This window comes from Puma concolor, chromosome D3, assembly GCF_028749965.1.
Source record: "Puma concolor isolate L17-30 chromosome D3, mPumCon1.1.hap2, whole genome shotgun sequence".
Taxonomy (NCBI): Eukaryota; Metazoa; Chordata; class Mammalia; order Carnivora; family Felidae; genus Puma; species Puma concolor.
Window position 1 is genome coordinate 27,513,834 of NC_141678.1, and position 132,587 is coordinate 27,646,420.

The following is a 132,587-nucleotide window of genomic DNA, read 5'->3' on the forward strand; positions in this document are numbered from 1 at the left end:
CACAGCCAACACCTGCAGCCAACACCCTGGAGTCCCACAGGCTGGGTGTCACACAAGGAGGATGGTGGCCAAGGTGCTGACTGGGAGCACAGGAAACCTGTCCTGTGGCCCAAGGTGGTGGGCTCTCACCACACAGACCTATGGGCAGGTGGGAGGCCCAGGCGCCAGCCCAGAGCAGCCAGAAACATCTGAGCTTGGCAGCTGGAGAGGATCCCGGTGCCAGAAACCATACTGCAACACTGGTCCCCCATTCCCTCTTATGTGCACTTGGGCCCCAGAATGGCTATCCCCAACTGCCACAGGGCAGTATTTTGAATCTACAGGAAGATAGGGTCACAGTGTTCAGCAGTGGTGAGCCAGCCTGGCGTCCTGGATCATTGTAGCCACCGAGGAGCATGAGATCCTGGTCCACACCAGCTCAGACCTCAGACTGATGGCCAGTGTCACATGACTTATTATTTGGTCTAAGGCCATGCAGAAAGAACTTTTCCTGATTTGGGAGCTGCTGTATGCAGGGACCCTGGAGGAAGGGTGCTAGCATGGGGATAAGCCTCAGTCTCTTGCTGTCTCTGTGAGTTTGGCCTCAGGTTTCTCATCTGTACAATGGGGGGACACACCTCCTGTGTGGCTGTGCCAAGGATTCACTCATGGCACTAGCAACCAGCACCCACTGGAGAGGTGACTATGGGTGCATGGCTGGGGATAGGAGCGAGTGCACAGGCACTAGAGTGGTCTGGGCTCCACCTCACCTCCCTTGTGTCTGGGAATTGAATGTACTCCACCATGACCTGGTAAGCCAAGGCTAGGATGAGGACAAAAGGGACAGAGCAGGCAAAGGTGTGCTCAGAGCCACAGTGCCGCCTGAGGGATCTGGGCAGTGTGGCCTCTACACTAGGTCAGAGGGCCAGCCCAGCATGGGCACCACCAGTGGTCTCCATCCCATGAGGTTGCCTGCAACTCTGTGCTCAGATGGGAGCACTGGGCTCAGAGAGTTCCCTGCTTTCCTTTGGTGAGGCTGGCAGGCCAAAAACCCTGTACTCTACTGATTTCTCCCAATGTCACCTCTATGGTCAAGAGGCTTGGTCTGATGGAGAGGCAGAGTGCACTGGGCTTTCCAGTGACCAGGTCTCTCAGACTCATATAACCAGGTGACACTGGCTGAAATCCCAGGGGGACCACCAAGCCCTTGGCCAAGATGCTGTAGTCACAGGGAAGGAAGGGTCCAGAGCCTGCCCTGGGCACAGGGTTCTGCAGACCGGAACCAAATTTGCCAGCCAGTCTCTCATCCACATGGTCCTTTTAACCACAGGGTAGGCTCAGAGAGGCTCAGGCAAGGCTACTCAGCTCCCATCACTCCTCCATGTGCAGGGCAGCTGCATGGATGCTGGCCTGACAGCTGGCTGAAGATGCCAGGATGCACCCAGGAGCTGATTCCCTGGTAGATTCCCTGAGGAGAGGGACGGAGAGAGGTCTGTGTAGGTGCCCAGGGGAAAAGGACAGGGTCAATGGCTTCTTTGGTCCTTAAGCCTAGGCTGGCTTTGTGGAGCATGGGGATACTCAGCAGGTGGGCAGCAAGGAATCACCTGGGTTTCCCCTTTCCGAAGGAGGGAACAGGTGAGGTGCACCTGTGGTTCAGGGCAGGACTGTGACTGCGTCACCTCCCTGGGTTGGTCCAGAGAGGGTTGGTGCAAAAACGGGTCGGGGCTTCAGAAGTCTCTTGAGCTTTGAGCCTCAGTTTTCTAACTGAAAAAATGGAGCAATCCTACTCCAGTAAAGGGTTGTTCGGCCCTGGCGGCTCCAGAGAAAGCGAGGGGGCCATTCCAGGCCTCCGGACAAAGTCCTTACCGGTGGCTGGACGCTTCGGTGACCCTCACACCCCGGCCAGTCCGGGCCGACACGCCCTGGAGCCCACGCCCTCCGGCCCGCGCCCCCGGCCCGCTCCGGCCCTCGCCGCCATCCCCGCGGCCGCCTGCAGGGGCCGCCGCCTCTTCAGAAATGCGCCGCCTTTGTCTGGGGCCGCGCGTGGCACCGGTGCTCCGGGCGGGCTGAATACCTCCTGAGGCCCGACCTGCGCGCCCCGGGACCCTGAGCCGCCCACGCTCCCTTCCCTTTCCCCCGCTCCCCTACCCTCCCCCCCGCCACCCCACGCACCCGGGCCGAAGTCCAGGTGAGTGCCCCGCCCGCCGCGAGGCCCCGCCCCGCCCCGCCCCCGCCCCGCCCCGGCCCGGCCGGCGGGGGGACCGGGCGGATTCCTCGCGCGTCAAACCACATGATCCCATAAAACATTCATCCGCTCCCGGCCCGCGCCGCGAGCGCCCCTCCATTCCGCGCCGCCGCCGCCGCCCTCGCCCTCCGCGCCCGCGGCCCCGCCAGCCCAGCCGACCGGGCGGAGCGGAGCGCGCCCAGCCTCGTCCCGCGGCCGGGCCGGGGCCGGGCCGGAGCGGCGGCGCCTGGATGCGGACCCGGCCGCGGGGAGACGGGCGCCGGCCCCGAAGCGACTTTCGGTCCCCGACGCGCCCCGCCCGACCCTTAAGATGAAGAGGGCGTCCGCCGGAGGTGAGTGCTGTGCCGCGCCCGATCCGGGCAGGCGGGGTGGGGACGGTGGGGGCGGCCCCTCCTGGAGCCGCAGGGCCAGGCCGGGGCTGCCGAGGCAGGCGAAAGGGTCACCGGGAGGCTGTGAGGGCCACCGCAGTGCCGCGCCGGACTGGGGCCGCGGGCACCCCGGCCCCGGGAGGGCGGAGCCCGCGGCAGGAGGAAAAGTTGCCGCTTCCCGGGAAAGTTGGCCAAGGCGGCGGGGCCGGGGGCGGCGGGGCCCTGTGGCCCCGAACTCCGAGCCCGGGCCGGGTGGGTCTGCTGGCTGGAAGGGCGGGGTCCAGCCTCGGAGCGCCCTGGCCTCTAAGGGGTTAATGAGCAGGGTTGCAGAAACGTGGGTACGGAGCAGGGGTAGGGGTACTAGGTCGCTTTCACCTTTGCCCCTAGTAGTCCGCTCAGGACCTCTGGTTTCTCTGGGGTCAGGCCGCAGCGGGATGAAATGGGGGCGTTGGCGACAGTAGAGGGCGTGGGGGGGGCGGGGCTGGCCCAGCGCTCTACCCCAGGGGTTTGGCGGTGAAAGAAGGCAGCCTTAGCACCTCCACACCCGCAACCTGAGGGTCCCTTGGGGGCTCAACTGAGTGGTTCCAGAAGTGGTGGGGCTGGCAGCACCCCCTCCCTGACAGCCCTCATGGGACCCCTGGTGTGAGGTCCTGAGAGGTGGGGTCTGGAGGGTGACTTCCTATGGGGGAAATTGGGCATGCCCAGCCTGGAGGGTGCTCCCCTGGTGCCTACCCGGGCTGCCCTGCTGATGTCCACAGTGCCGCAGGCTGCACACACGTTTCCTTGCACGTGCACGTGTCTACAAGGGCTGCACACTTGTACATCGCGTGTGCACATGCATGCCAGACTGCCCCAGTGTGCCCGCGCACACATGCTGTGGATGCACATCCATGTCCTCACCCCCGCCCGCACGCCCACAGCCACACATGCGTGTACATAGCGTGCCTGCTGTGGTCTCCCCACTTGGCACATGCTGGGGCCCCTCAGTGGGACCCACTCCCTTGCCTACATGCACATGTGTTGAGGGGGAGGCTCTGGGCAGCCAGAGCTCACAGATGGAGGGGCGAGAAACAGGCTGCAGGAGCATGGCCCCACCTCTGTCTGCCTCTCCCCAAGTCCTGGGAGTCACTCCTCCACAGCCCCTTTGGGTCTGGGTGTGTGTGTGTGTGTGTGTGTGTGTGTGTGTGTGTGTGTGTGTGGTGTGTTCATGTGTGTGACTCAGTATGCTTCTGCACGTGTGTGTCTGCACACATGACCATATGTGCCTGTGACCACATCGGCATGTGTTTCTTTGCCTCCATTGTTGGTGCCCCTGTATGCCCAGACAGGCTGCGACCAGGTTTTACCCAAATCTTCAGCAGAGGCACTAAGGATGTGTGCTGGGGAGCTAATTCAGTGCGCCCAGCCTAGGGCATGAGGCAAAAGGGCTCCCAAACACTCCTCCCCTCCCCCCCTTACTGGGGCAATGGTGGCCGATGGGGGCTGGGACCCACCCAGGCAGGGAAGGCTCATTTCAAACCTCGAGGTCAACACAGTGACACATAGACCAGACCCTTCCCCCATGCTGTGCAGTCACTGCCACTAAGCCCAATGGGGGACAGGTATGTGCCCACACCGAGGCTGGCCCAGGGTGACCTCAGGAAGACCCTGTCCCTGTGCCTTAGTATCTCCATGGTAGGAGCCTTATTGGCGAGGTGCTCTGTGGTGTCACCAGCCTCAGATGCTATGTGCGGCACTGAGGTAAGGGTGTTGGTGATCCGCTCTCACTGTGGTGAGGAGGGCCTTGGGCCCAGGCTTGGAGAGGCAGGGCCGTACTGCCTTGTCCCCCAGCCACCATCAGTGTCCTTGTCTATAGAATGGGGACAAGTGGGTCATCCTTACAGAGTGTGTGGGAGTAAAACAGAGGGGCAGGCTGGAGGTTGGGCCCCATAGGTGGGCAGGCTGAGGAGCTGGCCATTCCTCTTTTGTAAGCCAGTCAAGGTGAGGAAGAAGCAAGTTCTATGGGAGGGACTGAGCCAGGTGGTGGTCACACCGTACCACCTGGCAGAGGGCCACTCATAAACCCTGCTGCCGGGTGTGGGATGGCAGAACGACAGCCTGGATTTGGGTCCTGGCTACGTCACCCGTCAGTGGTATGACCTTGGGTGTGACAGTTCACCTCTCTGTACCTCGGCCTTCTCTCCTGGGCCAGTGACATGGGCCAGTAATCCCTCACGGGTTATTGGGGATACTTCCAGGCCAAGGTCCCCATGGGCTTCTGATGCCAGTACTTCTGCCTTCAAAATACCCAAAACATCACCCCCCATGCCACCCCAGTCAGTGGCTCCCACAAATGGAAGTCCTCCCAGAAACCTTGCACTGCCAACTGGACCTCCCTTGTGCCTATTTGCAGATGGGGAAATAAAGGCCCATGGAGGTCACAGGGGAGTTGGAAAGGGGTGATGTGCAGTTGGGGGGCAGGGAGCGAGTGAAAGCACTACAGAAGGTGGGAGGTGGCCAGCAATGTGCTTCCCAAGCTGGGCAGCATCTCTGCTCTGCCCCTCACCAGCAGAGAACTCACAGAATACCTGGGCCTCAGTTTCTCTATGTGAAGATTAACAGCCAGCTGGGTGTCCTGCAGTTGGGACTGACCCTCTCTCTGTGGTCATGGATGAAAGGTAAGGGAGAGGGCCCAGTGGGTCTCAAGAAGCAAGAGGGCTTGTAGGGGTGTCTGTAGAAGACCTTCCCCCACCACAGCCTGTGCTGGGGCTCTGGAAGGCAGAAGAGGAAGTCCCGCAGTCCAAGGAACCTGAGGGCTGGCCTGAGACCCATCACAGGGCCAAGAGTTTGTTTGCTGTTGAGCAACAGACTATGAGGGCCTGGTCACGTGTGGCCCTGGCTCCCCCATGCTCACTGCACTCCAGCTCCCCTCCCCCTGCTGCCCCCAGGCCAGAGGACTTGTTCTCACCCATGAATGGTGCTGCCTCCTGGCTCCGTTCCCCCCCCTTGCTCCCTGCCCCAGGCCCGAATTCATGGCTTTGTGGCATGGATGCCTGTGGCAGCTGGTGCAGCACCAGGAGGGTCCCCGCTGGTGGAGGCAGAGGGAACCCATCTCCCAGGACTGCCCTTCCTGCTCTCCCGGGCCTGTGGCCAGTGTCTCCACAGAGCCTCAGTCTGTGCATCCAGAAAGGGGTCAGGAGAACAGGAGCACGAGGAAGCAGTTCCATGGTGAATGAGTGAATTGCGTTGAATGAGTGAATGGGTGTGAGTTAGTGTGTATGAGTGTGCGACACCCCTGCCCCTGAGCCCTGTTGTGGGGCTCCTGAGGGCTCTTGACTGTGCCTGGTTAATGAAGTTCGTGTCACCCCGGCCCTAGCCTGAAGGGCCCTGACTCCCAGGCAGGGCTGCCTCCCTCGGTGGCCACCTAGGGCCTGGGCCTCAAGGTCCATAATGAGCCAGCCTGGCTGTCCCCCGCTCTCCCTCCAGCTGTGCCACAGCACTGGCCCCCAGCCCCCCCCTTCTCTCTCAAGGTAACCCCCCAACAACCTCGACACCTCTCTGTGTCCCCCACCCTGTGTCCCAGCTGCCTCATCCCAGACACTGCGATTGCTCCTGATCTGTTTACTCAGACACCCGTTCATTTACTCACTCATTGGTCCCTGTTTGGAACCAGGCAAATAAGGGGATGTGATCCTTGCCCTCCTGAATTTATAGGACTCAATGCTTTAAAGGACAGCTGGTCACAGAGCCAAAACTGGAAGCCCAGCCAGAGGGTGGGCATGCTGTCCACACCCGCTCTATCTCCCCAGGCTGTCACTGGCATGTGTGGGCCCAGCCGGGTGTTGTGTGCTGCAGTTTCTTCTTTTGTCGCTGTATTTTAAACATATTGCACGTCGGGAACTATTCTTGTGCATCATGGGTTTACTGGTGTGTGTGGAATCCCTTCCTGAAGATTCGCCATCACTTATTTATCTGAACCTGCCTCAGTCTCTCACAGTGTCCATGGTCCTGGAGCTGGCCCTCAAGGAGATGCATTTAGTGTATGCCCCCAGTGTCCTCAGTGCAGGACTCCACGGGTCTCCCCCAGGGTGTGGCCACAGGCCCCCTCCCCTGATGGTAGCAAGCCCTGATCCTCACCCCCTCCCAACATTTTATGGATGGGCTCCCTGGGCCTCTCCCTACCCTGGGGTAGGGTTTCTCACTGGTAGTGGTGGAATCTGCTTCTAGGCTTTGATCAGGACTCTGACTCCGAGGATGGCCCTTATGCAGCTGGGCTTTGGGCTACCTCTCTCCTACCCCCTTCTCACAGCCTCTGCCCTCAGCTGGCAGCATCCTGACAGTCCTGTCTCCCTGTCAGGGAGGGCCCTCTGCCTTGGGCCCTCTGCCTTGCCCTGCTGAGCAAGGATGGGGGATGGGCCCTGCGGCACCATCCTACACCCTTGATCACTCCACTCGCTCTAGGACAGGGCAGCCAGGCCCGGGAGGTGGAGCTGAAAGGCAGGACTTGGGGCAGACCTCCTGGAGGGGCTGTGGAAGGTGCTGTGTGGGCAGAGGCCAGGAGCTTGGGTTGGCTCAGGTGGGTCTGACAGGCTGTGAGCCCCATCTGGGCCTGGCATGTGGAGCTGGGCCAACGGTGATACGGGGAGCCCAATTGGAGGGGCTGGGGTGTCAGGAGCTGGCCCAGCTTTGTTCAGGCAGCTCGCCCGGCACCCTGGGGGTGCTCCTGTGCTCGCTGGTCAGCACTGAGGCGTTCCTAACTGGCCATCACAGATCACACTCCGTGTAATTGAAGTTCCACAGAATGTTGGTGCGGATTGAACAAGGGTTTTGTGGTCAAGCAAATTTGGGACTGGCTGGGTTAAGTGGCACTGACAGAGCTCCTTTACTGCGGGGTGTCTCGGAGCCTCAGGTTTGCAAGTGGATTGGGCAGGGCCTCTGATAGGCACCCCATGTGACATGATTCAGGGACTGCTGTGCCCAGAAACTGTTTTGGGCATCAGTGGCTCAGATTCCTCGGAGGGCCTGGGAGGGGGACCTTTGGGCCCCTAGTAAAGGCTCCAGGGATGGGTGGGCCATCCCACACAAACCCTGCAGCCATGGCACTGGTGGGTGGAGGGACCACGCTTCTCCTGGCAGTGTGAGGCAATGTGCAAATTTAACCTTTGGGTTTATGACTCTATTTCTTTGCAGCAAATGTCACGGGAAATGTCAGGCTGAGGCTGAAACTGGTGAGGGGCCCATTGAGGAAGGGGATGGCATGCCTAGGGGCTCAGGCCAAGACAGAGCTCTGGGTCCCTCACCTCCTCCAGGGAGCCTTCTCAGATTGCCCTTTCACTTGCCTGGGCCCAGCTCTGTGTCCTCCATCTGTCCCAGCTATTGTGACCTTGTTGAGATGTTGCCTTTATTCACCTCCTGCTGGGGCCCAGATGGGGCAGGCTCAGGGACCTGCCAGAAGTCTCCCCATCCTGAAGTCTGGGCAGGCGTTGGATCAACCTGTGCAGTGCCGGCTCACTCTGTGACCTTGGGCAGCACCCGCCCTTTCCTGGTCACCAGAGGCCTCATCCATAATCAGCGCCTGTTGACCAAACGTGGTGCTTCCAGTTCAGTGCCTTTCTGGGTAGGAAAATGCTCCAAGTCTGAGGCGAGTAGGGTGCTGGGCTCTGGGGGAGACAGGTGGGGGCTGGGTGGCTGGCTCATGGTGTCATGTGGCTGCTCCAAGCACACAGTATGTGCTCCATAAAGAGCAGGGACAGTGAGCAGACATGAAAGGAGGGAAGGTGGGGGGGTCTCAAGACCAGCTTGGGAATCCAGAGCCCCCAAACTTACTTACCTCCCTACCCACTCCAGCAAGGCCAGCTCTGGGGCCTGGTTTGACCTGTCATAGAGTTCTGCTCTGGCCCTCTGGTCCCCATGATTGCTTAGTAAGTGTTTATTGCCTCCTTGCTGTATGCCAGGCCTATGCACTTGAGCAGGGATCTCAGGCCCCTGTGCTGCCCTCACCCAGCAACTCCACATCTCTTTCCCCTGCATGTGGAGTTCCACTGGAGTTACAGGTCCCTCAGACCCAGTCGGTCTGGTGGTCATTACCCCTGTACCACCTGCCTTCTACCGCCATCATCCACACCCCAGGCCCAGGGTCTTTGCTGCCTCCCATCCTCCAAAACAAGTCCAGTGTCCAGTTGGGCTCCAGGGAGGTCCATCCCCTTTTATCCCTCACTGAGGGCCTGCTGCAAGCCAGCCCCCTCCCAGACCTATGGCCACAGATGCCCACAGCTGCCTGCCTGCCATCTTGTCCTCCATTCAGGCTCTGAGATGCTTTCTGTAACATGTTACCTGACAGCCAAGCTCCTCCTGCTTAAACTCTGCCATGTCTAGATGAGCCCCCCTTGTTTTCAGGGCCTGGGCCAGGAAGTCTCATTTGGGAACCTTCTCTTCTACCCTCAGTGGGAGACGCCCCCAGTTTCTGGTCTCAGCACCTGACATGCATACCTGTGCCTGCCTCGCCATCTCCACGTCCCCAAGTCCAGCCCAGACCTGGCACTGGGATACAGGGAGACATGAATGGTGGAGCAGCCTCACGGGCAGTGACTTGAGTCAGTTCCCAGGAGACACAGGAGCTGGCAGTCATGGCCCTTGGGGATGGCTGCTGGGTGTCAGGTACAGACCAGTTGTCTGAGGTGGCTGCAAGAGGCCGGCCCCCCTCCAGGATTCAGATGAGCAAAGTCATGGGTCTAGAGAGAGACAGAGATGCCAACCTATAGGGGATCCCCTCCAGGCAAAAGCCGGGCAGGCAGTGTCTGGCATTGGGACCCTCCTGGCTTTAGCCCAGAGCCAGCTGAACACCTGGGTGTGTCACTCACCTTCTGAGTCTTTCTGTCAAAGGGGGGAGACTCTGAAGGGGGAGTCAATGTTGAGTGCTGCCCTCAGGGCCCAGCCCTTCATGGAAGCTTGATTGTCCCATTCAGATGGAACTTCCTGTGGAAATAGAGGCTGGTGATGGGGCTTCTGGGGCCCTCAGTGGGTCAGGGGGCCTCCACCTCACAGGGGACCCCTCAGGTTCCCAAGTCCTTTGAAGCGTCCCTGCCCTGGGCAGGGGTGGGGGGGGGTCTGTGGTGTAACTCAGGAAGCAGGGTGTACAGCCACTGTACTCCTGAAGCAGAAGCCTCTGTTGAGCCATGGGAGCACAGAGGAGGAGCCCCCGCTGGGGCCTGCCACTCCCCGTCAGTCCTGTAGCCATGAGGGTCCTTGCCAACTGTCCCAAGGGGAGTCTGTGACATCAGTTCATACCAAGGGGAGCCAAGTCAGAGGTCAAGGTGGGACGTGCAAAAATCCAGGCAAGGCCAGTGGCACGGGAGTCTGGAGGGGACGCTGGGACCCATGTAAGGCACCTCCACTTCTCAGCGAGGAGCCCAAGTCCCAGCAGGGGCCTGGGTCAGATGGGCCCTGGGCCTGGTCACTCTATCCTGACTTAGAAGGAAATTCAAGGTTTCTCTGCCTTCACAATGTGGAGACTTCTGCCCCACAATTCATTTTGCAGCAGCTTTGTGGTCTGGTGGAAGGGGCACCCCATGGTCATTGGGCAGGGTGGGGTGCAGGCAGAAGAAGGGTGGGCCACCTGCCCCCAGGGTGTAGCCTCCAGCCCAAAAGCACCTCCCATCCCCAAACACATGGGTAGAAGCAGAATTACAGAGAAAGGCCAGTCCTGGCCAGTCACCAGAATGGGCTGGACACCACATCACAGCAGTCTTGGGAGGGCTGTGGGCCCCAAGGTCACACAGGATGCTCGCACCTAGCTCTCTCACCTGCCTCCACAGCACACCACAGCCAGGAACTGGGAGTGGGCCCTAGTGCTCTGTCCTGCCCGCCCCCACCCTTCCCGGAGCCCTGCCAAGTTCCTGCCAAGTTCCTCCTACAGCTCTCCACTGTCCACTTCCCTCCGCCATCCTGCTCAAGGTCTCCCTGCTCTCCCAAGACACACTCAGCACCCCTCTTGTCCTCGGAGAGCACAGAGCTGGCTAGTCACGCCCCTGCCCAGCCTCACCCCGAGGCTCCATGGGGCTTCCCAAGGGATGAAGCTGTGTGAGGCAATGGCCAATGAGCCTGGTGAGAACTCAGCTCTTAGGTCTCCTTGGGAGCTGAGACCGAGACCCCAAGGCCATCTGAGGAAGGTACAGGACTGTCACTGCCCCACTGGCAGTGAGCACTTCTCACCCCAGGGCATGGGTGGCTTTCCCCACATGGCAGGAACTGATGAAGGAGCTAAAGGGTGCCCTGGGGCTGTGGTTCCTACATATGGCCTTGCAGGTGACCCCCCAGCCCATCCTCTGGGCAGGATCCTCCCCACCTTTGATGGGGTTAGCTAGGCAACAAGATGTACACCAGGGGTAGGGGCTGGGTGGAGGGAACCTGGGCAGGTCCCTGAGGGTCACTTGTTTCTCCTTCCATTCTCTTTGGTTAAGTGTTTTCTAGCCTTTAGTTTGAGGCCAGCCCTGTGTTGGGCCCAGCCCCAGCGGGAGGCCAGCCCACTGCTCCGTGTGCTCCCGGCCGTATGACATGTGGCCCCTGCACACCTGTCATGTCCAGGCTGTCTTTCATCTCCTTGCCTCAGCCCCAATTTATGTCAGGCAGAGGCTGACACGGGGACAGGTGTGACAAGTGTCTGGCTTCCTGTTCGAAAATTGGCAAAAGAAAAACTCTCCCCATAAAGATATTCCATCTACATACCTCCCGGATGTCACTGAGAGGACCCGTCACTGCCGAGACAGATGGTGGCCCTAATGGACTCCATTCTTTACCTGCTGCCGGAGTCACAGCCCATCCCCCGGGAATGGCCCAAGGCAGGTTGTGGCAGTGTGTGTGTGTGTGTGTGTGTGTGTGTGTGTGTGTGTGTGTGTGAGTGCGCGCGCGCTTGCGCATGCACTTCAGTGCCCCTATGGAGCCCTCATTGATGCTGTGGCTGACTGCTCCACCCCCACTCCAGATTACAGGAAGCCTGACATAGACATGACCTTCCCCACCAGTGATTAAGGAGGCCTGGGGGGGGGGGGGTGGGGGCGACATGTTCCTAGATAGAGCAGCCTGTAGGAATTAGGGAGGGAGGGCCTACAGACCTTCATCCTCAGGCCCTTGCCGCTCATTTCCTGCCATGTGGCCAGCACCAGCACTGGTAAGTTCACTATCCCTACACCACCCCAAGGCCCAGGTGGAGTCAAGACCTGCTTGGCGCGTAACTCAATGCAGGACCCCTCAGGCCTAGCTGTGCTTCTTCCCTGCCAGGTACCCCATGGTGGGAGCCCATGGCTGAGACCCTGACCAAGCTCCAGGTCTCTACTTATTCACCTGCTCCCTAAATGGCCCCATTGGGGCTGAGTCCAGCATTGGGGGTGGGTGTAAGAATGGACGGACGCCTCAGGCAAGGCTGCGGTGTGGGAGGGGAACAGATTGGGAAGGGTCCTCTTCCAAGGGCTGGCATGGTGGGACTGTGAGGAGAAGAGCCCTTCCAGGAGGATGTGTTGGGATAGGGCAGGCATTCTGGAAAGGGGAACTGCCTACACAAAGGCTCATGGAAGCCACAGGATCCAGTGCACATGACAGAATCAGAGGCTGGAGTTAGGCCAGGTCAGGCACCAGCATGCCCTTTATAGCTGTGACTTGACCTCCCTTCTGTCAGGTGGGGGCAGTGGGTCCCTGCCGGGGGGTGATATGACCCATCCCTCCTGAGATGACCCCACAGGTGGGCTATGAATTTTCTGTACCCACTGTGCACCACCCCTGAGTGGGCTGTGGGGTCTCTCTATACCCTGTGAGGTGGGTCTTGGTATCTCCATTTTCCAGGTGAGGAAGCAGGTCCCAAGAGGTTGGAAGACCTGCCTGAGGCCCCAGAGAGGCAGAGGCTGCACCAAAGCCCTGGCCTTTTTCTCCAGCCATCCTGCAGGGCTGGCTGTGGTGGGCGGGGACCCCATGGCATGGGAGTCTTGGAAGGGGGTCCTGCTGCCAAGGCACTGCCTCATTCACCCTTCTTGGGGCAGGGCTTCCCCATCCAGTGTTGGTACATGAGACCAAATAAGCCAAACTAAAAGCATTTCTGATTTTACTGGTTTGTGTGCATTGTAAAAAAGATCTGGGAAAATATATCAGATGTAAGAAAGAAGTTGTATTAGTCAGCTCAGGCTGTCATAACAAAATGCCACAGACTGGGTGGCTTAAACAACAGAAATTTATTTTTTCACAGTTCTGGAGGCTGTAGGTCTGAGATCAGGGTGCCGGTGCGGTACGGTTCTGGTGAGAGCTTTCTTCCTGGCTTACAGATGGCCACCTTCTCACCATGTTCCCATGTGGTGACAGTGAAAACAAACCCCCCACTGTCTCTTCTTATAAGGGCCCTAATTCCATCGTGTGGGCCCCACCCGCATGACATCATCTAGGTGCCCATCTCTCAAGGCCCTTCCTCCAAATACCGTCACACTGGGGGTTAGGACTTCAACATAGGAATTTGAGGGAGACACAAACATTTCTGTAGCAGAAGTGAAATTGCCTTTGACTTCCAGGTGCTGTTACCACATATTCCCCACAGGGATATCAGTACCCCATAGGCTGTCTGGGCCTGCACATCCTCAGGGAATTCTGTTCCCACAGCCTGGCAAAGTCTGCAACTTGCCTGTAGTGGTGGACATTTCTTACATTCATGTGACAAACATCTATGGCGTGTGCTAGTCACCAGGTGTGGCTCTGTCCCTGTGGAGCCCACAGTCCATGGGGGCAACTGACAGAAGCAAGCAACATGGAGACCTGCTCAGCTGACCAGCGAGGTGTGTGGTTAAGTGGGCACCCTGGCAGTGGAGGAAGGTGTGGGGTATCAGGGACCCAGGTCCACCCACGTGCCCCCAAACCCCTGGGGATTTGTCAGGTTCTCAGACCCAACTTCCCCATTTCACAGATGGCCAACCCAGACCCGAGAGGCAAGGTCACTGGCGGTGCCTAAGCTGAGCTGGGCAAAGTGGCTGAGCTGGGAGGTGCCCTGGCCTCTCAGGCCTGTAGCAGCCATGATGGGACAGGGAGGCAGCTGGGGAGGAGTAGGAGTGGGGATAGGTGGGCACAGCCTGGTTTCCTGCAGCCTGGGCGGGGAGGGAGGCAGCTGACTGACTGCAAGGTTTTAAGTATGCATTTCCGGGAAGAGGTCTGCGCTGGCACATGCGCCAAAGGCGCCCTGTTCCCTGATCATCTGCTTCCTCCTCTGCACGGGGCTCTCCTGGCCCCATGTGAGGCCACCAAGGCTGCAGGGCCTATTTGAAGGGGGCCTTCAGAAGTGCAGTCTTTCTTACCTTTGCTTGGCAGTTACCGAGCACCTGCTGAGTGCAGCCCCTCACACAGATCAACAGACAATCATGCTGAGCCCCTGGGAGTTGGGGACCTGCCAGGGGCACTACGGGGCCGGTGGGGGGCCCAGACCAGGTCTGACTGACCTGGGCCTCATTTCATGCTGGAGACCCTCATGTGTTGAACTGGGGGAGGAGGGAATGAGGATGGGGAAATCATTAGGAAAATATGTAAGAAAAAGGAAAATGCCTTTTCAGGTTTGATAAAGTTGAACCATCATTGGCCTGGGTAGGAGTCCAGCCGGGCACTGGGTATGTCCTCTGTGAGGATGAAAGATCAGGCTAGCCCTGGCCTCAGGGTTACATGGTGGTGGTGGAGGGGGGGGGGGGTTGGTGAGTGGAATGTGGCCTGCAGATGGCCCCCTGACCCTGATCATCCAGCCATGCCCACCCATGCCTGTGGTGGTCTCCAGTAAGGGCCTGGGCTTTCAGGGGCTCCTCTCCTGGCCTGATACTTCTTTGGCTCAAGGTGTATGTGCCCTGCGTCTAGTGGGGTGGGCTGGGCCTCTTTCAGCACTTCCGGCAGGTGTTGGAGGTAGGGAAAGGCTGTGCCGGAACACCTGCCTTGACCCTCCCAGATCCCAGGGGCAGGTGCTGAGGAATAAGGCCACCTTCCCTAGCCCCTGCCCCCAGGGCCGCCAACCCCCTCCTGCATGCCAGCTCCTGGCACATCAGCCTCAGGAAGTAGCCGAAATACACTGACCTGCTTTTCCAGGAGGCAGTGGCGCCTGGTCCTCCCACCCTCACTGGTGAGAAGCCGCCAACGATTTCCATCCCAAATTGATTTCAAATAAGGAAGAGTTATCACACACAATCATATAGGAATAATTTATCACTCGTTAATAAAAGAGCAATTACTTATTCACGTTGCCCCTGCCTGTGTGCCACGGGTTCCTTGGCAGAAACGTAATTGGGGCTCTCACTGAAGCCGAGGAAAGCCTGTTTGCACTCAGCCAAGGTCAGGGCAAGCCCTCCCCAAGAGCCACAGACCCCCACTCCGGAGGCACCATGTGCACACTGCCCCTGCCAGATTTACCTGCTGGGCTTCCTGCTCATGGGGGTCTTGCATCTGTGAACTGGCAGCAGGGTAGAGGTGAGGAGGAGCTAGGGTAAGGCTTTGTCTGACTGTGGAAGGTCTGAGCACACAGCTGAATTTTCAGGCCAAAGCTGTCCTGTCAAGTGTCTAAATAGCAGAGGCCTCTGAAGCCAAGAGCCCGGAGTGTCCCTAGAGTTGGGACGCAACCTTGATGACCCTTGGCAGAGCATGATGCCGAAGAGCTTTGTTCAGGGCCATGGAGATGCAGCTCAAGAAATCACAGTCCCACTTTGTCCTCCTACACCTCAGACATGCCTGCTTCTAGACCACATTCATCTCCACCTTCTGGCAGATACACTTTCTCTTTTTTTATTTATCTCTACTTCTGACATTTCAGTGCCAAATATGCAGCCATTTTGAAAAGATAAAATGGTCGACCATATCTTGGTCAAAGTTAAAACCTGCACCCAGACCTCCAGGGCTAGTCTGGAGAATCGGCTTGCTCTGTCCCAGCCCCTGTTCCTCCTTGAAGGCAGCTACTGTTCCTGTTCCTTGTGTTTCACATTTCCATGCCCCCTCTTCTCTAGTATACTTCCTAGTATGGTTGTCTCACTACCATTAGTTAAATTCATAAACAGTGTTTCTCAACCCAGGTCACATAAATGCCCTTCACCACCCCACCACGATTGGGAGTGGGTACTTTGGTGGCCTTTCTACTCTTGTATGGCCTTTGGTTTTCCTGGATTTACAACTGACTCTATCTTTTCTCTCTTGTCCCGTCCACTACCCTGTGCTTACTCTTCTTCACCTCAGGTGTTCTACTGGGTCTCTCATTTAAACCTGGAGCTGTGACCCCAGGCTTCTGTCTTGCTGCCCCCACATGGACCAAGCATGCTTTGGCCCCCTCACAACTCCCCAGCAGACTTCCCAGCATCGCCCAGTGTTTCCTGGGCCGCATATTTTCCTCTTTCAGGGTTTATATCCTAGTTTTGGCTGAAGCACATCCCCAAGTAACTCTCTAAGGAAGACACAGTGAAGAATCATTCTGTGAGTCCTCATATGTTAACAAACCTATTCAGGCTGGATTGGCCTGCTCCAGAATTCCATATTGAAAATAATGTCCCTTAGAATTTTGAAGCCATTGCAATTTTGTTATCTTCTTGACATCCAGTGTGCTGTAGAGAGGTCTGATGCCACATTGCTTTTCCCTTGGGAGCTCTTTTGACCCCGCGCCCAGAGGCCTAAAATCACATTGTGAATGTCATCTATTATGCTAGGCACTTGCCCAATGGAGGGCCAGGTCTTCAGGTCTAGGAGATTTTCTGGTATTATTTCTTTGATAACTTTTTTTCTCTTCTATTATCTCTGTTTCAAATAGATATTTGACCTATATTTGCCTTCTGAATCTCATCAATTTTTTTTCCTTCTTTCTCTTTTTGTTTTTCTTTCTAGAAGACTTCCTTGACCTTGTTTTCCAACCCTTCTATTGATTTTTTGGTAATTTTAGCAATTCTATTTTTAACTTCCAGGTACTCTTCTTATTTTCTGATAGCTCCTTGTTCATAGCACACTGTTCTTGTTTTAAATCTTCTCCTATCCCTGAGAGGAAACTGATTAGATTTTTTTACCTAATTTTTATCTATTCCCTGCACTGTCTCTGCTTTCTCTAGAGTTGTTTTCCCTGCAGTCTGCACTGGAGCCTCTTTCAGATACCTGGTTTTCTGGGCACATGTTCTAGGGAAGCACTATTGAGAATGGAGCTTATCAACTGGCAGGTTTGGGATGATCAGGCAGGAGCCCCCAGAAGCCCATGGTGGAGACCCTTTCTCTGGGTGTTTTTCCAGAGGAGCAGCCCCCATCTTCCTAGTCCTTGTCCCTCTTACCATATACTCCATCACCATCATCTTGGCTCTCCAGAAGGGGGAATGAACACCTGTTTCTAACATGGGTGGTAGGTGGGTAAGGAGGAGAACCACCGAGTATGCCAGTATTGCATGAGAAGCAGCAGCAACTTGAGGTCATGCTGAGCATAGACAGGATCTCTCATGAGGCGAGTCACACTGTGCTGGGCTCCGGGCCTGTCTGTGAGCCTCCTCACTCCACTGAGGCTGAACCTGGCAGAGAGGGTGGGGGAAGCGGTTCTAGGCATCCTTACAGTACAGCCTGGTTGCTGGGCCCTCTTCCCACACCCATTCTCCTGCCTGGACTCAGCCTCTCCTGGAGAAAGCAGGGCCATCAGGCCAGGCTGGAGTGGCCTCATGACTGCTGGAAGCAGAGTGATCAGTATGGCTCTGGGATGCCACCTCTGAGCTGTGGGCCTTGACTCCCCAGGTCCCTTACCTGAGATGGGGCTGACTAAAGGTCTTCTGGGAAGGTGGGACCCCAGCCACAAAGCTGGAAGCATCTCAGGGTCCCAAGAAGGCAGGTGCTATCCTGCTGTCATCCTCATGTCATGGGTGTGGAGACAGTCTCACAGCCAGCCAGCAGCTTCTCCAGCCACTCCATGAAGGAGTACAGAGCAGCTCGCGTCTGAGCCTGGGACTACCAGACTCCGGGCCCACCAACCCAGGGAACAATAAGCTTGGGCTGAGGACGAGGTGCAGTAGGGGTCAGGGAGCCCAGAGCATAGGGGGTGTCCTCAACAGCTGGCCCGCTATGGGGGGAATAGCTGTCTCTCTACTTTATGGATCTCTAGGGCTCAGGGTCTGTTTTGGTCACCTGGGGAAATGGCAGGAGTTCTTAGACCCTGTCCCCTGTCCTCAGCTAGTGTGTGTAGTCACCTCACCTCAGTAAGCTTCAGTACCCTTGTCTAAGGAGTAGGATTGATGGTCATCCCCTTGCTATGCTGTGGGATGTTGTGAGACCTCAGGAAGTCTGTGCCTTGGGCAGTCCCAGGGAGGCCAAGGGTTCATCTCTCCCCTCTCCCTTCCTCTTCCCTGGTGCTGGGCCCTGGGTGGACTGACAGGGCCTCAATGGGAGACATTCTTGGCCAAGAAGCCCCACGCAGCCTCAAGGCACCGATGCTGGAATGGGCATCCTGTGGCCCTACTCAGGGGTGTCTGGTGTCCACCCTGTGCTGGCCTGCTGCTCAGTCACTTCTGGGGCTCCTCACTCTTGTGTGAGGCTTACTGCACTCCAGATCAGCCTCAGGTTGGTCCCAGGTTTGTCTTGGCTGCCTGTGATCTGAGATCCTTGCGCATGGCCAGTGTGATGATGATGGCATTGGTGACAAGGATCATGGGCCTCCACAGTCCATTTTCCATTCAAGATTCTGGCCAGGGGTCCACAGGATGATCCAAGGAAGCCTGCTTACAAGGAGACCCCCTCACTCCACTGCCTCTCTCCTTTTCTGGACAGAGTCATCTCACATTTACTTTTTCTTTGTTCTGAGGATTCTGTCAGCCCAGGCCTCGACCTTAACCACCTGGGAAGTGCATCATACCTGACCTGCCATGTCCCCTCCTCCCAGCCCAAGTGGACAGGCTAATGGTAGAGGGTCAGCAGGCTGTCCTCAGGGTGACCTGGCCACAGAGCCCCTAGAGGAGGGCACAGGGTCCCAGTGTTGTTGGATTGGCATGGAGAGAGTTGTGGCCTAGAGACCACCCCCCCAGCCTGAAACCATCCTCCTTAGATGTGTCTCCCTGAAGCACAAGCAGGTGCCACAGGGATCAGTGCCTCCCACCACCACCCCATTGCCTGGGGACATCCTTCCTGGGCTTCTTACAGCCAGTTTTGTTTGTCAGTGTTGTAAGTGCCCTCTTTGATGTGTGTTTGACCACTAGTCCATCAACAGCCTCTTTAATAAAATCATTGTTTCTCTTTTGACCTGCACACCATTTTGGGGTCACTCTCCCTCCTTCCCCCTCTCCAGCCCCGCAAGAGGCCACTAGGCTCTGTCCGTCCCAACAGTGTGGTCTCAGCAGGACAGTGGCCTTCTCTGATCCTTGGTTTCCTTTTCATTAGGTGGGGGTTCAAGTGACCTCCGTGAGGCCACTGTGAGGGTGAAGGCGGCAACACCCACACGCAGCAGGTGCTCTGTGTGCTCCAGTCACAAGCCAGGTCAGCAAACTGTTTCTCAGAAGGGTCAGATCCTGAACAATGTCAACTCTGTAGGCCACAAAATGCATCGGGACTACTCCACTCAGCTGTGGTAGTGCTAAAGTGGCACAATAAACACCCATGTGTGCCCATATGTTGATAACCTATTATTTACATACCTAGACAGGCAGTGGCTGGTGGACTGGTTTGCCAGATGCCGATAGAACAGGAGGCACCGGGACCCATCAGCTCTGATGAGGGTTTCACTGATCACCTGAATGTGGTACCCTGGCTGGTGGTGACCCAAATGGGAGCATCTCATTCACTGCCTCTGGAAACCCTCGTCCCCTTGAAAGGGCCAGACCCCATGGTCCTTCCTATCTGTCTCTCTCCAGGGGTGCTCACCAGCCCCCACTGGGCTTCTCTGTGGTCTCTCTGTGCTGCCCCCGTCACCACCCTGGCTTAGTTACAAAACCCCCGAGCAGCCTTCATACTTTACACACCTTCCTGAGGCCTGACTGCCCTGGTCAGGGGTGTTTGCAATATCTCAGCTGTCCTGGGCCAGCTTGGGTTGGCTGCAGTCCAGCTGCTCCCTCAGGACTAGGGCTGATCCAAGGCAGATGGCCAAGAGGCAAGACTGGCTGATCCCAGAGGGTGAGGGGGCACAGGCCTCCCGAGACCTGCACTTGTCTTTTCAATACTAGAATAAATCCCACTCAGGCAGAGGCCACCTGCCTGCCTTGCCGGTGATGTTTGACAAGTGCCCAGGGCTCCAGAGCGTGCGGGGATATGCCCTCCTGTCTTCTCCCACTCCAGAAGAGAGCAGACCCTCTGTAGCCCTGCGTCCTGGGAAGAGCTCCCCATGTCTGTCTGGTCTCATCACAGCAACCCTCTGCTATTTGGCCGACTCACTCACCTCGGCCCTGGCAGTCGAAGGCCCAAAAGTGTCCTCTTGTTGTGTACTCCTATAGTGTGCACCCGAGTGTGTGTTCCTATAGCATGCACCACAAACGTACATTCCTGTAGCATGCACCCCAAGTGTGCGCGCCTGTAGCATGCACCCCATGTGCTACTACAGTGTGTACCCACATGTGTGTTTCTATAGCATGCACCCTGAGTAGGTGCCCCAGGTGTGTACCCCAGGTGTGTATTCCTGTAAGTGCCCCCAAGAGTGCACTCCTGCACAGTGTCTGCCCTATTGGAGGCTGATGCTCTGGGCCTTGCAGGAATGGTCAGCTTCTGGCAGGTAACAGATGCAGTGTCCTGGGAGGAGATGGGATGTATTGGGGTGGGGACAGGACCCAGCACTGTTGGCCCTGCCAGGCTAGGCACCCAGTCCTGGACAAGAGCTGGCAGTGGAAAGGGGTCAGGGAGGGCAGATGGGCATGGTGACAGGTACGTGGAAGTGCAGGTCCCAGGCCCCAACACTGGGAGTGCCCTGTTCCTGAGCCCTGCTGTGGGGGGAGGCAGGGGCATATTGGCCACTCACTGATTCCTCATTAACATCCTCTGGGGACTCAAGCCCACACTGGCCTCCAGATTGAATTAGTTGAGGGACCAACCAATGAGCAGTTGTGGAGACAGATTCTGCAGATAATTAGGCAGCGGGTGTTTGTTGGTGGCCTGATGGAGGGAGGTAGGGGATGCCCACCTCCTATGAGGGAGGGGATGCTGGCTGAATCCCTGGAGTGAGGGGGGTGTGCCTTGTGCCCTGGGCAGGTTTTCAGCTGAACAGAGCCTCCAGATGCTGGTATCATCAGTCCCCAGTATGGGGCTCCCTGGGGTGGGGGCCAAGGGAGATGGGCATCAGGTGGAAACATGGCTGGACAGGGTGAGTTTCCAGAGCCCTCCGGTCCAGCAGCCCAGCCTTGACCAAGGATGGATTCCCAAGGCGTGGTCACCGGGCCAAGAATCCTACTCATCAGAGGATCTGCCTGGATGCTCACCCTAGCAGTGGGCTCTGGGGCTCCTCCCCTGGTGACCCCTGATGTCTGGGGCCGGGTCAGGGCTCCCCGGCCCCTTAAATCCCCCATGTAGCACATGCCATGCAGCAGAGTGACCAACGATGGTCAGCCTGCTCTTTGACCATAAGTGTTATAAACCAGGGACTGGTCTTGTGCTTACAGTGTTCAGTGCTGCCCCTATCATGGGGTGTCCCCTTAGGAACACACCCTTAGGGTGAGCTGTACATCCGGAGCCTCCACCTCACAAGTGGGCCAAACTCCTCCCCTGGCAGCCTTTGCTTCTTAGATTTGAAAGGAACCCAGGGCCCTCCCATGTACTGTGTTGGCTGTAAATTTTAAGAGGGAATATGGGTTTTGGGTGGGGGTGATAAGCTGGGGATGGGGGAGTGTTAACTCTCCACTGCCAAGTGAGGCCTTTCAGTGACTGAAAGGCCTTCTAGTCCTGGGGCTCTGAGCAAGTGGCTTCCCCTACCAAACCTCATTTTCCTCCCCTGTAAAATAGGAAAATAAAGTAGGCCCCTAGGAGGGTTCACTAGACCTCTGTTGGTCCTAAGTCCACCTGTGCACTGAGTGCATTCAGGAGGCTGGTCCTGCTGGCTCTGCCCGTGCTGGGCCTCAGTTTCCCCCACTGCACACAGCTTTGCCTATTGGAACTGCTCAGCCTTGGGTCCAGTGTCCTCCTTCCCTGGCAGGTGACCTTGCCTGTATCGACCTGGCCTGCCCCTGCAACTGCCTCCCCGAGAAGATCAATAAGGAGTGGGGCCTTGAGGGGCATGACCGGCAGCAGGGGCTGGCAGCCACCCCACCCCCAGGAGATGCAGGCCCCCTCAGGGGTGGGCTGCCACCCTCCTCCCCCTAGAGCCAGAGAAGGGGCCTAGGAAATGCCATGGGCATGCACACTGCCCCCTGCATGTGTCTATGGGCTGGAGGACAGACAGAAGGTGGGAGGTGACTGTGAGTAGGGAGTAAAGACCGAGGGGGACAGATGGACGACTGAGGGGGAAGGTGGGTGGGTGGTGAGCCAAGCACTGATAGAGGGCTGGAAGGGATGGGGAGCAGTCACGGGACAAGAAAGAGTGAGTGTAGCACTGCTGGGGTGCCTTGACCCTCTGCGGTGTGTGGACGCCACCAGCCCCCCACCCCCGCCCGGAGCTATTTCTGGCCTCGGTGTGCTGAGCTGTGGCCTCCTGTTCTGCCGTGTAACTGCGGTCTGTGACGTGACCCTTCTCGGGACGTTCTTGGTGATTGAGAGGGTCCTGAGCTGACCAGTGTCCTGGCTGTGCTACAGCTGCCCAGGCCTTCCACAGCCTACTGACCCCAGCCTCTTGGGGGGTGGGGGGCAGGTAGCAACTCAGATCCTCCATGGAGATGTCCCCTACCTGCCACAGATGACACAGGAGGGAGCTGTATACCTCCTGGTGCCTGCCCACACCCTCGCAGACTGGGCTCCATTCCTGTGGAGGCCACATAGCGGCTGCTTTTCAGGCTTGGGCTGGACACGCCTTCCGGCCCCTCTGGGTGGCACCGTGGCCGCTTCTCTTTCCCACCTTTTCCCCTGGACCATCTCTGGGTGGGAGAAGTCCAGGGCTTAATCACTCTGCCTCAGTTTCCTAATCTGTAAAATGGGTTTGTGATAGTATTAAAAGAATTCTTATGCAGCTCTGACACATGGCTTTTATGCTAGCTCGTAGACCCTCGTAATGCCCCCTTGAATAGGGTGTTTTTGCCACCCCATTGCAGCGGGGAGGCCCAAGGACACTGAGCCGGTGCTCTGGGCAACCAAGGCTGCCAGCCCTGTGCTATCTCTATGACCTCACCAGGGGAGGGGAAGAAGTGTCCCATAGGATCTCAGGGGTGCTGCACCTGCATACCTCAGCCCAGGGTAGAGGGCTCTGAGAGCAGTAGAGGCCAGGGAACACACCAAAGACATCTCCTGAGCCTGCAGCCTCTGGCAATCCCTGCTTCTGAGCTGCTGACCTCAGCAGCCGCCTGCCCGCTGCCCACTGGCTCCTGCAGCTGCTGGTGAGTCCCCAGAAGCCTCCTGCCCCTCCTGGCTCCCCTCCCTTCTCCCCACCTTTCTTCTTCCTCTTCCTTCCTCCCCTCCACCCCCCAACCCCATTCAGTGACCATGAAGGAGAACCTGGGCCCTTTGCTGCCCAGGAGCTGGGGCAGGGTGAACAGTGCAAGTGCTCTTTAGGCACCTGGGCCACACCCAGGCCTGTTGGGATTTTGGCTGCATGGCCTCATCAGCTGTCCTTCCTGCCCCATCTATGGCTGCCCTGGTGGGAGAGGCCCTGAGCAGAATCTAATCATTGCCTCCCTCCATATCCTCCCAGGCAGGAGTGGCTTGTCCTTCCCCAATGGTGGCCTTTGTGCCATTGCCACTGCTCCTGAGGCAGACCTGAGCTAAGGTGGGAGCCCCTCCCATGACCTCATGGGGAGGGCACTGTAGAAGACCCCTGGAAGGGCCATTCTGCACTGAGGCCTAAGGAAAGAGGAGGCAAGAATCAGCCCCAGGGATGGCAGGAGGGTGATTGGTCTGGATTTGTGCAGAGCTCAGGTGGCCTGGCGGCCTGGTATGGGAGCGTGACTCACTGTGGTTTCTGTGTGGGGGCCAGGGTCATGGCAGGGCTGTTTTCTTGTCATTTGTTTGGAGGTGAGCTGGTATTGAGTGCTTACTGAGAACAGGAGCCCAGTGAGGCTGGGCATGAGTGGGAGATGGGGCTGAGGGGATGGGACAAAGGGATGGGCTGGGAAGACAGATGGGGGGACCAGATGGGGGACAAGATGGAGAGGCCTTTTTAAGATTCTGAGGGGTCAGATGAGTGACTGGGCCCAGCCCCTGGGGTGGGGTCAGGGAATACCATCCTGCAGCCTGGCAGGGCCTTCTGTGTCCCTAGGGCCCCTGCTATGAATATGAACACAGGCCGCAAAGTTGGGTTTGATTATCTCATAAAAAGATGCCCCCTCTGCTTGCTCAGCAGAGGGGTTGCCATGGAGACCAGCAGACAGGCCCCAAGGGGGTCCAGGCTGGAGCCAATTACTGTGGCTGCATCGAGGAGGCAGCCCACCACTGGCCACTGCACTGACAGCAGGTCCGTGCAGAGGGACCAACCCTCAGAAGTTGGTTTCCGAAAAGCAGTTGGCTCAGCGGGAATGGAGCCATGTCTGCTCCTGATGCCGGATTCCCGGCAGAGCTGAGCCACACGGCTGCCCTGCCACTTACCCCCATGGTGTGGCTCAGCCCTGGAGCCTTGGGCCATTCTCAGAGTGGGTGTAGCCCCAAGCACGTGGCTTACAGCCTCGTGGGGGCCCAGACTGGGGAGGGCTGGAGGCTGGAGGAGCAGCTGGTTCTGGGGAAGTCAGCTGAACCTGACACCAGCTGAGCTCACAGACCATGGCTCCAGGCCTGACAGCCACCAGACAGCTCAGACGGTGATGTAGCAGGCGTGGTGATGATGGGTGGCTGCTGACATAGCCTGGTTGGTGGTGTGGCCCGGTTGATGACATTGGCACAGTAGCGTGGTTGGTGACATGGCACATCCGTGGTAGTGAGGTCCAGAGCCCAGCCTGGTGAGTACCCGGGGCCCCCATCCCACCCTGCCCCACTTCTTCCTCTGCTGTGAGTCCTCAGGGACAGGAAGTGCTGTTTTCATAGCATAGTTACATCCGGTGGCAGGTGAGATGCTGGTGAGAGCTGGCATGATCAGGCCCGACTTGCCCAAGAAGCCCCATAAGGAGAGAGCTTGGAGAGGATGTCAGCAGTTTAAATAGAACAGCTGGCTGAGATGCCCCCTCACAGCCTCCCGTGCATGGCCAGCCTGGGGAAGGGTGCCCTAGGCTTGGGGAGTTCTGGGCCAGGCCTGCCTCTCTGGACCCCCATCCCGGGGCTGCCATGTACCCAGCCGCTAACAAATGACTAGGCATGGAGGCCGGCAGAACACAAGGGACAGAGGAATCCCCCAGGATGTGGGGCCCACTCCAAGAGGGCCCACTCCTTATGCCCAGCTGGCCTTGCTCAGGCTCTGGGCTTGGGGCATGCATCTGCACCAGCCCAGGCAGAGAGAATCCAGTGTGGTGAGGGACCCAGCATGAGTGGGGGTCCCCAAGGTCACAGTTCTGGGTAGGGGAAGCTGGCCCACAGGCCTCTCCTTCCTCCCACCCAGCTCCGGCCCCAGCGCTTAGCCGGCCTCATGTCTGCAGAATCCTGCTCTTAGCTAACTGCCAAGAAAGGTGTTAGCTGTCAATGCAGGTGTTAGCTGTCAACGAAGGTGTTAGCTGATAACTCAAGTGTTAGCTGATAAGCCATAACCCTCCCAGGGGGATTCACATTTTAATAGACTCACTCCTGAAGGAGAAAAGACTCTTTGGCATTCAAAGAGGGGACTCTAATGGTGGGATGATAGGCAGTGAGCTTCGTACTGGGGTGTGTGTCCCTGCTGATGAGACCAGGGTGGATACAGCGTACCAGGAGTATAGGTCTTTGGTGAGGCCGTGTGTGTGTCTGGCCCCCAGATATGGGGGGAGGGCATATGAGGAATTATGCAGACATTGATTGGCTGGGAAGGAGTAAGCTCCTCACCCGGGGAGGAGATCAAGCAGAGAATGAGGCCGAGGGGAGGAGGCTGCAGGAGGAGTTCCATGCCAAGTCAGGATGTGTGGAGGAGGGAGCAGCCTGTCTGGAGGGGGCTCACAGGGTAGGCAGGGCTGCACCCCTGCCCTTAGGCATCCAAGCTTCTGATCCTGTGAGAGTAGAGTTACTCTGGAGTCTGCTGTGCCTGTAGCAGTTTCATGTGCCCTGTTGGTGGGACCCAGACCCCCTACAGGAGGGCCACTGGGGGTTGTGGCTCCTGGCTCTAAGGCTCTTGTGGTTTCCTCATTAAAGCACAGCTCTCTGCAGTGGCGAGGCCTCCTCAGAATCCAGGCAGCCCAGGAGCTCCAGGGGCTCTGGAGCCTGGGAAGGGGGCTTGGACAGGGCACAGGGTCTGAGCCACAGCCCCTCCCTTCCTGCAGCCTGAGAGGGCCCTCAGGAGGGGCTGCTGCGGAAGCTACTGGAAGTCCTGCAGCTGGCTGCCTGGCAGGCCTGGGAGTGAGCCTCTGCTCTGTGTGAACTTGGCCGGCCTGATCCTCAGTGTTTATACCAAGGGCCTCTCTCCCAGACTGGTCTGTGGGCTGGTGGGGCAGGGGACAGGCTAGGGACAGTGCTGGGACTGATGGGGAGGGTGGGCAGGTCCAGGGATTCACTGGAATCTCAAAAAGGTATTTGCAGGCATGAGTGTTTATCTCAGGAGGCCTTTAAATGGGCTTTGGTGGTGACCCAGCTAACCCTAAGTGGCTGGGGTGCAGGCATGGCAACTTGTGTGTTTGAGCGCTGGGCAGGGTGGCAGGGTGGCATGGGAACCAAGGTGAGGTTCCTCGGTGCAGAACATGTAACTCCCCTGGCAGGTTTTGGTGAAGTGGTTTCTGTGTGGCTGGTGGAGCAGGGATCACAGCACCTGAGTTTTCAGGAGTGACAGCATGTCCTAGGCCCGGCTCTAGGCCCTCCTGGGGCCCTGTCTCAGGGGCCAGCCTGGCTCCAGCATGAACCCCATCCTCACAGGGCCCTCTGCCTGTTAACCACCTTCTCCTCTGCCCACAGGGAGCCAGCTGCTGGCCTGGGTGCTGTGGCTGCAGGCGTGGCGGGTGGCAGCACCGTGCCCAGGTGCCTGTGTGTGTTACAACGAGCCCAAGGTGACGACGAGCTGCCCGCAGCAGGGCCTCCAGGCTGTGCCCACTGATATCCCGGCCGCCAGCCAGCGCGTCTTCTTGCACGGCAACCGCATCGTGCACGTGCCCGCCGCTGGCTTCCGTGCCTGCCGTAACCTCACCATCTTGTGGCTGCATTCGAATGCACTGACCCGCATTGATGCTGCTGCCTTCACCGGCCTAACCCTTCTCGAGCAGCTGGACCTCAGCGACAATGCACAGCTGCGTGCCGTGGACCCCACCACGTTCCATGGCCTGAGCCGCCTGCACACGCTGCACCTGGACCGCTGCGGCCTGCAGGAGCTGGGCCCCGGCCTGTTCCGTGGCCTGGCTGCCCTGCAGTACCTCTACCTACAGGACAACAGTCTGCAGGCGCTGCCAGATGACGCCTTCCGCGACCTGGGCAACCTCACACACCTCTTCCTGCACGGCAACCGCATCCCCAGCGTGCCTGAGCGCGCCTTCCGTGGCCTGCACAGCCTCGACCGCCTCCTTCTACATCAGAACCGTGTGGCCCATGTGCACCCGCATGCCTTCCGTGACCTCGGCCGCCTCATGACGCTCTACCTGTTTGCCAACAACCTCTCTGCGCTGCCCGCAGAGGCCCTGGCACCCCTGCGTTCCCTGCAGTATCTGCGGCTCAATGATAACCCCTGGGTGTGTGACTGCCGGGCACGCCCGCTCTGGGCCTGGCTGCAGCAGTTCCGAGGCTCCTCGTCTGAGCTGCCCTGCAGCCTGCCCCCACACCTGGCCGGCCGTGACCTCAAGCGCTTGGCTGCCACCGACCTGGAGGGCTGTGCTATTGCTGCCAGGCCCTCCCGTCCCATCCGGACCGGCGGGCCTACTGATGACGAGCGTCTGGGTCTGCCCAAATGCTGCCAGCCTGATGCCGTGGACAAGGCCTCAGTGTTGGAGGCTGGCAGTCCAGGCTCAGCCGGCAACGCGCTCAAGGGACGTGTGCCATCCGGCGACAGCCCACCAGGCAATGGCTCTGGCCCACGGCACATCAACGACTCCCCCTTCGGGACCCTGCCTGGCTCAGCTGAGCCCCCGCTGACCGGGATGAGGCCCGAGGGCTCCGAGCCACCGGGGCCCCCCACCACAGGCCCTCGCCGGAGGCCAGGCTGTTCCCGCAAGAACCGCACCCGCAGCAGCCACTGCCGTCTGGGCCAGGCGAGCAGTGGGGGCGGTGGGACTGGTGATGCAGAGGGCTCAGGCGCCCTGCCCAGCCTCACCTGCGGCCTGGCCCCACTAGGCCTCGCGCTGGTGCTGTGGACGGTGCTTGGGCCCTGCTGACCGGCCACCGATCGCGAGGCCGTTCTCAGCAGTCAGGTGTGTGTACATATGGGGTCCCCTCCATGACGCCAGCCAGCACCAGGCGGCAGGCCCTCCCTGATGGACACCTCCCGCCCACCCACCCCATCTCCACCCCATCATGTTTACAGGGTGCAGCGGCAGCGTTTGTTCCAGAACGCCACCTCCCACCCGGATCGCGGTATATAGAGATATGCATTTTATTTTACTTGTGTAAAAATACCGGAAGACGTGGAATAAAGAGATCTTTTCTTAAGCTATGGCCTCTCGGGCTGGGGTGCTGTGGGCAATGAGAGGCATGTGGGTCCCAGAGGTGCAGCCCTGCGTCAGTCACAGGCACACGGAGGCCCCAAAAGGGGAGGGATTTGCCAGGTAGTGCAGGCTGCCATTTCACTCCAGTAGCACCCAATGATGGTCAGCGGGGATGTGTCATGCCCCTGCCCTCCACCCTAGCCATGAAGGCTAACATCAGTGTGCCTTGGCCACTTTCCCTTCTAGCTAGGCTGACAGTGGCATCTGCCCAGGGAGAAGCGTTTGTCCTGCACAGAGCCCACAGGAGCAGGATGAGGCTGCCTTTGTGGGGGATGTCTGTTCCGGTGCCACACAGAGTCCCTGGAGCTCCTAGCCTTCCACCCTAGCCAGCGCCGCCGCTCCCCAGCTCCATATGGGTTGGGTGTAGGTAGACAAGGTGGCCCTGAAGGGGAGCTGAGTGGGCAAGACCAGGCCCCTGTCTTCCAAGACCTGACAGGGGTCATGTGTACCCTCATACCACTGCTTGTGGTCTCATGCCACCTGCAGCTATGCCTATGTAGGCATGTGCCCAGGCATGTGTGCACATCCACCACACTGCATCCCAAACACATGGGTCTGCATGCCCCTGCACACACATGAGCACACACAGCACATACACAAGCAGGGCAAGGACCACACGTATGCACACACATGCACGCACACGTGTGCTTGCAAACACGGCACACACAGCACAGGCAAAAATATGCACATGCACGTTTTCTCAAGGCCTGGGCCCGTGAGGACTTAGAAACAAAAGGAAAAGAGGCCATGTGGCCCGTGACTGAGGCTCCCCCGTTCCCCTGGGGCAGGGGCCTTTGGGAGCAGGGTGAGGGAGGAAGCACAGTGAGTTGGGGGAGGGAGTGGGGGGAGCGTTGCTGGTGGAGCCAGATGGCGGTGGGGGCGGCCAGGGCTCCAGAAGCCCAAGGGAGGAAGGAGGAGGGGGGAACGTGTGCAGCAAGCAGGCTCTCAGCTCCCCTGCCCAGCTCTTCAGTGCCCATGGTGTGCTCAGACCCTCCGCACCCTGGGGGCCAGGGCAGAGTCAAGGGCCTCTTCTTGATCCTGGGCTCACCGGCACTGCCTGCCCACTATGTGGGTCCTGGCAGTTTGCCCCTCTGCACAAAGGACACCAGCACATCCAAGCTCAAAGACCTGACTGCCTTGCCCCCGGCTCAGAGGGGGCGGCTCAAGCAGGCTCTACAGGAATAGGGACACTATTTGCTCAAAGCTCCTCTCCCAGCCCCTCTGGGCCTAGGAGACCCCATTGCTCGCCCTTGATAGCCTTCTCAGAGGCAGCTCTGTGGAATCTGGTGTCGAGGTGTCAGACAGCTTCTGTTGTTTAATCCAGTGTTCACCTGAGCAGACCATGCCATACCTAAGAAGGTGTAACCAAAGTGCTAGATCTGGGGAAGAGGCAGGGCTCCAAACTAAGGCTGACAGGTTTTTGCACAACACAGTGGCCCCTGGGTTCCCACCACCTTCCTGGGAACCAGAAAATGGCAGATGACTATCTGCAAAGAGCTTTGAGGCCCACCTGAGCTCCTCAGCTTGCATGCCTCCCAGGACAGGACGTTCTCTACCTATGTTGAGCCTGCTCTTCACTGAGTGATACCTCAAGGCACTTTTAAGGCTAACTGTATCTGTCACCAATGCTCCTCCCTCTGGCAGCTCAGGAGACTGCAGGGCTCCATGCTGAGCAGTGCCTTGGCTGACCACCCTCAGATGCCTTGATGGGCCCTGCCTCCACAGCCACACATTCATCCTTCCTGGTACTGTCAGAGCCCACAGCCCATCTCTTGGGACTCTGCACCCCACCTCCTCCAGAAGGGAGAAACCTAGACCTTGACAAGGAGTGGGGACAAGGGGCCAACCAGGTCTTCAGAAGCTGAAGCAGGTGGATGGGTGAGCCCAGGTGGAACTGGAGGAGATAGAGGGTGGCATCCCACGGATCTTGGAGACTGTCCTGAGAGGGGCTAGGACCGGATCTGATTTCCAGAGAAAGTCCCTCTGGCTGCTATGTGTGCAGTGGAAGCTTGTGCAGTGCCGGGCGAGGGGAGGAGGAGGAAGGCTCAAGCAGGGTAGGGTGGGAGGATCAGGAAGGACATGGCCGCATTTCGAGTTGGATCTGGCAGAAGGCAGAGATGGTGGGCAGGGCTCCCGGCGTCTGCCCTGAGCAGCCGGCATGGGGTGCCCATCCCCAAGGTGGGGGTGCAGGAGGAGCGGCCACCGTTGTCGAGGCCCAGGAGACATCTGGGCGGGGGTGTCGCGTGGGCTGTGCGGGCTGAGCTCAGGAGAGGGGCCCAGGCTGGAGGACAATTTGGGAGTCGTGAGCGTTTGGGTGATATTTACAGCCCAGGAAGTGATGAGATCACCGGCCGGTGCTGGTGAGGGGCAGGGAGGAGTGGTAGTGCTGAGCCTGGGGTGGCAGGCTCAGCTCCTGCATGCCCCCACCAGACCCCAGACCCCTCAGTGGCCCCCTGCTGATTCCCTGAGGTGGGGCCCCTGGCTCCAGGTGGGTGGGTAGCTGATGTCCAGCCTCAGTCTCTCAAACCCTGAGATCTGCACAGGAAGCTAATTAAAGCCACGAGAAGTGGTGTTGAGTGTGCTAACCTCCCCCAACACCGGCTGCTGGTTTACAGTGGATGCTCCTGGCCCCAATCCAAAGATGCCAGGCCAGCCACAGGGCAACCTGTGGACAGAGCATCCTTCACAGCTCACAGGTCAACACCGCCAAGAGCAATCAGTGGAGGGTTACCCCGGGGCCGGGGCTCGCTGAGGATGAATTGAGCAGGTGATTAGCCCTCTCAAGGTGCTGGGGTCAGGGCTGGGCTGCTCCAGAGGGTCACTTGTCTGGCAGCCCTGACTCTGGGGTCCTGGGACGGCAGTGAGGCACAGCCACAGACCTTCTTGAGGGCCAAGAGGTCCCTGGGACCACTCTATGCTGCCATCCACCCAGGGCTACATGGTTGGCTCAGATCCTGGGATAGCAGAACCTGCCCCCATTTATCTGGTTTCTGGGGCTTTTTGCACAGTAATCGAAAGAATTAGAATGTTCAGCAGCTGATGGTAGACTGATGTCCAGTGAGACCAAGAACATGCCGGAAACATGTTTACAGGGAAGTGTTTATTGGATGAACTGGGGCTTCGGGCAGCAGGTTGGAGGCCCCTCCTCACAGCCAGGGCTTCTGCCCTGGTTACAGCGCTGCCCCAGCCCTGCCCCAGCTCTCACATGCGTGTCCTCCCAGGAAGAGGCTGCTGACATCCCCAGTGTGCAGATGATGACACTGAGGCCCAGAGGCATGAAATGACATGCCTGAGCAGCAGTGGACCTACCTGAGGCCACCATGCTCGTTCAGACACACCCACTGCCCACGTGGCTTTGCCCCAGAGGGTTGTGTGGCCGGCACATGGCTCCCTCACCACACCTCAGCTTCCTTACCCCAGTTCCAGGACGGCACATGAACGGAGCATCAATCTCTCCACCTTGTGCCAGTTAGCCTGGCAGTGTCACCCAGCCTGGCGGTGTCCCTTAGCCCGAGGGCATCACTCAGCCCTGTAGGTAAATACACTCTGATCTGTGGTGGACATGTGACCACAATGACACAGCTGGTCCCACTCCCACACAGCATCTCTGGCAGGCTTGCTCTAGGTCCTGCCTTGTTCACCACCTCCCATCTCCCTTTTCCCATCCTGCACGGGGCTGAGGCTGCCCTGGAGACCCAGATGACAGGTCCAGTCACTGTGTGCAGCACAGCCGAGGGGCTTGGCAAGGCTCCCCATACAAGGCATGGGCAGACCCAGGGAGAGAGCAGCATTCTGGATGTGGCCCTCCCCATGTGGCCAAACTGGAATCCTTTGGGAATCCAGGGGTCCTGCCTCCTCTCCTGGCACTACTGCCCCCTGCAGCTCCCAGTGACAGAATGTCTCAGGATCATCTTCCCTGTACCCTCCACCGTGCTTCAAGCCCTTAGCTCTGATACAACCCCCTCCCCCAGGAAGTCCTCCATGGAGGACGATCGTCCCAGGCTGATAGTCACCCAGCTGGGAGGTCACGGAATGGATCCATAGCACCCAGACCTTGCACAGCCAGGGCTCAGGGAGGTCCAGAATTGGGTCCTGTCCTAGGGCAGGTCATCACACCTCACTAGCCCTCGGTTTTCCTGCCTGTCATGAGGAATGAATAAATCCTCGTGGTAGGCATCCCTGCCACAAAGCTGCTGTGAGAGGGGCTCAGTTCAGACCCAGCACTGGAGAGTCTTAAAGACTGACAGGATAGCTGAAGCCCCCAGCAAAGGAGCTGGATCAGGTGTTCCTGCTGCACCATCTCAAGGCTATCCCACCCTCCAGGTAACCCACACACAGCCGGCTTGTCTTCTTGTCCCTCAGACCTCTGTGCAGAGCACACACTTGGATGCCCAGGCCCAGGAAAGCCAAGGGAGTCCCCTGAGGCCAGGCAGCCGGTGGTGGGGCCAGGCTGGGCACCTGAGCACACCTCACCCCTGTGGGGTTGCTGGAGCTGGCCTCAGGGACCCCTTGCCCTGATGTCAGCTGAGTGCTCAGCCTGCCTGCAGTCCTGAGCATTGCACACACAGCATTTCCTTCCTTCCTGCAGCCGACTGGGGGTAGGGAGGCTAGGCAAAGACCATGGGAGGGCAGCAGGACTCACAGCCAGCTGTGCAGATGACCTGGTCAGCTCTCCCCCAGCACATGGCTGGTCTGCCTCAGTGGAGGGGGGCTTTATGTTCTGGCCCAGGTTGGGGAAGGGTGAGGCCCATTCATCCAGAAACCTACCAGTTCACCACACACTTATTAGGTACCTACTGTGTGATGGGTAGAACTAATGGGACTCCTTCCTGAGGACCAGCAGGGGTGCTGCTAGGGCCTCTGCCATCAACTCTCTGGGCCACCTGGGCAGCAAAGGGCCAGCCTGGGACTGGGTGTGGGGAGACCGGTTACATGGTCTGGCATGTTGAATCCACACAGATGGATGCACGAGGGAGGAGCCTTCTGTTGTCCCTGCATGCGCCCCAGCTTTGGCCCTCCTAGACAAAGCACAGGGACAGTGAAAGGCCCCTTCCCTGGCCCAAGCCCAGCCCGCTCCTCTGAGGGGAGGGCTAATTAAACCTGCCGCCGACAAACACCGGGGAACTAGAGGCCTCCGATCTGTCTTCACAAAGGGCTGTGCAGAGATTTATAGGCAATAAAGGAACATCCATCTCGGGGCAGTCAGAGGAACGGCAGTTGGGGCAGGAGGGGTGGGTGTGGGGAGGCAGCCCCCTCCCAAGGAGCATGGCAGCTGCATTTTGATGCTCACAAAGGAGAGGTGGGGGCCAAGGCTTCAAGGGACTCTCACCAAGGAGGGAGAAAAATTAATGTGAACAATTAGGGAATGATGAAGACCTTGCAGGGAAAACACCTTGACACACGCATCGCAGCCTGGGAGGGTCTCAGGGATGCAGAGCCAGTAATGGCAGAGTGGGGGTTGGGGGGATACCACCTGACAGGGAGCAGCTCAGAGACAGCTTGATGGCACACAATTATTTTTGAAAAATGATGGAACAAAGAGAGAGCAGAATTGGGGGGATGGGGGGTGCTGCTGCAGCCTCCGGGGTTCCAGGAGCTTCTGGAGGGCAGTTGCTGTGTCAAGTTGGGGGAGGAGTGTCTCTGTTTCAGGGCCACCAGGGCTTCTGAGAACCAAGAGAGTGGGGTCCCTTGGCCACCCAGGAGCAGCAGCCACACCTGTCCACCTGGAGGCTCTCACCAGTACTCCCTGGATCCCCGTACTAACCCCTCTGCTCCAGGACCCGTCTCCTGTGGCCAGCCATCAGAATCTGACTCTGCCTGAGTTCCGACTGCCTGTTCATGCATCCCACCCTCCTGTCTGTGTACCCACCACTCGGTCCATCCGTAACACCTTCCCTGCTCTTCTCAATGGGCCCCACTCTGTCCATCAGATCCTGGTTGGGGGGACTGTGGTTTTTCTGTCCCCAGGGTCAGTATCATCCAGGACATGCCCCCCACTCCAACCACAAACCCCCTCCAGTCCTACAGAGGGACAAACTGGTCACAAGACCATGTCCCAGGCCAAGCTGACTCAAATGACCACCCAGGCAAGGGCAGCGGCGCTATTGCCCCCATTCCTGCCTTGTCCAGGAAGGCCTGTGGCCCCCCCACCCCAACTGCTGGGTCTGAGCTGTTCAAGGGCCTAGGCCTTGGGGATGTGGATGGCTTCAGCCCTGACATGCCCAGGGGGCAAAATGCCCCCCAAACCTGCAGGTTTACTGAAATACAAAGACTTGCAGATTTTCCTACCCCATTAGGCTCATTCTGTAAAAACCAACCCCAATTAACACAACCAAATAGAAGCACCCAGCATGCCGCATTCTAGAAATAGGACATGTGCTGGGGTGAGAACGGCAGTGCGGCAAAGTGAGGGGGCGCCCGGCATCCACCGTCTCCACAGTAGCATCTCAGGAGAGCCTCAGTGTCCTCACCGGCTGATGTGGGCATCACAGACAGCAAGCACAGGGTCTGGCACCCAGCATTCTCCACCCAGTGGGTCCTACAGATGCTTTAAGACCAGGCTCTGAGGACACCTCCTCCCGGACGCCAGTCCTGACTGCACCCACTCACCATGGAGTCTGAGCCCTCACTCAGCACTCTTCCCACCACTGATGAAGCCCTAATCATATCAGGTATTGTCTCAAACCCTCCAAATGTGGCCCAGGGTGACCTTGTCTCCTACATATGACAGGCAAGTGTCAGGCATGTGCTGGGTGCTCCTGGAAAGGCTTCCTTGGTCTGGGCAGGGCATAAGAACAACCGAGACACCTAGAACAGCATCCACCTTCCTGGGACCATGGGACCGGCCTGAGCCAGAGCCAGGCAGTGAGTGACATACGGCCCCGTTAAGGGGGACCTTGGCATCCACTAGCCTTGAGTCTGCTCCTCCTCCTGATGGCTGAGAAATGGCCACCTACCATGCTATTAGTTGTCTGTCTCCAGCAGGGTCTCTGTCCTGTGGCCCTTAGCGGCTGGGACCCACCATCACCAATAGGAGGAGGGGACTGAAAAGGACAGAGAAGGAAAAGTTGGTGAGGGCAGTGGGGGCCAATGCAACTTGGATAAGAGAGCTCTCACCTGGGATCCCTGCACAAGCAGCCCCTCATCTTTCACCCAAAGCACTGCTGAAAACCAGTGAGAAGCTAAGAAGCAGTGGACCCTCCAGACAAGGGGCATCCTAGCCCTGCTGGAGACACTGAAAGTAATTTTTTCAGCCCAATGGAGAGCCAGCCTGTGGTAGCTGTCATCCTCCCCTGTGTGTCACAGCTGCTCAGTCCCCAAGGGCCCCATGGAATGAGGGACTCACTCCTCCCCACCCCACCTGGCCAAGCAGATGCCAGGAAGGCCATAGTGGCAAAAGGAACAGCCTGTGCCAGGCACCAACACAGGAGAGCCAGAGGCTGATGGCTTACCCTGAGCTTGGGGAGCCTCAGTGGGGGATGGGACTGAGCAAGGACCTGAGCCAGGTGTGCACGGGCTCACCTGGCTCCCTTTCCTGCCTCCCATGAGGAGTGGGGGCAGGGTCTCCCCAGGGAATCCAGTGAAGGGTGCTGAGGGTTAGAGTAGAGGGAGGTGACCCTGGACCCCAGTAGAAGGATGAGGCTATAGGGTTTGCCCCACCTGTCTCTGGGGTCCCCAGGCCCCTTCGATGGGTGACTGCTGACACGTGACACAGAGCCTTCGTTGCTCCCACCTGACCTCTAGCTTGGCTGGCTGCATATCAAGCTGGAGATTGGAGCAAGCACTCAATAACGCAGAATTTGACTTGCAAAATCTGCGAAGCCGTGCTAATAAGAGGACCTGTGCATGTGAGAGTGGGGGTAGGGACCTGAAATCCAGGCTTTAAGGGCAGAACACCTCCGGGCTCAGGGGACCCTGGGCCTGCCAACCTGGCCCCTGTCTGCTCAAGACCGAAGGGCATAGAGTGTTTTGAGCAGGCAGGCAGCCCAAAATAGGGGAACAGTTCACTCCACCTGCCAGTCCCCCAGCCTTAAGTAGGCAAAGCCTTTGGGGTCAGGATGGGGACCCTCAGCCTACCATGTGTGGCAACTTTTCCTTCCCTACACCCTTGCGGGGAAGGGGCTAGGAGTGGGGCATCTTGCCTGACCTCTCCCTCACACCATCTAATTTCTGAGGGCCTCACACACCCCTCCTGCCCCAGCCAGGACCCCCATTGCTGTGGCTCCGAGTATGGGTCATCCTCAGTCCTTATGACAGCAGCTCACTCCCTCCTCTTGGTTCCCCATGAGGGCTCAGGGGCTGGCAGAGTAGGCCTGGCAAGGTCAAGGAGCTCAGCACGGGCTGAGCTCAGCACACAGATGGGGTCGCCTAAGGGTGACATGTGGGGAAAGGTGCTGTATCAGGGGTGGGTGTCTCCATGGGACAGGCCATAGGCACGTAGCTGGGGTCAGGATTGAGGACACCTTCCTGGACCATGTGCAGGCTGAGACAGGTCTGGTCTGAGTTGGGGGCCACAGAACATGAAGAAGCTCTTTCGTGGACCCCTTTAGCGCATGGCACCTGTGGGAGGGGGATAGAGGGAAAGGAGTGAGAGGCAGGCCAGGGACCCCAGTGAGCCCCAGGGAGAGCAACATATTCTCCTTCCCCTTCTCAACATGTTCCCATCACAACACTGGCCACGCCAAGTTGTGGGTCAGTCCTTGGTGCTGATGAGGACACAGTCTAGGCTGGATACTGTGGCCAGCTGTTCATTTAACAGGAAATTCCCCAATTATGTCTCTGTCGCTGAGGCCAGCAGGTATGCTGGCTGCGTGTGACCGTGGCCTAGAAGCGGAGCTGATTTGGGACACCCAGCAAAGGTTTGCAACCATGGGGCATTTTCCCAGCAATGGCTGAGTGGATTGGAGGGCTCCTTATTCCCCAGCCCCTACTGCCCACAGGAGGTCCTTGTCCTCCTGTGTCCTGCCCGGAGATGCTGTGCCCGCCCTCCACCTCCCCTCTGCACCAGGCTGGAGCCTGTGCATCCAAGTCCTGTACCCAGAGCAGACCCATCACACTGGCTTAGGGGCCCGGCAGGTGTGGCACCAAGTGGACATATGAGGAGAAAGACTCCCTTTTGGGTATCCAGCATTGTCACCACAGCACTGTATAGTCCACCTACTGCCACTGGTGCCCAGAGGCTGTGTATGGCTGCCCGGGGCAGGCTGGGCCCAAGGGCCCCCCACCACCACCCCCGCGCTTAGCCTGGCCTGCCACACCCCCACACTTCCCCTTTTAATTGGGCCTTCTCCCTGACAGAGTGCCATGTAGGCCTGTTCTGTCAACGTCGGCACAATCTTTGCTCACTGAAGCCTGGCGGAACGGAGAGGCCAGTACAGCAGAAATAGCTCCAGGCCCCTGAGAGCCTCTAAGCAGGAGCAGGGAGAGGCTTAAATCCTAGGTGTGTCAGGGACATCCTGGGTCCATGGAGGCTTCCTAGACCTCCCCAGGCCAGGGTGTGGTCCAGGGCCCAGACATCTCCAAGAGACGCAGGGAGGTTCTGCACCCAGCTCAGGCCACAGGGGCACTGGGCCAAGACAATGTGCAGGGTTAGCCCTGGTGGGGCATCCAGCCTGGGCAGCAGGACACAACAAGACTCAGGACAAACTGCCATCCTGCCTCCTCCTCGAGAGTTGGTGTGGGGCCTGCATGGGACTTGAGTCTTTTCCCTCCACCAACCGCTTCTTCCTACCTACCTGAAACAGAATCCCTGGTTCTTGTTACAAATGCAGGTCCCATTCTCTCACTGGAGGGCGGGACAGCGAGTCTGGGGGTCCGGAGCTGAGCAAGTGCCCTGAGTAACTCCTATGACTGGGCACATTTGGGACATGGACCCCAAAATGCATGGAGGACTAGAGAGGAGTTGAGCGGGGCTGTCGGGCTGGCCTCTTGCTGGCCTCCTGCTACCAGGGGGGTTGCAGCTATAACTTCGCTTTCCCAGGCCTCGGTTTCCTGGTCTGTGAAATGGAGTAATGATTAAACTCATAGCACTGCCTTCAGACAATCACCAAAAGGCCCTGGCCCAGGTCCGCCTTCCTGGCCCAGCCAAGCACACTCACTGAGAAAACTGGGCACCATGGGCTGCACCCAGGGAGGGCCAACCTCAGGTGCACAAACTGCATGCACACGCAGACTCTCATGCACACACAATGTGTGTACAATGTACAGAGGGAGATCCCAGCGTCACACCAACACGTCACCTAGCCCATCAACTCTCAGGCTGAGATTTCAGCGGATTCGTTCTCTTCTGGGGTTCTTATGACTGTGGCTCCACTCCTCCAGCCTGTGCCTCCCCTCCTCCTGTCACCACACAGTCCACAGCAGCAGCTAGCAACAGACACATTGTCAGCCCAGGGAGCCTCACCAGGGTGCTAGGTCCCCATGGAGAGACTCCAGTTCCTGGGACTTGAGCTCCTGCCATGTGCTGCCTCGGCCCTGGGAAGCAACACTTGTGCCCACATCGGGTGTGCTGTCACCTCTAGGCACTCACTGGTGTTCAGTGCTAAGACACAGAGATGAGCAGGTGGGTCCCACCTTTTAACCCTCCCCTCTGTGGACTGATACCACACAGCAAACTGTACTCAACTTATAGTGTTGACCTCCTCCCCAGTCATTGCCTACCTTGACTGTGGGATCCCTGTGCCCAGTTCAAGGGAGGGAGGGTGGCCTGGAAGGGCCTGTTCCCAAAAGGCTCTAGAAGCTAAGGCCCCCAAAGTCTCTGCCCTGTTCTGCATGCTCACACACTCTTCACCTTTGCAGGGTGTATTGTTCACAGTTCGCTCAGCATTAAAATCAGAAGCTGCTGCTGAAATTCCAACAAATTCTGGCCCCAAAGGGCAGTCACTTCAGTGAGCCATGGAATGTGATGAGAGGGGCTGGACTGGCCTGAGATAGGCACCAAGCACCAAGCGTCCACACTAGGGCGAGCACTAGCCAGGAGCCTCCCGAGAGCTTGGGGGCCTCTCCAGAGACAGACGGAAGCAAGCCTGGGCAGGGCAGCCACAGTCTGGGGTCAGCTCTCAGCAACTTAGCCTGATCTTGTGTCCTCCCCATGTGATGGCACATAGGCAACGGCTGCCCCAAAAAAGGGCCAGAAGGAGCACAGCAGTGTCTTCTGTGACTGTTCCCACCAGGCACATTCTCAACCACTGAAGCTGGGCCTCCAATTCCATGACCACATCATTGGATGGCCTCCAGGACCCAGACAGAACTTGGTTGTGTCAGGGTGCCACAGCCCACAGCCCCGTGGCAGGGTTGGCAGGGTCTGAGGTTGTGTCAAGGTCTTTGTCCCTGGTCTCTTCTTTACCTTGCGACGGGGTCAACACGGCCTCTGCATCTGCCCCCTATGCCTGTCTCTGGAGAGCACACCCTCCAGGTGGCACCCCACCCACACCTCTTGCTTCTCTCTGGCTGAAAGCTGGGCCACAAGGAACCCTGGTCTTCTTGCCCCAGCGTTCACACTCAGGTCCCCTCCTGGGCCCTTTCTTTTCAAGACCCCACATTCAGATCTGGACTCCCAGGAGACTTAGTGACCTGGAGGGAGCAACTGGCTTCTTGGCCACTGTGGGGTTGGATCTGGGAGTCCCCATGGTGAGCCTCAGACCTAAGTCACCCCCTTGCCCGTGCCTTCTGGCCATGCAGTGCCAGGGCCTGCTGACACCCACCCAGTGCCCCTCCGGAAGTCTTGTGGGTCTCCCAACCCCTGCCAAAACTACTCTGTGTGTCTCCCGTCTTCCCAGGAGCCCCCTTCCCAAGCCTTGGTACTTCTGCAGGGTAGGATCGGGATGGAGATGGGCATAACAAGAAGAAGTTTGGAAGTGTAGAGGTGGATGTGGCCTCTGGGCCATTGTATGCTGGGCTCACCCAGAGAACAGTCCAAGGCTCCAGGCAGGCAGTGGGAGACCCTGAGTGTGCACATCCTTGTGCTTCAGAGTCCCCTGATCCAGACTGTCATTTTTCAAATTCAGCAAGTATTTGTGAGCACCTTCTGTGCATGTACATAGTTGAGGGAGACACTGGTGTGGCCCTCAGAGCAGGCACAGGTCTACAGAGTGGGAGGAGCTTATGGGTGTCACAGAAAGCCTACCCCTGGGCCTTGGCACTTGCCAGTTCCCCACTCCCACTCCCTCTCTGTGCACTCTCTCCGGTGACACCCTCCCTCCTGCTCTGGGCCCATATTTCCAACCCACCTTCTCAGCAGGGCCTCCTGGAATACCCAACTACCTCAGCGGTCCTCCCTGACCTCCTTGAGTTCACTGTGTATACCCAGGATCAGCCCCAGAGAATACTACTCTATCTCCATTACCACTGCACTCTACCAGGCCAGTGTCCAGGAGCCTTAAGGACTACCTATGACAACTGCCACGGGGATATGGACCTGGGGGTCAGAAACATCTCAGTGTCAAGGAAGTGGCCAGGAAGAACATGGCCCAGCCCTCTATGGTATCCTTTGCCCATCCTGAGACTAGGCCTGGCATCACCCTTCTTTATATAGGAAGCCAATGGGAAGCTGGATCCAGTAGAATCACCACCCCAGGGAGTGGCTTAGACATGCTGACTGTAAACAGCTGTTAGTTTCTTGGAGAGCAAACTTAATTGTTTTAATGGCAGAGTAGTTATTCCTCACCGTGCAGCTTGGAGCTGCGGGCCTCGGAAGTTTTGTGTCCTACTAGTTGGCCCTCACCCTGGACAGCCCTGCTCGGCCTTAGAACCTTGTATAAGCCAGTCAGGTGAGTGATGGGTCCTTCGCAGGAGTGGGCTGTGTCCCTGAGACCCTCACAGGACCCCAAGCCAGGTGTGCATCTGTGAACATGCTGGGGGGTGGGAGGTGGGCCACAAGTGCATGTGGATACATGTATGTCTGTATGTCTACATGAGTGGCCATGTGTGTGTGCATGTGTGTCCACCTGTGAGATCATGGCATCCATCCTCCCTGCTCAAACCCCTGCATTTGTCTCCACCTGGCATCTTCCTCTTCCCTTCCAGGGGTCCCTAAGTCAGCCCCCTGGCCCCAACTCCCCACCCAGTGCAATGGGAGGAGGGATCAAGGACCAAGAATGTGTACTTCTCCCATCACAGAGGGCCTAGCTGTGTGATGCTGGGTGGCTGATGACCCCTCTCTGGACTCACTGACACCATACTACCCTCCACATGAGGTCAAATGTGTGCAGAGCTCAGGGATTTTGCCCCAGTCATTCCGGCTCTAGAAAGGATCCTGGGGTGGTACAGAGGGTCCTAGCTGGGGAGAGGTCTGGGCTGGATAGCTGTCCGCAACACAGCATAGGGTACAGTGCCCATGCCAGGTAAGGAGTCCCCAAGCCACAGGCAGGAGGAGAAGCGGGAGTTCTGGGCAGCTCAGGCCTGCTTGGCCCTCCCCAGCCACAGCAGAAAACATCCCGAGGCCGGAGTCCACTCAGCAACTACACCGGTCGGCACAGTGGCCTCGGTGAAGACAGGAAATCCATACTAAGCTGAGCAATATTTCCAGCGAGGTCAGACCTGTTGGCAAGGGGAAGGCTAGTTGGGGGGGATTGAGCCAGGCTGGCTACCCTCACCTGCTCACAGGCTGAAAGCAGGCGGAAGTGTCCAGGCCAGGTCCCCATGCACCTCTGTGAACCAAGTCAGACCATCCCAGGGCCAGGCCCTGCCTGGCTCTATCTACCCTTGGGAGGCATCCCACACATGAACCCTGGGGCCAGGTCTTCTCTTGTAGGTGGCAGGGTCACAGGCACCATGCATCTGCCTGCCCCAGCACAGGGGAGCAGTCAGGACAAGGATAGCCTTGCTGACCAAGAAGGAGCCAGTGCAGCCTTCTCTCAGCAGCCCCTTCCCCGCTCCTCCGCAGGCTCCAGGGGCTGGCAGAGCTTCAAAGGTCCCTCCTGGGGTCCCTCTCCACTGTTGCCTTCCACAGGAAGCTGTAGTCCTGGATATACCACCTGCACCCTACCTGTGACTATCAGTGGCAGCTCGAAGATGCTCCTTTGGGCCCCCAAATACCTTGGCCAGGCAGGGTGACTGATGGGATCAGGGTCCTCTGTCCCCCAGGAGATCTACTTACCAAGTGTGAGCCCTAGCTGTCTGGCCCCAGGTGGGGGTGGAGTGGTGCTTCTGGAGTGTTTGCGAATGACTGGATGAATCAATGAGTGAATGAATGAAGAAAAGTACAAATGCCTCAGGCTTCCCTGGGAATTGCCCCAGGTGATGACAGGACCCAAAAGTTCCACGGTCCCATGGGTGGGGGTGCTCCATTTAGGACCCTGGACCCATCTTTGTCTGAGGTTCCTGTCGGTGTTCTTTGGTTATCACAGGACGGCCTGGGTGTCCTGGCACCAATCCCCCACTGCACAGGGTGGGCAGGCTACTCTGTGCAGCCCATGGGGAAATAGAGGCTAGAGGTGGAAGCTCCTGTCGCTGCTCCCCAAGTGTTTCCCATTGGCACCTTCCCACCTGCAGGAAGCAGCCCAAGCCACATGGTTCTGGACAACAGACTATTGGGAAAGAGTGGGGTAAGACACACCTGGGCTGGTTCAAGTCCTACATATTCTCTCTCTCTCTCTCTACCCAGAAACCAGCAACATAGCTGTCCATCAGTCTGGGTCAGTAAGTGACTTAGAACTGGGTCCCTCTGCCAAGCGCTGTGGCATTCAGTATAAACAGAAAATGCTCCTCTGTTGCTTTAAGATTTGGAACTGTTTGTTTTGCCAGCATACCTTGGCCAGCCTGACTGATAGGGGGGACAGCTGTTGGGTGGGTTCCTCACTAGATACACAAACAGGGCCACAAGCAGGGTCTGAGGCTGCCCCAAGGAGGCAAGTGTGGAACCCTCCCTCCCAGGCAGATGTTGAGTTGATGGGCCAGCCAATCTGCAGGCTTGAGGCCCATGAAGGTGAGCCCAAGAGAGAGGACTTGATTGGGGCAGGCCAGCAGGACAGGTATGCTGCCACTGTAGGTGGGTGAGCACTCCATAAGACAGGGAAGAGACTAGGGCTGTGGCCCCAGTGTGGTTGGATTCTCCATCAGGAGCTGTGTCCCATTGGCCCAGTCGGGCTGGCTCGCTGGCATGTCCACCGAACTGTCCCCTGGACTGGGTCATCTCATCAGGTTGAACCTACCAGCCTTCATCTGTTTCTCTCTTCCTCTGCCACCTAGCCATGCCCCCTCCCTCCCCCAAGTCAGACCCCACCCTTCTCCCCTGACCTGACCACAGAAGCCAGGCATAGAAACATGTGCACTGGCCCCCAGTAGCAACCAGCACTCACTGTTCACTCCTCCAGGCTGGTCTGTCTCCTTTGTCCCCTGTTGGGTCCCAAGTGCTAGTGCAGCCTGTGCCTGACACACACTGAACAGCCTTGAGGGGGTACCATGGTCACCCCATTTTACACAAGGGGACACTAAAGCTCAGAGCCACGAGCCCTGGCCCCACAGGCTCTGCCACACAGAGGTCTATCATCTGAGGCACCCAACCCCCCCACCACCCTCAGGCAAGGCTTATCAAGGAGCCCCTAGACCTCCATGGCGGGGTGGAGGGGGGGTTACTGTGTCGCCTGCAAAGGCATGTTTTCATTAGCAAGAGATGAATAATTAATGCCATGGCGCCTTTGAAACTGTTTTGGTTTTTATTTTAAACCTTTTTTCTATGTATAGAAACAACACTTCCGTTACTTACCAAATTTATTTTTTAATAAACACGGCAGATATTTATTCAATCCCTAGTGCTCCCTGGGGCAGACTGGCCCAGGGGCATCAAGGACCTGCCCAGCACCACCATCAGCTCCCACCTTGTGCCAGTGCAACCTCCAAAGTGCACAGTGGTGACAGAGGACAGCGGTCATGGGTGAGGGCACACAGCTCTCCTGCTGCCTCTCATCCCCTGTCACAGACCTGGGATGGGGTGATGGGTGGGTGGTACGAGGTCTGACATGGGGCAGGATGGAGCCCAGGGTAAGATGGGCCCCAGGTGGAGTTCAGGTGGAGGCTGGGAGCTCCCATTGCAGGGGTAGCACGTGATGAGAGGCAGGTCATCTGTTCTGGGAGGCGAGGATGTGAGGTCACTGGCCCCAGGGAAGCACCTGCTTCCCACCATCCATGAGGCCTTCTTCCTTCTGTTGCTGAGCCTGGGACCCGAGCTGGGGGCCTGGATAATTAAACTCTGTGATCCTCTGGGCCGAGATCGGCGAAGCGTTGATTCCTTAGCTCTGCAAGTCCATCCTCAAATGCTTGCTGCTTTCTCAGAGAGTAAGTCAGAAACACTTATTTTTAAATTACAAACCAAGCAGTGTGGGCAGCAGCAGAAAAACAATATGTTAACACTTCCCAGGCTTGAGGCTCTGAGTGCCAGGATGCCAGAGTCCCTCAGTCCATCCGTGGCCAATATCATGGAGTGGACATCTCGACCCCATGCCCCTGTCTTGCTCCCCAGCCGCGTTTCCTTAGCTAAACCATGATGCTAAACAAAGGAATTAGGACGTAGACATTTTTTTCTTGCAAGAAGTCATCATTAATTTTTTAAAGTGTGCAATATTGTCCTCCATGAAACATGTGAAAAATGAGTTGTCTGTTCCTAATAAATATTTTCTAGATTAAGTATTTGTAATGCTATCAATTATTTATCTCCATATATGGAGAATGCATAATTTGTAATAAAATGCAGAAAGGGTTTTAATTTTTCTGCACAATATATGAAATTGAGTTTTTGACTAATACACAAATAAATTGACTCTAATCCCATCCTGTCACAGTGTACGTTATTGTTTTAGGTATAAATCTCTTATTTTATAGATGTTTTCAAAAAATTAATCTCCAATATTTAAGGATCGGAGTAAATCTCCCTAACGGGGTGTTTTCAGCGGGTTCCCATTTATAATACTTGTCGTTTCCACATGGCCCCCTCCACCCTCAAATAGTCAACTGTACATGCCAAAATCTCGCCAGGCCTCTGCAAACACTTATAAAGGTTCATAATTTACAAAATAGATGTTGTGTTGCCTGTAATGAGGAGACTCCAGGCCCATCAACAGTAAGATGCCCGGGGCCTGGCCCCATCCTGCAGGCTAGGGGGTCCATGTGGTTCGGGGTCCCCGGTCTGGTCGCTGATGGTAAAGTGGAGGCCAGGCCCATCCCACACATGAGCGGGTCCCAGCTGAAAAAAGCATGTCCGGGCCCTGCTTGTGTGGCACAGAGACTTGGGGAGGGAGGCAGAAAGGGGTCAATGTGTGAAGAAATCAGCAGGGACCCAGGAGAACTGGCATGTGGCTGGGTGAAGGCCAAAGAGAGACAGGGGAGAGAGCCCAGCCACAAACATTAACCTATAATCATTAACTCCACAAACATCCGGGTCATGAGATACGCCCACTGAACCCAGTAACTGCACCAAGCACTTGTCCTATTCTGGACACTGGAGACAGATGCATAGGGGGAGCGTCTCCCCTTCATAGTGTGACATCCGGTGCTGACCACCCCAGGCCCAGCTAGGCCAAGCCAGGAATGTTTCCCTGAAGAGGTGTTGCAGTATAGTGAGTGGCACCCAATCACACTCTGACTTGACACAGCTCGCTGTGTGACCCCAGTGAGTCTGTCCCCGACCCGGACCTTGGTTCCTCCAACAGGAAACACAGAGCCCAGGTTCAAGCCACCACAAGGCTGCAGGTCAGGCTGTCCACTCTCATCTTGGAGCCCAACTCCCAGTGAGGCTGGCGGCTCTGCAGGATACAATGTTGTTGGGATGTTGACACCCCAGGCATCAGCGTGGGCTCTAGGCCCAGGCCAGGCCAGTCCCAGTATCTCCCCCTCCTAGCCACATCACAGTGATTGGGTGCAGGGAAAGTTGCATGACTCAAGCCAGCTATTCAAGATGCCTTCTTGGAATTTTTCAGGTGGAAGCAGGAGGTGGACCCCCTTTCTCCCTGGAGCGAAGTCAGGAGGTACAAGCCTGGCACTACGAGGGCCACAGGTCCAGCTTAGGGATCAGCCACTCAGAAAGGTTGACCATGTAGGGAAGTGGCAACAGGGGCTTGGAGGGGTCTCCTAGGCACTCTGGGTCCTGAGTTCCTGTGTCCCAGGGCCAGCTCATCCCTGTGGTCCTGAGGCCATCCTAGGAGCCACGAAGTCTCCACTCACACTGTCCTGAAACAGTTCCCTGGGCCCTGGGGCGGTGGGGTGGGGTGGGGGTGGGGGGTCACATCAGAGCCTGGGTGCTCTTGGGGCCGTGGGAGCACACACTGATGGAGCCAATACTGATGTTCTAATAACTCAGGGAATGGGTTGGAGGGGTACAGAGCTGTCTGAGATGCCTCTTCCAGGCTCTGCACGTTAGGAAGCGACAAGAATTGTTTCATCAGAGGTACTTGATAATTGGAGAACCAGAGGGTAAAGTGTATTTGTGAAAACCAGGACTCAAGCCCTGAGAATTAAGAGCAGGACATCTATCCACCTGACCACCCATTGCTGCAGAACACAGAAAGCCAAAATGCCAGGCAGCAAAAAGGTATAAAGCAGAGGGGTGAAATAGGCCAGTCACAAAAGGACAAGTACTGTAGGAGTCCACTTATGTGAGGTCCCTGCAGCCATCAGATTCATAGAGACAGAAAGCAGATGGGGGTGCCAGGGGCTGGCGGAGGGGGTAGGAGTTGTGTTTAATGGGGACAGAGCTTCAGTTTAAGAAGATGAAAAGTACTGGAGGTGGATGGTGGGGGCGGATGCACAACAATGTGAGTATGCTTAATGCCACTGAACTGTACGCTTAAAAATGATTAAGACGGTAAATTTTATGCTACATGTATTTTACCACATTAAAGAAAAAAAAAGAATGTTTCCCCTCCAACCCCCCTCTCCCCAACATTATAGGTCTATATGCCACTGAATTTTTTTAAATACATAAAAATAGGTCTCTGGTTCATTCTAGATTTACTATGCAGAATCACCTACCGAGTGAATGTCCTGAATATGCAATCTTTAACTCAATAAATGGATCATTTTAGTTAAAAAAAAAAAAAAAAAAAAAGGAAGGGAAGGAAAAGAGCATAAAACAGGGCCCATAAAACTGGATGACTGAAGCAAGACACGGCACCAGTCATGAATGATGTCAGTGTCTCACATTGTCCTTCTAGAAGGCAGATGTCCTCGGATGGGGACAAAGCAATGGAGTACCATCTGCGCAGCCTCAGCAGAGTCAGCGAAGGAGTTCATGCAGGTCGTGTCGAGAGGGAAGCAGGAAGACAAGCGAGGACCTACATTCGGAGGAGCTGGGTTCCAGGTCACAGTGGTAGAGGGACATTCTCGGGGGACACAGACAGAGCAGGAAACAGAAAACGTCCCATGTCTGAGATGTCCCCTCCAGAGGGGATGGCTCCTTCTTCTCTTACTCCCAAATTTTACCCAAATAAAAATTGTAACGAACGGTCACAACAACCATGGGAAGATGGGCAGCCAGGAGAGACACGACCTAGGAAGGGGGCTCTGCCCACCCCCACTCAGGCAGGTCTCTAGGCCCCAGTGACTCTAGAGGGTGACAGGCCTGAATGGCTCAGTGGGACAGGCATGGAGGGTGGGCCCTCAGCGTACTGGGTTCCTCAGCAGACAGGGGGCTCCAGGCGTCAGCTCCCGCAAGGAACCATCCCCATTGCCCTGGGCCTTCCCAGCAGGTACAGCGTTAACCAGGCCTTTTATTTTCTGTGTACTGATGCTTTGACATTTCAGGTTCTGGCCGCCCCTGAAGGGACTGTCCCTCCCAAGGTTAGCCAATCCCTAGAGCGCAAACAACTCATCCTCGAGCACACATTTCATAGACAAACTAATCAATCCAGAGTCCACTCCCAACCACCTCTTGCATGGCTCCCACACTCTGAGCCTCTGCCTACCTGTCCAGATCACCCAGGCCCGTGTGCCAGACAACCAGGGATAGCCCCTATGGCCCCAGTGCTGAAATCATTCAAACTAACCAGTCCTAAGACTGCTTCCCTGTAGCTTTCCCTCAGAAACCACAATAAAGGCTCCTGCCCCCAGTATCCCTCTCCCACTCTGCCGCTGACCTACCCTTCCCGGTGGCCCCCTGGAGCACGGTATGCCCCCTCCTTTTAGGATCTGTGAGTAACCAACTATCTTCTCAATGACAGTTGTCTCCTGCTCTGTTGGCTTCGGCATAGCTGAATAATAATAAAACCTAGATTTCAAACAGGCAGTTCATGACAACAGGGACAGTGGAGGGGGGGGGGGTCACCAGGGGCGGGTGGTGAGTCTTGGGGGTGCACAGGGGCACAGTGGGCCCCATCCCTCTGGGCCAGCTCCTCCCTCACCTGGTTGGGGCTTGAGTGTAGAGGGTGGGACAGCAACTCTCCCTCTTGGGCTTCTAGGGCCTCCTGGGGACCACCAGCGTCCCAGAATGGCATAGAGCACAGTGGGCGTGCAGGGGTGCCGGGAGGGTGCCGAGAGCTCTGCTGGGCAGAGGCATCTGTGCAGTGGGGGTGCAGTCTGTGGTGGGACCCTGAGCCCAGAGCCACCATGACTGTGGCCTCACCCTGAGCAGGACTGCCCATCATACTGGGGGGGGGACCCAGCCACTCTGCCAGGTTCAGTCCTTCCGCCCTGAACCCTGGCACCTCTGTCTAGCACGGAGGGCACTTCTGAGGCCAAGGACATGGAAGGCTGAGTAAAGTGGTTACCAGGGAAGCTATACAGCCTCAATTTCCCTGGGGGCCTCCTCATCCTGGGCTGACAGGAAGGAGAATCCGTCTCAGCAATGGTGACAGGCAGGATGGCGCAGGAGCGGCTGAGGCAGAGCTGACAGGTATCAATGAAAACCATGTTTCATGGTTTTCAGGAGCACTAGGGCCAGGAGGGGCTGAGGGCTGGGGTGCAGGGTGGATGCAGAGCAGGGTTGGGGGGGTGCACCCCGTGAATTCATGTGGAGAGCGCAGGAGAAGACATAGTGTGTTTCCCTGCCCCCACCCACCTCTGCCCTTACCCCAGGTTGTTGGGTGGGAGCTTGAGTTTGACAGCAAAGGATACTGCACTGGGCTGGGGGGCCCAAAACCCCAATGGGCTGAGATCGAGGATGTGGAGGACTCCCATGGCCCAGGGTCAGGGACATGGTAGCATGTGGGCTAGAGCTGGGTGTGAGCCACAGGTTTGGGGTGTGAGTGGGCAGTATAGACCAGGGGACAGTGAGAATCAAGCTGCTATTCCCTGCACGTGACACCCCACCCGCCCCCTGGGAACCCCTCAGAGCTCTTCTCTCGGTGGTCAGTCCCTGTGAGGGGCCTCAGGGACATCGGAAGATGCTCCTGCAGCACAGCCAGCACAGTGCAGGGAGGCCAAGCAGGAGAAGGCCAGGTAGGAGGAGCCTGGGGCTCTTTCAACCAGGAGAGCGGGGCCCAGGCTCCTCCTGCTGTCAGGTAGCCCTCTGGGAGCTGGACGGTGTCCATGGGCCTGGTGGGCACAGGAGAGGCCCCAGTGACTGGCCACCCATAGGATTGCTGGGTAGACAAGCAGAGGAGCCTGGAGTCACAGTGCAGCATCTTAAGGGCTTTGGGGACTGACTCTTGGAGGAGCTCTTGAGTCTGCAGCCCAGGGCTTGCTGTGGTCAGCAGCACTCGACCCATGGCACTGCTGGGCATGAGTGTACTCCCATGCCCAGGCAAGGTTCATCTACATACACTGTCCCTCCAGGGCTCATGGGTCCTTTGGTCAGCCCATGACCGTGGTGCAAGGGGGTGGCCCACTACACTGGACACAACATCCCACAGGCCTGATGTACCTCCTCTGTGTCTCCTGCACCCTGGATAGTAGGATCCCATGTGCCAGTTGGAAGGACTTGTCTAACACCTGTGGCCCTGAGCTGGGATTCAAATCCCCAGCTCAGATGCCAAATCCTGGCCCCACCGGCTCACTTCCTCCAAAGAGACCCTCCCCCCCATCAGGTACAAGGGAAGGTCCAAGCCTTAGCCCCAGCCTGCCACCAGGCCTTGCTTTCCTGGGCCCTTGCTAGCCACTGTTTCTCATCTGGCCTCCCTGCCATGAACTCCACTTGTGTGTGTGTGTGTTTGTGCATGCACTCCTGCGCACCAGTGTGTGCTTGTATACACTTATATGTATACATGTATGTGCATGCATGTGAGCCTGTGTGCACGTGTATGTAGACAATCAAACTACGGTGGCTGCCCCCAAGGACTATTCTCTGGAGAAGCTCTGCCCCCAAGTCCTCATGTCATTATATATTCAGAACATTGTGGGAACTGATTCTTAAATGGACTGAGGCCAAAACAGCACCACACTGGCAAGGCACTCATGCCCAGGTCCAGGGTGCAGGACACCCCTCAACCCCACACTGAAGTCCAAGCTCAGAGTGTCAGGAGCAGGCAGAGGTAGGTGGGCCCTGGGAAGCACTCAAGTATGGATTCTACTACTTAGGAAAAGACAGGCATTTCCTGTGTCTGAAAGAGGGCAAGACAGGGCACTCACCTTGGATGACAGAAGCCCCGCCCACCAGCGAAGCAGGTCCCAGATCCCCAGATGAACCGCTTGCCTGCTAAGGACAGAGACACAAGACAGGAAGAGGCTAGAAGCCTGGAGAAGCACCGTCTTCTCCCCCACGTGGAGATTAGGTGCCATTTTATTAGTGGAAATAGACTTGGGTGTTGCAGGCCTTGACCAAGGAGTCAGAATTTTCTATGGGGCCTCAGAGGAACTCCCAACTCTTGGAGCCCCCAACAAGCACCAGAATCCATGGTGAGGTTCAATATCTATGGCAGGATCCCTTCCCCATGAAGACAAGGGTGGCTGGAGGTGGGTTTAATGACAGGAAATGCAGAAATTGCACACACATGACCCTGGCAGGGTACCAAGACTGGGAGGGCAGTGTGGCCCCAGACAGCAGGGCTGCTCCACTCGAGAGGCTGGATTTGTACCCAGTTGCCCCCAGACTCAGTTCCATAGCCATTGTGGGCTGTTGGGCAACCTGGGGCAGGTACCATCCCCTCAGGCCCCAGTCCCATGTGTGTGGACCCCTCTGCACCTACCTTATCATGTGTAAAAACTCACAGATGCTGCTGTGAGCACCAAGACACTCCTCTTGCCTTACAAGTGGACGGCACAGGTAATGCCCCATCAGGGCCCCTGGCACCTAGGATCTGGGCCCCCAGAACCTGCCAAAGCCAGGCAATCCTGATCTCCATCATTCCCTGCATATAAAAAAAAATGTTTTTAACGTTTATTTATTTTTGAGAGAGACAGAGACAGAATGCGAGTGGGTTAGGGGCAGAGAGAGAGGGAGACACAGAATCCAAAGCAGACTCCAGGCTCTGAGCTGTCAGCACAGAGTCCGACGCGGGGCTCGAACTCACGAGCTGTGAAATCATGACCTGAGTCGAAGTCGGACGCTCAACCGACTGAGCCACCCAGGCGCCCCCATTCCCTACATATAGATGGTGCAGGGCCCAGCTGGACACTCCTCTTCATGCCAACCACAGCCTGTGCCCACCTTGGCCCCTCTGTGACTCAGTTTACCCTTTCCTCCTTGCCTGGAGCCTGCGGAGGCATCCCCGTGGTCAGGCATGGGGCAGGTGGAGGCACAGCCCAGCAAAGCTCCTCCCTGCCCAGCTGCCTCCCCCTGGGCCAGGACTGACTGCCACCCTTGCCCTCAGCTCCTGCCCCATTCCCTGCAGGACTGCAGTGCTGATGATGCCCCCAGGGATTCAGGGTCAGTAATGCCCCTTCATGATTGTGATATCCCCTGCCCCAGCCACCTACGTGATGGGCCAAACAACACCCTACTCTTTCAAAGTGCACAGCTTAGATGACAGTAAAGCCAAATCCTCCTCCGGTTCCCTAAGAATTCTTATCATTCTGTTTGTAAACTACAGAGCATGCCATTTGCCCCTTTTCTGTCCTTTTCCCTTCTAAGCCCCGGGGGCAGAGTGGAGTTCACAGTGGCTCATGAAGATCTTTGGACGTCAACTCACAGACCTGCTGTGACCAGGGCAGCAAATATTTCTGAGAAAATCTTCCCAACAGTCCTTGTTGTACTCCAGCGGTTCCTGGGAGACAACCCCAAGCAAGGACGAGAGGTGCCGGAGGACGGTGTGTCCCTCCCACCCCTGGGGATGCTGGCCAGAGTCTGCAGGTAATATTCGGCCACAGAACAGAGTCGAGTGACGGCAATGACAGCAGAGCCACCTCAACCCACAGCCAGCCACCTCGGTCACTCTTCACAGCAGCCCCAGGACAGGCTAGCAGGGTCGGGATCTGAGCCAGGGCCACGAGGCCGGTGGAAGCAATGCCAGGATTCCAACCCACCTGGGCTGATTCCAACCCACCCCACGTGATGTGTGTCCCACAAAGCAAAGCTCCTGCCCCGGGACCACCACGGAGTCTCTATGCGTGGCGCTGCCAGCAGGCATGGACGCAGGACCTGAGTCCCCCAGCAGCTGTGCCTGCCCCGGAGACCCTTCCTCTGGCTCTTGCCTACCCGTGAGGTCCCCATCACGCTACACCGCCCCAGGCTAGAGCCGGCTCCCTGAGTGACAGCAATTAGGGCCGTGGCTGGCAGAGCAGCCCGCTCCCCACAAAGCACCTGACGTGGCAGCAGCTCCCCGGGGGCTGCCGTGCTCCGGCTGTGGCTGAGGCGCTTGGAATCTCTGCTTGCTGCTGTAAAAATGGAAACATCCCCTACGTGAGACACAAGCTGGCAAGGAGAACGCCACTGTGAAATCTCACACCCTGAGGCGGGCGGGCGGCAGCCAGAGGCCCCCCAGGCAAGAAAGGCTGTGGTGGGGGGGGAGCCAAGAACTTGGGGTCACGGGGCGAGGCGCAGACCCCCCCCAGCCAGACAACCCTGCTGGGAACATGGGTTAGGCCCTCCCTGCCTGGAGAGACCATTTTCCGGAAACGCCAACGAAGCCAGTTGCACCCGGCTTTCAGCACCCTCCCTGTGGTCCTGGAATAGCTGTGAAGGAGGGGGCAAGTGGGTGTGGTGGGGGAGGGGACATCCAAATGGAAGGTAGAGTGGCCCCCCCTGGGGTCTGGAGGGGCAAGGCTGGCCCAGAGTCTACAGTTCTGCTGCCTGGAGGGGTATGGGGTCAGTGATGGTGTGTCTGTGCCACAAGGAGGGTCCCTGAGGTGTGCCCAGCTGTTCTGGCTGGGGCTTCAGAATTAAACATGCAAGCCAAGCACACACGGGACCTCAGCCCGTGTTCCTCAGGCTCAGTCAGGCTGGGGACCCTGATGATCCCCCCTCTGGCAGCACTTTCCTGGCCAGGACCCTCCTTCTTCCCGGCACCCCTGGGCACTGCTCAGCCGCAGGCTTGGCAGCTCAGGTCTGAAATGTTCTTCGTGCTAACTAAACTAGAGCCTGCAAACACCCACTAGTGCCAGGAGCCTGTGTTGTGCATGTAAAACACCCCCACCCAGCAGGGCTGTTCGCACCCCCAGATTCACAGAGAATACTGCACAGTGCCCATGTGTTCTGCTGACGGTGGACATTGGCCAGTGCAGACCGTGGGCTGTGAACCCCAGGTGACCCGGGGTGGAGCGGACCCTCACCACTGGGGATAAGGAAATACAGCAGCCACCTCTGTGGGATGTGGTCAGGGTGGCCCATGGCAGGCCTGCCCTGTGAGCACTTTCCTTGTGAGTTGCTGGTTATGAGGAAAAGAGGGTCAGGGCCGGTCCTCTAGCCCTAGGGCCCAGGCCCAGCTCCCAGGCCAGTAATGACTTCCACCGGTCAATACCATCTGGCCAAGGGCTCCACTCTGAGGGCCCCTAGTATCCTGGGAGTGGCACCCAATGCCAGGAACCAGGCACTTCCGCCTTAGGACTGCCCCAGGACTTAGCCACCCTTTTGGGCCCCCCAGCTGTCAAAATTAATTCCCTGGAAACCAAAATCAGTGTACAACCTGGACCACCTACCTGTACACTCACACATATCTGCACACTCACAGACATTTGTCAATATATACCAACTCACATGTGCACACAGACACATTCATCACAAACATACACACTCACACTGATGCACATTTGGTGCACGCTTGCACGAACCTGCATACACACCACGTACTTGCATGCTCACATGCACCCACACACACATCACACAGGCACATTTTTATGCCTGCTCACTCACATTCTCATATACACATACATACACATATACACGTACACATACTCACACACATGTGTGCTGACATGCTCTCGAACATGCAGCTTTGCACACACACATGTTCAGGCTCACAATTCACATGCACACACATGAGCACATTCTGGCTTTTCATTCTCACTCAGACTCTGTGCAGACCCCTCGGTGACATCCAGAGGTGGGTGTCCCACCTGCAGTTATTGCCAAGTCCCTTTCCCACGTGTCAGGCAAGCAGCCGAGGGCCCACTAGCGGTTCCAGACCTTCCTCTGCACCGCAGCAACTCTAGGTCTACCCTCATCATCCAGAGATGCCTTGGGCTGAGCAGTGAGGAGGTGGGTGGGGGGTGACTTCAGGGGGCTGGCAGACGGTTGGTGTGTCTGCTCAGTTACCCACATGCTCAGTGGCCGTGGAGATGGGGTACCATGGGGTGCAGCGCTCTGGGGACCACCCTGGATGGGGCCCCCAGGTGGGCCTACAGTGGGGTACAGGACAGGCAAGGACTTGGGTTCTGTCCCATAGAGCTGGGAAGACGGAAATAAGGCAGCAGAGATGAGAGCAAAGGTCTCTCTCTCTCCACATAAAACTCATCCCTGAGGTTACCAAAGGCCTGAAAGACATGTCATCTAGAGGTGACCTCCTGATGGGTGGCTTTGCTGGCCTTTGGCAGCACAGGCCAGCGACACTGGGTCTGGGTACTGTGCCAAGACAGGGCAGAGGTCAAGGCGAGCCCTGGAGCCCAGGCACTGGGAGTCAGACAGAGGGGCATCGTCAGGTGGACAGCAGGGGGTCAAAGCTGCATGCAGACCCCCTGCCTGGGGAGGCACCGCAGGTCTCACTGTGGCACCAGGACTACCCAGCCAGAGAGAGGTAATGGTCTGCCTTCCTACCCTCACTGGCCATTCTGGGGGAACCAGGAACTCCTTCCCTGGGGAGTTGGGGTCTGAGTCTGGGGAAAGGCTGGCTGGAGGATGAATAAGAGTGGGCTGCAGGCTGTACCCTGGTGGTGGCAATGTGAGAGCTACAGCCACCGTCCATATGGACTTCTGTGCCTCTGGCTGCCAGCCTATGACTTCGAAAGTGACAGCAGCTGTGAGGCCCTCAGGGCCAGATGCTGTCATAGAGGCCAGCTCCCCGGAGGCCAAGGGTCATGATCCTGACCACAGGTCAAGGCCCAGCCAGGAAGGTCTCCTCCTCAGCCAGAGGCAGCCCGCCACTCCAGGTGCCAAGCAGGAGCTTCATGGCAGCCGCACTGGCAGGGCAGGTGAGGGTGGGGCCGGACCAAGTGGGAAGGGAGACTGGGGGACTTGCTGGTAGTTGCCTGTCTTAGTGCAGCCACGCATGGACGGGGACTCTCAGGAGGCTCTGTGGGGAGAGTGAGGGAAGCTGCACAAGGGACGGAAGCCGAGCAGAGATGAACACTCAGTGAGGCCAAGACCGGTTTGATTTCATGGCAGCACAGAGCGTGAACAGCAACCAGTGTTGTCTGGCCAGCTCTTGTACCCCACGCCAGCCAGACACTGACTGCAAGCTGCCCTAACGGCACCCTGTGCCCAGGCCTGAGCCCACTGACCACCCTCCTGCCTGCCCAGCCCCTTTCCATACCCGAGCTTTTGATGCAGAGCAAACAGGCTCGTTGACCAAGTTTGCACTGGGTTTGCTCACTGTTCTCAGCCTCCCGCCAAGGACCACCTACAACTTCAGGCCCTTCCCAGTGCCCTGGGCCCCACCCAGCATGGCCCAGATTCCATACTCCCAGCTTTGGGGGCCCAGTTCCAAAGTGGTTGTCCATGGGAGCTGCCCCACCCTCAGGCAGAATGCCAAGCTCATTCACCCACTGGGCTTGGGGCAGGACCATCCACCACCAAGAAGTTCCAGTTTCCAATAAAGAGGATTTGGGGTTCTAGGACAGCACCCCACGACCAGCCATGCCTGTACTCAGAGGAAAAGGTGAGGAGAAGCCCACCCAGCTCTTGAGGGTTGGCTGGGACTGTTGGAGTTTCTGACTGATGTGCCAAGCTGTCCTCATCACCTGGGGAGCCCAGACCCTCCGAGAGTAGACTGCGGTGGTGAGTTGCCTGCAGTGCTTGTCATGGTGAACAGAGATGTGTGGTGCTTCAGGAACAGAAGGAAGCAAGTCTGGACGGTGTGACTCAGCCAGCTGTCATCCCTGCAGTGGTGGGGGACAGCCTGGGGGTCTCCGCTTGTTCTCACTTTCTGATTGTCACGTGGTTCCCAGGCCTCTCTGGCTGTGAGGAGGAATTGGCCTGTGGAGGGGGCCTGGGCAGAGGCCAACCCACCGGTGGGGGGTACAGTCATATCTGGGCCTGGTCTAACCTCCTTCTCTCCCAATTGCCTGCTGTGGCTCAGACACCCAGAGATCAGAGACCAGAGCTTCCAGGGGTGGGGGTGTGAAGACGTGGCCAGCATGGCAGGGGGTCAGCTCACGCATGGTTAGCATCATGGGCACCCAGTATCCCATGTGCCCTGGTACTGGCCAAAGTAGGCAGTGGCCTGCTTTGCTCTGTCTAGTTCCCTTGTAGCTCCTGAGGTCACCCAGGGAGGCTGGCCCTCAGCATGCCCTTTGGTCTCATGGCTCAGCGTTTCGCCTGTGGTCCATAGGGCCACCAGAAAAGGTCAGAGGCCACCGTCTGATTGGGAGGGGCTACCAGAGATAACTGGACAGGTGGTACACAGGGTCCTGACTCACCCTGGGCTAGGGTCTGTAGCCTGCTGGGGTTAATACTGGTGATTGGCTGCTTCATCGCACCCTTACACCAACCCTGTAGGTCAGGTTGCCAAATGCAGGGGGAGACTGAGGCTGAGACACACACTTGACAAACCCCGGGATCCCCAGCCAGATTCTCAGAGATGGGGGACAATACAGAACTTCCTAGAGAGGGACCAGTCTGGGCCTAGAAATCCCAGCCATTATCTGGACTGGCTTGGTCACTACTACCAGGGTTTTATTTGTGCTTTTTTTTAGAGAGGGGCAGTGTGTTACAGGGTGTCCAGGGATGAATGTAACAAGGCTGATCATGCTGGCACTACCCCACAATCCCCAAACACAGGGCTTGGAGTGCCTCTCTTCCAGGCTCCAAGAGGCCTTCTAGGCCTCCAAAATGTGCTGACCCACTGCCTTGGGCCTCCTGGGCCCATCACAGTCTCCCAAGGTCAGACTGGGGTGGGCCTGTGGCACTGGGGCCAGTCCTGGCACTGGCTTACCTCCCCTTCCTCAACCAGTGCCTGCCAACAACACCTGTCACGGTCCAAGGGAGAGCACAGTGGAGACCACACTCCAGCTGCTCAGGAGCCTCGCCATGGCCCAAGGCCACCTGAAGTGCCCACAGTGTCCCTAGCCATAGTCTCAGGCCGCAGGAGCCAGAACAAGGGGGTGACTATCCTGCTCATTCCAACTCAACCCATGCCTGGCTCCACAGCAGAAGATGGATGGGAGGACGGGGTGGGGACTGCAGAGCAGAAAGCACAGGTGAACTCCAGCAGGTGCACCTGAGTATGGAGGGGAGGGGTCCCTTGCCTGCTGAGGCTCCCCACATGGGTCTGGACTGTCTCAGTTGCCAATGTGCGTCCTGTGGAGGCTCATCACTATCCCTTCACCACAGGGCTTGTCAAATGCATGAATGAATGAGTGAATGAGTTATGAGTCACTGGCTCCCCTGGGCTTATGCCAAAGCCACCAAGGCTCAGAGGGGACAGGATTGGCCAGTTCACACAGCCCGTGGGACAGGGGTTCAGCCTCTGGTTCCTGCCCAGCCAGAGGAGAAGGGACTTCACATAAGATTTCTCCAAGAGACTAGGCTGGAGCTTGAACCCACCTCTGTCCCCAGGGCCTCCCTCTCACCTCTGCCTCTGTCCCCAGGGCCACCCCTGCCCAGGAGTGGATCACCTGATTGAGAGCAGCATTTAAGTGCCCAGGGAGAAAAATCAATTCTCCTGATTCTACTTTAATCTATCAGTTCCATTTCTGATAAATTTCCTGGTGCCCAGGGTCACCATGGAGCTGCAGTGCCTGGCAGAGATTAGCTGCCAGGTCAGGACTGCTGAGGTGGCAGGGGCTATCCTGGAGCCTCAGCTCCTCCCCACATATGGACAGTCGAGGCTCACTGCAAGACCACCCCAAAGCCCACGCCATGCCTGTCAGGGGCCACTCCAGCAGCTCACTCTCTGTAAGGTGTGAGTGACTAGCCTCAGTCTCAGTTGAGATGGTTGGAGGCATTGCACAGGTGGGCCTAGAGGACAAGAGCCTGAAAAATGAGTGGATGTGCTTTCCTTGCTTAGGGTTTCAGGGGTACCACTCAGGGAGGCCTGTAGTGTACTGCATCAGAGGGCCATTGAGACAGGACATGGCTGTCCCTCCTGAGTCTAGATGACCAGGAACCAGACTCCAGGTCCTCTGCAGACCCAATTCAAGGTTCCACCATGCAGTGGCCCACAAGCAACGAGTCACGACAGAGGCACGGTGCCCCTCAACACTCCCCTTCTTGACCCCTCCATGACCCCTTCCCAGCCTCCTCAGGCTTGAAACCACACTGAAGGTACAGGGGTCTCGGGCAAAGAGTGTGAGGGACAGAGTCAAGTTAGTGGATAAGGCAAGGGGAAGCTCTTAAGCAGACAGGAGCTGGCCCAAGGAGGGGCAGGAAGAGCTTAGAGCGCACACTGTGTGCCCAGGGCATCCGAGCCCGTCTTGCTGCCAGAGAAAGGACCTTCACAAGGAGTGGCTTTATCCTACTCTCCATCCAGCCACCAGGCCCCGCTAAGGTGCCCCACACAGGCCCAGACTCAGGGTACACTGGGCTCACCCAGCCTCCCACCCTAGAGGTCCAGGCAGAGTCTCTGGCCTCTCACCATCTTGACCCCTGGCCCACCAGTCTTGGTAGACCCTCCTCTGGCCTAAGCCCCCTCTTTATCCCCCCCCCAGTCACAGTCTGTGGCTTTTGGTGGTCTTCCTGCGTGCAGAGGTCAGACCCCAGCCCTGGTCCCACCTGCTGGGGGCCTGGCAGAGCCTCAGCTCCCTCACTGTGACCCAGTGACATTGTTGGGGCCAGGATTAAACGGCTTGATGCAGCTGCCGTGCTGGGAACCTCAGAGGAACAAGCCAGTGCTGAAGGACGAGTGGATTAGACGGTGGTCAATATTTGTGGAATTGAATTGAATCTGTCATCTGGGAGCTATGCGTGTTCTGGTTAGTTTTGTGGTTTCTGCCACGGCAGGCAAAACCCAGTGCAAGGGCCCCTCCAAGGCCCCAGTTGAAGCCCAATCCAAGGGCGCGAGGCCCAAGGGAGCCCTGTGTCCTCCGGGCATAGGAGGCTGGACCGGATGGGCAGGGGGCTAAGGCTGGAATGGACAGTTAGGGACAAAAGGATCCTGGGAGTGCCAGCACGGGGTGTGGATCAGCTGGGGTCTCAGGCTGAGGGCAGTCTGCTCTGGCCCCCCAGTGAGGCTGGGGTCTCATGATGCAGGTCCCGCCCCACTGCTGACTCTCATCAGTCCCTCAGGAAATGTGGTGCATCAGGCCTGGTGCCCCAGTGGTCAGTCTGCAGGGCTGTGCTGTGTACTATGCCGGTTATCATCTAGGCTGGGCATACAAGGAATAGTGGGGACACAGCAGGGACCAGAGGCACAGGGTGGGGAGCTTGGTCAGCATCCTCATAACTGCCCTCCTCTGAGGCCAGGCTAGGCACATGGTGTCACAGGGAGGGGATCATGACCCTGGCCCAGAACCCACCCTCACAACCCCAGCCATGGATACTCCAAGGGTCGTCCACGGGCTGGAGCTGCCCACCTCCAACCCCAAAGCCCTAATTGGATTAGTTGTGTTTAGAAAGCAGCAAAGCTGCTTATATTTGAGCAAGGGCTCAGTAGATAACACTGGGCCAAGAGGGTGCTTGTCTGCAGGAAGGGGGTTTGACAGGGAAAAAACTGCACCAAGCAAGTGTTAATTGAAAACAAACTCAAGGGGATGATCCGTCTGAGCTCGGGCTTCTGTCCACCCGGTAAACACCTTCTCCACTGTGCGCTCCAGGGTCTCAGGGGAGCAGGTCTCAGCCCCCGGGATCCAAGGCTGCCCACAAGAGAAAAGTGTGGTGACCGACATGGTGGCAGCTCAGGTCACATCATGAGTCTGTGACTCAGTTGCCACCTGTCACCCTGGCACATGGGAAGCGTGATATGGGAATGTTTTCTTATCACATCCATTCCTGCAACTGGGAAAGCCTCAGAGGGGCAGAGGTCCCATGGGCCAGACCTGGTCCAAGGGCCCTGAGCACAGACCTGAGCCTGCAGGGGACACTGAGGCAGGGCCTGTTGGGTGAGCTATGGAGTCATATAGCTATTCCTGACAGTAGTTTCAGGGGGAGACCTCTCTACCTTACCCTCCCCAGGTCCCTGCCCTCAGTGCCACAGGAAATAATCCACTTGTGACCCTCCAACCCTTAGCCAGCCACAAGAGAGGATAGCAAACATTTATTCAATAAAAATGCAAATAAAATCCCTCCACTGTAAAGATCCTGGCTGGTTTAGGGAGAGTAAAGTGAGCAGGAGTCAGGGCGGGGGACGGAGGGGTTTGTGATCACCTCCCTTCCTGGAGGAATGCCACCTTGGGGTGGCCAAACCGTGATCGCTGACAACCCTGTTAAATGAAACGCTCCCCCAAAATGAAACGCTCAGGGAGAGGACATGCCCAGGCCTCGTGGTGGCCTGGGATCCAACCCGGAAGCCCGTTTGGCCTGGCTGGTGTCTCTCCTGCTTCCAGGTCCAAACACAGTGCCCCATTCCCGCCCAGATAGCACGTCACCCTGTCCCTGGCCTGTGTCCTTGGGCAAGGGAGCCGTCCCCAGCTGCTGGAGATGGGGTAAGGAACAGAAAGAGACAGCGAAGAGAGAGAATATAGACAATGAGGACAGATGTGTCTGGCAGGTGGGGACTGTCCCTCAGAGGGAAGCTGAGGTTGCCAGGGAAAGGGGTGCTCAGGGTGCCACAGCCCACCCCAAAATCCCCTACCTCCACTCAGCTCCCATCACTCGTCAAGGAAAAGCAGAGCCCCAAGGCCCAATGGGGACCACATCCGGCCCAAAGGGGCAAGGGAATGGCAGCGGATGGGACAGACAGAACTGTGAGGTTGCTAGGTGGGTGGACAGAACGTGAGGCGGGAGTTGGGGGTGAGCCGGCCCTGGGATCTTTGAGCTCTGCTCCTTGCCCCAAGGTGTCTGTGATCCCAACTCAGGGTCCCCCCCGCCCCGCATCCTCTGGCTGGTTTCCCAGCTCTCTGTGGCCAGCACTAGGCCGCCCCCTCCCCTCACACCCCAGGCCTGGCTGATCCCCGAGCGAGCAAGGGCCATCAATTATTTAGCTGCTGCCTCTCAGCCTTCTCTCTGTTAGTACCTCATAAAGTCAGAGGAGATAAATCTCCTCTCGGCTTGCTTCCGCCAGCTGACAGGGAGCAGGCAGGCGCCTGGGTGATGAGGGCCCGGCCCTGAGCCCCGGGGCCCCCGAGCCAGCGAGGAGCATCCCTGGCGGCCTGCTCGGCTCCTCTGCTATTAAACCCATAACTCAGTGGAAACGAAGCTGTGCAGGCTGCGTCTTGGTTCCCGTGATGTGGTGAGGTCCGCCCACCAGTCATAACTGCGCCAGGCCCCAGCTAGAGTGAGGCTCCCGGCCGCACATGGGGCCACTTCTGGGAGACCCGTCAGGTTTCAGGAGCTATGTTTAAAGCTGTGCCCAGTGGAAGGTTCCTGGGCATGGACCTGGGTGAATTACGGAGCCCGACTGCCCACAGGGGAAGCCGGGCAGCCAAGCAGCACAGGCACAGGACCTGCAGAGGCAAGTGAGGGGTGAGGACACCCAGGGCACACAGTGGGCCCTTGTCTGCATGCCCCAGCCATACCCGGGGTGACCATGGAAATTAACTGGGTCAGCCCTGGTGGAAGAGGCAGTCCCGGTCACACCTTTCAAGAACAGAGCCATCCACCCCAGGTGAGCTCCAGAGCCTGGGGACCCCCCAGGGAGGACCAGCACCTGCCCAGGCCATCCTGGGGGAGGACTCACAGCCCTGCACCTCTAGCGAGACACTTGTCCCAAGGGAACAGATGGACAATGATGTCATGGGAGGTCCAGGTCAGGCCCTTGCCCCTCTGCATAGTTAGGAGAGAGTTTGTTGACTGAGTCCATGACCCCCACTCTGCAGGACTTGCGGTGGCCCCTGCTGGAAGTGGCATGTGGGCAAAAGGGAGCAGTCACAAGGCAGCAAGACAAGGTGGGCCAGGGAGGTATGGAGTAGGGGTGAAGGCAGGGCTTTGGGACAGAGTCATGCCCACCCTGTGGACCCTACCACAGGTGGACCTACCCAGAGTTCCACTCTTAAATCCCTTGGGCACATGGTGAGACAGAGCTCCAAGAATCCCGGTGATTCTAGGCCAGGGGACTAAAATGCATGCAGAGCAGAGAGGCCTGGCCCAGTTGTGGGGACTTGGGCTGCTGGAGGCACTGCCCGACTGGAGCTCCAGCTCCTGGTGGGTGTTCCCCTCCCCACTCCCCACTCCCACTGGCCCCCATGGGGCAGGGGCTGAGACCCAGGTAAGGAGTCCAGAGGTGCCACCAGTCCCTGCAATTAGCAGTAACGAGTTGACAGGCGCCCAGTGCAGGCCACAGGTCAAGTGCTAATCGAGAATGATAATTACCTCGATAGGCTAGGAAGTGAAGCAGTCCCTCCCCTCTGACCATTAATCCTCTGGATGTGGCTCCTGCCCCACCCCAGAGCTAATGGGGTTGTTTTTCAGCTATAACCACGAGGCTCCTGCACAGAGAGAGGCTGGGTGTGTGAGGGGCCTCAGGCCCATCCCCCTTTGGCCCCCAGCTCAATGGCCATGCTGGGTCCCTCCCAAGGCACTGGTCCTGACTCTCCGTCTCACACCCCTGAAGGTTGAGTACACCAGCAGCTGTCCTAGGCCTTTGTCACAGCCAATCCAACTCTGCAAACTACCTCGAGCTCCCAACGCTGCCTCCTGGACACCGGCCACTCCAGACACAGCCTTCCTGTATCCCAAGCAGCCATCGGGCCCACACCCAGCTTTGGGGGCTAACCACCAGGTACTTGCTCCTACCACAGCTTCAGGCTCCTCCCCACCCTGAAGACCTGTCCCCTTCTTCCCTCCAGGCCCCAACCTCTGTTGATGTGGCCAGTGTTGTTATATAAGCAGTGTCCAGCCACATCAAGGATTCATGGGGCTTTATAGCCTGACTCCAAATCTCTCTCTTCTCTGTGACCAGCCAAGCCGATCCTCCACCTGACCCTGGATCATCAGGTTTTGTGGCCAAGAACGGGGCCCATCTATCACAGTTAGAGCCCATCTTGTCCCATCTGTGGGCAGGCCTGGTCTCGTCCCCACCTGTGCCCCTTATGCCATGCCTGGCTTGGTAACACCTCTGCAGCATCCCCAGGAGCACTATGTGCTGAGACCGCAGGGCAGGAGCTCACTCCTGGGGGCCTGTCCTGCATTCTGTCAGCTCACTCTTTGGGAACTGCTCCCTCGGAGGGGGCATGGCATGCCTCATCCATCTCTCTCACTGCCTATTGGCTGGGACTGAATACACTGGATCTAGGCCTCCCCTCACCTGCCCTCATTGCCGTGGGGGAAGGAAGGGTGCCTCCCTCCTGCTCTGCTTGCATGTGGCCTCCCCCACCGCCACAGCCCCTACAGTCCTGCCAAGGTCAGTTGCAGCAAGAAATGCCTCCAACAGGACCGTAAGCAGCTACAGAGATGAATTATGTGGGAGGACGTCCAGTGTCTGGTGCTGATAAGGCCTGTAAGGCCTCTGCCTGGAGGGAACCACCATCAGGAAGGGCTCGTTTCAAGAGAGCATCCTCTGTCCTGAGGAGAGAGCGACTCGACCGCTTGGCTTCCCAGAGCACAAAGGTGCATTCCATTAACTTCATTGCATCAACTTCTGCTGACTTGATTGTCCTTGAAGGGTGAGAGGATCAATCTTCAGTGCATATGGGGGGCCTAAAGCAGCAAGATCCACACAGACCAGAGCAACCTACTCTGGACCAGACCTTTGTGGCACAGAACTGACTGCCAGGATCCCGTGTCTCCTGCCTCAGGCACCCTGCATGGGACACCGCAAAGCTTTCTAAAACAAACACAGTCTGGGGATACAGAGGTTTTATCTCCGGCTCCCATGCTGGTCAATGAACAGGGCCAGGGGCTGCTCTGGACACAGGAGAGAGATCTGTCTTCAATGACTTCATGTCCAGCCCCTGCCTGACTCTGCCACCTCCCCACTTCCCTCTGTTGCCCTACCTCCTGCTCCAGGTGTTCTAAACACCTGACACAGGGACATAATTGATCTCAGAGCATGGTCCACTGCTCCCCTCCCTGGCCAAGTCCTGCGCTGCCCGCCCCCTGCCAGTCATCACTCCAAGAGTTTCCTGGCACTCCCCACTCTCTCTGACACCCTCTCCTCCAGCCCCCAGCTCAGACCTCAGTCTTCAGCCCTGACTCCACACCTGCTTTCTTTGCTTTGCACGTCTGCACTTGGCCAGGGTCAAGTCTGTCCCCTCAGCAGCTGCAACACCAAGACTACTGAGACAAATGTATGCAGGAGGGTGGGGAGAGAGGGAGGGAGTGTGGGGCCCACAGATGTGGGCTAGAGGGTAAGGTGGTGCAAAAGGAAAAGAGCTGAAACCATTGAGAAGAACTGGAAGTAAGCAGGCACATATTGACCAAATCTCCCATGGGAAAGAACTTTCTAAGAACAAAGGCAAAGATAAGTACACTTTGTGTGAAAGCTAAATTCTCTGGTGGCTCAGAAGAAACCATACAGCTAAAAGGCAAGCAATGAATCGGGCAAATTTTTGACACTAACATGACAAAAAATTAATAAAATTAACATAGCATGAGCCTATCCAAAGCCAAAACACCAAGGAATTCAGCAAATTGCAGATGAGGCAGCACCCTAAAGATGAACCCCATTGAATGCCCCAGCCCCTCCAGCCAGGTATCACAGAAGCCCCTTGTCCACTGAAGGCAGCTTTAGCAGGCCAGCTTTTTGGCGTCCTGAGTCATGAGATGTTGAAACATTAGCTGAGGAAGCCCCCTTCCTGGAATCTGTGCTGATGGTGTCTGACTCAGAGGGGCAGACCCAGCTGTGTGGACTTGGTATGGCCACAGCATTTACTTGTCACTGCAGAAAAGGTAGAAACAGCTAGAATACCCAAAAATGCAAAGTGAAAATGAAGACCAGACACAGAGTCATATATGAACTTATGAGAAAGTGTGTGCACACAGCAAAACTGGGAGAACATAAATAAACCACCATTAACCACAGGGTTCTCCATTATTTAGACTGAATATATAAAGCATACAGACATGAAAAGGAGGTTCCTAGGGGATGAAGCACAAGGCAAGAGGGTGTGGGTGTTCTGGCCAAGTCCAAAGCAATAGCGTCAGCATTTCTGAATGATGATGTAGGTCCTAAAGGCTTTCCTAGGCTTGGGTCATCTCTGGGGGGCAGTTCTATCCCCTGGTTGAAGGGCATCTGTGAGGGGAGAGAAGGGCTAATGGAAAGGTGGGTAGGTGGATGGTGAGTGAATTAATAGGTGAACAGACAGATAAGTAGATGAGCATATAGGCGGACAAATGATGGGTGGGTAGACAGGGGAATGAATAGAAGGATGAATAGAGCAATGGATGGATGGATGGATGGATGGATGGATAGGTAGATGAATGGAGGGATAGAAGAATGGATGAATTGACATGGATGTCAATGGATGGACAGATGGGTGTGTGGAGGGATTGTTGGGTGGCTGAATGGGTGGGTACACAAGTAGATGCATAGAAGGATGGATGGAGAGATGGAAGAAGGGATGGATGAGTGGATGGATGGATGGATGGATGGATGGATGGATGGGCAGGTGGATGATTAGGTGGATAGATGGGTAGAAGATGGACAGACAGATGTGTGGAGCGATGGTTGGGTGGATGATTGGATGGATAGACGGATGGGTAGACAGATGGATGAATGAAGGGATTGGTGGGAGGGCCTCTGGTGTGTGAGGTATAGCCAGTGGCCCCTCCCCAGCCTTTCCCTTTGCCTCTCCCTACCAGAAGCTCTAGTGGGATCACTGTTTTTCAGGGAGCATACACTCCCTTTGTTGTTAGCCTCTGCCTCAGCATCCCCAAACCAGCCCCCTGCCTGGGAGCTGTGGGCCAACCCTCTGCCATGAGCCTCAGATCCCTGGTGGCTGGCCGAGGAATCCCTCTGCCTTCCCTCTGGGCTGTTCAATATGCAGAAGGACAGGACCCAGCATGGCCACCACAAATCTTGCCCCCATCCTGCAGCTGATCAATCATCAATCAGTCCCAAAGCCCCTGGATGTCTCAGTGGCTCAGCCTACATGGCTGCCTGATCCGTCCATGACAGCCATAGCCACAGCCGGCTCTGAATGCCGTTGGCTACATATATTGAACTTGAAGCATCGGATTACATGTTTGTTCAATAGCAATAAACTCCCAAAGTTTTATAGGGTCATAAAACCGCTGCCTCGGCTCCCACTTAGGCAGTGCATAATGTACACAGGCCGGTTTCCCCGCTAATGGGGCAGCACGAGTGATTTGGGGCTATTAGCTGGAAACATCACATCTGCATTTCCCAAATTCTCATAAATAAAGCCGCCCGCCAGAGCATACCAGACTGAGCCTTGAAGTTCTAGGAGAAGCTAGAGAGGCAGAGTAGGCTGCAATCATGGGACGTGTTGGGGGTGGGGGGGGGCAGATGAGGGGGAGTAGCAAGAGGAAGTTGAAGAAATATCGGTGAAACACATGGGGGGCAGGGTGGGCAGGTGCCCACCCACCCAAAACACTGTCTCTGGAGTTATCCTGCTCAGCCTCTCCCTCAAGGGGTCCTGGATCCCCAGCCTCACCTTCAGGGAAGGACAATTCCAGGTAGGTGGGAGCTCAGAGGAAGGACGGAGGGGGGTTTAATGGTGGACAGAGAAGGGAGGGTGAGAGCTTCAGGTACAGGGAGCAGCAGGTGCAAAAGCAGGGAGGGGCAGGGAGGGGCAGTGAGGTCCCAAGTCCCCATGGGCCAGTCAGGCATCTGGACTGATTGAGGGCAGAAGTGATCAGAGAGCTGGAGGGGTCAGTCAAGGTGGTGGTGGCAGAGCTGGGGGAAATGGCCAGAATGACCTTGAGCAGGTAGAGGCTGTCTCCTGGAGTGTGCATTTGGGGAGGGGGTGCCACTTCTGTGGGCCTGGATCCATGGTGAGGTGCTGCTAGGGTCAGAGATGGAAGAGGTAGCTTTGGAGGAAGTGAGCTCCCCATCTCGGGGGCATGCCACAAGGGGAAGGAGATTAAGGGCTGCAGAGAGACCCCTGAGGAAGGGCCTCTGCTCTGGCCTGAACCCCAGCCACCAGGCACATACATATCAATGGGAGATATTCAGATGGGTTGGCATGAGGAAGGCCCTGACAGTCATGAGGACACCCCCTCAGCCATGGTCAGGTGAGGAGGAGGGGCTGGTGTCTGCCAAGCCCCTCCTCTCCACTCTGATCCCTCAGGTGGACCCAGCCATTGGCACTCGTTGCTTGGACATGTGGCCAGTACTTTTTCAGTCCTGCCAGGCTCTTAGTGATGCTGGAATTGGGTGCGTGGATGACTTTGCCCTGATCCTTGTAATTTTGCTATCAAGCTAGGGCCTCAGAAATACATCGATTTTCCAGAATCAATATTTATTGCAGCTTCAAAGGCTAGGGTGGGCGGGGGGGCTTCAAGCTGATGAATGGAGGCCAAGTAGCCAGGGAGTAGCGGTGCTGCCTCCACAGGCCTTGCCAACCTTAGCACCTGCCCTGCCCTGACCCAACAGCCTGGCCCCAGCCAGGGCAGAGGGCCAGGTGGTGCACCCTATGTCTAAGACATCCTAATGTCCTGTTCCCTGAAGGCTGTATGCTTGTTTTGGTTTGAGCTGCCAAGGGACAAAAGCAATCCAGGGTTAATTCTCCCCAGCAGAAGCCCCTCCCTCCAGGAATCAACCTTCTGCAAAAACCCTAGGAGGGTTGGGAGGTCGTATGGGTGGGCAGTACAAGGGCACCTTCCCATCCACACAGGGCATCTGTTTTGCCTCTGAGCTTGGGCCAGCAGCAGTTGTGCTGAACAAGGTAGCAGGGCATCCATCTGGAGGAGACCCCCTTGTCCTGGTAGAGGGCTGCTTCTTCATGGATGACCCCAGTACGTGGCAAGCCCCATGTCTGACCAGTGTGAGGTGATGGTCAATGCTTCACAACCTGCAAGAAATAGTCTGGTTTGGAACATCTGCTAGTTTCTGGGGTGTAAGTGTTCCCACAGTGGCAGATTCCAGAGCTACCAATGGGCTGTCACTGTGGTCAGAGTTGGGGAGAGCCAGGTCTAGCACACCACTGCCTTGAGGGAACCCACTCCAGAGCTGTTGCTCCCTCCCAGGAATGCCATAGCCTCAGGGCTCAGGCAAAGGACAGGAGGAGATCCCCCAGTGGGCCCAGAGGCTGGGCCAGTGGGACAGGAGGATAGGGGAGGCTCTGGACCATCAGGGTGCTAGAGGGGTAGGCAGTCCCTGGCCCACAGGGCATCAAGAAACTCATTTCAGGAGATGTCCAGGCTCCTGCCCCACAGACAGCATGGAATCAAGTAGTAAGATCTGCCAATTGAGAAGTGTGGGGACAGGAGTGAGGATGCCAGGACATGGGACACACATTCGCAGAGGGAAATATGGGAGGCCCAGAACCCGTGGTGGAGCTCAGCTGGCTGACAATGAGAGAGACCCCTCTGGGGGAGCAGCTGGGGGAAGGGGGAGTGAGTAAACACAGAGCTTGAGTGGTGGATGCTCCCAGCCCACACAGTGCTGGCAAGAAAAGACCCCCACCAAGCCTAGCCCATGGCTAGACACCATGGCCAAGGAGTAGGACAGATGAATCTGTTCCCCCTGAAGGTGACACAGGGCCATGGCCTGACTTTTCAGCAGTGTACTGGCCACAGGCCACCCTGAATGAGTCCACCTCTGGAGAGGGTCTGTGTTCACATCCATCCCTGCCCCATGGTTTCCCTGCTCTCCTTTCCAGGGTCAGGAAGGACCTAAAGTTCTACCACTTGGAAGTGCTATCCCTGGAAAAACAGCTTCCCAGGAGACACAGATGTCAGTGTGAACTGGAAGATGTCCCAGGATGGCCGTGTGACCTGTGTGGGTACCATTGCCTCTCACAGCCTCAGTCTCCTCATCTGCAAGATGCCCAGAGATGCTTGAGGAGGCGGTGTGCACCTGGAAGGAAGTGGGCTTTTATGAACTGGTAACTTCCTCACCCTCCAAAGGTGGTGGTCCTGACAGACTGGCACACAGCAGTTGGGCAAGGAGGCAGAGGAGCCTGGCAGGGTGAGAGGGTGAGGCAAGGACTCAAAGGACACCCTAACCACAAAGGGAACCCCCAAGGAGCAGGGACAAGATGGAGCTCCTGGTGCAAACACAAACCCATCCAAGGCCTGACTGGGGCTCAGGGGGGTTCCTGACCAAGCCAGGGTCCATGGCAAGTGAGGGGCAGACCAGTATGGAGGTCCAGGTCTGGAGATGTCTCTGGAAGTCTTCTTGGAGGAGGAGGCCCTGTCTCCAGCAGCCTCTGGGAACCACTAATGCTTCGTGGTGGGCATGGCCGCTACTTGCACTTCCCTGATCCCCACTGATATAGAATAAAAGTTGGGAGGAGGCCAGAGCCTGGCAGATGGCTGCCCTATAGCTGGGTTCAATCTCAAGCAAAGCCCGAGGTATTCCCCTCCCTCCTCCCTCTAGGCCTGTGCCAAATCCCTTCTTCTGTCCTGCCCTTGGAGGCAGATCGTTGGCTCTGCTGACTGCTGGCCCACCATTATTAACACACTGTTGCTTGTGCCCTGAGCATCTCAGCCTTCCAGATTAAATACAACTGTTTAGGAAATCCTTCCAAGAAGCTGTGAATTCTGACACCTTTTTGGCAGGGATTGAGAGCACAGCTAGGATGGCCCAAAAGGTGGGACACACACCCCCCCCCCCACTCCAGGGCATGTTGGGAGGCTCTGGGACGCAAATGTGGGCAGAGGACAGACGGAAGACAGGCCCATGTGGATGGAATAGCATCAGCCTCCAGGGCCCTAGGAGGCAGCTCCATGAGGATGCCAGGAATTCTGGGAGGGTAAGTGCCCAGGTGAGTCTTGGGATGGGTTGGAGAGGGACCTGGGCAGGACAGGCACTTTAGAAGCCACTGGGAGTTGGCAACATTCCAACCTGACCGTGCGCACTGGGCTGGGCAGGCAGCCCAGGTTGTAATACCTGCATTGCTGTGTGTCTGCAAGGAGACGCCCCACCACTGTTTCACAGACAGACAGGGAAACCAAGGCTTGGAGGGTTGGAGAGGTGAAAACCCCTGCCTACCGTCTCAGTCCATCCAGGCTGCTATAACAAAAATACAAGACGGGGCAGCTTATGAACAACCTAACGGTATTTCTCACAGTTCTGGAGGCTCAGAAGTCTGAGATCAAGGCACAGGTAGATTGAGTATTTGGTGAGACCTTCCTGGCTCATGATTGCCATCTTCTCACTGTGTCTGCATGTGGCGGAAGGAATAAGGCAACTCTCTGGGGTCTCTTTTATAAGGGCTCTAATCCCATTCCTAAAGGCTCCACTCCTATGACCTAATCATTTCCCAAAGGCCCCACTTCCAAATACCATGGCCTGGGGGTTAGGATTTCAATATATGAATTCAGGGAGGGACTTAAACATTCAACCTACACCACCCAGCCTGTACCCAGCTCACAGACTCACATGCTAGAGCCCAGTTTTCCTGCCCCTGGCACTCACTCATCCTGAGGCCTTGACCCTGGACAGGGAAGGCTGTCCCTATCTCCACTTTCTCCAGGAAGCTGGCACCTCCTTGGTTCCAAAACGGGTGCCAGGTACCAGGTAGCTGAATGCCCTGGGACAGACTAACTCGTCAGAATCCGCCCCACATCTGCCACCCCTTCTGACTGAGGCACCAACTCCCCCAGCGAGGGAGAGGTTGGGAGTTGATGAGGTGGGGCCCTCGATGGAGAGTGGGGCTACAGAGGCCCAGGGAGCCCAAAGGCCTCCTGGAAGCTGCAAGCAGGGCAAAGGCCCAGGATACCAGCAGGAGGCCCTCAGCAGGTGTGCAAGCAAATACCGGGCGCCTCCCATGTCCTGTTCCCAGCAGGTAGGGCATCGCCTTTAGAGCCTGGAAGGCAGGTGCATGCCCCATGTATGCCTTGAGCTGGGGCATCAGAAAGTACTGGGGTCAGGGGACCCATTGCTACCACTGGAAGGAATTAAGCCAACAGTTACTACGTACTGGCAGGAGCCAAGGCCACAAACGAACTGCTGGCCCCTCCTCCTGATCGGAGAGCCTGAGATCAGGAAGGTCTGCACGCCTGGTGGGGAGGGCCATCACAGGACACATCCACCTGTCAAGAGTTTTGTTTACCTGCCAGCCCCTCTTGCCCATAATCACCTCCTGCAGAGAGGCCACCATGCTAGGCCTATCTCAGCTCTGTCCTCCCTGTTTTGTGGGCATCGATTTCCATGTTTCCAACAGAGCCTGGAATTCATATCTGGCATTTGGTTGTTTGGGTAGAAACAGCAACAATATTGTCTGCAGGGTGTCCCGGGCCCCTCTGAGAGGTCTATTCCCGCCCATGAGTCTGAACAACAGGCCCCGTGCCTGATCAAGAAGGCTGCATGACCTGCCCTGGGCCACCCCAAAAAGCCAGTCGCATGGAGGTTCTGCCCTGCTGAAGGCTGCTGCTCCAGTGCCCCCACTAGCACCTCATTGTTGTGGCCTGATAGCATCATCCTGCCACCCCCAGAAAGGATCATTACTCCAGTCCCCTTGCCCCATGCCTCGAGCAGCAGAAACACTGTGCCCTGAGTGGGGATCACCAAGTGCATGGGTTCAAATCCATCTATGAATTCTACCAGAGCTGTGGGGTGGGTATGTGGCCAGGCCAGAAGAGGGCGGTGGGGGGGGGCGGTGGGGGGGATGTTGGGAGGCAGCTGCTGCTGCTGGAGGCCACCAACGTGAAGGGGCCAAATTGGACATGCCCCACACCTCATTCCCCAGGAGCATCACACGATATCTGAGACTGGGCAGTCCTTACTCCCCACTTACAAGGTGTGCTGGCTGGCCCAAGTAGTGACCAGAACCAGTCTTCTGACCCCTCATTCTGTTTCTAGTTTTTCCTCATTCCTGGCTCTAATCCTCACATGATCAGCCTGGAGGCCAGCATGAAGGAGGTGGCAATAACCCAGGAGAGGCTGATGGGGCCTGTGGAGGAGGGCAGACCTCACCACTTTCAGGAGGCAGGGTGTAGCTGACAGAGGCCATTGGACAGCAGGGCTCCTGTTGTCAGGATATGACAGTCCACAAGGGCTTCTGGATGACCCACACACTCCACTGTCTGCTGCCCCAGGTGGTGCGAGGTGTTTGCAGCAACAAGGTAAATAAGCAGCTGGACTAGAGCCCCCTCTCACCAAGGTCCCCTGTGGGCCTACCCTCACTTGGCTGGCCCAGACTTAGGGAGGTGTGGTGGTGACAGCAAGCACTATCATGCAGCCCCATGTGCATGGGGATCCTGGGATGCAGACCCAAAGTGGCAGCTGGAGGTAGAGTCAGAGTGTCAGACTGAGGACACAAAGACTAGCAGGGGGTGTGAGTCCCCTGGGGGTGCAGCCCAGGGCTGACAACAGGCTCTGCCCCTCCCCCCTGCTTCTTCATCAGGCCCTGTCTTGAGGTTTAAGTTGAAGATGGACACACAGTAGGTGCTTGCAGGCCCCTGGAAGAGGAAAGCTGTTCTGGAAACAGCCTGGAAAGGCAGGCAGTGGGCAGCACTGAAAGTCAGCCCTTTAGATCTGTCACCTCCGAGAATTCTGTATGGCATGAAATGGGGCTGGGACATATTTACCTAAAGCCCAGTTGAGAGCTGGTGTGGGGCCCAACCTTCCCAAGAACCACTTGGTGGTTGGAGCTAGTATGCCAGGACACACAGCCAGACTAAGGCGACATCACCACCACCAAGGGCCACCATGGGACCCCTCTGTCTCCACACCTACCCCTACCCAGGATGACCAAACCTGCTTCACAGGGAGGCAATGTGTTTGCAAGGGCCTGGCACACAGTGGGTGCTCATGCACTGCATGGCCTCATACACCCATGGTACCCCCTTCCAGGCCCCAAGATGGGAGGAGTTGTCCTAGGATACAGGGCTGGGTCTTCAGGAGTTCAGGGCAGGGAGACCCCCCAGAGCCCAGCACAGCCTTAGCAGAGCACCCATGGGCAAGGGGGGGGGGGGGGTCCAGGGATACACCTGTCCCAGAGGGCATGGGCAGTTCTGATCTATGGGAAGGGAGTCAGGTCAGCTTGACTGGGGGCCCCACCCCACGCTGGACTCTAGGCTGATCATGTGAGGATTGGAGCCAGGAATGTAAGTGGCTTCCTGCTCTTTATTACAATGCACCCTTCTGTGTTGTTTTGTTTTATTTTTGTTTAATGTTTATTTATTTTGAGAGAGAGAGAGACAGAGCATGATCAGGGGAGGGGCAGAGAGAGAGGGAGACACAGAATCCGAAGCAGGCTTCAGGCTCTGAGCTGTCAGCACAAAGCCCGACATGGGGCTCAAACTCATGAGACGTGAGATCATGACCCGAGGTGAAGTCAGACGCTCAACCGACAGAGCCACACAGGCACCCCTACAATGCACCCCTCTGTTAATCCCCACATCAGCACATTTCCCAGGCTGGATGTCAGGGAGCTTCTGGGTGCTCCCACTGGGGGCCTCCCTTGTCCCCTGATCCCATTCCCACAACCATGCACCTGCCCACGGCATCTCCAAGGCTTCCCAAGCAGGTGCAGGATTATAGCTTCTTGTTGAGCAGCACTCCCAGCCCCGGTGAGAGGGTCTACCATCTTCTGGAAAGGTCCCTGCCTGCACAGGGTTAGGGAGGCAGATGAAGTCCAAGAGCCATGACGCCACAGGTCTGCTGCCAGGGATTGACCTAAATCAGTCAGAAACATGCTCAAGCTCCATGTTTAAGGATCTGCCCTGGCATCATTTAAACCATGAAATCCCAGAACTGGCCGAACTTCCAGGGCCCAGTGTTTGTCTGGGGCAGGAGGAGATGGCCAGTGGATGTCTGTATGTGGAAGCCTTGGGGCTCAGTGACACCAGAAGTTGTGGGCTCAAGGCTCCCTGGCCCACTTTCCCAGAGCATCACTTGGGCTCTAACAGTCCTTGCTCACTTCCCCTCACCAGACCCATGACAGGGGTGGCAGCTAGGTACACTGAAGCAAGAGCCCCCTCACTGTAGAGCAGCTACCTCAGGACTCGAACTAAGGCCTGCAGCCTCCAATGCCCAGCGTCCTGAGCTGCCCCCATGAAAGAGTCTATGCCCTTCTTTCCCACCTACCTTGAGGTGCTCATCCCCCGAAAATGTCCATGCTGGACCCTGCCCATATGGGTTCATTAGCCAGATGACGTGACCTCCAACCACCAGCAGAGTCTGTGCTGGGGCCCAAGCCGTCCACACCCTGACTCACCAAATTCCCCTGCTCTACTATTTGTCAGGAAAGGCACTGAGAGAATAAGTTCTAACACACCAGCCTCAGACAAGGGGCCACCAGGATGTCTTCCAGCCGGACACCCACACACCTGCTCTCTGCACAGCCATGCCAGCCCTTGTTGCGGGGCAAAGAGGTCAGGGCCTATCCCCCATGCCTGTTCCCTATGCCATGCAATCCTGGGCAAGGGGTCCCAGTTCACCCTCTGTGGAGGGAGAGAGTTGGGGAGGCAGCACAAGACAGCCGGCTTTGCCATCGCCCGTATGGGTATGAAGACAGAAGGCCCTGGACTGAGGAGGGCTCGGGGAACAGCTCTCTGCTGACTCAAGGCACCCCAAGCTTTCCCCAAAACATTCCATTCCTGCCACCTTTCCAATGAATCAATATGCTGACAGGTTGACAGGCAAATAAAAGGCAGTTGGACACAGGTTCAAGGGCACAAGTGGGCATCAGATGATGGTAGGGAGATCCTGGGAGCCTAGGGATGGACAAGCATAACTACAGCCACACTGGCCCTCAGGCTGTCAAGGGCAGCCTCAGCCACAGGACAGCAGCCAAGGGGGTCCAGCTGGGCCGAGCAGCAACAGAGGCAGCCCCACCCCTGTCCTCTCCCTCTCCCCACCGCATCCCCTGCCTGCCTGCCCCTAGCCCACACACCCACACTGCTGAGCCCCATACGCCACTCAGTCCTGCATCCGTCCGCCCACCTGCTTCACTATTGTTTACTGGAGGGTTTTCTTCAAAAGGTATTTTTTTCACTTAAGTGATTATATTTTGAAAGGAGATCTTACAGCTCCACTGGAAATGGAAAACAAGCATCACAGGCGGCAAATAGAAGGTATCCGTACAAACAGAGTGGCAAAAAAAAAAACATGTTATAAAATCCCACAAGACCTGGGACCTGCAGAAGGCTGGACCCTCGCAGGGCATCTCCAGCTCCAGCAGATGTCCCCATCGTGGGATCTCCCACCTACAGGGAGAGCGCCCCCACACAAGGATCAGAAAGCTCTTCCTTTATTCAATGTATTAATTGGGTACAACCTGTGAGTGCTATCTAGTTGAAACATGAAATAACTGAATCTTGGCCCCACTTCAGGGGTGGCCCCAATTCAGGACAGGGATTCCTGCTTCCTACCATTTGCCTTTGGCCTTGGGGTCCTGGGCAGCCCTAGCCTCACTCTCAAGCCCTTGGACAAGGCGCTGGGCAGAGCGAGAAGACAGCAACCCCAGGCTGGAGAGGAAGATTACTTGTGCATCTCTTAGAATCCCCTACCCCTGAGTTGTTCAAGGCACTGAGAAGTCCTGCAGGAGACCCCTTAACCTTGTTTAACCCAGGGTTTCCTGGGTGACCTTTTCTCCCTGGGTTTTCCCTGCATCTGGAGGGGTCTCCTGGATGATAGACAGAATGGTAATCCCTTCCAGACAGACTACATCTATTCTTGTTGATTAGAACACTTATGGGGGCCCCTGGGTGGCTCAGTCCATTAAGTGTCTGACTCTTGATTTCAGCTCAGGTCGTGATCTCAAGGTTTGTGGGATCAAGCCCCAGGTAGGATTTTCTCTCCCTCTCTCTCTCTGCTCCTCCCCGGCTCGCACACACACTCTCTCAAAATAAATCAATAAACTTTTTTTTATTTTTTAAAAAAGAACATTTATGAATCCAGTTTTGCTCCAACAATGAAATGAGTCCCACCCAGAGGACATGTAGCCATTCTTCCTGTTGGGTCCAGCAAAGCCACAGGACACACAGGGCTTCCCATGGCTCCATTGATCCAGGCCAGGAGAGGTGACTCCCACCCCAAGCTCAGTCCTTGGCTGTGTGCTCTCTGCAGTCCTTATCAGCACCTTGGCTGACATCCTTCTATTGGGATGCCTTGTACTGAGGAATAAAGGGAAAGTGAAGATGACCTTCTCCTGCACACAGTGAGTGCTATGAGAAGGCTTCCTGGACATAACATAGACTGTTGTCCACTCCACGATGGGCCCCAAATCTGTTGGGTCTGGCAGGAGGGGACTGAGGGAGGCAAACTTCACACAGGGACCTACATGGTGTTCTGAGCCAGGAAAGAGAGGTGGATTAGGTATATTGAAAGATCCCTAAGAAGAAGCTTGACCTGCCCAGTAAGGTCCTGTGACTGTGGGACAGTTCTGGGGATCAAACTGCCTGCCCCTTGAGACCAGTCTGTGCCTCAGAGGTGGCCGAACACACACCCAGTTGCTTTCTGGAAGGGGCAGCATTTGTAATGGGACTTTCAGGGTGGGGGAGCTGTTGGCCAGCAGAGGTTTGGGGAAGGAAATGTCAGGTGGAGGGAAGGGCAGGAGCAGACATGACCACTGGAAGTGCAGGTGTTTGGAAACCAAGCTAGCCCAGAGGCCAGAGAGCAGGTCCTGAATGTCAGGAGGTGAGGAGGGCTGGAAAAAGTGGGATCTGCCCTGGGACCTACTGAGCCTAGGAGACCAAAGTCAGTATAACCAAGGGTCAGGGTGGGGTGGCCACTCTAACCACCATATCATGGGCCAGTACACCTCTGTCCCTGTGCCCTGGTCCTTTGAGGCAGCATCCTATCTTGTGTGACAGGGAGCAAGCCAGTCCAGAGGGGTCTGCTCCTCAGGTCCCCCTGCTCAGAGGAGCTAGGTGGAAGGTTTGAAAGCTGCAAGGATCCACTTCCTGGGTGGCTGGTCCATCCTTTGGAGGGTGCAGTCTGAGCCGACAGCCAGAAGCACGGTGGGTGGAATGACATCAGGGTGACCCCTCCCCAACCCATCCCTGAGCCCGTGGGAGACTTACTGCCTGAGAACCTTGGTTAATTGGCCCCATCCACTGCATGCTGCTCAAACACTTTGACATCACTGCATGATTGGCAACCTCTGTTTTATGTGGTTTCTGAGGTGTTCCCAGGATTTGGTGATGCTGAGTTGGACCCAGGGTGCAATGGAGCTGCTGGGCTGGGCCTCTTGGGTGTCCCCAAGCACCCCGCAGGGACTCATGCCCCCTTGGGTCCAACTCCAGGCCTTGGTGTCCTGCAGGGCCTTTCAGCCTGTTAGGCCCCTGGGACTTCCCCCAGCCTGGCCTTGGGATGCCAGGGGGCATGAAATCAGACAAGAAGTGAGTCCCAAGGGCCACTCTAGTGAACCACGGATAGCCCCACAGCTGAAGGAGGATGCCAGGCTCACCGCCAACACCTCCTCCCCAAGGCCTCACCCACCACAAAAGCTTCCTGTTGCCACAGAGTCAGCTCCATCCCATAATGCACTGGACAGAAGCCTGCATCCATGTATAGTGGCCATGGGGGCCCATGGGAGTTACAGAGGCCGTGGAGGGCTGTAAAGGGACTGTGGGGTCCATGGGGGGGGGGCTGTCACGGGGAGGACAAGATTTAGACCAATAAGGTTGAGTCACCTGCTTAGAGCTTCACAGTTTGAATCTCCCCTGGCAGCTTCTGGGATGGCAAGCGGCCAGGACTGGGACACGCATGTTCCAGCCAACAGCTTACTCACCCCTCAAAGTGGCCCCAAGAAGCCCCAAGACAAGGCCTGTGGACAGGTACCTGGGACAGTCTGTCTGGTGCCAGGACAGAGGGCCAAACTCAGCTTCTTCAGCGCTAAATTGTCCATGCCTGTTGACTCAAGGTGGTGAGGGGATGGCCTGGCAAGGCCCAGACCCCTTTTATCCAGTGATACTCATAGGCCAGGCCCTGAGGGCTGTCTTCACATGCCCACTCAGGGAATGCTCACAGGCCCCTGCCAGCGTGGCACTACCAGCCCCCTGCCAGACAGAACGATGAGGCCCAGCAAGTGGCAGAGCCAGGACTGAGCCTCAGGCCTGTAAGGGCATCTGCCACAGGGCATCTGCTTGGGCCTCTTTCCTTCTGGGCCACTCGGTGAGGCTACATGATGGGTCTCACAGGAGATGATCCAGGTGAGGGCCCCAAAGGCTCAGGCCAAGCTGGCAAGGGCACCAGTGGGGCCAAGTCTGTGGTGGGTCCAATGTGTTGGCAGATGGCACAGAAGACAGTGAAGTTTTACTTCCCAGTAGCAGTGTTGGCAAGACTGTGGGGACAGCCAGGTCCACTGTGGCTCCCCGTGAGCCACTGCCAGGAATTGACATGAAGGAGAAAACAGAGATGCATGTGTGTTCTGGGACCTTTCTCTGAGCCTTATTTATAATACAGCAAAGTCAAAAAGAATCCAAATGTCCAACCAGAGGAAGACAGCACCATAAATGATGGATTCTCACCCTGGGAACACAGGTGGCCCCATGAACCTGCATTTCTGGGGAGTCTCTAAATGCAGGAGATGTGAAGTTATGTTAATGGAAAAGCAAGACTCAAAATCAAGTGCAGCCCGGGCACAGGGGCTTGTGGGACCAGCCCAGCTGAGACGCACAGGAAATCCACCCCAAGCAGGTCAGGCAGTGGGGCATAACATCTAGTTTGTCTTTATCATTTTCAGGTTTATTATGTTCCCATTTCCACAGAAATGTGTATCCTTTTATAATGACAAAAAACAATGAAGAGTTAATGCTGGCCACGACAGTAGTCGTTGCATTCCTGGGACCCAACCCCACCATGCATTCGAACCCCAACTATAGGCTCCAAATAGTCCCTGGTGCCCTGGCCACCACCAGACCTGGCTCTTCTGTGTTTGCCAGAAGATTTGCTCCATGCCAATTTGGGGCAGCTGGCCCCACAGGTGGGGGCACATGTCCTGCCAAGTACCATCTGTCCCCACTGTGTATCAGACACCCCAGGCAGTCTCCCCCGCCAGGGACTTCAAAACGGCCACCTGTCACTGCCTTACTAACCCTGAGCCCTCTTAGGGCCAGGGGCCTCCCAGAGCGGTCAGGCCCCGGCTGACCATGCTCAGCTAGGCTCTGAGCTAGTCACTGCCCTGGAGAACCCTCAAGTCTGACTTTGGGCAGAGTGTGAACCAGGGTAGGATGTGGGTGAGATGGGTGGATGGTGGCTGAAACTCTGTATGCACCCTGTGTGTCTTTGGGGCATGCAAGAGCAGCATAGGGAGGTACCTGCCAGAGGCTGTGGGTGCCCCCTTTGCAGACCAGGCTTGGTGGGGGAATGTGCCGAGGGCTGCATGGAACAGACATGGAGCATCACTGACAGCATCTTGGAGTGGCCAGGTCTAAGGAAGCAGAGAAGACGCTTCTGTGGGACACCAATGGGCTGACTGCTACACACAAGGCAGATGCCCTTGGCCCATGAGGCAGGTTGGGTAGACTGAGGTACAGACAGGGCCAGGGTACACAGGAATCCTACTGAGCCAGGACTGGACCCAGATCAGCATAGTTGCAGTCTCCACAAAACCACATGGCCTGAGGGCCCGGAAGAGGCAGATCCAGTTCTAGAATGGAGACATTGAGTCCAGAGAAGAGGGGATGTGGTCACCTGGGCTGGTGATAACATGAAATGGAGACAAAGAGCAGGGAGAGACATTGATGGAGAAGAAACCAGTGACAGGTGTGGGAAGCAGTGAAACCCAGAGGAGGGGCTCAGATGAGAGGGCCACACAGTCCCATCACACAGGTCACCAGCTGGGAGTCACCCTCTAGGTACAGCAAGTAGCAGAGGACTCACCTCCAGGGAGCACAGACTCGGGAGATTCTATTTACTGTGTGATGATGTCATTTGGATCAGGCCTTGCTCCTTGTCATTAATCCACAATAAAACCTATTTCAGAGCCACCAGCCAGGGAAGGGCCTCTCCCCAACTAGAGCCAAAGCCTGGAATAGGCAGCTCAGTGCCCCTCCCCGATGTCAGGACCAGGAGTTCACCAGAGGGACTTGGATATATATGAGTGGCCAGGATACAGGAATGTGGTGGCTACAAACGAGGCCATGGAGGCCTGGGCCAGGCAGGGCGAACAGGAGGAAACAGCCAGGCTGGGCTATGAAAGGCAAGGAGAGTGGACCAAGTCCCAACTTGGAGGCCTCTCCTGGTGCCTCAGGCCTATGTCCCCTCCTGTCCCACCTGGATCCCACCCCCTGGGTCCCTCAGATGTCCTGTCACTGTGTCACCTGGCACCCTCCATCCCATAGACCCTCACCCTAGGAGTTTGTCTTCCTTCACTCTGGCCCATCTCCCCCAGCAACCTCATGGCCCCTGTTCCACCCATGCCCCCCACCCTGTGCCCATGGCCCCCTCATCACGGCCCATAGTGTGCCCATTAGCCAATAGCTGGAATCCCTCCATCAGGCCCAGCCGCCCTCCCCACCACCCTGCCAGCCTACCGCAGTTAGTTCTTGGGAAGCGTGGGGGCCGCTGCCAGCAAGGGGCCCCCGGGGAAATCAGCCAACGCCAATAAACCTCCTTCAGACACCCACGGCCCTGAGCGCACCATCACTCTTCTGCATCAACCAGCCCTCTAGGGCTGCAAAACGGGCCGGGACAGGCCCTGGTCCATCAGCTTCCCCCCCTGGAGGCTGCCCTCCTCTGCCCCTCCCCGAACAGCCCAGGAGCCCCCAGCGCGCCCTCCCCCACTCAGCAGTGGGGCCTGGCTCCATCACTGGGGCCTGCAGCCCAGGGTCCAGCATCATCTGACGGGAGTAGGGGGTGGCAGGGGGGGCCATGTCTGCCGCCCCACCAGCCTGACATTTCCAAACAGGCTGGCAACACTTCTCAGCAGCAGAACAAGCGCTGTCAGCAGCTCTCCAGGCTCCAAATGCCAGCATGGCTGCCCAAGCATGGCAGGGAGAGGCCCAGCAGCCCCGCTGGGGTCAGGCAGCCCAGCAAGAGCAATGGCAGCAGGGGGTGCTGTGGTGATCCTAGAGCTGGTCTCCCTGACACCACCCTGGGGGTGAGGGGTAAGCTCCAGTCTGTGCCAAGTGCAAGGGTGCCAGCTTGCCTCCTGGCCAAGAGCTGAAAGAGGTCCCCACAGCCACCTCCACCTTCCCCTATTTGAAGCTTCTGGCTGCTGGGAACAGGGGTGGGAGCCGCGCAGCCGGGCCTGGCTCTGCCCCTCCCCAGCCCTGTCCATGGAGCTCAGAGCAGCCCCTCCAGGGCCCCATGTGGCCTGAGAATCAAAGCCACTTCTATCCCAGGATGCTCCCACAGCTGATTTGGGAGAAGTTTTCCCAGTGCCAATGCTGAGCCTCAGCCCAGAAAGTCAGCCATCTGGGGCACCCAGGGGCTGACAGCAGTTAGCCCCTGGTCCTCAGTGGAGGAAGAAGCCATGAGGGAGGGGCTCAAGCCCCATGCCCTGTGGTTAACACACCAACATCCAGCACTGGAAAGCAAATTCGCACACTGGCAATGACCGGGGGACACCAAGCCTCTGAATCCACCGCGTTGCTATCGCAGCCAGGGAAGGATCTGGGCCAGTAGACGCCACTTATCATGACATACTTGCAACAGGACTGCACCATAATAAGCCTGAGGAAACATAAATGGGGCTTTTTCTTTACAGTTTGTAAGATTTCAATACAAAATATAGGAGACTTTATTGCTGAACTGATTCCTGCCTGTGAGGACACCGAGGTAAGTGAATCATTTCAGGTCCCAGAAGGGACACAACCTTCATGAACCCTGGAAGGCTGTGACCCAAGTGGGCTGAGGTGCCATGCTGTGAGGTGCTGCAGACCCCGGGGGAGGGATCCAGGTGGGACGGGGGGGACATGGGCCTGGGGCACCGGGAGAGGCCTCCAGTCTAGGGCTTGGTCCACTCTCCTTGTCCAGAGACAGGTGGCCAAGGGTCTCTCTAGGGCAGGGTCTCAAAACCCTAACAAAGCAAGAGCCTGGGGAAGGCATTTGACCCATGCGGGAGGCACAGGCCTGGCAGGCTCCAGTGGGGAGACCAGGTTAAGGGGTGCCAGAGAAGCCAGCCAGGCACCTCAGCTCCCACCCACCGAGGGCAGGAAGCTGCATGCTGATCACACAGCATGGAGGAAGGGGGGTGAAGTCTTGGAAGAGCCAAGTTTGGGCCTACAGGGTGGACACCTACAGGGGCTGCCTCCAGCCTTTCCACTGCCAGATGGAAGATGCAGGTGATGGGGCAGGAAGAGAGAGTCAGGATGAGAGGAACCAGGTGGGTGGAGGATATGCAGAGAGGGATGTTCACACTGATAGGCTGCAGGTCTGAGTGCAAGATATCCCTGTCAGCCAGGTCTCAGAGCAGCAAATAGGCAAATAGAGAAAGCCCTTTACATGCTCCCGGAGACTCCAGCCTGACCCTCAGCAAAGGAGCCTGGATGGCCATTGGGCACGCCTGGGACAGACACCGCAAGCCAGCTGAGTGAGGGTAGACACTGCTGCGGGGAGGGGCCGTGTCATCATGGGGAGAAGGGGGGCCTGGCCAGCTCAGAACCAAGAGGAGCCCACTCTCTGTGGGGTCAGCACCCTCCACCATTCTCCCCCCATCCCCGTAAGACACCTGAGAGAAGGGAGCACTGGATGGCTCTCTCAAAGGAGGGACCATGAAGCTTTGTCCCTCACGTGGACTCCAAACCAAACTAAGATAAGGCTGGGACAGGGTCTGCTCTGCCAGTCAGTTTCCTAGAGTCTGGCAGTGCTCTCTGGCGCTGTCCCCCCGGCCCTGCCTTTCCTCCTCAACCCCATCTCCCCTCCCCCACCTCACTTCCACCTCACCCTTACTTCATGGCCCACTTCATCCCTACCTCCCCCCTACCTTACCACCTACCTTACCTTCACCTCATCCTTTACCCTACCCCTACCTCATTCCCACCTCACACCTACCTCACAGCCTACCTCACCTCTACCTCACCCCACCTCAGCCCCACTATAGCCCACCTCACATGTGTTCCTGCACCTCCAAGCTCCCAGGACACTTCCCATCTCACTTCCCCAGGAAGAGCCCTCCAAGACTCGGCCTGGGGCATCTGCAGAGCATACTCTCCACAGGAACACCGCGGTCTTCCTTCTCAACACTCTGGAGCCAGTACTCACAGGTCACCAGAGGGAAATTGAGACACAGAATCTCTGGCCAAGGCCATTGCCGGTCAGTAGATGAACTCATTGCATGTATCTGTATTCATAGATCTGGGCTGGCTGTCCCCTGTACTGGAGCACTGGGAAGTCCCACAGAGGGCCGAAGCCACCCTTCTCCTCTAGGGTAGGGTACCTGAGTCAGGAGACCTTGACCATGGTTGGCCATGCCCTGCAGCACACAGGACATGTGGGCCTACACTCTCTCTGAGTCTGCAGCACCTCACAGCCTAGGGCACCTCAGCCCATCTGGGTCACACCCTCCCAGGGTCACAACATACATGTGGGAGGACTCCAAGGGCAGACCCTGGGCTCCTCCCTTCCAGGGACTGCCTACCCAAAAAGTTGAGCCCTGACACAAGGACAGGGCCAAATGGGGTGGGACCCCTGCTCTGCCTGCCCCTGCCCCTGCCCCTGCCCCTGCCCTGAAGGGAAGTCCCACCCCACAAGGGGTCCTGTTGAGGCCACGGCCACCCACACCCGCTAACAGGGCTGCCAGCCCCGAGCATGAGCCAGTTGGTAGTTGATTGATGGGTAATTGTTTTACCTCTGAACAGCCCGAGCCCCATAATTTGGAAGCATAAATCCCAGCCTGTCGGGCTTGGCTGACATGGAATGACACCCAGAATTAAATGGAAGCATAACAATTAACAGCCCATAAAAATGTTCTGAGCTGAGTCCCGCCAACTGGGGAAGTGCATCTCCTTCTCCTGCCGACGGGATCCCATGGGCTTGCTGGGCCTGCGGGGGGCAAGGGGTGGGGCACAGCATGATCCCAGGTCCCATGATCCCAGGAGACCCGGCTCTCCTCCTGGAAGGCCTAGAACTCCTCTCTGTTCAAGAGCAGTTGCCCCCATGCAGGTCGGAGGATCTGCCTGCTCCCCCGCTCTGTTCCTGGGTGTGATAGACGCTGTCAGGTCTTCCCCCAACCCTGCATCCCTCAGGAAGATGTATGTCCCACAGAGCTCTCTGAAGCACCCCAGTGGACCCAGTCCCAGCAGTCTATAGTACCCCACCTCCTGGATTTCCCCTCCCAAACAAGCCTCTACCCCCAGCCAGGGTCCACTTTGAGGACCCATGCCTAAGATGGCAGTTAGTGTGCCCTCCACATATTTGGGGCTCACTTGTCCAGGTGTCCCCCCTGAGCTCACGCTTCCCCTGGGTCTCCCATGGGCACATGCCTCACAGGCCGAGTACTGTCACCCTGTGCCCTCAGCCTAAGGGGTCGAAGGCTCACCGGGAGAGGGCCTTTCCTCCCCTGGGCTCTGCTTCCTCCACTGGGGCTGCAGGGCACCCCCGAGAGTCAAGGCACCCTTGGCCCTGGACAGCAAAGTCTGCTCCATGGCTCTCCCCGACATGTCTGGTGTCAGGGCCTAGCTAGAGAATGAGATCCCTGAAGTTGGGGATGCAGCCTCCAAGCCCCTGGGTCTGGAGGCCCAACAGCCGAGCTAGACTTTGGGCCCAGGCATCCCCCACACCCTATGCACAAGGATGGGGGCTGTGGTCTCAGTGGGAAGACCCTCTCCCGGCATGTCATTGGGGACAGCTGGCACTGAGGCGCCAGACAGAGCTGGAAGCTCTGTTGGGAGACAGGCCAAGACTCCACCCTGCCTGGCATGAAGATGAGGTCGTGAGAATCGGAGATGCCCAGCCTGGCCAGCTCCAACGGCATGATGGCGGCCCAGAAGAGCCATGCTGGCCTCGAGGACAGAGGTCCCCTGGGTGGGGACCCCAAAGCCGGGCCAGAGGTTTAACACCAAAAACTCTTACCGACTTGATGCAGAGCCCATTTTAAAAATCAACTTAATAAAAAGCCACTTGCCTAGCATTGGGAACAGTCAAACGGCTGCTGTAACTTAATTGTCTCTGAGCTCTCTGTTTTGTAACTCGATAATTGTGATTTTGTTTTCTTATTAATGTCATTGTTTTAAATCTCCTCCACCACTTTCTCTGCTGGGCCTCGGGGTGCAGAGCAGAGGCGGGTCTCCCAGAGGCTTCCTCCAAAGAGCCCAGTAGTTTCAAAGAGACTGCTCTGCTAAAAGTGCCCATCCTGACAGGCACCTGTTGGGGGAATGTGGGAGCGGGATCTCGGGGACAGGAGATTAGCATGAGGGCCGAAGGTATTCCTGACAGGAGGAACAGTCTGGGTAAAGGCAGGGAGGCGTAGGGGTGGGTCCTGAGGGAAGTTTGGTGAAGGTTGGATGCTGGGGAGGCCAGTGGGGAGGTGGAAGTGGGGGAAGAGTGGGAACTTCACCTTGGATGTGTTACTATGAGTGTGGGGGAGTCCAGTGGTCCTGGCTGCAGTCCTGTAAGACACCCCAGCCCTCTCCCCAGGCACTTGGGCGGGAGCCGTACCCGCATTGGGAATTCTGGGCAGGTCCAGCCTGCATGCTGTGTCGGAGAAATGCAACACAATTAATTAGCCCCTAAAAAAAGCGTTTGAAGTGTTTATTGCAGGACGGCGCTCCTGGTTTTATAAGCAGATGGGGAAATAAAGTGGTGGGGATGACAAGCCGGGAACAGCTGCACGGGGACCCGGAACCTAATTCATAATTCAGCAGACTAATCAGAGAACATCTTCTGCAGGCGCCGTAATGAAGGGACGTGAGGCCGCAAGTGATGAGCCGCTCCCCGCTGCGTCCCGCTACGCCGGCCATGGCGGCTACTCCCCTGCGTGTCCAGACCCCGGGCAGCCCTGCCGCCCGTCCTGGGCCTGGAGCACAGTGTCTGAGTGCCAAGCTCTTGACATGAATTTTCTCAGCAGCGGCATTAGTCGGAAACCCATTTTCCAGGAGAGGAAACTGAGGCCCAGGGAGGCTGTCTGAGTGACGGGTCCTCGTAGGTATACAGCTCCCCCCTCCCCACAGGACTCCAGGAGGCTAGAACCCGCCCCCTACCCTGGCAGTAAGTGCAGAAGTCCCTCCAGCCTCAAGAGGTATCTTCCATGAGAGGGCTTCACCCATGCAGCGAGCCTCCTGCAAGGCCTCTTGTAGACTGAGGAGTTCTCACCTCCCTTGCAGGTGGGAGGGGGGCACAAGACAGGGGCACAGCATTTAGAGCCTGGCCAGAGCCTCTTTGTTCCCAGGATGAAGTGGGTGGCTGTATGAAACAGCAGTTAAGAAGACGGGAGGGGGCCAGGCTTTTCCCCTGAGCTGGGGTGGGGTGGGGGTGGGGCCAAAACAGGGCCAGGGTTCTGGGGGGCGGGTACCTGGGGCAGTTCATGGACCCCTAAGCAGGGACCTGAGATAATGGAACATAAAAATTCACATGCATTTTATGAATCTCCTGGCTCCGACAGGAGCCCAGTGTTCACAGCACTCGTGGACTGTAAAATGTGCAGGATGAAATATCTATGACAGCCGTAAAGTCCTTGTTTTCTCCTGGGCTGCTATTGAAACAACGAAGGTGGAGGGCGGCAGCCAGGCCTGCCCCTCTCTGGTCCCTGCCCCTCCTGGAGGGTTTGCTGCTCCTCCTCATCCCCATCCGGGACCTTCCCCTTCAGGCTCCGCGTTGTTGTCTGCAGAGACACACAGACCCAGGGAAGAGCCCAACCCACCCTGCCCTGAGCAGCTCACAGCCTCCTGAGCAAACAGGGGAGGTCAACTAAACCTTGCACACGTCTTTTATGAAACATACATAAAACCACAAATAATATCAAAATGGTTGATGGTGTAACAGAGGAAGGCACAGGTGCCATGGTGCCCCAATGGGAGAACACAGGGGCCTTTTGGAGCTAGGCTTTGAGGCATAGGTAGGAGCTCACCAATGTGAGAATGGCCAGTCATCATCCTCTGTGCCACCAGCACTAGATGGGATCCAGACTCTCGTTAGAAAGGGAGCCCTGAATCAGACCCTGACCCCAATCCCATTGGACACCCCAGGCTGACTTGGCTGGCTGGGATCCTTTTCAGGGATCCAAGCCCCAGGGCACAAGCTTCCAGTCTTTAGACCAGAGTTACACCCCCTCGGGCTGTAAGGGGAGGGCAGGGGAATGGGAGAGCTAGTGCCCAGTTACCTGCCACAGGTAACAAACCAGCCCTATTGCTTTTGTGTGCACTGTCTATGGGTGCACACAGAATCTGGGCAGGGCTACGGAGGGTGAGGTTCTGCTCTATGCGGTGCCTACAAGGGTCTCTCAGTGGTACTCTGTGCATGCCTGGCCTTAGCGGGCCGGGTGCAGGGCCAGGCTCAGCAGGTTGCCCTCCTCTGCACGGCCTCTCCAGTGCTCAGACTCCTTTTGTGGCAGCAGAGCCAAAAGCAGGAGGTGGAAGCTCCAGGCTCTGAGGGCCTAGGGGGTGATACAGCAGCAGGTCCACCAGATGTTAATGGTCAAGGCTGTCCCAGGCCGCCTGAGAGCAGGGGAGGCCCAGTACAGAATGCTGAGGGAAGAAAAGGAACAGAAGCCCCCTGAGACCCCAGCCAGGAGCCCACAGGCACCAACGTGATCCCTGAAAAATAGGATCAACTGAAGTGTCCGCACCTCCAGATAGATGCCCTCATGGGTGTTCTTTCCAGAACAAAAAATGAACAGGGAGTGACCCCATGATTTTAGTTGGGGCCTGCCCTATTTGAATATTGATGGGAGATAAAATACAACTTAGGGCTCCCTCCACTCCTAAGTAGAGAAGGTGTGAGGTAAACCCAGGACATGCCCTCAGGAGGCGGAGCCGTGCTAAGGGATCTTTGCCAAGGCAGAGTCTCTGTGCTGAAGTGGGATTTGGGTTTCGCAGGCAGGCAGGGCTTGCTGCCTTCAATGTCCCCCGCATGCCCCACCACCAACATGACTCCCCCCACAGGCTCCCTGGCAGCTGTTTGCCAAGGACCCAGTGGGGCTCGGCCCAAGCATAGCCAGCACATTGCTCATCTTTCATGGGACAGATTCTTCCTTGTCCCCAGTCCACCCATTTGAAAAGAGAGACCCACCTGCCTGGTGTCACCCAGCTTACAAATGGTAGAGCGAGGATATGAACCCTGGTGTCCCTGGCTCCAGGGCCATGTCGTAGCCACAGACTGGCCCCGCCCCTCCCCCCAGCCAGGCCCCCAGAGTGTCTACATCCGCTGCCCACTCTTGCCACATCCTACTCTTCCTGCGTGCCCCCTTTCCAAGTGAACAGGCTTCTCTGGTCTCCCTTCCCGACCTCAGGCACAGGCCAGCTCAGAGGTTAGCCAAAGGGTAGTGCGGCCCCTGAGTGTGGTGGGGCCACCATGCAAGAGCTCGATTTGTGTGAGTCTAGCACCCTGCCGTGGGTGGCTCCCTCATGGCTGTGCCATCCAGCCCTGTGGACTGGCTGCAACACTGCTACCTCCAGAGTGACCAGCAGTGGACAGAGCCATTCTTGGGCAATGCTCGGTGTGCACACACATTCCCCTGCCGCACCTAGCCTGTCCCTTGGGGTGGCTCTGGCAAAGGCAATCTCACTGAACAAACATGCCCCGGATTTGCTCTGTGCAAACAGCAGAAACTGCCGCACCACAAATGAGGGACTCGGAGAATAACTGAATGCACAATGGGCCGTGGAGGGCTGTGTCCTTTGGAGCAGGAATGTGGGAGGTGACCCCTAGGCATTCCGAGGGGGAGGCATGGGACCCTAGGCCATCTCCTAAGACATATGCTTGCCCAGCCACTCAGGTGCACTGAGCTGGTCACTGGGGGGCAGGGTGGACGCAGTCCCAGCTTCAAGTGGGAACTGGACAGCATATAAGCTGTAGACGAAGTGCTGGGCCAGGCAGTACCCACCAGAGACCTGCCCTGGATCCTGCACCTGCACCCACCGCCAGTGCAGCCAGCCCCACCCTGACACCCACCCTGGGGCCAGGGCCATTCCTGCCTCGGGGGTCCTCCAGGCCCAGAGGGCAGTCAGCATCCATGTGGTGACCCTGATGAAGCTCCTCCAATGGCCTTCCTCCTGTCAGCCCCTCCCAGTTCCTTCAGGAATGGAACCAAGATGCTGGAGTGACAGGCCAACCAGGCATGACCCCTTTGGCCACTGGAAGAGCCCCTCCCAAGGGCTGCCCTGGACAGTGGGGCCATCAGGGTAAGAGCCCACTGCCATCCCCAGCTGGGTCCCAGCCCGGCTGCCCCCTGTGTCCCGGGGGGTCCTCGTGGAACTGCCAGATCCTGAGGAACAAAGGGCTCCTCACTATTGGTGTCTGTGCCCACCGTCTACCTAAACGACGCCACCCCTGCCCCTACCACAGGCCTCTGGCCTCTCGCTGAGCCTGAGGCAGGTGCACAGGTGGACAATGCAGGGAAAGGGACACCCATTTCTGTGGTAAGGGGGCCCTCACATTCCTTTCTCTGTGCATTTTCCAATTTTGACACAGGCACAACTTTCTCATGTAGTAGGAGCAGAGCGTCAGCAGGGAGAAACCAGGCTCCCCTCAGGCGTGTGCGGGAGCTTGAGACCCAGGGCTCAGAGGAGGGTCGGGCTCTCTCCAGGCTGGGCCCCAAGCAAGAGGCCCAGTGAAGAGCCCCCTCCAGGGCGCAAGGAGGGTACCCTCCCTGTGCGCAGCTGTCTCTCCTCCCAGGAGGTGTGCTCTGTGCCCCTCCCCAGGGACAGGCCAGCCTCATTTCATTGCCACTGCGACAGTCACATTAACTTGTATCTAATGGGACGCTGGGCTATTGGACATGGAGCAATTCCAGTTTAATTAGGCATCAGGAAGCTGGGCATTAATTAAAGTAACAAAAGACTCAGCACAAAGTGGGCCGGGCCTTTCTGGAAAGGCTGCAGTCCAGATACGCAGGAAAGGCCAAGAGCACGGCTAGCCTGGAGGGAGCCCCTTCACTCATCCCAAAGGCTTTCAACTACCATTAGCCTGAGTGTCTCGAATCTTCTGTCACCACTCACCCCTTAGGCCCAAGCACTGAAGGCCACTTGGAGCCTTACACCCTGACCTCCCTGGCCACGCATGGCCCAGAGGTAGGCCTCTTTGAGCTTAATGTGCTGTTCTCCCAGGGAGAGAGGGTAGGGGACACCCTGGAATTCAGGCAGAGCCCCTACCAATGCTGTCCAGGCCCTGGCAGCCCTAGAGACTTGTCACAGCCCATGCTCAGCTCTGGCCAAAGCCCTCTCCCCACAGCCCTGTGGCCCCACCCAGGAGAAGCCTGGCCCCCACTGTGTGCACAGACCACCCTCAGCACCCCTTTCTCCTGCTCCAGACAAGCAAAGGGGCTCAGGCCCAGGGGCAGTTGGGGACAGTGGTCAAGAGCAGAGGACACAAGAGACAAAATCTCAACGCTGCAGCCAGCACATGCGAACTATAACCACCTCCCTCTGTTTTCCCTCTGCCGGAGCCTCCCTTGTCTCCTGGCCTTCTCTTAGCCCTACTAGGCCTTGGCCCCTCTGCAGCCATTATGGAGAATCACACAAGGATTTCCAATCACATGAAATCTGCCACATTTCTGGGAGGCGCTTTATGTAACTTTTTATTTTAAGGGCAAGAGAGTTGAGGGTTTTATATTTCTTTCTCGGAGGAAAAACAGAATACTAGATCAGGTGGCTTACAATACGACCCCAGTTACTCCTCTCCCACCTTAATTGGCTCAGTGTTTCCCTCTGTCTTTGGCCTGCACTTAGGGCCTCATAGGTGTGGCTACCCCTGGTCCCAGGACACACTCCAGGCTCCAAGGTCAGACCAGAGCCCAAGGATCTCTAGTTTAAGCCACTTCTCCCAGCCCTGGTTTGGCATCACCTCCTTCTTCTCAGATGTTCTACCTCTGTTGATATGTCCTGCTCTCCATCCTTGCTCCCCTGTGGGAGCTCCCCAGGTCTAAACTGAGGGACACAGTGGTCCAGGTGTCTGATGCTGCTCACCATACACCTGCTGCCTGATGGGCCCCTGGGCAGAGCCCAGGCCTTGAAAGCCACATGAGTGAGATGGATTTATGTCAAGGCCACAGGGCCCTTCCCTCCTGCACTGGATCATTGGAAGGCTGACTAGGCAGGAGCTGTGGACCCCAAGTGAGACTCAGCCAGGCTTCCCCACTGTAGTAGCAAGAAGATCTCAGCCACACAACGATATTGGGCTATCTCCACGAAGCATTTGCTTCAGCCCCCCCGGGGACACACACTTTTCGGAAACCTCTGAGCCTTCCAGCCATCCCTGTTTCTGTGAGCAAACAGGCCTCAGCCAGGAGGTGACGATTCAGGGACACCTGGACAGTAAGTGGCAGAGCCATCCCTCCCAGAAGGATCTGGAAGTAGGTTCTGAGCAACGGCTGTGCGGCCCCAGCCCGGAGCGCAGGCTTCTCACCATGGTGGGGTCCCAGCCTGCTCTAGGAAGAGACAAATGCTCCGTGCTCTAATATTGACATTTCCCATAATGATGATCATATTTTCCCCATCAGTCGAGACCTGAATCAATGGCATTTGAGTAATTGGAGATTGATTTTAATTAAGTCTTAGAAGTTTTGTGACCGTACCTTAAAGGACTCCTTTCTGCCAGCTGCAGGGGAAATGGTAAGAACAGGACCCTGGTCTGCCTGACCCTAAGGTGGGGCAGGACTGCCACCTGGGGTATCCTCAGGTCCTGACCTCAGACCCCTCCCCACCGGACCCCCAAGATCAACCCCATCCTTTGTCCCAGCCAGGTCTGAATCTCACTCAGCTCATGGGGCAGGGCTGGACTAGGGCTGGATTCTGGGGAAAGAGCCTGGTGAGTGGCGGCAGGACCCCCCTCCTAGGCCCCACTTCCACAGCTGAATCTTGGACAGTGCCTGGTGCCAGGTGCTGACTGCCAGGTCCCTCCCCTCCCCAACCCCAGTTTCCTCAAATGTAAAGTGGGGCAAGAATGCCCCCCGTCCCTGCCCAATGGCCCAGGCCCCACCCCACAGGAGCATTGCCGTATTGTTTCTCTTCTTTCACCCGACAGGATTGCCCGGACAGAACATGCGGTCCAAGCCTCCTGCCCAAACCTCATCTTCTAACATTTCCATCATCCCCAGGGCCACACTGCTCTGATCACACTTACTGACCACAGGACACAGAGAGAGGGCTCATGTGGGTTCCCTGCCTGGCACCCCGCCCCCACCAGACCAGCTGTCTTCTGGGCCAGGCCACTGCCCCTGCCAACCCTCCAGAGCTTCTCATGACAATGTCAGGACATGGGGATCCAGCCCATAGGTCTCCACTCAGCCCCTCATGGCCCTCTCACTGCTGGGGACCCCAGGCCTCCCCAGCTACCCCCACAGTCTCCCACCACCACCAGCCCCACCGGCAGGTTTAATGTCACAAAGGAGAGAAGGTCATTAGCAGGAATGTATTATTAATGAGGAGACCTAATTAAATAGACCACTAAATCACTCGGTCTCACCCTGAATCCCTGAGGACTAATGGAGAGTAGTCAAGCCCTCAGGAACATCTAGCAAGATGCAGGTGGGTGGGCTTCTGGGTGCCAAAGACTCCAGTGGTGCCCAGGCGCCAGGCAGGAGCTCAACGGTAATCAATGCCATGGCCCTGGGGACCCTCGGCTCCGACCCCAGTCACTGGCTGAGCCCGAGTGCCCCCCATAAAGCCTAATTGCTCTGGATCAACTCAACCCAGCTGAGTTGCTGCTACTGGTTCAGAGGACAGTCATGGCAGCAACTTCCCAGGCCTTGACCCTACTGGGGGAGCTGAGTCGGGGTCAGTGGGAGTCACTGCCCATGCCAAGTGTGTCTGAGTAAGACCCTCAGGGGTCTGTCCTCTCTGTCCAGCCCCCCACTTCTGAGAAGGGAGAGTCAGCCCCCAGGAGTAAAGCTGACTTAGCACCTTTCTGTTCTGACTGCGGGCCCCACAGTAGCACTCTGCTTTTTCACTGTGAGATGTGCCCGCTTAGCATCCCTCCTCTGGGGCCACATGGAGCCTGCCATCGGACTGGCATAGGCCCTGAGGGCAGGGATAACAGGAACCTCAGCACCCAATGACAGTGCCTATGCTGAACCTGTTTCACCCAAACCCACTTTACAGAGGAGGAAATCCACAAGGCAGAGACTGGGGCCAGGACCTTCCCAACTGCCCAGAAAGCCTGTGTTTCCATCCACCTCCTGGCTCCTATGGTTAGGGTGCATCCTGGAAGCAACCCCCCAAGACCATCAGCCCCTACCAGCTAATGTAAGGAGGGGAGCAGTGAGCAGAGTTGCCCAGCCTGCTGCGTCGCCCATGGGGTCAGGGCCAAGGCCACTGGGTCCTCACATGGGTGGGCAGCCAACTCCTGAGCTGGGAAGGACATTTACCAGGCACAGAAGAGCAGGCAGGCCCTGTGGAGGAACCTTAATGAGCAATCAGGCTTGGAGGAGCCTCAATCCCGTTAATGGTCTCAGAGCCTCTGGCCTCGGAACAGAGAAGTATGACAAGCTAATGAGGGAGCGCTGGCCAAGGGCACTGCCAGAGCAGTGACCCCAGGCCAGAGGTTGAGAAGGGCTAGACCTAAGCACCTGGGCGGGGGGAGGGGTCTGGGAGATCAGGGGCCAAGCCTCTGCCTTCAGGACCTTGGGCCTCAGTTTATCCATCCAGGTGTGTCCTTGAAACAGGGGCAATGAAGGAGGTGGCACTTTCGGGCTTTCCAAGGTGGGAAATGGGGAAACTGAGGCCAGAATGACACCTGCCTAGCCTTCCACTGTGATGACCATCTGTGGTAAGCCACAGAAAGTCACTCAACCAGCCCTCCCCATGGGGCTACCATCTTCACCCCTTTGTTTCTCCAGCTGCTACCTTTTCTTAATCTTGTGCTTTTAAAAAATTGAAACTACCAAAAAAAGCTGCAAGAGAAGTTTAAGTGGCCACCTGCCTGCCCCTGGCCCACCATCAGGCACCAGCCACCACTCTGTCCCATCCCGTCATCTTGTGGCAGGCTGCTCGGGGACAGCACTGGCCCCAGTAGGGGATAAAGTGGCATTGAGGGTTCTGGAAGCTGTGATGACTTGGGGGGAGGGGCATAAATAGGATGGTCCTTCTTGGAGGACCCGGTGAAGGAACTGCATGGCAATGTCCGCTAAGAGTCTGGCCAGGTAGGGCCTGGAACCAGGATCAGAAAAAATGACTCATGTAAAGGGAAGCAGGTCTCTAGGTCCTGCCTCTACCAAGGCTCCTGGTATCCTCCAAGCTGCTGTCCAGGAGTGACAGAGTCAGTCTCACGGAAGCCAGTGCCAGGCCTCCTTTGCCTGGAATTGCCCTCCTCCTCTTCCTGCAGTTGAAGGCTTCACACGGCTAAATGCCTGAAGCTGTAGACCTAGAGAATTAGAGCAGCACTGAGCAACCACTCACACGTTAGTGAGAACTGATGGATGGAGCAGCCCCTCGGCCAGATCCCAGGAGCATGACAGGCTAAGTCTGATGGTGGAGGGGTATTCCCAAGGCCCAAAGGAGCTGTGGGCAGGGGGAGGATGAAGGACCAGCCCACAGGAGCAGAGGATGTCCCTGCCTACCAACCCTGAGACCTAGAATACTGCAGGTATGGGGCAGTGACTTCTGGGCCCAATGAGACAACCCTGTGGCCACTCCATGAGCCCCACCTAGGGAATGAGACAGGCACCATTCACTCGGCCCAGTGATTAGGCAAGACCCTACCTCTCTGCAAGTGGGTGTGGGAGTCCTCACCTTCTGTGTATGGATAACTCCCACCCCTGGTAGGCAGGCCCCAGGAAGTGCGGGGGACCCAGGAAGCCAGTGGGGCCACATCCTGGCCCCCATGACTCTGCCACCCCCAGCACCAAGGTGTCTGTACTGTGCAGGATATCAGCAATTTAGCTTTATCACAATTACTCTGAAAACTATTAAGTGTAGTTATTAATCATTAAGTAATTATATCTGCTCTTGTATTAATTATCTGGCCATTGGGAATGTCACCAAGATTTAAGATTTTTAATTGTTAATAATATTTCCCAAACATGAGGGAGATTTAATGCACCTTCATATATTCTCTCTCTGCCTGAAGTGAGACAGGGAGGGTCCCCTTGGCCTCAGAAGGTACCTCAACCTGGCCCCGCTAATGCAGGGAGAGGCCCTGCCCTCACTAGCACCGCCAGGCAGGCTGCTCCCCTATGAGTGCATCCTGGGCCCTGGGTATGACCCAACCTTCTCTCCAGTGACCTATAAGGGCCCCCAAACACCATTCCAGAAGTATGGCCCACTCCCCAGCATCCACACCCTGTCCTCCTACCATCAACTTCCATGAGGCCCACAGGTTGGGATGAAGATTGCATCAGGGATACTGCAAGGTGCCCCCCCACCAATGACCTTGATGTCCCCAGGTCAGTATCCAACTGTCATTCCAGGCCTGTATTCCTCCACAGGCCTCACTGACCATTCACCCCACCGTAGTCTCCAGTGTCCCCAGGAGCTCTGGCTTTGGCCCCATGGCCAACAGACACTGGAGGAGCCACCAGGAGTCACTATTTTTGTGTGCTTGGGCCACAGAGAGGATAGAAGGCCATGCTGGTGGCTGACAGAAGCTGGGATCCCATCCCTGGGGATGAGGGGACACAGCTGGCACTATGGAGTAACATTATGTGACACCAGTGACCTAGCACCACAGTGGGCATAAGCTCCCCGCTCATGTCTTGCTATTCTCAGAGAGCTGACATGGGAAGGCCATCCTGCCATCACTGGTCCACAGCCCCGTCTTATGTGGAAGTGCTCTATGGTCCCTCATGGGCATCACCACACTCTGCCCCCATGGCCTGCTTCAAACCAAGGCTCAGAGGCAGCAGACTGGCACATCCAGGCTCTGCATAGTTGACACTCGCCTGGACACATCTTTGGAGCACCTGGTCCCACCCCAAGGCACCCCCTTAGTTCCCTAAGCACTGGATGAGGTCCGTGGGGGAAAGGATGGCTGGGCCATCCAGGCACTTCCTAGCTCTGGGAAGGCCACAGAGGCTACACGTTGGCCTGGGGATTTGGGGAAGGACTAAAGTTTCCTCTGCTCCTTCTTCTAGCCATTGCAGCTTTCTCCACCCCAGCATGGCCAAAGATAGAACTTGGGTCAGTGTTGAGACAGGAGAGGTGGTGATGATAGTGACAGTAGTGGAGGTAGAAGTGGTAGTGGGAGTCCTTGAGCTGTGGACCCTCAAAGGCCCAAGTCCTTCAAGACCTTCCTGAGCCTGCCCCTCTCCCCTTCCTGTCTTCCCCCACAAATAGCCACGTCTGACATCCCTTCAATTACGATCAGAAGAGCATGGAGATGAGCATAGGCTGAGCCAAGCGATTAGTGCCAAGTGATGGTGGTCTTGAACCAGTGTGGGTTTGTTGACATGGTGCTGCAATTGTAGTGGTGATGATGACGGTGACAGTGGTGGTGGAGGTGGGAATGGTGGTGGTGGTGGTGCAGGTGGTGGTGGTGACGGCAGCAGAGATGGTGGCAGAGATGGTGGTGGTGGTGGTGGTGATGGTGATGGTAGAGGTTGTCGTGGTGGTGAAAGCAGAGATGGTGGTGATAATGGTGGTGATGGTGGTGATGGTGGAGGTACTAAAGGTAGAGGTGGTGGTGGTCATGGTGGAGGTGGTGACGGTGGTGATGATGGTAGTGATGGTAGAGGTGGTGGTGGTGACACGGTGGTGATGGTGGAGGTGATGCTATAGGTGAAGGTAATGAGGGTCATGTTCCTGGTGACAGCAGTGCTGAGGAAAACTGACTCTCCAGGGTACAGAGTTTTTCCAATAAGCCATGTCTTTGCCCTCACCCCATACCCCAGATGCTGGCCCCTTTTCTTCCTGGTGGGCTGTCCCTGGGAGGCAGGAAGAGGGAGAGCTTTGACCAGGCCCGACAGGAGAGTGGTATATCTTGAGCTCACAGAGAACATTTAATCTTAGTTAAAAATAAATAAGTTCAATTATTGGAAAGGGAAAAAATAGCCTAGTATTTACTGCAAGTGAATCAAAGGTAATTACTCTGGGGAAAGTCCCCTTTAAGGATCCTGGGCACCATCCCCCTCCTGTCAAGGTTATGAGTGGCAGGTGGGGTCAGTTGGTGCGCCTGGAGCAGGGAGGGATCACCCAACCCCTCCCCAGGGGCATATCTCCCCCTTCTGTCCCTGCAGGGCTAACAGTGTTCCCTCTTCCTTGGCCCCACCATTGACCATCAGCCAGGTCCTGGCCCATGGCCCCCGGATGCCTGGGTACAGTCACACTCCAGTCCCTGGCAGAAGTGAATGTCTCTAGACATCCCCAAGCGCTTGACTCACCCACTCTATTGCTCACCTGCTATGTGACCCCAGACAAGCCAGTCACCTCTCTGGGCCTGTGTCCTCACCTGGAAAATGGGTGATGAGGCAGCTGTCCCCCACAGTCCATGTTAATGTGTCCCTATGGCAGGATGTGGGGAGCTGCCGGTCTGTGACAAGGTCTACTGTGTAGACAGGGGAGCTTTACCATCCCTCCCCAAACTCCAACCCAGTACAAGAGGTTCACTGTGAGCACCTTCCCTCGGGTGTCCCCAGTGTCGTTCTAAGACAGAACCCTGAGGCTTGAAGCCCCCTCAAGCAGGGTGGTACCTACCCACCCTGGCTGGGCACTGCGCAGCCTGGAGTCTGGTAGAAAAGGACTTTCTGGTAGAAAACCAGATCTACGGCCAACTGCTCCAGGACAGACTAGCCCCTGCCCCAAGTCTGTTTATTGGGGGCCTGTGGGTGCTGGTGCCAGGCAGACCTCCCAACCCCCACCTGAGGGCCTCTTTCCAGGCCCCTTCCTGATGTGACCCAGCCAGGCCACCTCACCCTCCCTCAAGGTCTTCCTCTTCCCTCCATGGCCCCTGACTGGATGAGGTCGCCACCCCCAGAACCAGCACCAGTGTTTCCTGAGATCAGGGGGCCTGGCAGTGACCCCAGGTCGCAAAGGCTGGCCCCATGCCCTAATACGCATGCATGGACAGGGGTGATGAGCTGCAAAGAGCTGCCACTGTAATTAGCGCGAAACGTGCTGCCTTTGCCGGGGAGGAAAATCCCATCTCAGAAATACACGTCCAATGCAAGTTCAATTTCACCCACGGGGCCATAAAACCCTTTTCCAATCACCTGGTGCTGTTGGTTGCCAGCACCGTTAATCCTGGGAATGTTATTTAGAGCCAAGACATCACTCGGGGAAAAATCAGGTCCAAACCCCACAAGTAGCCCCACTCTGTTCCCTGCAAAGGCCTTGGGAGATAAACAATACCCAGTGAGGGTGCTGGGCAGGGAAGTGGGTGTCCTTGGAAGCCACGGGATCACTTCATCTCCCTCCCCCACCAGCCGGCAGGGCCCCAGATGGGCCCATCTTGGGTGGGAAGACTGAGGCCAGGCAGCTCAGCCCCACTCTACCCTGCCTGCTCCCAGCTGACCCTGTCCTCCTGGTCCCCAAATCACCGCTGGCCCTGATCTTCCTCCAGAGATTGGTCCCACAACCTTTTCTTTAAAATCGTTTCCTTGATTACCGAGGGTAACAATGAAAACACGTAATTGAATCTCCAAGAAATTACCATTTTTATAACTTGCTCCCAGTTCCTGAGATAAATTAAATGTCTCCCTTGTATGGCGAGCCCGCTCGCGGCGCATCATCGAGGGATGATACTGCCCTTTATCATCCATGTGGGGCCTTATTAAGAAGAATGCCTCACGCTACCTCCCGGGAGGTGCCTGCTGGCTCCACCACACAGCCCTGAGTGGGCAGTTGTCAGCTTTGAGAGGCGCTCGGCAAGCATGTAGTTGGGCAGGTGGGTGGGCGGCTGGCCCCTTTGCTGGATAGCTGGCTAATGGTGTGGGTGGTTGGCGGGGGGCTGCCCAGTGTCTCAGCCCAGGCTCCCCAGAAATCCAGGCCTGAGTCCGCAGGGAGGGAGAGGTCAGGGAGGGGCAGCAGTGAGTCAGACAGCCCCCTCCTGTTGACCAGAGCTGACCCAGGGAGCCAACTGCCCACTGGGCTGGGCTGGACACCCAGGGGTCCTGTGGCATCTCAAGGTCAGCCACCTAAGAGGCATGGGGGGTGCAGAAGCAGTGCCAACAGGAAAGGGGGAGTAGGTGACCAGTCACTTGAACGGTCAGTAAGTTTGTTAGCTAGCTTGTTGGTGGGGTTGGTGGTCACAGTTAGATAGTGGGTGAGTTAACCTCTTGCTGCCTCGGTGGGTGGGTGGCCTTTTTTGGGTGGTAGGCAAGTTGAAGCCCCCAGACTGTTGACTGAGTTTGCTACAAGTGTTTGCAGGCTGCACCCAGCAGACCTACCTTCAAAGGACCCAATAGAGACACTACTCACATAAGAAAGCCGAGTGGGGGGAGAAGGAGGGTAGTGTGCTAATCTCTGCTCTCTGGGGACAGGAAGGGTAAGGCCCAAAGAGCAGCTTTCCACTGAAGACGTCTGGGTGTACTTGGGTCAAGGGCAACAACCCAGGGTCACCAGGGGACTGGGATGCTGGTTCTGAAGGTCAAGTGGCCTTGGGACTAAGCCCTATGGCAGAGCAACAGAGGGGACTGGAATGCGGAAGCAGGGGAGGCAGGCAAGGGAGGATGATGGACAGCCCCAGGAAAGAACTAAATGCACTACACCCCACGACTATGCACCCACCACCTCTCTGTATCCCATCCAGCCCTGCAGGCAGCCCTGCAGCCCAGGGCTTGTATGGAGGCTCTGCTGGCATTGTTGGTCTTTGAAACCCCATGGTCTGGTGGCAAAGTGTGACCTCAGTCCACCTTCCAGCCAAGCGTCCTGATCCTGAGTGAGGGAAGCCCTGACACTCCCTTGTCACACCCTCCCAGCCATGTGGGAATTACAGCTAAAGGGAGAGACTGCCTGGGGCTACAAGGGACAGCGAGGCTGGGCTCAGGCCCCAAAAGCCCAAGGTTGAGACAGCCTGTGTGCCCCACCATCTCTGGCCTGCAGCCCCATGCCTCAACCCAAGAGCCCCTAGCCCATGCCCTGCCCACTTCCCTCTGACCTCACAGGCCCGGCCTCATATTGACCAGGCCCACCCAAGAGCCCTCACAGCCAGGGCACGTTCTCTGGGCCAGGCGCCACGTGGTCACACCAATACAGTGGCATTGCCTAGCCACCTGGCCAGCCCTCCACCCAGGCCAAACCCCAGGGTGGCATCTCTGGGCACAGGGTGCCAGTGTCCCCCACCCCACACCACCACTGCTGCTGTGGGGTCAAGGCAACTCTTACTTGTGTTTTATGTTTTATAGGTGACTCCTTTACTGACCCCCTCACTGGCTCCACTGTCTTTTTCCCTCTCAGCACCTGCGCCACTTTCTAGCCAAGCCCATTCCATGGCAGTTGCCAAGCACTGGCCAGGGGCAACCGTGAACCTGGGACCCCTCACGCCATCGTAGCTGTCCACTAACAAGCAGGGCACCATGGGGCCAGCCCAGGTGGCCTGTCAGGAGGGCTCCACCTGGGGAAGGCCCACAGATGGGAGGCCCAGGCCCTTGGGAGGAAGCAGGCAAGGGATCCCTGAGGTATGCAGTGGTAAGAGTCCCAGGGCAACTTATCATGGTATAACCAGTGAGGTGGAACTAGAGAGGAACATTCTGTCCCAGTCAGCCAGACAGACAGAACCGCGACAGAACCGCAGATTCAAGTGGGGAGGATGTTTCTGCCCCAGCATTGTCTCTCCTCCATCCGGGGCAGCCCCCTGCCCAGGGCCTGGGGTCCCCTAAAGCCATCAGCCTGTTTGCAGAGTTGTGGCGCCATCTGGTGGTAGATCTTGGGCCCCACACCTGGGCTGGCTGGAAGAAGGTAGGGTGGGAGCGCCCTGGCACCCATTGACACTAGCCAGGCTTCTGACCACTCCAGGTCTCCCCGCCTCACCTGACTCCCAGTTTCTCTCTCAACCTCTTTGAGCACATTTCCTGGGTGCAGTGACACACCCAGGGAGCTCATGGGGCAGCACGGTCCACTCTCAGCAAGAACAAGGTAGGGGCAGAGGGTGGGCAGCAAGGTGGACAATCATCCTGTATCCTGGCCCGGTAAGGACATGTTGAAGTGACCCTGGCACTGACCAGACACTCGGGCCAGGCTTGGCCCCCGCGTACTGTCTAGCTAGCAGGGGCAGTGGGCCATGGGAGTATCAAGAAAGGGACAAGCCTAGCTGGATGGGATATTCTGCAGGGAAGGGTCTCTGGGCCCAGGCAGGAGTAGGCACACCAAATTTACCCATTCTGGAGCACAGGGGCTCTGGAAGCCCCCAGAATGACCATCTCCCCAGCCTGGAGCCCTCAATGCCTTCCTTGGCTGATAGTAATTTATTGGGGCTGTGCATCCCTGAGAGGATTTTCCTTGACATTCTTATTATCTCTCTGATTCTTAAATAAAAAATGTGAGCAGTAGGTGTCCAGAGAGTCACCCTGGAAGGGAAGACAAATGTCCTGCCACTGCCCATGATCATGCCAGGGACAGGACAGACATGGGAGCATCGCCTTCTACTCCCAAGCCTCAGCTTTTGAAATGGGACCACCCTAGGTCCTCCCGTAGAACCCTCCCCTCCCAGTACCCTCCCTGCCCTTCACCTGCACCCCATCCTAGGGCCCACCCCCAGTCTGTTCACTATCCAGCAAGGCTGGCCCCACAGGCAGGGAAGAGAGGGGAGGCACCTATCTTGCCTGCCCTTTGGCCCCGGGGGTGGGGGGTGGTCATTCCCCAGGATGCCCTATCCCTCCCACAGCCACACCCAGTGGACCCATCCATCCTCTTGCAGATGCAAGACCACCCTTGGAGCCTATGGGCCCCAGCCATAGACCACCCTCTGCTCCATGCTCAGAGCAAAAGAGAATTCACCCCTTCCCAGGCCCTGGGAGGGAAATGAGGGGGCAACAGTGATCCGAGGCCCCAGGTAAGAGGGTAACTCCCAGTCTCGGGCTGCTCCAGGAAACTTGCAGGGCCTGAGGGACATACAGGTGGCTCTGAGTCCTGGAAAGGGAGAGTTTGGACCAGGAGCCTGGATTAGGGGACACAGTGATGGGGCTTCTCCTAAGGGGCTGCACTGGCCCAGGTACGCCAAGTTCCATTTGTTCCAGGCCTGTTTCCCAGCTTTTGATATGAATGGGGAATTGAATGCTGAAGCCACCCCAGCTCCCAGCAGGAACACCCCAGCCCGACTCGGGGCAGGAAGGGCATGGTCTGCCACACCACCACTTCCTTAGCCACCCCCTGCTCACAGGCCCCAGGCTCCCTGAGGCCATTGGGCATGGTGGCAATTTGGGCAGGAAGCAGCTGCCATGGCAACTGGTGTCCAGGGAGGTGTGCTGCCTGGCAACAGGGGCCATGGCCTAGTGCTCCCTACAATGCCCTAGAGCCATGCTTTCCGCCCATGGACAGGAATTCCGGCCAGTACCAGGACCCAATGCAGATTCACACCCACCCTCACATGGACATCCTGAAGCCCAGACTCACTGCAGAACCCCCCACACCCGAATCCTGGGAAATGCATGCATTAGCCTAACTGTCCCCATTCATGGGAATGTCATCACAACTATGGGTCCTAAGCACCCTCTCTCCCTCTGAGAGTAACCCCCCCCCAACTTGGGGTGTTGTCCAGCTCAGGGCCACATTGCAAGGACCAAGGGAGGGGGTGAGGATGGTTTCAGGGAGTTGAGTCTTCAGGGCTGGGCTCTGAGCCTCCAGCAAGTGGGGGCACAACCTGGGTAAAGGTGAAACCTCAGGGAATGTGAGGTTTCCAGGTTGGGAAGGGAGGTGCCTCAAGGTCACAGGCAGTGGAACGGGAGCCCCTGTGTCATCAGGGTGCTCTGAGCATCTTCTCAAACCCACTCAGGGATTACCACTGCCCTTGGGCCTAACAGCCTGGCCAGGGTGCCCACAGTGAGATATGAGGACCCCATCCAGTAGTTCTGTGTGACGGCCACTGTCACTGCGGGAATCACTGGTCTCCACAAGGACCTGTTCTCCCTCCCCCATTTCACATTCCTGAGCACCTGCTGGCACCTGGCAAGCTGAAAGACACTGAGGGCAAAATGCAACACCCCCCTCCCCTGCCCTGCCCTCCCCACAGCAGCCACTCAGGACCTTTGCCTGGACTGCCCCATGGCTGCCTCACCCAGAGGTCCTCTAAGAAGGCTTCCTTGGCCCTTAACTTGAGTTGCCCTGCCCCCAGAAGGGTACTCTGAACCGAGCACATCCCGAGACCCGTGGGATTCCATAGAGGCATTACAGGATAGAGGCCTATTCTTGCCTCTGGTGGCTGAGCAGTTTGGGGGGCAGCTGATGCCTGAACTGGGCTCCAGGAGCACCTGCCCCAGGTCATCCCCAGCCAAAGCCTGTGGTTACAGGCCGCACAGATGTACCCCGCCCCCTAGAAACACAGAGAGGCCTCCTGGGGCCAGGGCCACGTGTCCAGCCTGACACGACCTATGGACTGTGCACGCTGCCTCCTCAGTCACTGAGCCACCCCGCAGTGGTCCCTGCAGTACATCTGCCCCACATGGAAAAAGGACAGCAGAAACACATCTGCAGACGAGGGATTTTGACAAACTTCTTCAGATAGGAAGTGAGGGCTGGCTTAGTGGAATAGCCTGGGTGGGAATAAGCAGAAAAACAGCACTTGCTAGAGGATAGCTTGGGTGACCATCCAACACTGTGGTGAGGCAAACGGTGCTCTATTAATCACGATGGCAGGACCGCAGGTGATCCAGGAACTCCCTACACCATCCCCTATTCCGGGCCACAGAACTGCAGCAGATAGTCTGTCTGCTCAGAGGTGGGAGGACCTCCTTTCAGGGACCTGACATTAGGATGCTCCAGCAGTTCCTAAAGTTAATGGGGAGAGAATAGTGCCAGTCAGCTCTTTCCTGCCTCTCTTATACACAGGAGTAGAATAAAAAGGAAAGCCAGACACTTGGGGACAGTGTCTAATAGGAGGTCCCAAGACCAAAGAAGAAAAGAACCACAAAGAGAATAAAAAAATGCAGGAAGCAAAAAGTTCCCCTCACCTCTAAACCTACTATATCCCTAAAACAGCACAGGATGTTCTGGAAAAAGAATAAGGGGCATTCAAAGAACAATAACGATATCTTGGAAATTTAAAACACGATTGCTGATGTTCAAAAGCCCAGCAGCCACGCTCCTAGCAGCACTGAGGACCTTGAGGCCTTCCTCAAATTCCCATGGGAAAGCACCCTCTGAGCTCATTCTCTCCTCAGCCTGACGCCCAAAAAGCCCGAGGTCAGAGTAAGGTGCTTCGAGACCTGCGAGTTTTCTCATTATCTATTCCCATGCGATTGGCCACTTCAAAACTTAGTGGCTAAAATAATCACAACGTAACCTGGGGCTTCGTGACCTGGCTCGCCCCTCAGAGCAGTTCTTTGAGGGTCATCCTGGGCTAGTCAACCCACCTTTGGGCCCCACTGGGGACAGGCTGGAATGACAGAAAACTTTATCCCCCTTACCTCTCATCTGACAACAAGGCCATGCCTCCCCAGTGGCAGAGGGTCCTCAGGGCAGCAAAAGAGAGAGGTCAAGGCCCAACACGCAAGCCCAAATGATGTACAAGTTTAGCCCAAAATTCAGGTGAATAGAGGAACCCTGTTTCCCTCTCTCTCTCTCTCTTTTTTTTAAAATAATTTATTGTCAAGTTAGCTAACCTATAGTGTATACAGTGTGCCCTTGGCTTCTGGAGTAGATTCCCACAATTCATCACTTACGTACAACACCCAATGCTCATCCCAACAAGTGCTCTTCTCAATGCCCATCTCCCATTTTCCCCACCCACATCAACCCTCAGTTTGTTCTCTGTATTTAAGAGCCTCTTATGGTTTACCTCCTTCTCTGTTTGTAACTTATTTTTCCTTCCCTTCCCCTAAGGTCTTCTGTTAAGTTTCTCAAATTCCACATATGAGTGAAAACATATACTATCTGTCTTCTTCTGAATGGCTTATTTCACTTCATAATACCCTCCAGTTCCATCCACATTGCTGCAATTGGCAAGATTTCATTCTTTTTCATCACCAAGTAGTATTCCATTGTGTGTATATATATACATATACATATATGTATGTATATACATATATGTATACATGTATGTATATGTATATATGTACATATATGTGTATATGTATATATGTATATATGTATATGTACATATATGTACATATATATGTATATGTGTGCATATATATGTATATATGTGTATATATGTATATATATGTATATGTGTGCATATATATGTATATATGTGTATATATGTGTATATATGTATATGTGTGTATATGTATGTACATATATGTATATATGTACATATATGTATATGTGTATGTATATGTATACATATATGTATACGTATATATACATATGTGTACATATATATGTATATATGTATTGTGTGTATGTGTATATATGTATACATACATATGTATATGTATATATGTGTATACATACATATGTATATGTATGTATATATGTGTATATATATACACATATATGTATGTACATATATATACATATACATATATATATATATTCACATACCACATCTTCTTTATCTATTCATTAGTTGATGGACATTTGGGTTCTTTCCATGATTTGGCTATTGTTGAAAGCACTGCTATAAACATTGGGGTACATGTACCGCTATGAATCAGCACTCCTGTATCCTTTGGATAAATTCCTAATAGTGCTATTGGTGGGTCATAGGGTAGTTTTATTTTTAATTTTTTGAGGCCCCTCCACACTGTTTTCCTGAGTAGCTGTACCAGTTTGCATTCCCATCAAGAGTGCAAGAGGGTAGGAACGTTGTCTCTTGATGTGAGGAGGGCAAAGTACAAGGAGAGGGACAAGGGCAAAGGAGAGAATGGATTTGTGGCCATTTCTACCACTCAAGGACTTAAGTTTTGCCTGATCCACCTTTCTGAGGATGTTACTTGAGGATGGGCTTCCACAGAACAAGGGAAGACACTGAGAAAGAGGAAGGCATGGAACCAGGACTCCCAGGAGCAGTGGGGAAGGCTGTGGTAAGACAGGCCACATAACGTTCCGCTAGAAAGAGGGGAGGAGCAGCAAACCTGGGGCCTGAATCTGGCCCTAGCATTGGATGTGTGATCTGCAGCCATTAAAAAGATTTCTGTTACGTAGGGGCGCCTGGGTGGCTCAGTCAGGTAAGTATCCAACTCCAGCTGAGGTCATGATCTTGCGATCCGTGAGTTCAAGCCCCACATCAGGTTCTGTGCTGGAGCCTGCTTTGGATTCTGTCTCTCTCTCTCTCTCTGCCCCTCCCCTGACTCGAACTTCTCTCTCTCTCTCTCTCTCTCTCTCTCTCTCAAAAAAAATAATAATAATAAACATTAAAAATTTTTTTAAAAAGATCTCTGTCACAGAACTACAATAAATAATCCTAAATTTGCATGGAACCACAAAAGACCCCAAATAGCCAAAAAATTCTTGAAAAAGAACATGACTGGAGGTATCACACTCTCAGATCTCAGGATTTATTACCAAGCTGTACTAATGGAAACAGTATGGTACAGGCACAAAAACAGACACATAGATCAATGGAACAGAATAGAAAACCCAGAAATAAACCCATTATTATATGATCATTTAATCTTGGACAAAGCAGGAAAGAATATCCAATGGAAAAAAGACAGTCTTTTCAACAAATGGTGTTGGGAAAACTGGACGGCAACATGCAGAAGAATGAAACTGGACCACTTTCTTATGCTGTACATAAAAACAAATTCAAAATGGATGAAAGACCTAAATATGAGACAGGAAACCATCAAAATCCTAGAAGAGAGCAGTAATTTTTTTTTAATTACAGGCAGTAATTTCTCTGACATCAGCCATAGCAACATTTTTCTAGATATGTCTCCTGAGGCAAGGGAAACAAAAGCAAAAACAAACTATTAGGACTTCATTGAAAGAAAAAGCCTCTGCACAACAAAGGACATGGTCAACAAAACTAAAAGACAGCCTCCTGAATGGGAGAAGATACTTGTAAATGACATATCCAATAAAGGGTGACCATCCAAAATATATAAAGAACTTATAAAACTCAACACCCAAAAAATAAATAATCCACTTTAAAAATGGGCAGAAGTAGAGGCACCTGGGTGGCTCAGTCGGTTGAGCGTCCGACTTCAGCTCAGGTCATGATCTCACAGCTCGTGAGTTCGAGCCCCGCGTCGGGCTCTGTGCTGACAGCTCAGAGCCTGGAGCCTGCTTCGGATTCTGTGTCTCCCTCCCTCTCTGCCCCTAACCCACTCGCATTCTATCTCTGTCACTCTCAAAAATAAATGAAGGTTAAAAAAACTTACTTTAATGAGCAGAAGTCATGAACAGACATTTCTCCAAAGAAGACATCCAGATGGCCAACAGACACATGAAAAGATGCTCAACATCACGCATCCTCTGGGAAATACAAAGCAAAACCACAATGATATATCACCTCACACCTGTCAGAATGGCTAAAATCAACAACAGAGGAAACAAGTGCTGGCAAGGATGTGGAGAGAAAGGAACCCTCGTGCACTGTCGGTAGGAACGCAAACTGGTGCAGCCACTCTGGAAAACAGTGTGAGGGTTCCTCAAAAAATTGAAAATAGAACCACCATATTATCCAGTAATTCCACTACTGGGTATTTACCCAAAGAATACAAAAATGCCAATTCGAAAAGATACATAGATATATCTACCCCCGATATTTACAGCAGCATTATCAATAATAGCCAAACTACAGAAGCAGCCCAAGTGTCCATCAATAGATGAATGGGTAAAGAAGATATGGTGTATATATACAATGAAATATTACTCATCCATTAAAAAAAAAAAGGAGTGAAATCTTCCCATTTGCAACAGTAGGGATGGATAGAGAGGATATAATCCTCAGTAAAATAAGACCGTCAAAGACAAATGTCGTATGATTTCACCCATACATGGAATTTATGAAACAAAACAAAGAAAGAAAAAACAGACTCTTAATTATAGAGAAGAGACATGGTTTCCAGAGAGGAGGTGGGGGGGCAGGGAATGGGAAAATAGGTGATGGGGATTAAGGAGGCACTGGTTGTGATGAGCACTGGGTGGTTATGGATGTGTTGAATAACCATATTTTACCCTGAAACTAATATAACACTGTATGCTAACTATACTCCAGTTAAAAATTTTTGAATAAAGTTCTCTGAGAGGTGGGGGAAGGCCTCTGAAATGCTGAAGAACAATCTTGAATCTGCTTCCATCACTTAACAGTGATGTGACTTTGGGCAAGTGACACAATGTCTTTGTACCTCAGTTTCCCCACCAATAAAGAGGATGATAATCATCCTTACAGAACCATCAAAGTAAATGTTTAATAAATGATTTTTTAAAAGTAAAATCCCAAAGATAGGTCAGGTAAAAAAGCCAGGTGGTGGGCTAACCTCTTCTGTGTGATGAGGAGGTGAGGGCACAGGGCGCTCAGCTGTGCAGAATGTGCAGCCAACCCCAGAAAGAGCTTCATGCCCAGGCTTGTGGGTGGTGGGGGGCGGGCGACTGAGGGGGGAGAGTCACACTGGACACCTTGTTTGGCGTTTGTTTTTGTTTTAACCTTGTGTCTGCATGATCTGTTTTATGTTTTCAGAAAATAGCTAAGGCTGGTGAGTGAGCTAGGGTGAAGAAGAGGCAGAGGGGGTGAGTGGAGGAGGGTACTTCAAAAACAGGGATGGGGTGGGAGGGGCCCCACCAGCCCTGGCTCTGGCCACCGCCCTGGCCCATTGTGACCTCCCTGGATGTGCCCAGGCCTTTGTGACAGGCACCCTTGAGGAAGACCTGTGAGCCATGACACCTAGAGGGCCCTCAATAAGAGGGTGGCACGTCAGGCCAGGCTAGAGCCTGGACCTGGGGTTTAGAAGGGGTTATGGAGGGGCCAAAAACCCTGGGTCCCTGTGGCCACTCCCACCCCCAATGCCCCCAACCATCAGCTTCGAGCAGCCATGCAGGATGCTTGGATCCACCCTGCCAGGGGTTTGTAAGATGGCCCTGCCTGGTACCTCTCAGCTCCACTCTCTCAATAGAGTCGGCCAGACCTTTCCCACCTCCGGGGGTAGGAGGCGGGGGGCCCAGGGTAGGGGCTGAGGTACCTGGGAGCTTTAGGGCAAATGAAGAGGGAGAGATGCAGCGACAGAGACCGAGAGACCCAACGGGGACAAAACGAGGGCAAGAGGAGGCAAGGCTGGGGTGGGGCTGGCCCCTGCACTCAGGACGAGAGCAAGGGGCCCCCAGGCCAGGGGGATCCCCCAGCTCAGGGCCCAGACCCGGCCCTTGCCCACCCCTGCCAACAGGGGCAGGAACCCCGGCTTCACCCAGGGCAGCCCCCTCCCAGCTCCAGAACGTGCCCCTGGGTCCTGCAGAGCAGTCCTTCTTCCAGCTGGAGCAGGAAAACCAGAATCTGGTAAGTGAAGAGCCCACCGAGGCTGTGGGGCCAGCCCAGGCTCAGAGCCCATCTGTGCAATGGGTTTGAAGCTGTTCGCAGAGCCGCAGCTTCTGCCCCAGCCCCCACTGTCTCCGTCCCCTGCTCAAGAAGTGGCTATGACAAGCACTCCCATCTTTCTGCCTCCCATCCTCAGAAAAGACAGAACCAGGATCTGCGAGAGCAGCTGGGGGCCCTCCTGGGGCCAGGGCAGCAGTTTCTGCCCCTATGCCCGGAGCACTCGAGCTGCACGACCCTGGCCTGGGTAAGTGCATGGCAGACATCTGGCCCCAGCTGGACAGAGGGCAGCTGTCAGGAATGACCCAGTGACTCCATGTACCATACCCCTGCTCTGGCTCTCAAGCAGTCCGTGACCACAGATGCTGCCCATGGCCTTGGGGCTGACCCAAGGGCTCTTCCACAGACCCCTGAGCAGACCAGTTCCCAGCCCCTGGAGGACAGGGCACCCTTGCAGCTGCTGCGGCAGGAGCTGTGCCGGGGGGAAGAGTCCTTCGTGCAGCAGTCTCAGGTGGGTCCCTGGGAACTGGGCTGAGGGGGCTGGGTCCTTCATGCAGCAGTCTTAGGTGGGTCCCCAGGAGTTGGGCCAGAGGTGGGGGGCAGGGGTTCTTTATGCAAGCAGTCCTAAGTGGCTAGAGGAAGAAAGAACTGACACTGCTGGCCTTGCCTGTGCCCACATGGTGCCCATCCTCCAGAATGAACTGCAGCAGATCCGACTGTCCTTTGAGAGGAAGAAGATGGCCATTACCGAGGTGCCTGCCTGGCTGGGATGGGACAGCTACTGGGGGACCCAGCTGGTGGGACACATCATGGGTCCTGTTCCTTGGAGCGTGTGACCCAGCCTCCCCTCTCCCACCAGGTATGGGATGGCGTGGCCGAGGTACATATGGCCCTGAACAACCAGGCCACTGGGCTCCTGGTAGGTCCTCAAAGGGTGACACCCGGAGAATGAAGGGAACAGGGACTAGGCAAAGTGTGCAGGGGCAGGGGAGCTTTGAGAAACCGGGGAATATAGCAGAATAGTCAGGGTTAAAGGACCTGTCTTACTTCCTTTGCCTCCCCCCGCCCCCCGCCAGAACCTTAAGAAGGACATCCGGGGAGTACTAGACCAGATGGAGGACATTCAGCTGGAGATTCTAGGGTGATGTGCAGGGTCAGGGGTCTGGGGCCCTGGCTGAACTGGGAAAGGGGCTGGTGTTCTGACCAGGATGGGTGGATCAACCCCTGACCCCTCCCCAGTTCCACTACACCAGACCGAGAGGTGCTGCAGGCTGGGGTGGGGGACATACATGGCCCTGACTGTACAGCCCCCGTCCCCAGGGAGCGTGCCCAGTGCCGCACCCAGGCCAGGAAGGAGCAGCAGATGGCATGCATAGCGGTAAGCCCCCCACCCCACACCCTTTCCCAGTCTGACCTCACCCTGGAGGCCCCTCTCAGGGAGGAGATGCAGGCTACAATGGAGGAGGCCCCAGGGAGGGAGCCACACCAGGAGCCAAATGACCCTGAGACATGGCTGCAGGTGCCTGTCCTGGGCACTGGTGGGGTAGTGGGGAGAAGGTAAGAACTCGCAGCACAGGGACCCCTGCCATTGGGGGCAAGCTCTGACCCAGCCCCTCCCCTGCAGAAGGCAAGGCCTCAGCTGGGATGTTCCGAGGGCCTCAAAAGCCAGCTCTGGTAGGTGGCTCTGTGAGTGCATTGGTAGAGCCCAGTCCCCTGGGACCATCCCCATGGGCACCCCCGTCCCCTGACCGCCGCCGCCCGCAGGCTGCTGGCCCTGAGGCTGCTGCTGGGCACCCTGCTGGCCTGTACCGCTGCCTACGTGTACGTGGTGGACCCCGCGCCCTTCGAGGGGCTGGTGCCTCCCCTGCTGAGCCGTGCCGCTGTCTGGAAGCTCCGGGCCCTGCTGGGCCCGTTCCTGCACCTGGAGGTGGACGACTTCCTGCCCTTCTAGGCCGGAGGCTCAGCGGCCCCAGCGAGGAGGAGGCCAGGCGGCCGGCGCTGCCCCGGGTGCCCAGCGGCCGCGCCGGCCCCTGCCCACGGCACTGCCACGCGCCATCCCCACCAGGAGCTGCGGAGAAGGGTGGAGGCGGGGTCTGTCCTGAGGGCTGGGCCTGCGGCTGGACATACAGTCGTGACACACACGGCAGCGTGTGAGCTTGTTTCCATGGAAACGGGGGAGAGGGGCAGGAGGTTTTGCAGCCTTCTGAGGGCAATCTCACAGTGGGGATTCCTCAGGGTGGTGCCCCTGCCTCAGTGCCCACACCCCATGTGTCCACTGGTCATCAGCGCCTCCACAGGAAGCCCCCAGCCCACCCCTGGCCACCAGGGAGGGCTCTGAGCAGAGGGTGTAGCAGAAGGGTCTCCACTGAAGGTGAGGATGAGGATCCTCAGGCCTCATCCCTGGGGCTGGGCCCAATCAGTAGACCTCAGGGATGAGGTTCTCAGTCCTGAATCTGCTGACCCACTGACTTCACACCCCTCATGTAACCCTCTGTCCTTATCTGGCCGACCACCCCACCCTCCCCACACTTGACCGGCCATCACCCTCCCACCTCCCACCTCCCACTCCTGTCCCCTCCCTGACCCAGGGTCCCTGTCCAGCCCAGCCTCCTGGCACTGCCCCAAGGCTCGGAGGACAGGGGGACCACGTTGGTGGACAGAGCCATGGAGGTAAACACCAAAAATTTTATTTAGGGCATTAAATGGGGTTGGGGGAAATACCTTTTAGGACAATAGAGAGTAACTTTGTGGCTTGCTCATCCCCAAGTGGGAGAATTAGAGGCACCGCCCAGGCAGGAAAAGGGCTGGCCAGAGCTCTGCCCTGCCTCTGGGGGCGTCCAGGCCCTGGCTGGCTGGCAGGGACTGTAGGGCTGTGGGCAGCCAGGCCGTCTGAGGTCCCCCAGGTGCCACATCTCGGAGTGAAAGAGTGAAGACTGCTGGGTGGGGTCAGGCAGAGCTGTCACCAGGAACACACTGGGCTGGCAGGATCTCCTCCCCGCCCAGGCAGGGCCTGGATGACTCACCAGGCTGGCGGCTCCAAGAGGTTAAGGCATCTGTTCATGTGCTGGGTGTGGGGAGGGGGGAGTGCAGTGACCTGCAGGGGCAACCTGAGACCCCCACCCCAGCCCAACCCACAGAGGCCTGGGCTCCCTGGGGAGGAAGTGGCATCTAAAGTGCTTGGTCAGGCAGGGAGGTCGGGGTGATTGGTGCAACACCCCGGGAAGGCCGTGCTGGTCCCAGCAGCTCCAGGGCCCCTGCCTGGGGTGTCGGACCCCCTACAGCAGGTGGGGACTTCCTGAGGTGGGTGGGCACAGGGTCACAAGCCCCAGTGGGCTGGGAGTCAGTCAAGGTGCGGCTGGTGGAGAAGGGACCCCCAGCCCACAGCCCAGGGTCTGTGGCAGCCTGGCTTCCTGGGCTGTCCTCTCGGGGCCCCGGAGCTGCCTACTTGGTGTCCCGCTCAGGCCCCGAGAGACCGGGGAAAAGGCTGGAGGCGGCTGAGTGCAGGCGGCACATAGCCCCTCGGGGAGGCGCCCTGGAGGCCGGGCTCCAGGGTGCCCGCAGCGGCGGGCGGTCCTCAGGGAGGCCAAGGTGGCATAGGTGCAGGCCGGGGGGCACCCTGGGCTGGCCACGCCGGCCCCATCCACGGCTGCAGGTGCCGATCCGCCCCCTGTGGGCCGCAGCGTCCCATGAGAGAGAAGCAGAAAGGTGGAGGTCAGCATGGGGCACAGCTGCCCAGTGCAGGGTCCGAGGCCCAGCTAGCCTCCCACGTTGGGCCAGCCCGTGCCCCAGACCCCAAGTCTTTGACCTGGCTGTCTCAGCCCTAAAAAGCTGTGAATTCCCAATTCCCCCACCCCCAACATTTGGCAGTGGGAGGTGGGGGAGTAGGGGAGGCACTCAGGTTGCCAGGAGGGTGAGTTCTAGTAAATGTAGCTACAGGATGCACCACTGGCCCCCACAGGGCCCTCAGCTAGCAGGTGGCCCCCAAAGCACCCCCTACTTCCCTTACTCCATCTCCCCCAAAAGCCACTGGGTTCCCAGGGGGCCCTAGGGTGGCTGCAACCCCAACCTTTCTCTAAATGGCCTGTTACTACCAGGGGTGACGCAGACCCATGGGAGCCTCATACCTGGCAGCCAAAGACCCATCGGCCAGCCCCCACCTTCCAGGATTCCACCTCAGCTTAAGTCAGTGGAAACGCCCACGAGGAATGCCCACACCTTTGGCCAACACCTCTCCCAGAGCCTGACCCACTCTGCCCCCTGCCCCTGGAGCCCCCGCATTGCAGCAACAGCCCTGGCCTTGCTGAAGGAAAGGATCAAAATGACTCTTTTTCTTTTTTTAATAAAATTATAGATATATAGATGTAGATATAAAAACATAAAACAGACACAACGCAAGCGGACGCTGCCGTGTGCTTACTCTCGGGTCCCTGGCGCCAGGCAAAACTCTGACCCCCTCCCCGATGTGCTTCCCACAAGGACGCCGAGGCTCCAGTAGGGCCCAGACTTTGCATGCCATGGGGTGGGGTATCTCCAGTTTGGCAGGGAGGGGACTCCTGGTCTCATGGGCACCTTGTAGCAGCGTCCGGCCCGTGCCTGCTCCCACCTGCCCCCAGTCGCCTCCCACAAGAGCACAAAGCAGAGGTTAAGGCTTCAATGAAAGCGAGCTTCCCGGCAGTGGGAGCAGAGGGGGCCCGAGCGTTAACACATGGGACGTGGCATGGCAGCGCAGCGCACAGACACGGGGACGCACCCACCAGCTGGGTGAGACAGGACACACGGAGCCGAGACCCCACCCACAGCTGGCTGTCTGTCTGTCCATCGTCCACCTGTCTGTCAGAACCCAGAGCAGTCCCAGAGCTGGGTGCCTGGAGGCCGGGGCTGGACTCCCCGAAGAAGAACTGGCCTTGCCAAGCTACAAGCTTCCAGCAGGTCCCTGAAAGGCAACGAGTTAGGAGCAGTCGGGCGGTGGGGCCTCGGTCCAGTACAGCCAGGGACCCAGGCCTCTCTGTCCATCTCTGGGCCACAGTGACCCGTCTGTAAGGGGAGGAGGTGGGGACCAGCCTGGGGATAACCTCAGGGGCATGGGTGCAGTCGGTGCAGATGCAGTCCGCACCACCTTGCCGCCCCCACCTGTGGGAACAGGGGTACCAACACACAGATCCTGCAGCCTGGGGGCCCTCAGCCCAGCTGTGCCCTGGAGAGCAGATGGGTGGATGGACAGGCGGAGGAAGAGGGACAGGCTCGTGGAGGCGTGGTCTCTTCTGCTGACGTGTCCACACCAGGACTGGGCCTCCTCATCTCCCAGGGCAGAGAAGTCGGGAGGGGGGGCAGCTGCTGGGGGTCCTGGTCCCCGGGGCTCCACGGCGGATGGATGGCAGTCAGTCCTCACACTGAGATCTCGTACGTGGTCCCACCCACGCCGGACACCTTCTTAACGAGCGTGTGCCGGGCAGGGCTGGCGGAGGGCCCTGGGGGGCCAGCAGCAGGCCCCAAGCGGGCCAGGCCCGGGGACTGCCCGTTAAGCTTACTTGGGGGGGTCTTCAGCTGAGGGTGGTCCCTGCATCAAAACAAGCACATACATGCACACCCACAGTGAACACAGGATCACGGCATGACAGAGGCCAGCGGAGGCAACAGGACAGATGACGCAGACGTAGATAGAGCCCAGGGCAGCCCCTGCCTCTGAGCCCAGAAGGTCCCACCAGCAAATGGGTGGGGATGCAGGGCCTGCAGAGGGAGGGCTATTGCTGTCACAGGACAGACAGACAGATGTCAGAATGGCCATCACCCCCCTCCCAGGTCCCTTGGTCCCTCCCACTGGGACAGATCACAGAGTGCAGGGAGGCCAGGTGGACACTGGCCAAAACCCCAAGCCCTGGACTGTTCTAGTGCCCCAAGCTGGGGAGCCCAGGGGTGACTGTGGGACCCCTTCCCTGCTACCTCCTAGGAAGATGAGGGGAGGTCTTTCTGCCCTCCAGCCTGCCTAGTATTGACCAATAGCATTTCTGATCTCGCTGCCCAAACATCCACAAGGGTGGGAGCCACTCCCTCCTTTAGCTGCCACCCACTGGGACAGTTACACCCACAACAGGGACCTCCTCCCTGACTGAGCCTGTGCTCAATGTGGCAGGGGTGACACCTTGACGATCCCCATGCACCCACGGTGGGGCTGAGCACACACCATGTGTTCAGCTCATATACTTGGACCCGACCTGGCAAGGCAGCAAGCCTAACTTCCAATTATCCGTCTGCTAGGGACCTAGAACCAGCCTGCCCTGCTAGGCCTCGGTTTCTCCATCTCTGAGCAAAGGCCCTTACTGCCTGGGGCTATGTGCACCCAGGGCAGCATGTTCTGCCATGGGGTGATGTCCCCCAGATACAGCCTCCTGGACAGACACCATCTCCAGAGGAAGAAGCCCTGGGGTCCCTGCTACACTTGATCACGCCAGCTAGGGGAGAAGGTGTTCAAGATGCAAATCCTCCTGCCTCCCATCCTGGGACATGCCGGGGTTTCCTTAAAGCTGGGTGATCCCCATACAGGCTGGCCAGGAGCCTCCAAGGAGGGTGAGGCTCACCCCCGCAGGCAGCCATTGGCTTCCTGGACAACCCCTACGTGCTCAGCCAAGAGGTCCCACAGGCGGTTGGACACCTGATTGGTGCTGGGAAGCCCCCTGCCCCCTGGCACCCACCTCTGCATGGCCAGCGAGGGTGGCGACTCCGGGAGGTCCGTGTGGATGAAGGCGACAGCTTTGGGGCCTGCATAGGAGGGTGAGCGGGGTGTGCTGGGTGGGGAGGGTGGGCCCTGGCGCACTGGGGACCTGTGCGAGCCGCTGCCGGGCCGAGGCCCAGGGGCGTTGTTGTTGGCCAGGTCAGCCTGCAGGGAGGAGGAGGAGGTCCGCGGTGCCCGGCTCACGGCACTGGACAGCGAGGACAGTGAAGTCTGCAGCGCGGGGTTGCGGGCACCACCGAAGCCAGGCCCTGCCACCAGGTCATCTCTGGAGCCATAGCGCAGGGAAGGGCCCCGGGGGCCCTCGGACAGCGCACTGGCCTGCTGCAGGCTGTAGGAACTGGGCGCATCATAGACGCCCGAGTCGCCAAAGAGCGAGTCGGCCTGAGAGCGCAGAAGCCGTTCCCGCTCCTCCCTGTCCTTGCGCTCCTGGATGGAGGCCATGATGGTCCTGGACAGGTTGTCATAGCGCACAGGCGAGGGCTCCCGTGGCCGGGGACCCAGCACCGGGCTAAAGCTACGGGGCGGGGGTCGTGGCGGGTCACCCACTGCCCCCGGGTGCAGGTAGGGCGAGCGGTAGCTGGCCATGCCAGCCGAGGGGTGGGCTGGGCACGTGTGGCCACTGGGAGATCCAGGGTTAAGCAGACTGTCATAGGACAAGCTGCCATTGCGGTTGGGCAGCGCGTGGGGGGCAAAGATGCTGCGGTGGGGTGTGGGGGGCCCACCCTCAGAGCGCAGAGGCTGCAGGGCCACGTGGTCCCCGCCCCGCCGGCTTGCTGCCTTGAGGCTCAGGGAGCGCAAGGCACCCGAAAAGGTATCAGCAGCACTGAGTGGCGGGGACGGCGGGTAGGCTGCGTGCAGGCCTCCGGGCGTGTAGTCGGGGAGGTCCAGGCTGGGCTCTGATGCAAAGTCCAGGCTGTGGATGCTGTCCTCCCCTAGTGTCAGGGAGTCAGGGCCCGGGACCTGCAAGGAGAGAGGGCACACCTCTACCACTGCCCAGCCACCATGTCCCACCCAGCCACCACGCGCTCTGTGTCCACACAGAAGCTACAATCCTGGTGACATCAAAAGTAGCCACACGTGCAACCAACAAGCTGTTCCTGGAAGCTCTCCATCCCCTGACTACCTCTTCCTTGCCCACCACAGAGGCAAGTGGGGACAGGGTAGACCAGAGCACCCAGATGCTGCCTCTCCAGAGAAGGCTTTGCACCCTGCTCCTGCTCTTACTTCCCTGGGGAAGAGGAGGGGGCTGTGGGAAACAGCCACACGAGCTGGACCTTGAGGAGACACAGTAACCACACAGTGGCCCAGAGCCCTCTGCTGGGCACCTCAGAGCTGAGGATTGGAGTCTCTGCAGGGTAAGACCAGAGCTGGCTGCTACATCCACCCAGGGCAGTACCCTCAGAGCCCACCTGGGCAGGATCTCCTGGGGAGGGGCCGGGGCGCAGCCACAGCAATAGGGAGGAGGGGCCTCTTTGATTCTCCCGGAATCAAGGCATGCAGGAGCAGGCTTGGGCTGGGGATGAGAGCCTGCATAACCTCAAAGCCGAGACAGGGTGTTGGTAGGGACAAATGTGGCCTTGGGGTACTTGGCCAACCAGCCAGAATCCTCATGGGATCGAGGACAATCCCAGGAAGGAGATGAGGCAGGTAAGGGTACCTAAAGCCTCCCATTCCCAAGGACACTCCTCCTGGGGCAGGGCTATGGCATGTTGGCCAGGGAAGCCCAGACTCCCTGCCCAGCCCAGAGGGTTCTGAGATGCAGGGTCGAACAGGCCAGGGGTCTTGAGGGAAGAGGAGTGGTCAAGGTATACTGGCCCAGTCACAGGCTAGCCTCTCAGCCAGCCATGAAGGAGGGTGGGCAGCCTGGGAATGTTCAGGGTTCTGGATCATTCCTCAAGCTGTCCAGGGCTGCCAACCGCTCCACAGTGATCGTAGAGTACTTATACAACTCAGAAAAAATAAATGTGCTTTCTTAAACAATCTCAAATTCTTCTGAAGCCTTCCCGTGGGCCTTACAGAGTGACTAATGGTGGAATTTCAGGCATCCTGGCACATACTGCTCCTGGGGGCAGCCGCCTACCAGGCCAGTGGGCAATGCCAGCCAAGGAGAAGGGGCCAGCCAGGACTGCCTGTGCCAGGCCTTCCCTCATGCCTAGCAGGGATGCCCACAGGGTGAGGCCCTGCTGGTACCCACAAGGCTCTCTATGACCCTATGGCCCCAGGGGTGGGGCCTCTAGGAGTGGGACCTCTGGGGACAGGGTCTCCAGAAGGGGTAGAGCAGGACCTCCTGGGGCGGGGCCAGGCCTCCTCACCTGCTCACCAGGCCCGCAGAAGGGAGCCTTGGGACCCGAGGGAAAAGCAGGCCGGAACTTGTACATGGCAGGTGTCGGGGGGCTGGTCCTCTGCACCGACAGGGCGCTCTCTGGGGAGATGGACCGCAGTCAGGCTGGGGTCAGTCCATGTCCCTCCCTCTGTCTGGCCACCCCTACCTCACCAGCACTGCTTGGGCGTGGGGTCTGCAGGTCGCCTCCGAACGTGCCGGCCTCCACCTTGGGGGGCAGTGACGGCCCCAGGTCCAGCGGCTTCTCATCCAGCCGGTCCAGACTGCCCTTGGACTGGGAGGGGGCGTGGTCAGTGGTAGGTAGGGCATGGGCCAGGGGTGGGGCATAATGGGGACTCCTCCCTGGGCCCTGAGCTCTAGACCATTCCCCAGAATCTACCCAATTCCTCCCCCTTCCACTTCTAGGTCCCCTCCAACATAGTTGCTTCCTGCCTTCAAGGGTCTGCCTTCATCCCATCCCCTACCTGACCCCAGGGCCCCCACCTTGCTGCGGCCCAGGCCAGCCTTCAGCCCGTTGTCACTAAGCTTGACCTTGAGTGGGGCAGCTCGTTCCAGGAGCTCAGGCCGAAGGAAGGGAGGCTTCAGGCGAGCAGCCAGCGGCAGCCGGGGAGGCTCCACCACGTACCTGCACCAGGGGCAGAGGGGTCAATGGCCAGGGTGACCTGGCCTGAACGCTCACCAAAGACAAGGCTGGCCACACCTGCCAAGGGCAAAAGTAGACCAGGCTTAGGGTCCGCACCTGCCCACCCCAAACCCTGCAGGGGTCCCTTGACACCCCGTTCAGGCCTCACCGGGGTGCCAGAGGGCTGCACAGCACGTGCTCCACATTCCCATAGCAGCCTCGGGTGAAGGGGTTCACTCCCCCACGGAACTTCCCCGTCACCTGTGGACATGGGACCCCTCAGCCAGCCTGGCCACCCAAGGTCCAGGCCAAGGTGGACCGGGGGACAGGCAGGGACAGCTGGGGTTCCTCAGATGTAGGCTGGGCAGGGTCAGCCCATGAGTGCCCCCCCTCCCCACCCATTTACCCCGAGTGTCCCTGCAGGAAGCTGTAGAATTTCTGGGCCCTGAGTTACTGCTAGTACAGTTGTCCACAGGTAGGAGTGAGCAGGGGGACAGGGCAAGTGAGGCCCCATACTCCATTCCCCCACCCAGAGTCTCCAGGGCCAGATCCTCCCCCTATAGAAGCTGCATAGTCCACCTCACTAGAGGGCTCCAGTAGTCCTTTCCCTGACACCACCCCCACATGGTCCTGGTGTAGTCCTGGCCCTCTTGGCCCATAGGGGACCTCCCCCCCCATTCCCATCACTGCATGGCCCTCTCCTAAGGTCAGCACCTGCTCGTTGGTGGTACGCCCCCGAGTGACTAGCACCACATGGAAGCCAGTGAGGCCGATGACAGGGATGAAGAAGAGGCCAGCCACACACATGACGGCCATGCTGGCCCGTTAAGGCCAATGGCCATAGGCAAAAACATGGAGCAGGTGCCTGTGAACAAACTATTCCCACCACCACCCAACCAGGAATGGCAACCCACCCCCTGGGGACTCCCAGGCAGTCCCCAGCCCACACTGTCAGGCAGTCCCCCATCCACCCCGAGCCTCAGTTTCCCCCGTGGAATGTGCCCCCAGCCCATACTGTCTTTGCGGTTAGGCCAAGGATACGTGATGGTAGTGTGGGCGGCTCCCAGTCCCTCAGCGTGGTTCAGCACATAGACCAGGCCAAAGGCGACGACACCCACCATGTGTGCACTGAGCGACAGCAGGAACAGGAAGAAGTAACGGTAATTGCGGCGCCCGATGCAGTTGTTGACCCAGGGGCAGTGGTGGTCAAAGTCCTGGGCAGGAGCAATGAGTCAGGGCACAAAGTGGGTGGGAGAGGAGAGACATGGAGATGGGGGCGGACAGGGTGGTGGGATGGTCACCTCTACGCAGTTGTCGCAGACGCTGCAGTGGGAACAGCGAGGTGGACGGTAGAAGTGGCAGGTTGCACACCACTTCATTCGGACCTGGATGCCCCGTACATCCACATTCTTGTACAGCGGGGCCCGGAAGTCATCCTCCTTATCCTCGTCCTCATCCGCTGTGAGCCAGAACCAGGGGAAGGTGGCAGGAAAGTGACTTCCTTGGCAGGAGAGCCCTTCCCGAATCTCTGCCAGCCCACCCACCAGGACCCACCCCACGCCAGGCTCTTTCATGTCAGCCACTCACACTCTAGTGAAACTGAGCAGATTATGTGCCCAGTACAGGGCCCTACCTCGGGGGAAGACGCCAGGGTCCATGAAGGTGGCCATGCTGAAGTTGGCCAGGACAAAGAGGAAGATGATGCCATTGTAGACGGGAACAGCTGGGGACACAGCTCGAGTCAACCATGGGCACCTGCATTGGACAGCAGGATAGAGGTGGGTCTGGGGGTGCTGAAGCTGGGTGGGGAGGGGAGGTGGCAGCAGATGAATTAGGCATGGCCACACATAGGAAGGCTGGGCCACTGAGACCACCATCAGTGCTCAGTGTGGGAGTCAAGAAGGCCACTGCTGCCACATCCCTGCTGGGAGACCCCTGTACATCAGCCTGCTGCTCCTCTACTCAACCATCGGGGCTGAGCACCTTGTGCATGGTGTGCTGGCTCCCTCTATGCCAACACCAACTCCAGCAACCCTCCAGGTGGCTATTAGGAGCTCAACTCACAGTTGAAGAAACTGAGGCTCAGAGCAGCCCGTGGGCCGGAGGGGTGGCAGGCTGGGGGGCGGGAGCCCAGGATGAGAAATGAGCCCACTCTGCCTGTGTACTATGATAGACAGAGGCCAGCCCCAGCCCTTACCCAGACCTGTCCCCAAGCCCAGCAAGGCCCCTTCACCAGGGAAAATTCTCAGTCAGTAAATGCACGGTGGGTTGTCACCCCCGGTTTTCCCTGAGGGGTGCAGTCTCAGTGTCTGGGCCACTGGGCACATCCCCATCCAGGCAGCCCCTTCTTTTCCCTTCTTTTTAGTTTGTCACCTTACTATCCATATGGCAGTGCAGAACACCTGGAGACTCTAGAAAAGCACAATACCCCGCAACCACTCATCATCTCTTTCTACCCCTCAGCCCTTGGCTCCGAGGCTGCCCCCTCTTCCAGGAAGCCTTTCCAGACTCCTGGCACCCCATAAGGGTCACACACACCTCCCTGGTGGGTGTTTTGTCACAGAGAGTGTCCTCTTCAGCCCTCTTGGGACCTGATCAGAGACCCCTCCCTGGAGACAACCAGTCCTTGGGCACATGGCCTGTGGTCCCCTGCCCTGACCCTGCAGCAGGGTCCCTGAGTCCATTCACTTGATTCCCACAAAGTTCCTCTGGCCTCAGGTTCCTGATCTCTCCCATGGCTCCTGGCTGCTTTGACAAGTGGGGGGCACCCACTTGGGAGTTGGGGGGATTGTTCCCCTTCCCATAACTAGCCCCTCTGTGGAGTTGGGAGTGCCAGAGGAGATCCCCTACGGTAGCCCTGACTAAGAGGACAGGGCATCGTGGCCTCCAGCAGGGTGAGCAGTACCCATGGCCTTACCCACCGCCCCAGCGCACACCGGCCACGCTGGCGCACCCACGCCTGTCTTGGCCAGGAGCCAGCCCTGCCACCCCAGCAACCACCTCCATGGTAGCAGAACTTCGCTATTTTTAGTGGAAAGCGAGAGGCTATTTAAAGATTCCACTTCCCACGGCAGCAGGCTCAGCGGGCCAGGAGCCGCAAGTTACCCCATCCTCTTCTCCAGGACCTGCTGTGGAGGTGGATGCACTCCCCGAGGACACAGGTCCCCTCTGCCAGGAGGGCTTTTCTCTATCACCCCCTGCCCAGGCAGCCCAGAGCACCCACCAGTAGACACCTTCCACATTCCCCATCCCTGTGGGCTGAAGCCTGACATACAGATGGTGCTGAATGTGTGCTGTGGTCTCTGATCCAATCCCATTCAGCAAAGTGACAGTGGGTCCCTGAGGCATGGTCTGCTCAGCAAGGCGGGGTGGGGGCAGAAGCCAAAATGCCAGTGGGGATGGGCTCTCCAGGCAAGTGAGAGCTGCCCGCTTAAGAGAACCAGGTACTCCGAGGAGCCAGGGAGAGGCGCGGGACTGTGGGCCCCGCTCAGGTGGTACAAGCCAGCTCTCCATGATGCCTTCTGGGAAGGGCTAGCTATGCAATCTGTACAAAATGAAAATGCGGGCGCTCTTGTTTACAAAGTATCAAGGGGCTTCTGGGTGGCTCAGTCCGTCCAACTTCGGCTTGGGTCATGATCTCGTGTTTCGTGGGTTCGAGTCCCATGTCAGGCTCTTTGCTGATAGCTCCAAGCCTGAGCCCTCTTTAGATTCTGTGTCTCCCTCTCTCTCTGCCCCTCCCCCGCTGGCACTCTGTCTCTCCCTCTCTCTCAAAAGTAAATAAACATTAAAAAAAATTAAAAAGTATCAAGAATTTCAAGACACTGACAGCAAATCATTAAGGGCAAGTGTGGGCTCTCATGCACCTGTGAGTCCCATGGCATCAGTGGGGCCAGCCTGCTCTGGGAGAGGAAGGAGCTGAGAGGTCCTGAGGTGCTCCAGGGCCTGCAGATGTGCACACACAAGGTGGAGGTGGGTGGGCACTGAAGGTAAGAGGACACATAGGGGAGGCCAGAGCAAGGGCCCTGTCCATTACTGTTGTCCAGATTTTGCCAGTGGATCCTACCTGCCCTGTGCAGTAGAACATGAAATCCACCCTTCCAGCTGTGGGGGGTGGGTGTTTTTCTGTTTTCTCTATTTTAGAGGCAAGGAATAGGTATAGGAGAGCTTGTCACATATCAAGGCCTTGGGGTGAACCTATGTCTGGGCTGGGATTCTAACCATCATGCAGGCAGGCAGGGACTGAACCCCATGGGCAACGCCCCAGCCACACTGACCAGAGTTTCCCGTGGCCCAGGTGGCCTGTCCTCCCTGAGCCTCAATGATCCCGCCAGGCTGCATGGGTGGCCCTGAATGAGATGTCTGGGGCTGGGAGGAGTGGATAGCACCTGCACAGCAATGGGCCCATGTTTGGGATCTGCACTGTGATGGGGCAACGTTTGCATTGAGGTGGTGGGCAGCCTCTGTTCACCGTGGGCACCAACCCCCTGCATGCCTGGGCCGCACATACCAGGGAGAGTGGGGTGGGGCCTCAGCTGGTATTGGGCAGGCTTTTGGGGAGGTAGTGGGCAGGTTCTTGAACAGGGACCTGAGCCATTGGCCCCTCTGCCCACCATTGCCAGGCCCCCAGGCTTGACTCAGATGCAGGATCAGGCATTCCCCACGCATTCTTGTCCTCCCCATCCTCCCTCAGGGGGCCTTTGCCCCTAAGCCATGCCATAAGGAGGGTCCTAGCCTGGGTCATGCCTAAGGAAGACTGGCTCACTGGCCAGGGCCGGCAGGACCATGCACAGACACACATACGTATCCTCATGAACATGCAGGGACACATGCACATACACATAAGCAATGCACACACAGATACACAATATGCTCCAAGACACACTTGTGTGAATACATGTCTGTACATGCATGCACACAGACACATGTGCATACATAACCACATTCAAAAGGCACATGTATTCAAGCACACATCGACACATATTGACCCGCAAGACACACATGCATAAATATTTGCAAAGACAGATAGGCCCGCTTGTGCACATGCTGGCACACGTGCAGAAACACACACATAGATGCAGACGTGCCCTTCCTCACACTGACCCCCTTCCCTATGCTTCCCATGGACCAGGCAAGTGTGAGGACATGTGAGGACATGAAAGCTCTGTGGGCAAGGCCTGGCAGGCAGAACTGCTCAGTCCACCTTGAATCTATCCTAGGCTCCAGGAGGGCCCCTCTGCCCACAAGTACAACACTCCATTCCCACCCAGGGGACTGTATACTCCAGGCAGAGGATGGCCACCTCTTGCTGGCTGCAGCCATACTCTGGGCCCAGGGCGGGCCCGAGTGGGGGATGGCCCAGCTCTGAAGCTAGAAGCCCTCCTCCCCATCCAGCCCCCGCCTCCTGAGTGTCAGGGCCACACGCCGCCACCGCCATGGGCCCCACCCAGACTGAGGCCCCAAGTCTTCCTGGCCCAGCAGGGAGACACCACCCAGTGGGGGTGGGGGGTTCTGCAGGGACAGTATGCGCGCCGCAGCTAAATGTGGAATGGAAAATTTTACCTCAGGAGTTTTCATTTAAATCGGGTTCTTCATTAACACTGTGTTTAAGAATAATGCTCACACACGGGAGCACCTGGGACCAGAGGGTTTGTGGCCGCTCTGCCCTGGTCAGGCCAGGCAGGGCCTCTGTCCTCGTGCACCCATTCCAGTCCCTGCAGACATCTGAGCAGATGGGGAAACTGAGGTTCAGGAGGCCAAAGATACCCTAGGCCACAGGTAGTGAGGCCTGCCAAGGGGCTCACCTCAAGTTTCCTTCCTTCCCATGTGGACCCTGGCAGGAGCTCCATCCACCTGGGCCTTCTGTCCTTTCTGGGCCTCTGAGTATGGGGAAGGCTAAGGCCCATCCTGGGAACTAACTGTGACATCCCAGAAGTCAAACCTTTGGTCCTGGACAGACATAAGATGGCCTAGCCTGGCCCCAGGTGTTGGTAGTCTGAAAGCAGCTCCAGTTTTCTGATGTCTACAGGGTCCTCTGTCATTCTGCAGAGTGGCTCTGGGAGGAGAAAGGGGCTGAGGTGGAGGCTCTCAGAAACGGCACCTCCCACCCCAGCACCTGACCCAACCTGGCACTGAGCCACAATGTGAAGGGTTTCTGGAGCCCAAGGGGACACGACTGTACCAGGAACCTAGGAAGGCTTCCTGGAGGAGAAATGCCTCTGGATATCTGCCCTTCAGTGTGATGCTCCCCATCCTCCAAGGGGGATGCCCCACCTCTGGTCATTCTATCCACACCCCAGCCTCTCCTGGGCAACATGTCTGAATGTCCTGCTTGTCCCAGCCCCCTCAGTGAACTGGCCCGAGGAAGGGGTCCTTGGTCTTCTAGGCTCCTGGCTCCCCACCCTGTATGATGTCAGTGTAGACCTGCCTCAAAGGGGGCAACTCCTGTTTGCTGAGCAGAGAGGGGGCCTGGGGCCACACAGCACCCAGTGAAGTTCAAGGGGGAGAGACAGAGAAGAACCCTGTGGGAGCCCCAAGGGCAGGGTGGGGAGGACACAGGAGTGGACTGCTCCTTTTTGAGCACATGTCTGAGTCTGCAGCAGGCCCAGGCCCAGAAAGAGAGTGAAAGTGTGGGGGCTAGGGTGACCAGAGGATTGTCCCAAGGAGGGGACCACTGGGAGCCCTGCTTGCCTGGAATCTGCATGCTGTGAGTGGTGTCACTAGGCCTGGTTTGCCTGGCAGAACCCCTCTCAGGAGCCCAATTGTCTTGGAGGACTCCAGGGGAGCCAGGGGTGGGGGTGGGTTAGGGCCCCCAGTGGCCTTTTGGCCCGGAGAATGTGGCCTCAGAGGCTCAGGGGCGCCCGGTCCCAAGGGCAATCAAGCCTCCCTTGGCTAGATGGTCACTGAGCCTGGCCCCCAGCTAGTGCCCTTTCACCCCCATCTTACCGCAGGAACACATGCCACCTTCTTTCAGGCAGAGTGGGTCACATACAAGGCAGGACACAGGAAAAGGCCTGCAGTGCCCTTGAGGGAAACCTGCACCTCGCTGGGCCGTTGTTCCTGAACCCAGAACCCCAGCTCTGAGAACAGAGGAAGGAAAAACTTGGCAGGGTCCAGGAGCATCAGCGCCCACATCTTGGGAGTCAGGTTCATAGGGCAGTCTTGTAGGGGCCCTCTGAAATCACGGGAAGGGCTCACAACAAACTCACTATAGTGAGGCTTAGGTGAGCCTAGGAGGAGATACAGGCGGGCTCTCTGGGGTAAGGTTGATTTCAATTTCTTTAAAGATTTATTTCCGTGCATTTCACAAGTTCTTGAAAGAGAACACGTATTACTTTTAATGTTAGGGAGGAAAAACACTGAACTGCACTTTGGGAGTGAGAAACCAGGATCAGTAAGTGGAGGTCAGGCTACCAGGAAGCACACCTGAGGCCCTTCCAAGTCCCAGACACTGGCCCCGGGGCCAGGACAACTGGGCCCCACCCCTCCAGAAGACCTTGCACCCACTGCCCACCTGCCCCTCTCCTCTCTGCCCCACAGCCAGCAGCATCTGAATAACAAGAACATGCCTGCTTGCCAAAGCCAGAAATAAGCCCGTCCACACAGGCCTTTTTTAAACACACTCTTGGCAGCCTGTGGTGCCCACCCAGTCCCAGCCTCCAGGTAGAGGGCTCCCGCGCCTCCATGGGCACCCAGTGCAGACTCGCTATCCTCACAGCTGCTATCCACACTCTTCCGCGCTCTTGCTAAGGCCAAGGGTGCCAAGCCAGCTGCTGCTCACCCCTGCTCTGGGCTCACACTCCAGGGCTGACCTGCTTCAAAACAGAGGCCTCACTGGCTACAGCCACTTGTCAGGCTTCAGGTTCCCAGGAAGGCTTGAGTGGTCATAGCTTTAGTCACCTGGGCTGTCTCGGCATGGGACCTGTGGAAGGGGGTGGTCCCAAATCTGTACGACTAAAACCTGGAACCCCCAACCCCTACTTGTACCTGGGGTGGGGGGTGCCCCACAACAATTGTGTTGTAAACAGGCTGATGTGTGAGCCAACCTGTCTCAGGTGAAGAAGCTATGGCTGCATGGGCCCAGGGCTCTGCCTACCTTCTGACTCAAGGGTCCCAGTGCCTGACATGACCGGTGTCCCTGGATGTGACCTGGTCTGGGCCCTCCTGCTTCGACCCTGAGCCTTCCTGAGAAGGTCAAGGGAGGGTGGAGGGCATTGCCAGGCCAGCATCAAGGGTGGCTTTGGGGCAGGCACGTGGCAGCCAGGCCAGGCCACACCTACGCAGGAACAACTTGGCTCTGGCCCTGGGCTGGACACCCAAGAGCTGCCCTCAGCTCCTTGCTGGAGGCTGGTGGCTCTCTACAGCCCCTGTCCCCTCATGCAGCCCGTTGGGAGGGGAGGGCTGCAGCCACACCCTGGGCAGCCACAGCACACACTCCCCTATTCGGGCCCAGCTCCTCACACTCAGGGCCTGGCACACCCATGAGATGCCCACCAGCCACTAGTGTCCCCACACACAGAACTCACCTGTCCCTGGTGCCCCAGGATAGGTACACTCACTGTTTCTGTCTCAGCCCAGCGGGGGGCTCACGTGCGCATAGCTCTGGTGCCAGCCCTGCCATGCCCAGCCCTCCCTGCCCCTGCCCCCTGCCCTGCCCTGCCCAGCCCGCGGGCCCTGTCCCCCCAGCCCTGCCAAGCTTCATCTCTTGCTGTACCGACCCCTGCCCCTTCTGGCCCGGCTGTGGTCGCCTGTGCCCCCGGTGACGCGGGGACTCACGTGAACACGAAGAACAGGGTGCTGGAGCCGACCAGCAGCGCGGCGGCCGTGGCCACCGGGATGTACTTGGCGGGTTTGAGGCGCGTCCCGGGGCTGCGGGGCATCCTGGGCGCCGCGCCGCCGCATCCCTCCCCGGGGCCGGGCGGGCGGGGCCGGCCGGGGTCGGGCCGGGGTCGGGCGGGGCGGGCTGGACGCGGCGCAGGACCCGCGGCGGCGGCGGCGGCGGCGGCGGCGGCGGCGGCGGCGGCGGCGGCGGCGGCGGCGGAGGAAATCCCACCCCACGGGTAGCGGCGGCGGCGGCGCGCTGATGTCAGCGCGCCCCTTAAGGTGGACCGGGAGGGGAGGAAGGGGGGCCGCGGGACTGGGGCGGGGCCAGAGGGGGGGCCGGGGCGGGGCGGAGCTCGGACCCAAGGCAGACGCACCCGGCCCCCGCCCCGCCCCACGCCCTCCTCCCGGGGCGCTGCGTGCTGGAACCGCCCAGACTAGGGAACCACCGAGCTCCATCGGGCCCGACTGTGCTGGCGTCCTGCGTGGCGTTCGGGACCTGGGCCTGGCGGCGCCGTTCCTCGCCTTGGTGCCCCAGCCAGGCGTGTGCCCGCGGCTCTGTGAAGCCACCCAGCCGTCGCACACCTGCAGTCCCTGCCCGCTGGGTGGGCACCGCGGCAAACGCCAGGGCCCCTGTTCCCACTCCGCAGGCCCTGGCGCTGTGGCCTGTAGGTCGCCTCCTGTGCCTCTATTTGCACAGACTTTTCCCTAAACACCTCGGAGCCTGTCCCTGGGATCAGGTTGATGTCCCTGCTATTCCCGGATAGGGCCAGACCCCTCTCACCTGGAGCCCCCCTAGCATTCAAGGGGGTGGAATATTTGTGACTCTGTATGGGCACCTTCATTGTTTATCTCCTGTCCATCCCACAGCCCTCGGGCCACTCGACTGAACTAAGTCCTGCTAGTGGGCAGGGTAAGGGGGGGAGGGGGCGCTGATCTCTCAGGATCCTGACCCAAGCTGCATGCTTGGGAATGTGTGCATGTGGGAGAGCTAGGGCCGGATGAGCCCCTCAGCCTCCCCAAAGCAGGGTGGAGTGCCCCTCAGGAAGCGCGGGGCACCCTGCCCCTGCCTGGGATAGGCCTGTGGGCAGGCCCACCTCCTGCAGGAAATCCCACCCGCCAGTGCCGCTGCCGCTTAAGGTGGACCTGCAAGCTTTGCAGTGCCTAGCCGCATGCGGTATGGCTGGAGTGGGCTGAGCAACCTGGCAGCAGTGCAGAACCTCTGGGAGGTTGGGACCTGGGGCAAGTTCTGAAGCCTCCACAGTGAGGACCAGCCAGTCTGTTCCCTCCTACACACTCCCAGAGCCCTCTGCCCAGAAACCAAGACCCACCAGCCGCCTCCCCAGGTGGGAATACAAGGCGGGGGGGTCGGGGGCAGGGGGGTTGGCAGGGAGGGAGTGGTCCCCACCATCCTCAGCCTGACTTCCGCATTTTAGCCAGAATCCCTTGCTGCCCAGGGGCCACCTCTTCAGGCCATGCTACCAAAGGCCCTGGGGCTTCTTCACCCTGTGCCCTCCCTGTCTGTGTGAGAGCCTTATGAAGGCCCCAGCAACAGCTCTGCAAGCTGCTGGCTGTGAGCCATTAGAAAAGATGCCAGGCTGGGGGCCGGAACTGGAGCATTAATGCTGCTGCCTGACAGTAAAAATGGTAACGGGCTTTTCTTCCCATAACATCCCAGTTGTAGCCTCTGCCCAGTGGGGAGCCCACTCCAGGGGGCCCAGCACGGGGTTGAGGGATACCCTAGCACTAAGTGGGTTAAGGCAGCACGGACGCTTGAGCTGACATGTCCTTACCTCTGCCTCAGCACTCTAGTGGCCTCAGGTCACCAGATAGAAGATCCAGGGTCCTCACATAGAAAGACTCCAGCCAATACATGCCCCACCTTCGCCTTTGTTACTGCCCTTCTGCAACCCAGCACTGGGATCCCAGGCCCCCGGAAGCCTCTGGATGCAGGCCCACCCTTGGGGAGACATTCCTCCCAACACGCTCCCAGCTGGTGGCTCTTGCCCAGGTCTAACTCCAGGTCTGTGTAGGGGTACCAGGATGGCTGAGAGCTGTGAGTGCCAAGCACTGGTCATGGAAAGAAGGGGTGCTTGTTACCTCCTTGGTGACATCCCTGCAGACTTGCCTGGGCACAGGGGGGTCCTGGTGGGGGAGAGGGGTGCTGGGGGGAGACCCAGGCCAGTGAGGCCTCTGGCCCAGGAGTCCTCTCCTAAGGAGCTAAGATGCCCAGGAGAAGGAAACCACAGCAGAAAGCTTGCCCAACTTGCAGCTCAGTGGACTGACCTGGAACAGAAAGGTACATCATCTCACTTCTTACTCCATCCCCAATATTGTCAGCATCTCAATTCTGACTTTACCATTGCCTTTTTGCCACAGGGAGGAACCCAGCTGAAAAAACACTGGCTGGGGAGCAAGGCAGAGCCCCCCCCACCCCACCCCCACCCCCCCCCACACACACCCCTGCTGACATCCCTGCTCACTGGTGAGACCCACTGTCAGGACTGCATGTCTCCCTTTCTGCAGCACATTCTGCATTGTCAGCAAGCCACACCTTTAGTTTTTATTTTATTTTTTAGCAAGCCACACCTTTAAATGCACCCCGTTAATGTAGCCTGGTCACAGCACAGCTCTGTTCCCCAGCCATTCTGAGGGGCCTACCCCGTTGTCAGGGTTTTAACCCCTTGGAGACACAATTCATCACCCAAGAGGAAAGAAGTCAGCCTGTGGTTTTACATCAAGTGGGATTTATCTTGTTTTGGAGCCCAAAGCAAAGACTATTAAACAACCATTCTGTGCTGAAAGGGATGTCTGACTGCCCTTCCCTGAAGGATTAAGCCCTGGGCAGACTTACACACATCAGTGCTTCCAACAGAGGCCCATACAGAAGCAACACCTGTCCTTTACAACATCAAAATTCCAATTCAAGATAAGCAAGGTGCATTTCACAAGCTTCAATGTCCTTCCTTGGCGGGAAGGACCTCTGTGCCAACACCGGCTTCAAGAGCATCCACTCCTGTACCTCTAGAGGCCCAAGGCTGCCAGAACACAATGCTGACCAGCAAAGTTTTGTTTGGCTTTCAAAAAAAGAGCAGCTTCCTTTGGAGGTGCATCCCCCAGAGGGAACAAGGATCCAAGGTTTGGAATCAGACAGGTCACAGGACACACTGGGAAGTTGGACAGAACAGGACACAGCTAAAAGACTGGCCACAATGTAAAGCACCTCTAGCAGGTGTTAATGACCAATAGCTGAGTGAGAGTGCATCCACTCCAGAGCCCAGTCCTAACTTGCTCCTCCCCCACTGGAGGGCAGTATGGCCACACTTCATAACCCAGGCGGTCTCCTGGGACCCTTTACCACATATGCTTTTGAAAAGCCTGCTGGTGCACTGAAAAGCCTTTCTCCCACTTAAGATAATGTTTAGAGACCATTTGTTTTATAAGACAAACCCCTAAATGGCACTAACCCATTTGCATTCTTGAAAACGTCCCTTTATTTAAAGCTACTGCAGATGTCCAAAATTGCACCCAGATGGAGACACCGTTGAGTGAGCGGGTAAGACAATTCTCTCCAACGATGGCAGTGAGCTGTCCAACAAGGGCTGTGGGGCCGAGTCCCACCAAC

General features: G+C 57.2%; 3 protein-coding genes and 1 long non-coding RNA gene across 9 annotated transcripts; 2 read left to right on the top strand and 2 right to left on the bottom strand.

Moving 5' to 3' along the window:
• The first annotated feature begins 2,248 nt into the window (after positions 1–2,248).
• RTN4R (reticulon 4 receptor) lies at positions 2,249–28,299 on the top strand. Its single transcript, XM_086682221.1, has 2 exons — positions 2,249–2,556; positions 26,623–28,299. The coding sequence occupies exons 1-2, from the start codon at positions 2,535–2,537 to the stop codon at positions 28,023–28,025; spliced, it is 1,425 nt and encodes a 474-aa protein (XP_086538347.1). The 5' UTR covers positions 2,249–2,534; the 3' UTR covers positions 28,026–28,299.
• A 15,696-nt stretch (positions 28,300–43,995) lies between these two features.
• On the bottom strand, positions 43,996–51,558 carry LOC147575438 (uncharacterized). The gene is made up of 3 exons (XR_015242713.1): positions 51,404–51,558; positions 50,847–50,913; positions 43,996–44,615 (listed from the first exon to the last, which is right to left on the bottom strand). It is a non-coding gene; the product is annotated as an uncharacterized LOC147575438 (long non-coding RNA).
• Positions 51,559–109,772: 58,214 nt separating this feature from the next.
• On the top strand, positions 109,773–114,847 carry CCDC188 (coiled-coil domain containing 188). Of its 4 annotated transcripts, none has more exons than XM_086682225.1 (9): positions 109,773–110,416; positions 110,592–110,699; positions 110,859–110,963; positions 111,148–111,204; positions 111,312–111,371; positions 111,529–111,593; positions 111,692–111,830; positions 112,077–112,126; positions 114,547–114,847. In XM_086682225.1, exons 1-9 carry the CDS (start codon positions 109,883–109,885, stop codon positions 114,632–114,634), a joined length of 1,206 nt encoding a protein of 401 aa, XP_086538351.1. In that variant the 5' UTR covers positions 109,773–109,882; the 3' UTR covers positions 114,635–114,847. The 4 variants fall into 4 exon arrangements, with proteins under 4 accessions (XP_086538351.1, XP_086538349.1, XP_025789407.2 ...); XM_086682223.1 differs by lacking the exon at positions 114,547–114,847 and adding an exon at positions 112,217–112,593; XM_025933622.2 differs by lacking the exon at positions 114,547–114,847 and adding an exon at positions 112,217–112,593 and having other exon boundaries at positions 111,773–111,830.
• ZDHHC8 (zDHHC palmitoyltransferase 8) lies at positions 113,124–129,083 on the bottom strand. Of its 3 annotated transcripts, none has more exons than XM_025933403.2 (11): positions 128,918–129,083; positions 121,779–121,900; positions 121,447–121,604; positions 121,187–121,359; positions 120,860–120,962; positions 120,315–120,406; positions 120,007–120,148; positions 119,677–119,797; positions 119,495–119,604; positions 117,142–118,142; positions 113,124–114,119 (listed from the first exon to the last, which is right to left on the bottom strand). In XM_025933403.2, exons 1-11 carry the CDS (start codon positions 129,019–129,021, stop codon positions 113,894–113,896), a joined length of 2,352 nt encoding a protein of 783 aa, XP_025789188.1. In that variant the 5' UTR covers positions 129,022–129,083; the 3' UTR covers positions 113,124–113,893. The 3 variants fall into 3 exon arrangements, with proteins under 3 accessions (XP_025789188.1, XP_086538348.1, XP_025789189.1); XM_025933404.2 differs by lacking the exon at positions 113,124–114,119 and adding an exon at positions 114,776–116,009 and having other exon boundaries at positions 128,918–129,077; XM_086682222.1 differs by lacking the exons at positions 119,495–119,604; positions 119,677–119,797 and having other exon boundaries at positions 128,918–129,082.
• Between the last annotated feature and the right edge of the window lie 3,504 nt (positions 129,084–132,587).

Excerpts from the sequence above, each read along its gene's own strand:
- ZDHHC8 (XM_025933403.2), bottom strand. The coding sequence starts at position 129,021 with ATGCCCCGCAGCCCCGGGACGCGCCTCAAACCCGCCAAGTACATCCCG. Across the intron at positions 120,149-120,314 it reads TGCAGCCCTCTGGCACCCCG|GTACGTGGTGGAGCCTCCCC; the intron begins GTGAGGCCTGAA and ends CCCCTGGTGCAG. Across the intron at positions 119,798-120,006 it reads CTGGCCTGGGCCGCAGCAAG|TCCAAGGGCAGTCTGGACCG; the intron begins GTGGGGGCCCTG and ends GCCCCCTCCCAG.
- RTN4R (XM_086682221.1), top strand. The coding sequence starts at position 2,535 with ATGAAGAGGGCGTCCGCCGGAG. Across the intron at positions 2,557-26,622 it reads GAAGAGGGCGTCCGCCGGAG|GGAGCCAGCTGCTGGCCTGG; the intron begins GTGAGTGCTGTG and ends CTCTGCCCACAG.
- CCDC188 (XM_086682223.1), top strand. The coding sequence starts at position 109,883 with ATGGAGGGGCCAAAAACCCTGGGTCCCTGTGGCCACTCCCACCCCCAA. Across the intron at positions 110,700-110,858 it reads GCTGCACGACCCTGGCCTGG|ACCCCTGAGCAGACCAGTTC; the intron begins GTAAGTGCATGG and ends GCTCTTCCACAG. Across the intron at positions 112,127-112,216 it reads GGCCTCAAAAGCCAGCTCTG|GCTGCTGGCCCTGAGGCTGC; the intron begins GTAGGTGGCTCT and ends CGCCGCCCGCAG.